This window comes from Chanos chanos, chromosome 3 (genome assembly GCF_902362185.1).
Source record: "Chanos chanos chromosome 3, fChaCha1.1, whole genome shotgun sequence".
Classification (NCBI taxonomy): Eukaryota; Metazoa; Chordata; class Actinopteri; order Gonorynchiformes; family Chanidae; genus Chanos; species Chanos chanos.
Genome location: NC_044497.1, coordinates 13,782,475 through 13,912,305, shown reverse-complemented (window position 1 = coordinate 13,912,305; position 129,831 = coordinate 13,782,475). Strand labels below are relative to the sequence as shown.

The window sequence follows — 129,831 nt, the reverse complement described above, 5'->3', positions numbered from 1 at the left end:
GGTGGGGATTGAACCAACCCTGTGCTCTCTGTTAATCACAGACATGTGATCCTGCGCAGATGTTACCTTACTGTCTGCCATGAGGTCTGCTCCTCATGTACTACAATCCATATGCTGATTAACTACTGACAATTAACCTCCCCTACCTGACCCGCTGGAGTCATTTCTAGGATGCGGTATCTATATCAGAGGCAGCTTTGTATGTTGTACAAAAGAATGTTAAAACGTTTTGTGGTTGAGTGGCATACTGTAAAAAAAAAGAAAAGTGCTCTTTGAAGACTGAAAGAATGCCTAGTTTAGCAGATAATTAGAAAATGTTGCTTTTGAGGGGTTTTTTTTAAGCATGTTTCTCTCTTTTATGTGATACTTTATTTTGTCAGCAGCTTCCAGTAAATTCCGGTGGTGTAGCTCTTCGCTGAATCTGTTAAATTCAGTTTCAGTAAAAGAATGGGAAACGTAGTCCATTTTAATACTTAAAAATAGAAGAAAAGGAATTGGGGGAAATGATGATTTGACTAGCTTAATGCGCACCAAGTAAAAATAAAAAAAATATTCATAGCACTGGCCAATTACTCCCCAAAAAGAAGGGGTGGGGAGGGGGGGGGGGGGGGGGGGGTGATTGCGGACCCCAGTGGCAGCGGTAAGACATGTGAATTCTGTGTGAGGTGTTATGTTGTGAATATGACTTGACAGAGAACAGAGCAGCTCCCTGTGCTGTTAGGGTCTGAGGATCAGACACGGGGATGTTGTAGAGAAAGAGAGAGAGAGAGAGAGAATCTCTGTACTGCATAGCCACCAAGACAAATAAAATCTCCGTTTGAAAATTATTGTCATTATTTTTCACAATCTTCTTTACACAAGGATTGGGGAGGGGGGGGAGACAAACATTTAATTTCATGTAATTTTCAGTCACAAAACTTATTGCGCTGTTTAGTATGTCAACGAAGCATATAGTGCTAAAATATATATTTATAAGCTTTGTGTTTATTCAGTGTTGGTTTTAACAAAAGGTGAACAACACCTACATTTTCTGCTTCTCTGGGCACCGAGAACACATAACATTGCCATCTCAAGGATACCCTTCACACAAGAGACTCTGCTGTGCTCCATTGTGTCACTTGGTAACCACACAAACCCCTCCATTTTACTTCATTTTCAAGCCTTAAAGGAATCAAAGGGGTTAAATAGAGCATTGAAGGTTATTGGACTCATATGTTTCTGAGCCAGCTTGGTTGTCATGGAGTCCAAAAGAGGTCTCTTTCCTTATGGCTCTGTTGAGAGTTTATATAATGTATGTCAAAACACATTCCTCAGAAGAAGAGGAAAAAAATGCTATTGTTTCTATAACACGAAATGACTCCGTGCCATGCTGAAATGACATCTTGTTATTAACTGTTAATAACTATGATTGTTTTAGCATTAATATTCTATTGTACAGTTAACAGGAATGAGGTTGGTACAGCAGGAGGTTCAATGTTTTTTGTAGACACAGACATAGGTACAGAATACGTGCTATGTTGAATGTGTGAGCTGAAAATTTATACAGGTGTTTGAAGCAGATAAATGACACAACACGCTCCATCCTGCAGCCCCTAAAAAATGTAGTCAAAAGAAAACGATGACATCTTCTCCTCTATTCGGTTCCTTACACCCAGCTTCCAAATATAGGTTTACCCACATTTCTTTCACCAACTGCAAAAACATCTTCTCACTTTTGATCCCTGTGTGCGTCAGAGGATGAGTGAAATTCTGAACATAACGGACGAGTAAAACGTCTCTCCGTCTTTAGTAAAATCATGAAAAAGAAAGAAAAGAGAAAAAACTCGTTCGAAGGTTCTTACGTATCTTTGTGCATTTAATCAAATGTATATGTTCAAGACAGCTGCAAAAATTTGAACAAATGGATTTAAAGTGAAAATCTGAGGTGCTGCCGGGTAAAAACACAGAACGAGCAGATGGTGTGAACAAGGTTAGACGTGGTAGGATTTGCATGGCTGAATCCCGATTTTTAGACAGGATGGGCTCAAGGCTAACACTGTCAGAGAATTCTGCTCTCTGTCAAAGGGGTATGTCAGTAATGCTCATCTGGCGTTAGGGCGACTGTGACCTTTTTCAGAACTTTATTCCTTCAGTCCTATATCAGTATGCACATACAAGCACACCCACGCACGCACACATGCGTACGCACATATGCACACTCACACATACACACACGCGCACGCGCACATACACACACAGACGTTGCTGATTACACGAGGTGGCGTTCAAAATTTAATCATACTGTCATAGAGGTTTGCGTAAATTCACCATGACAATTTACTTTTTCACCACAAGTCTGAAATATTTAACATTCACCAATGCATATCTACAAATTCATCCAATTTTTGTCAGTTTAATTGAATGCAGAAGTCTGTAGCATCAGTTATATTCATAGTCTGTAAATAAATCTCCAACATTCAAAAAGCTCCAAAGTAAACACGAGCAAGTCAGTGTACGCTCCAATAAAATGTGTTTGAATACAAAAAAAAAAGTGATGAAATCAAGGACAAGCTGTAATGATGGAGTCTTTGTGTGTGGCACAAGGCCAGTTAACTTCCTCCAGTGAGTAGGTGTACAGGCACAAAAGCCCTATCTCCTTTTTCTCACCATTCACACCACTGTATCTATGCACTTGTCAATTCAAAAGGCCATGGTTCTCCAAACTCGCTACTGGGCTCTCCGCACACAGGTTACCATAGGAACTGAGCAAGTAGCTTGCAGGTAAAGAAAGCTTTTGAAAGCCACATTTCAGAAAGAAGAGCCACCAACTCCGTTAACAATTTTGTTTACTTCATGGTTCATAGTTTGTTTTCTCTCTCTGTATCCATTCCCATTTCATCAATAAAACTGTTTAATTACTGTGGGATAATATCTCCCTGTATATGTATTATCCCCCATATATATGTCTGGCGTGACAAAGGCAAGGGCTTATGATCAGAAGAATGCCATCCCCATGGTCAGTCATGGAGGTAGGTCACTGATGATGTGGAGATGTTTTTCTGCTTCAGGAACTGGCAACCTTGACCGTCTAACTGGCATCATGGATTCCCAGAAATGCCAGGCCATTTTAAAGAGGAACATGATGCCTTCTGTTTTGAAATTGAACCCTGGTGATCACTGGACTCTTCGGCAAGACAATGATCCCAAGCACACCTCCAAGTCAACCAAAGCTTGGCTGAGAAATAGATCCGGGAATGTCCTGGAGTGGCCTTCTCAGTCCCCAGATTTAAATCCCATTGAAAATCTTTGGTAGGATTTAAAGAAGGCAGTTGCCACACAGAAGCCATCAAACATCATTGAGTTAGAGGCTTTAACACGTGAATAATTGCCAAAGATTCCAACAGAGAGGTGTGAGAAGCTTGTCGGCACTTACCGAAAATGCTTATTAGAAGTTACAAAGGCTAAAGGATGCTCGGCAAAGTACTGAAGCTGGGGTTTGAACAACAGTGCAAATGCACGTTTGTCAAAAGAGGTACATTTTTCATCTGAATTCAAAGTTAAGTCAATTTATGTTCTCAAAATAACTCAAATATGTATCAATAAATATTTTTTGTTGTTTAATGAGGCCTTTTGTCATATTTTCATTAACCTCGATTCACATCACTATAACGTCTTATGAGGTGAGGGGGTTGAATATTTCCAATTGCAACTGTCTATACATATAAATACACACACACACACACACACACACACACACACACACACACACACACAATGTATACAATATATAAAACTATCATCTCTTAATAAAATAAAATGGAAACACTACTGTGAAGTGCTTGAGTTTGCTACCATTCCTAAAGGTCACTGAGACTAATCCATCACTTTAACTGAAATGTAGAAGAGGGGCTTGGTAGGGCTCTTTAATGTACTTACTCATGAATGTTTGAAGGGGTGGCCTGTTTCACAGATAGGAGAAGAGTACCTGTCCCTTCATGCTCTGTTAAGCACTTTGTCCCTGTTTGGTTTAAGTTTCTAGCAGACAGAAAGCTGAGTGTACAACTAACACCAACACTTCCACACCTGGAAAGACTGACAAGTGACTAGATCAAGTTAAAAAGTTTTCTTAAGGCGCATGTTGACGTTTAAAGTAAACACGACTGCACAACACACTGATCTCAACTGTGTTTACTTGAATAAAATCCCTTTTTTGCAAGATAATTTCTCTGACCATAATTTGAATTAACCCATAAAAGTTTTAGCAGGTCTCCTGAACATTTTGTGATGGATTTGCCTGGTTTACAGAATTGTCTGTGTGTTTTTTTTGCCTCTAAAACAAACCCTTTTTTTTCCCTTCAGGAATCTGACAACACTACCTCACTCATTTGTCTGTAACAATGGTTCTATAATTGCTTTAACCTTCCTGCTTGTACCACAATTAATTCTGATCTGATGACAGCAAATTAAGAAAGGAAAAGAGTGTCTAATAAAGGAGAGTGTTAATTAAAGCTTTATCTCTGGCAGAGAACCCTCTTGCACCAAAGAGGAAACAGTAGTCCTGCTAGACCCTGAATCACAAAGACCAAAGCATGTCACCCGTGAATAATGCTTAATCGAGCATTTCTATCACGTTCTTCTTCCTCTCAGTGCAAGTTCCTTAGGCTATGCTAACACAGACACACACAAACACACACACACACACACGCACACAAGCACACACACACAGACACACACAATCTCTCTCTTTCTCTCTCTGTTTCTGTCAGACAATTGCAATTTATTTTACAATGATGCGTCCAAACATAGTTAAAAAAAGCATCAGTCAGAAATCTTATGGAGTTATAAGCTACAGAGAATTACTGCCATCACTATTCATCAATAAATTTAGTTCATTGGAAATTCAGCCTTTGAATTATACTGAATACCAACTGGAGCAGAATTAAAATCATGTTAATAAAGACATTTTAAATTTCATACCCTCAAGCAACCACAAGAGAGCAGTACCAGCAACACATTTCAATGTTCCCTCACAGAGAAAAAGTACCAACATCAGTCACATTAATTCAGTGTTTTTATGATGTAATTTCACCTCACACATCTTGACAGTCCCAAACTACTTGACCCTGTACATAGACTAGAGAGTTTAAAAATGCCTTCACATCCACATGTTATATGCCTTGTTTGTTATATAACACTGAATTATTTCACTTGAGGGATAAATTGTTTTTTTTTCCTGTGATACTTTAAACATTTATACAGAATATGAGGATGTAATCTTGCAGAACCATGTTGCAACTAACACTGACGTAACCTCTGGTCTTTTTTTTTCTTTTCTCCATCTCCTTCACAATCAAACACAGCACCCAGGGCAGGACTGAAGCACACTAATCGATTACTGCTCTGTGGGTGTCCTGTGCATGCTATTTCACAGTCGAGTCATTGGTCCTAACAATATTCCACACACAGAAAAAGTACTGATTTACAACTCATTGCTAGCCAGGGGCACAGGAGATGAATGTACTTTCTTTCCCTGACTTTGACTCTGACCTCTCTGTTCTGGGGTTAGAACTCTGATTCACATTTGATTCACTCAACAGACCCCCCTCTCCTCCCTCCCTCCCTGCATGGCCCTTGATGGGAAGCATGAGAGAGGCTTGGACATGAAGTTCTACGGGGGAGATCAAACGCTCAGAGGCATGTTCAGTACACAGAGCATCATAATTACTGCTAGAGCGCTGCAATCTGATAGTCCAGCTGGCAAACAAACTCTCTAAGAGTTCAGTAGGAGTTCACTTCAGTTCAGCTCTGTCAAAACGGTTCAGCATCAGACTTACTCAGAACACGTTAAAAATGTTTTTTTTTTTTTTTAAAAAAAAAAAATGTGACTGCTGATGGCCATGAAAAAAAAAATTACATTACAATTTTTTTTTTTTTTCCACAGAAGAGAGACAGATGGAAATGAACTGAAGACAGTAGAGTGTGGTATTACAGAGATGTAATGCTCTCTCTAGCATCATTTTCATTAATCTTCTTCTGTTTATTTTTGCTGGTATATTAAGCATAAATATTTGCATAGTCCTGACTGATGAATCATTTGCTTCTTTTTAACTGACTGTTCTGATTCTATTTGGTTAATTGCAGATGTTTGCTGTGTTCTGGTTGATGAATGTGCTCAAACTTGTCCACAAGGTGGCACACATGCATCAGGTGAAGACAACATACTGTTGGAAGGTCGACAAACCATTATCAGCCTCTCGAAACATGCAGAGAGATGAGAGAAAAAGTCAGAAACATTAGACCATCTCAACATATTGTAATTTCACACACCATCTAAGAATTTTCCATGAGGAGGGAATTCAAAACTTTAGCTTTGCTGTGGTGTGCTGAAAAATGAAAGTGTTTTTTTTTATTATCTCCATAGGCATTTCTTTATCGTTATTAGCTACTTCTGTGTCATGTCTGTTAATTTTGCCGTCAGAAATTCTTGAAAAATGATGCAAACTGAATCAAGTTACTTCTATAGCAAAGGAAATTAAAATAAAGAACTGATTTCGGCTACATTACTGTATGTGTGAACTCAAACTTAAATTAAGAGCCTATCATTTTCCATTTACAACTCAACTTAATAAATTTCGTTTCACAATGGATGAAACACGTAGTTTCATCCACTATAAAAGATGTTGCTACAGCACTCTATTGATGCTGTAACCACAACAACCCAGATGCAGTCAGACCAATTGACATCATCCACTCCCACGCTGAGAGCTAATTACACATGTATTTAAGGTAATGGAACATGTGTGTTATGAGCTGTGAATTAAATGAGGAAAACACCAATGGCGCCAAAAATAAGTTCATATTTATGGATGAGCTCAGCACTCAAGCCGATCCTCTCATTCTTAAGATGCCAGTCAGATGTGAATAATCTTGTGTGTCTTAATGGGGAGTCTTTTTAAATAAGGGGTATCCTGTCACCCACACACTTTCCTCTCTCTCTCTCTCTCTCTCTCTCTCTCTCTCTCTCTCTCTTATAGAGGGCCTCAGATGTTTTTTAAAATAGGCCAGTCCTTCTCATAGTCTCTTTAACGTTCATCTGCATGTTAATGCAAAGATGCTAAATTAAGAAGCCACATACTCAGCCACACAGCTGACTGTGTATATGGTGACACAGAAAAACGTTGACTGTGTTGATTCTGAAACAAAAAATTATAGAGTGAAATAACTGCATCAAATGATGAGACATAAAAAACCCCCACAATGAAATAAAGTGATAGCATTTTGCCATTGAAACTACTTTCTGCCATATTAAACGCACTGACCCACACACATATATTGGTGCAGAGCACCACCACTTGTAGTTGGCATTAAAAGTCATTTTCCTTTCTACACTATCTCATCACTTTCTGATATTTAAGTATTTGCAATTTCAAAACCCATTTAGCCTTCCCTTGTAAAAGTGCATCTGAGTAGAGAAAAGTAGTTTTCAGGCACTCCAACTCCTACTCATCAAACCCTCTGTGTGCTAATCTCTATAACGCAGTCTATGATTGTCTCCTCCTGCCACTGTGAGTATTAAATGTATAACACAAAGTCTTAACACTACACAAACAGCATATATTACAGTAACTGCAGCAGTTACATATCCTTCCTATGCAGGTAGAACATGGTCATTTAGAACAACCAAACTACTGAGAATTATTTAAGACTGTCACAGTCTAAGGGCAGTAAAGACAGTGTTACAGCGTGCAGCTGAATCTTTGATTTTGCATAGAACAGAATATATCGTGAAGATAAACGTAATTACAATTCCATAAATACAATTAATGAAAGATATTGTGTGTGTGTGTGTGTGTGCGCGCGCGCGCTTTATCATGAAGACAGACGCTTATGAAAGGTGAGCAAAAGTGCAATGTATTTTCAGTCACTCCAGTGGGACTTTTAAGGGAACCATTATCTTCCACCATGGTTACAGCATCAAGGGGAACAAACGCGGTATTTTTGGGCCCATCATGGGACACCATTTTGCCCACAAGTGAAACTGAGAGCACTTGAGAAAATAATCTAGAAGACTGACTTAGTTCTCTTCCCCGAGAGAGTGAAGCAGAATGCTTGACAACTCGCATCACTGGAACGCTGATCTGAACTTTGAGTCCACAATTCAGTTGAAAATACTTGCGTCTGTAAAGTTTTCTGATTTCATTACTGATGCAAAAAAAAGATACTGGTCTCCAAATACTCCATGCACTCGGTTACATGCTTAGCCTAAGTAAGTGCTGGTCGTAAACTGCTCAAATGTTTGCAGATAACGGTTCAATTGTTTGACTGACCTTTGTGTAATTAAAATAACAGTAATTAAAGTACTGTTGTCTGCTAAGGAAAATTGTCGTGCAGGGCAAGCCGTGTTTCGAACCATTTTGGAAAAAAGTGTAGCCTACATCCAACAACGTGCTTAATGAATGTTGTGAAACCACGACCGCAGTGTACCTACACTTTACATTACGAAAGTCTGGATTGGCTATAATGCGTGTGTGGCGGGAGTAAATGTGTACAGCGTTACAGAGCTCACCTGAAGGAACCGACCCAACCTTAAAAGCCACTGTTCCTCTGTCCGACACCTTCAGAACCTCGGAGAGCGACGATTTCGTGCTTTGTTGCATCCGAGGGCAGGAGAATATGCTCGACCGAACATTACTTCTGTTCCCTTCAATGGAACTATTTGGTTCGGGGTCTGCCTGCGACCCTACCTGGACCACGGTGTTCCGGCTTTTTGTCAAAGCGGAACTCACAGAACCCATTACGGGAGGTTATAGGCAGAAGTCACTAATTTTGTTTTTGTTTTTGTTTTTTGTTTTTTTAAAAAAAAGTACTTTTCTCTGTAGAAATACGTTGAGTCAGGTGAGTGTCGTTTGTCCTGTCTTCATTTTTTTTTTTCATTTTTAAATTTCCGCTCCGTTTGAAAAGGCACTGGTTGGTCCATAAATGTAAGCGATTCGTCAGTTTTGTCTTTTGTTTCTATTTATTTTTTTCAACAGACATTTACAGAGGAGGTTTATTCGTAACTGATGCCATGCAGTCGCGCACAACTGGCAAACTTCTGCATCAGTTTTCCACTTGACTAGAGCAACAGCCCTAGGGAAAGTGACTGACGTAAACAAACGCTTTAATCGTTGTGTGGCGTCTGTTTAAAGCACGGGGAAATGGCGGAAAATCCAGTCGATCAATTATTGAGAGTGTCATCTTGTCAGCTATCTTTCGCTACCTCAGTATTAAGCCAGCGTTAAACCAGTTTTAAACAGAAGCAATAGCATGTCATAATCATTTTTTAGTTTATGAATTCTGGTCTTGTTCAGCGCGGCAGATTTTACGCTTTGAAACAAAGACGTGTTTATATTTCAGTTATGTTGCATTCGGGCTGTTTTACTTTCCCGTACACACAACAATTTCATCTTAATGTGCTTGTATATACAATAGGCAGGCCCAGCCATTTCTCATGGTGTTACTGTATTCGTATATTAATAACAGGGCAAAGTTTTAGACTGCAGCCATCGCGGCAAAGCGTTCAATACCACTGCTGATGCTTATGAATGGAAAGTGAGTGTAAAACGCTGTACACATATATTAGTTCAGGGCTACTAGAGGGCACTAGAGGGCGGGCGTGTAACAGAATTCAAGTCTAAGATTCTCTTTGGAGAGCGGTTTTACTTTGGGGAAACAGTTTGATTACACTAAACACGCTCAAACGTCTTGTGTTGGATAGTCAACTTTGCCTTGCCGTAGAGATCACGTGAGCATAATAGCGACTGGCCTGTGAAACCTACGCTTTTAGCTCAGACTGGCCTGGGCATTTTAATATGTTTGGTTACAAGATGTTTACCTTGTAGTGTGGATCAGTAGGCTTGGCGAAATGTTACATTTGGTCTCTCAGGAACATTCGACAGGCATGCAGTCCCAAAACGGGAAAATAAATATCTAATCTTTTTTTCTTTTTTCTTTTTTTACGAATGATTTTGAGATCAAGCTGTGATTGTTACGTGGCTAAAATAAAAAAGGCAACTTCATCTGAAAACAATAAATCTAATTGCTGCATAATCCCTTAAAATGTTACTTAATACTTAATAGAGTGAGAGAGTGAATATGGATAGAAAGAGTCAGAAAGACACTGGAAACAGAAAGTTAGACACAGGGTGAGCAAAGAGGAATTCTTCCACAATACATATACAAAAAAAAAAAAAAAAAAAACCACCAACAAAAAAACCCCCCACACACACAAACTATAAAAAAGATTTAAAGAGCTGCACTGAGCCTCAATTAACATTTAACAAAATAAGCACCTCTTTTCAGTTTTGGGCTAATTACTCTGACCTATTGTTCACCCCCTTACCCTTGAGCTTTGGCAAGTCATGAAGACAATTTTGAGTTCAAAATAGATTGACCGCCGTTTAGGCTGCAAAGGATTTCTTTATAAATGGTGATACACTAGGGGACTATGGAGCACGGTAATGCAAAAGAATTGTGTGGTATGCCTTGCTCAGTAGAGGGGCAAACTGTAGGTTGTGACATGGTTTTGAGTCAGCACTGCCAGCGGGCATAGTCTCTTCCCCCTCTGGCCTCATATGACATTGGCCACAAAAAAAAAAAAAAAACACTCACTACAGTATCTATGAAATATTCATGATCACTGCACAAGAAGTCATACAAAAGGAATATACTGTCTAACTTTGTCTCTGAACCTCTGCTAATTATCTCTTACAGAGCGACATTTTACCAGTCGCTGTCTGCGTCAGTGCTAGTTTATATTGTAAGACTCATCAAATAAGTTGCCAGTTAGTATCAAATTATCCACAGCCTATCAGAGTTCACTACGACAAAATAAGAGACAAACTGGTTCAGATCTTCTGGTCCTGCTTCATACAGCCTATTCCATGTGCTATTCGTAACATAAGTGAATAAATATTGCGAAAACTATTAAACAACCATGTGCTAGTGTAGTGATTTTATATTTTATATAGTGATTTATGCTATAGTCACACGTTTAGATGTTATAATGTAACCATTGCACTTTTTCTTTAATGTCACTGCTCCTTTACTGTCACCATTTCTTTAATGTCACATGGATCACATGCTGGCAAAAAGTAACATATTGAAGGTATGTGAATTGTCATCTTGTTGACTCTTATTTTAGCCAAACACAAGAAAAAATATGCTGTCAAAAGTCACTACATATATATATATATATATATATATATATATATATATATATATATATTTGTTTTAACTTGGTGAGAAACCTTTACAGGGGAAAATCTATTTTAATCTGGAATGTAGCTTTGGAGGCCAGTCAAGAAGTGGACTTAACGGTTTTCGCACATCAGTTCTTTTAGCAGTTACATGAGATGAGCCTGCAGGGATATGGCAATGCCTCATTACCTTTAGACACAGAGAAAAGTCTCACTCCGACTCAAGACTTTAAGTCTCACCTTCATAAAAACTTAAGTTGAATAAATCCAAATGGAGTTCTTTCATATTTCCACATACTGCACACAAAAAATTCTTTTGTCACATACAAAATATTTACATAAAATAGGACAGATTTAGAAACCAAACCAACTTGTTTCTTCAAAACATTTATTGACTTTCCTGAAGCAATGACAGTTTGGTTTTGTTGTATACATGAGACATTGTTCAGTTTTCATCTTCAAAATTTGGTCATTCTTCATAATAGTAAAAAAAAAGGGAAGCAGTTGCTCTGTGTATTGCTATGATCATATTGTGCAGTGTAAACTACAGACTTTTGTGGTAAACAATGACATCCAATAAAAATGGTTTCTTCAATGCCCTACAGTGTCTACTCTTTCCTAAAACACCTCTATCTGCAGATTGCTCTAGTAAAGCAACAAAGGCACTTTTAAAGCTGTTTTTGTTTTGTTTTGTTTTTTTGTTTGTTTGTTTGTTTGTTTTCAATCAGTTTTCAATCAGTATCCTCACAAAAACAACAGAAATATCCCCTATCTTTTACCCTCCCTATTTCTGCTAGAGTGCTACTCATACCCATGCTCTATCACTCATCTCTTTCAGATGCAGTTTATTCCAGGTCATCGTGGTGTTGGGTGGACTCGTTGATAACCTGCGGGACAGGAAGCAAAAAATGTTTCACTGTAAAATATTGGGAAGGAGACAATGTGTAAAATGACCTCAGAAAGCCTTGTTTAATTTTTTACCATGAGGATTTTTCCCTGGTTTTCTCTCTTGTACTTACATGTCCATCTCTTGTTTCAATTGTCTTTATCACCACTTTCTTTGCCATGTTTTCAATCATTGGTCGAGCTTCCATCATGCTCTCTGAGGGAAGGGAAATAAACAAGAGGCAATTAACCAAACAAACAGGACCAATAGATTATCTAGCACAATAACCATATGAGACTAGAGATAAATTGTAATCCACTTCCCATTACACAACTGAGACTGAATCAAAGTCACATTTGTGCTGAGTTACAGATCTGTGTCATTATTACATCACCTCTGCTGTTGGTGCCAAAAGCCTTGGAACGGGCTTTGTTCATTATTCACTGGATTTTTTAGAGTGTGTTTTTTTTCTAATCATCCTAGATGAAAATATCCTACGTAGTTCTGCATTCTGACATGTTCCTCCAGTGAATCGGACTGTAAACAGAAGCATACCATACCTCGCAGGTTAAATGAGGAAAAGCTGGGTAAGGGTGTGGTAATCCTAAAGGAAACGTGAGAGAGAGAGAGAGAGAGAGAGAGAGAGAGAGAGAGAGAACATTTGATACTGACTGTTTTACATTCGGGCACATATTAGGAGCTGCATTTAATATGCTTACATATCAGAAGTTCAAAGTGGAAACCAATTAGATGCCAAATCTGTCCACTCTCTTTCAGCACATCTTAACAGACTGTTCACACATTATACCCTCAGACACTGGTCTCGGAAGAACAGAGTCTGAGAAATGGACTTTCAGTACAAGAGGCTGGAAACGTCTGGAAAGATGCTTACCTGCTCTCCTCTCCTTCCAGCAGTTTCCGGTAGGTGGCGATCTCAATATCCAGAGCCATCTTTACGTTGAGCAGATCCTGGTACTCACGCAGGTGACGTGCCATCTCGTCCTTCATGTTTCGGATGTCCTCTTCCAGATGGGCGACCTGGTCCTGGTAACCCGCGGCTTCCGCGCCAAAGTTCTCCTCTATCTCTCTCATCTGACGCTCCAGAGATTCATTCTGGCAAAGGATGAAAGGGTGTATGTGTGTCAGAGAGAGAGAGAGAGAGAGAGAGTGTATGTGTAAAAAAATGACTAAAGACCAAGTTTAGACTATGAAAATTAAATCTTGATGATCAAACCTAGACATGATTTGCCACACTGCTTTGCATAACACTCCACTGGGATGTACTGATCTAGTTATTCACATTATTGGCACTCTGTGATTATAGAGACAAACCCTATTCCATCTATGCATTCTGTTCTTTTTCATGGCCCGTGATTTACACAGACCATCGGGTAATCATACTAGAATATACACCTGACTGTGTAAACATTTAGAAAAAGGCACTCAGCATTCACTTACAGTTCCCTTTAGAGCATCCACTTCACAGGTCAGTGCCTGGACCTGCCGACGGTACTCGTTGGCTTCCTGTTTCGCCTGGCGGAGGGCTTCATTGTTACGGGCAGCAGCCTCAGACAGGTCAGCAAACTGCACAGGTGACAAAAAAAAAAAAGAGAAATGGTGATAAAAAGAACTGTTTCTTAAAACAACATTTTTAACAATCTTGTTACTGTCAGCGTTTGACTAATCGATCTTTAGTACAAAAAAGAGAAACTGGGACAGCGCAGCCACATCACTGAAAGAAAAAAATACTCGTGAGACAGAGGATACGCTCATTTAATTCTAAGAAAGATTAAAGGCTTCAAAGTCTATCTACCTTTTTGGCTTTAGGCCAGAGTTTTAATTAGCCATCCCATAATGGTAGGTGTGACTCCACTAATGGTTCTCATACTAATGTTCTAGAACAACTGATGTCAGAGGAAAGGAATGCATTGGTCCATTACAGTGATCAATAGTCTAGATGTTGGACACATTTAACTGAGTCTATTATTCTGTCTGCGTGTAGGAGGTGGCCAGATGTCCTCTCAGGCCATTGACCCCTTTGCACGCAGCCATCTGCTCTGCTCTAAGAGTCTGATCCTGAGGGAAGCCCTGCAGAGCACATTACCTACTTTCCCCAGAGGGACATTAGTCACTATGGTAAAGCCCTATCACCCTTACACATGTGTGGCACTGTCACCAGAAAGAAACAGAATTTCATTAAAGAAAGTGCATTGCTAACAAACTCACAAATCAAATTGTTTGAAATCAGATTGGTACACATTACACATATGTACACATGCACAGAATGAACAATGGTTTTTTTAACAGGATATAATGGGGACAATGTCCCTGTGACCAGAGAGAGAGAGCATTTCTTATTGAGGATATTATAGAGGACAATTTCTAACATTTTTAATATTACATCAGTCAGTATACTTAGATTTATATAATTTTTTGACTCTCTAACTGTCAGAATAAGACACAAGGAAAAAGGACTGACCTTGGATTTGTACCAGTTCTCAGACTCCTCTAAGTTTTTGGTGGCTAGAGTCTCGTATTGCAGACGGACATCACGCAGAGCGGCGGTCAGGTCCGGTTTGGCCACATCCATCTCGATCTGCACATGCTGCTCCTGGAACTGAGCCTGCAGCTCAGCGATCTCCTGCAGGGCACAAAGAGTAAGAACCCTGGGAAGGTTAACACACTGGTTCTCTGCCAAAGCAGCCTTTCACAAAGCCTGCCTTTATATCCAAAATGTCTTCTTTTTTTTTTTTTTCATTATATTCCACCTTCACCAAGTCACATCACATGGTTTGGGCTGTGCTCTTGACCTTTTTATTATGTGGAAAAGATGACTCATAAACGTTTTCCTAATAAAGTTAAATTATACTGGACCGACCCTTTAAATGTGACATCCAAAAAAGGATGCCGTCCTGAAAGGTATGCTTTTCGAAGGTCTCGACAAAGAATGCTGAGAAAAACCTGTTTCCAGTAAGAGGAGTTTTCCAATCAGGGAACATGAGGCTCTTGCCAGCTTTATCCTCTTGACATAATTCCTTTACTTCCACTGAGCGTTTAATCACTACGGTATTGCAACACGGCCCTTTCTCTGTCTTTATCCTTTGAGGACTAACTGAGTACCTTCACTACAGTTTTTCCAGGAAATACAGTAGACTAATGGCTCACTCACCTCATCATGAATCTTCCTCAGGAAGGCAATTTCCTCCTGCAGAGACTCTACCTTCCTCTCCAGGTCCAGACGGGCAAGAGAAGCATTATCAACATCCTACAACACACACAGGTGTAAAATCTGAACACAGATCTCCGACAGCAGATGTAAAAGTTCTGTAACACTCAAACTAAGTCATTCATACAAACTTTCCTGTCCTAATACTTCAGAATTCAGTGCACTGTCAATGGAATTTATTCATATTATATCAAAAATGTCTTGGTTTTGAAGCCCTCTCAAACAAATACATAAAGCACTACATCTTTGAAAAAATCTGATGGGAGCAAGGTCTATTTTTTTAATGAGCCTAATTATTGTTCTCAAGTGGACTCCTGAATAAATACAATGGGAAAGTCTGTTGACATTTGATGGGGTATATATTTCTCCATAGCTATCTGAAGAGAGTAGCAGGTGCCTGGGGCAGATGCCCTTGAAGACATACTGCCCTTGATTGTGTTCCTTCCAAAGCACAAAGTCACCAATTTCCTCTGACTGAGGCTGGCACCACCCACTCACACAACAGCTTGCATTGTCATTTCCCCACAGGCCCCCACTCCTCATCGGCACAGAGACAATGCCAGAGGAGAAGCAGCTTTCCTGCCATACGCTTTAGGGACAAAGCTGCCCATTGACCAGTGTTTATAACCCTGACACAGAATGGCAGCCCTGCCAAACCCTGTCAGCATGGGCGGCTGCCACGCGTTGGCATCAATGGTGATGGAGATCAGCAATGTTCACACCCTGGCTGCGCTGTTGTGACTCTGATAATATCTGAGGATCTAAGTTCTTAACAAACTGCAACAGCTCTTTACAACAGAGTTTGCAGCAGTTTTGCATGACTGAAATTCTCTGCCTGCTAACTAATGAAACATTCAAATAAATGAAAATTTCTTCTGAATGTCAGTTTGAACAACAACTTGATAACAGTCTTCATGGATGAATTTGCTCCTGAAACACATGCATGAGGGAGTGTGTGTGTCTGTGTGCGTGTGCGTGTGTGTCTCTGTGTGTGTGTGTTTCCGTGTATGTGTCCTCTGAAATATCTGTTCGGTTTCATATTGACATGGAGGTGTACCTGTCTGTAGCTTTGTAAATTGTTTTCAGCATCTTCCCTTTGAAGAATCTCCTCCTGCAATCTGGAAATGACAGCAAAGCATTGTAGCATGTTCTTGAGGGACCACACCCACATTCAATCCATAATCTGTGCAGATTACTGAGAACTCTACAGTATAATACATTACACTTCCATGTCCGATTTATGTTAACAATGTTGCCATCTCTACATGTAGACATTGTCTATACAGTAAACTGACCGTTTTACAATTTATACTTTTGCGCATTTCCTTTGAAACGGACACTACATGGCAGACCGCAGTGAACAGACAACATGGCCCGTATTGCCAGATTTTACTAATTTCGAAAGACTACAGAACACAAAAAAAATGTTCCATGCAGAAAAGAAAGAATATCCAGATTTCGACAAAATTTCATTTTCATTTCGCTACTTACAATATCTGTCATTCGGATTTGCTATTGAAATTACGAGCTTCTTTTTACACAGACAAAAATAATAATGACACTCATATAAAGCTGGTTAATACTTCTCTCTGAGGCGTTCGACGTCCTCTCCCAAATTGTCCCGGTCCACTTCCACTCTGGCTTTTTCGTTGGTTAGCTGGTCTACCTGGCGACGAAGTTCTCTCATCTCCTCCTCGTACAGATCCCCAACCCGGGAGGGGCCCTTGCCTTTCAACTGTTCCAGCTCCGCAACCAAAATTTTATTCTGTTGTTCCAAAAATCTCACCTTCTCGATATAACTGGCGAATCTGTCGTTGAGATGCTGCATCTCTGCCTTCTCATTTGTGCGGCTAGCTTTAAATTCGGTATTTATGGCTTCAGAGAGGCTAAAATCCAAGTTGTCCGTCCCAAACCTCACCATGGGAGCGCTGCTTCGCATCCTGGTGCTCTTAGTAGCGAAGATGGATGGGGGAGCGGAGGATACACTATAGGAACCTCGTGAGCGCACCGGGCTGGAGTATTGGCGACTTGAGTAAGTCGACCTAGCCGTAGTTGGTCTCTCCCCACCAAACATCCTTCTGTAAGAGGATGACTGTGACTGTCGGGTAGTGACTGAGCGGCTGGACATTTTGTATTCCTTTGGTTTCTGTTCCTTGTTCTCTTACTTCGATATACTCCTTGTTCTCAGCTTCCACTAAGGTGCACTAAGCCACCAACACCTCAGGAGTACACTGCCCCAGCGAGACTGCTGCAGTAGGCGTAGCCCGGTTTTATAGTCCACTCCTTATGCAAATAACATAACGGTGCAGAGATTCTGAGTGGCACTGCTTGGAGCCTGTGAAAGAGCTTCAAATTCGGTCGGAACAGTGGACCATTACGAAGTCAATGCAGAGATTCACTTTGCTCAGGGGGTGTTTCCCACTCAACAGTGTCAGGAATTGCAAAACTAGAGACAAAGGCAGCCTGGTGTAGGCGAGTGATTTGCTCAGAGAACACACACAATGTTCGTTTGTAATGAAATCAGTTCAGACCCTGTTCATCAATGCCAGTTTTAAAACAATCTGAAAAAGCTCAAAAGACAGACCTGTATAGAGCGTATACCTTGGTCTGGCAGAGCAAGTGATAATCTTAAAGAAAAGAATATTCCGAAAATGGTATTTGTAAACGAGATTATTATTCGAAAGAAACGGAATGATTCATGTAAACGTTCGCAGACATTCACAGATATGTTGGGTGCATAAAATAATTGCATGGAGTTTAAAGTAATGGTTTTAAGTGACTGAATAAGTAGTACACCAAAAGATTTACTCTCTTTTGTTTTAACGTAATGCTGCGTACACTATCAGCTTTTTTTAAGTGTGCCTCTATGCAATCTAATTATCAGTTTAATGAAAAAATGTATTGTCGTGTTAGACGAAGGACAGTGAAAACAGAAGTTCTAGGCATATGGTTACTTTCGGTCGCTGCGTCCTGAGTCACAGGCGGAACCTTTTTTCGTTGGTCATGCATCCAGGGGAACAAGCACTGTGCTGTGCGCACATGTCCGTGTTTACATTCTGTAAGGAATGCAGCGGTTTAGAAGCTGATGAACAAAAAGAAAGATAAATATGGAGCGGCTCCGTGTCTTAGAATTATATAGTGGCATTGGTGGGATGCATTATGCCTTAGAGGGTAAGTCTATATTGGTCATGAATGATATTTCGGTGTAGGATGTTGTAACTAAGCTGGAATCTAAGGTGTAACCATAGTATGGCTACTGTATCGCCCCACCTAGGTAGTCGTGCTTTCAGTGCTTTCAGATATCTTCGCAAGATTTTTTGATCAGTAAGTATTTAAATTAGTCAATAATAAATATTTAAAGTAACCAAATCCCTCCCCCCCCCTCTATAACTGCCCGATCAATTAACAATAATCATGTAGTTATATATACGCTTAGAATTATTATGGTTTACTCGCAATTTAAATCTTCAGAATTCACAGTATGACCTTCTTTATAAGACTTGTGTAGGACACAGGAGAGACCCTTAAATTACTCGGGTAGAGACGGTCAGCCTCAGTTTCACTTACTCCATTGTAATTCATTCCATAGTTTAATGGTCAAATCAGTGTGCCCTGTCAAGTCAGTGTCCCAACAGGTGTCACTGTTCTATACGTAATTCTCAACAATTAAACACGTGAAATGCACGCTTGTCTCTCTCGCAAACTTATGTTATACCTGTTAATTATTATCCTAGGTCACTTGGTCAGTTGTTTGACAATAACACTCTGAGGACAGGTCATATAAAGCTTTCACTCTTTAATCATAAAATGAACATTCTTCATTTATACAATACCCTTAAACTTTTTCTTGTTAAGGAGTAGTCCTTTTCTATTCATTAACAGCAGTTAATTGTTTATTCATTAATTAAGTGCTGCCATTTGTTTACGGTGTTTCACAAATCCATTATTGTTTGTTTATTTCCTCTGTTTGTAGCTAAGCAACAACTGACTCTCCAGTGATCAAATCATGGAAGTCTAATCATTCAAATGGGAACTGTGAGCTTTTCAGAGTTTTGAAAAAGAATTCATTTTGTATTTTATTCCTTGTTTTCAGAAAGTGGAGTACCTGCTGAAGTGGTGGCAGCAGTGGATGTGAACACAACAGCAAATAACATTTATAAACACAACTTTCCCAACACACCGCTGTGGCCTAAGACCATTGAAGTGAGTTTTGTCACCCTGATCTCCCTCATGTGACACTTGGACTGTTAGTGTGGGACACATCGCATTTTTTGATTATTCTCTCATCTCTCATGACATGTGTCCTTCCATCATGGGGGATTTTTCCATTAGATATTTAACTGATATGTATTCAGCAGAATGGAATGAGATCCTGTTCTGATAAGAGTAATGGTTAGTTAGATGACTCATTGTGTTTTAATAAGATGCTTGTTATGCATGAGGTCTGATTTTGCTTTTAAAAGACATATATAGTTGATCACTTATAGTTGATAGCAGTGTTTTATGGAGGTTAAATGTAAATAAGAAATAATTGGGATCCGAAAATGTGAATAATATAGGAAAACCCTGCATTATTTTTCCCTCGGAGCCTGATTCCCTGACATGCTAAAAGCAAGTAGGTCTCTCGCTCAAGAATACTGCAACACTCAAATCTGAATCCCAGTCTTTTTGTTTCAAAGCCAACTGTAGTGAATTGGTATCTTTTGCCCTTTGAAAATAAACATTTGAGAAAAACTTGAAAATATCAAATGAGACAACCATCCTCCATTCAAACAAATGTTATCTGTTCTCCCTTCCCTATAAACTGATATTAGGTAAACTCACTGATTACTATCAAACCATTCTGACAAAACATATTGTACTGAAACGGTTTAAATATCCCTGATTTGAAACTCTTTCCCCATAAACCTCAAAAAAGGTTTGTTTTTTGTTTTACTCACACATGGTCCCATGACAATGTTTTTCATAGGATGTTTAAAGGTAAAAGAGTAACTTGAGAGGTTTAGTGATGGGTAAAGGTTGTGTGCTCTGTCAGCACAAGGTAATGATGCACCAGCTGCTGCCCTCATTCTCCTTACTGTTTTTATCAGGTTATGGGATCATTCCAGCAATCATATAAAAGAAATATAAGAAGAGAGCAATATGACCTATATTTTTTCTTCTAAAGGAACTGAACACATTAAGAATCATTTTGAAGGAGGTGTTGGATGAGAACTGTGCATTTTTGTTCTTAAAAGTCTATTTGTTTCAAAACAACGTGTGAAAAAGGGCATGTTGCTTACTTAAGGGGAAATGGTTACGTGCTTAGATGTAGTGCTTAATGTTTTAGGGCTTGGAAAATGAATGATTCTCTCTGCAGTCATTAAAAAATGTGTAGTGTGCCCAAAGAGAACAGCATGTTTCAAATTAAGAGAGGAATCTGTTGGGAAAAGTGCATTCAAACAATCAGGAAGAATTAACATGCTGATTCTTGCAAGTAAAAAAAGTGTTATTGTTTGCCCCTTAGATACTCCATTTGTATAATTTAATTATTTATGTATTTTGCTATATTAGATATATATTTATTTTGGGTGTTTTTTATGTTTGTTTGCAGGGAATGACCCTAAATGATTTCAATAAATTGAACTTTGATATGATTTTAATGAGTCCACCTTGTCAACCTTTCACAAGGTAACAGAACTATTCAATATTATTAAAGATTAGCCTGCATAGATTGTTAAAGATTCCAAAAATATAAAATGAAAAAGTCTGAAATATCATTTTAGTCAGTATTAATCTGTCAAGTCCTTGGCCAGATTTTCAGTTATATCAGTACAACTTGTAGTTTAATGTCTGGTTATGTATCCATTTACAAATATTTAAAATACACAGTTAATATCAGTTAGATCTGAATTGGATATCATTGTCAACGTTGGCATTAAATGAAATTATTTTCTGTCTGTGCTGTCAACACAAATGAATGAAGAAGGACATATAGTCCTCCACTTTTCCAATTCTCTTTTTTTCCCTGTGTAGGATTGGGTTGCAAGGTGACATATCAGACCCGAGAGCAAGAAGCTTTCTTTACATCCTGGACCTTCTACCAAGGTCAGACAGATCAATGTGTGCCGCCCTCTGAAGCAGCACATCCTACTTTTTACAGCAGGAGGGTCTTCGTGTTTACTGTCTTATCTTGTCTGTTTCATGGTGTGATATTACACGCTTACATAGATGCTGTTTTTTTTTATATGTAACTAATGTTATTCTTGTTTGTCCTCTGCCAATTTACTCTTAGTGGATATTTAGATGTACCTCTTAACGAAACATTTTCTCTTAATTTTAATTCGGATGATTTTGAATGGATGATTACTGTGGGTGGCCACATAATGCATCCCAGGCCGTTTAATGCATTTGAATCTCTGTCAGTTGTTTTATTACTTGTTATCTGCTTTGAAATCTGAAATGTCCCATGTTTTTGTAAACTTCTGTACAGTTCTCTCATTGGCCTTCATGACGTATTTTTTCATCTGCATTCTGACTTATTTCCTTCAAGTTATTTTTAATGAAAGAATGTAACCTTCCTCTCTACTCTCTCACTCTTTGTCTGAAGGCTAAGCAAGTTGCCACGGTTCATTCTTTTGGAGAATGTGAAAGGCTTTGAGACCTCCTCTGCGAGGTAACCAAGGAGATGGGACAAATCTTTTGTTTAGGGATTTCACCATGGAGAAATGGCTTGTAGCCAACGGGCTCCCTTGTAGTCCTTGTCACTGTCGTTCTGAATCTGTGCAAATAGGTTTCTCAGCCTTAGTGAGAAAAACTTTCATCATGTGATGCTATTTAATTGATCCGATTGCTGTGAGAATTTTACTCTTTCACGTAAACACATTGCTTTCATTAAAATGTGCTTCTTTGCTAAAGAATTTTTAAACAGTTAAAAACATGAGCATGGAATATCTGTGGTATTGTGAAGAGAGATTTTAGGGTTCTGTACTCCTATTGACAGAGATGCCTTGGTGAAGACCCTAACAGAATGTGGCTACAGCTTTCAGGAGTTTTTGATATCTCCTACATGTGTAAGCCTTGAAACTTTTTGTTATTTGTTGTTTTTATACTCACTGCACTTTGTTCTCAGTAGCTGCTTTGCACCAGTATACGATGAACTGGAGAACTATGGTAACCACCAGTTCTCCTCATTAGCCTCATTATTACATCACTGTTTATAAAATGCATTTTTTATAGATTGGTATACCAAACTCCAGACTGCGGTATTTTCTCATCGCTAAAGCACCTCCAGGATCCTTCTCATTTCAGACCACTTCAGAGGTAAAAGTACAAAAACACGCTCTTAACTGAAAACATCTTTCTGACACAGCAGTTTTCTCCCAGTCCCGTTTTTTGAAGTCCTCATTTTAAGTCGCTCTCCCCTCTACTACACCAGTTTCAGCCAAACAGGAGCTTAATAATTAGCTGATGGGTTGAATCAGGTCCGGTAGAGCGGAGAGAGATCTAAAATGTGCAGTGCTGTGGGCCTTTGGGGACAGGAGTGGAAAACAGTGTCATTCAGCACGAGGTAATATTGATCTCTCTTTTTTACTCTCCCGCTTTTCATAGATCCTAGAGGGCTTCCCAAGGTCAACGAACAATGAAGGCCCAGATGGTTCCTCTGTCCCAGACAGTCACTCCATCGCAGCCAGCAGTGAGAAAGAAGAGACCGGGGAAATCGTCTATAAAAAGGAGACAGCTCATGATCTTGAACGGAAGAGGTGTCAGGACAGCGAAGAGACAGTAAGGAGACTGCAGGACTTCCTTGAGCTCGATACGCAGGGAGAAGACATAGAGCAGTATTTACTTCCTCCGAAAACCCTGCTCAGATATGCCCTGCTTCTCGATATAGTTACACCGACCTGCAGGAGATCTGTCTGTTTCACTAAAGGGTAGGTAAAACATCCAGCTGCACTCTGACCCATCACGTAGCAGTCAGCTTTGAATAATATTTTATTCTGTTGGATTGAATTCTCTTAATCTCATAAATGAGATAATTACTCTTGTTAGTCTCTTGGTCACGTGTTCATTTTTGTCTCACTCTCTCTCTCTCTCAGCTATGGCCACTATGTGGAGGGCACAGGTTCTGTCCTCCAGTCCTGTATGGACACAAATCTGGAGAATGTGTTTAAATCATTGGAGTTGTTGTCTGAGGAGGAGAAATTAAATCAGCTTTCCAAATTGAAGCTGAGATACTTCACACCCAGAGAGATAGCCAACCTTATGGGCTTCCCAGCTCGATTCAGTAAGTCACCTTTACTTAGCACGGCATAATCACTATGACCTTCAGTCAAATTCCTCAAGGGCTCTTCTCTGAGAAAAGAGAAAGAAATTCCTCCAGTCATGTTTACTTTTTCAAATGATATTATTATAATTATTTTTTTTTGACCGAAAGTGAATGATTTCACATAAAAAATACTGTTGGAGAGAAAAAAGACAGCAATTAAAAGAGAGATTTAAAAGCCTCATCCGTGTCTGGGGATCAAAGCTTTTCTGACAGTTGCGAAGTTGTTCATTGTTGTTCTGAGGGTGTGGGTTTGTTTTAAAGTCCGTCATCATCTCTAATGACACTCACCTGTGGTCATTAAACAGTAACTGAATATCATCCAGTCAGAGGAGAAGAAAAAGAACAGAGTATATGTCTTTTATGCAAGTTTGTTTGTTTGTTTTTTAAATGTCTCAGTATGTCACTATAAATGCTTCTTAGAGCAAATGTCATACAGTTTTTCAAAAACTAACTATGTCTCTTACTTACTTCTGTGGCAGTTTCATAACAAACCAACTCATTTGTTAATATGTTTTTAGTGACCAACTGGCTCCAATGGTAAGCCTTCACTGGTGTTTAGTGTGAGCCGAAGGGTTTTAGTGTAAGAAGCTTTAGTCAGGTCCATGAGCAGAGAAGGGTTAGAGGACACTGGAGACAGACCTGAGAGGCAGAGGGGAGAGAGGTGATAGAGATAATATTCTAGCCACTGAAGTGGAGTGAAAGGATCAGAAAGCCTTGTGTCCTTATTGACCCCATCACTGTCCATGTGGCTTTAGCTGAACTAATTGGAGTGCTTTACGGGACACCTCAGGTCATCTTCTCTGAGAGACTGAGAAGAATCCCAAACACTGATATGATATGATATGATATGATATGATATGATATGATATGATATGATATGATATGATATGATATGATATGATATGATACGTAGAGATCTATCTGGACAGGAACTGGGCAGAAAATGATAATAATAATAAAAAAACGAGCATATGTCCATTTAGGGCTAAATTATGCACAATGGTGAAATAATAGGATAATAAAACCTTTGAAACACCTCAGTTCCATTAATAATGAACAGCATTCTGTTTTTCGTTGGTCTTCATACTCGACTTTTCATTTTCAACAGAGTGAATAAAAACAGCTCTTTAAGATCCCCATAAGCTGTGATAAACTAGATATGCTTATTGTATTATTGTACAGAAAAGCTGAACCTATAGCATGCTATGGCTAATACACTCTGGATGTTTCTCTGTGCTTTCAGCATTCCCCAAGGACATTTCAGTCAAGCAGCGGTATCGAGTGCTTGGAAATAGCCTAAATGTACACATAGTGGCCAAACTCATCACACTGATGGTGTCATAAGCAAACAGTTAATATGTCATCTGGCATGACAAGGACTAAAGGTGACAAGCTGTGGTTTTAACCGTAACTAAACCAAATGGAAATTCAGTTCTTGCTATTATTTGAAAATGCTATTGTTGTTTGAAAATACTGCACTGTTGAATAAAGGTTTTCTATGTTTTTTTGTTTGTTTTGTATGTTTATGTTATGTTTATACAATTCTGTAATATTGGTGCACAATTCAGTTGTGACTCCGCAACATTTGACGCTGAGAAACAAAATGTCAACAATAAACTTAGAAGAGAAATTATGCATGTCTTTTTTGGATTATTTTTCTCTCTCTAACCGTGGTATTTAGGATGTAATCGGTAAAGTTCAAATGCTAACGCTGAAAAGAATCATGCTAAGTGAGTATATTGGGATTGCTTAGGGCTGGGGGTCTGGTTACTGATCTCTGAAAGTCATATGATGGAACCTGGTCAATTACACAGTAAAGTGGAGTAACTGCTCTGTAATTGTACGAAGCGCACTCTTGCCCCGCTCCGTTAATCCTTGAGTGGTTTTTGGCCAGTTTATTGGCGTGACAAGGGGGCAAAGTGCGGCCCTGGTCCTGTAGGGAATCAGGCTGCCCCGAGGGTTAACTGACAGTTTAGTGTCTAGGGAGCATACTGGGACCAGCTCTCTCAGCATGGCTCAGACACTCAGGCTTTTCTGGCCCTTCATCATCCTCCTCTTCCTCTCTGGACTCCAGTGTGAGCAGGGCGAAGAGGCCCACAGACGCAGTAGAAGAGATGTCAGCAGTGACCAGTGAGTTTTGGAAGTTTTCACTAATATGCATTTGGTACAAATGACTGGTTATCAGTTATCAGGATCAGTTCTCAGTGAGTTTTGTAATTGCTCAGATGTGCACAGGGCTAACTGGTAAGAACTACGTCTTAAATAAGTTTAAGGTTTGTGTTAAAAATGTTGAAATGATCTCATTAACTTATATAAAATGATGAAATGTTGTCATTAACTTATATAACTTATTTCCCATTTCAATGAGCTATTTACATTTTGAGCTGTATTTTTCACATAATGATCCACAAATGTGTGATGGTCCTTGTTATCAGATTTATTAAGGAAAAAACATCCTAAATTTCCACTGGTTTGTAAAGTCATGCTTCTGTTGTTGTTCAGCTTTGCAAATCCTACCTAGACCCCCTCAGTTCAGCGGTGTTACATTCGATCATTAAATACACATTAACCTAGAGAATTTCTGCTAACTCAACTTCCAGGCCTCGTATGATATCAGAAAATGGTCATCTACAGTTTTCTGCTGGCAGCAACAAAGACATTCGTTTCCAGACCTCGGGGACAGGTAGCGTAAAATTGGGGAATGAAGATCTTACCCAACTGATGGGACAGGTAAGCTCTCACACTGACCAGATCCATGCTGCTGTTAGGCTCTCTCCACTAAGGCTGGATTCAAGGCTTTGTAATGCCAGAGTACATTTAACGTGACCAATGTCTGTGGTGTCAGTAAATTAGAACCTCTGTTAATGGTCAGTCATCATGTAAAACATCAAATTTGAATGAATTTGGATTGAATTTTGTAAATGTGAAAAATGATTGCTCAGTGTTCTTTTGATATCTGTGATCTATCACGAGAAGTTGCACAAAAATTGTTCTTCATGACAAGATACATCATCCACACTCAAGAGATAGTGTGCATCTAGTGTGCAAAAGTCTAGAGAGACTACAGTTATGGAACATCTGTTGTGGATAAATTGTATCTTTTTTCCTATAGATCAAAATAAACAAAGATGACATTGAAACTTTAAAGAACAGTGGACCATCACCAGACATTACTAATCAGCTTAACGAGCTGAAGACAAAGGTTGGCAGCAATTTTCTACTTTCTTTCCATTTATTGATTTTATTTTAGGTTTTTAACTGTATTCAAAACGTAAACTTATTTGCTCAATTACAATTTCAGGTGACCGATCTTGAAACAAAAGTGCAAACAGTAGAACAGGTAAAAAAACCCAAAAAAACCAAACCATTTTATATGCAACAATGTCACTGTAATGAAGTGTCATCATTTTTAAATATAAATCTATAGGTGTTTTTCTTAGAATGAAAGACTGTTTGAAGAACACTTTACTAAATTGCATTTTCCCCAACCTGTCAGACAATCGAGAGGAAGACCTGTAGCAGTAATCCATGTCAGAATTCAGGAACTTGCCTGAATCTGTTGGATTCCTTCCATTGCCTCTGTCCCTTTAATTGGCAGGTAAACCAAATGATTAACTTACTGCTCATTTTCAAATGACTTCCGTATATCCTCATGCATTCTGAATCCTCACACTGTGCATCTGTGTGTGTGTTGTACACTGCAGGGCCCCACCTGTGCTGTAGATGTAAATGAATGTCAGATCTATGCTGGTACTTCACAAGGCTGTCAGAATGGAGCCACATGTGTTAACACCCCTGGCTCTTACACGTAAGACACTCCACAACTCAGCTTTTCTCTACTATTTTTTTTCTTTATTCCGTATTTTTCACACTAGATTTTTCACTGATGGTGATGTATCGTGGGCATGTGCACAGTACGATAACTGTATTTGATCATTCTGACCTCCTTTTGATTTCGTTTAGTTGCACGTGCTCTCCAGAGTGGTTTGGTCCACACTGTACCTCCCGATATGACGACTGTGCAGGGGGGAGTCAGGACCTGTGTGTACACGGACTGTGCATTGATTCCGATAGAGTTAATCCCAATGAGGTAATAACAGTCTCGTAACAAATCGTGCAGTTTCCATCTTTGGATACTGGATACAGATACATAAAAGGCAATGCATTTTGAAGGTCATCAAAAAGAGAATGTATGCTGATGCAAAGCAAATTTTCTTCAGTAGAGAGTATGAGAAATCACTCGCTCTTTGGGGGAAAAATGTGGAACATATTTGCTTATTTCTGCGTAGATGTGAGATTACAGCTGAAAGAATCATTGGACTGAATTGCTGCTCTGTGCAGGATTTCTGCATGAAAAATGCAGAGAGAGGGCCTTTTCAGTGCCCTTGAGAAGACAGTTATTTAGATATGCATTTTTTTGTGAGAGTAAATTGCTTGAAATTTTCTTAATAAAGAGCTCAGCAGTTTCTTCAACAAACAAGGCTGAGCAGGCTTATTCCTCATCTCAGAGTAGTCTATGATTCTGAGACAACGTTCATGATTAGACTTTACACAGTTTAATTTGTGAACTACACCTTTGCCTGAGGCACCAGTATTAGTGCCTGATGAATGGCTGGAGCAGAGGTATCACTTACAGTTTTAAATTTGTCTGGAAACCATAGATGATAATACTGTTAACAAACAAAATTGTCCTTTTGAAAATGGTAGAGCGAAAGGAAAACCTTGTGAGAGATTAGGCACAGAGAAAAAGAGCTTCTTATTAGTGTTGAGCACCTAAAAGAAGTCTCCTCTGCAAGGCGCCAGATTAATAATGGGAGTGATACATAATATATGACTCATCCTCACTGTTTCAGACTTCCTGCATCCTTAATTCAACTTCATGTCGCCCACTGCGGGCATGTGGACTGGTTTAATGGATGGAGATATGAACTGATATTGATCTACTTATCCCAATTTTACTGTATTTTATATTTCTCCTTGTAGCCCAAGTATAAATGCATTTGTGACGCCGGATGGACGTCACCTCCTGGTAGCGCTGCCTGCACTGCAGATGTGGATGAGTGTAGCCTTGCCAACAAACCTTGCTCCACGAACCCTCCTGTGGAGTGTTTCAACACACAAGGCTCCTTCTATTGTGGGCCCTGTCCAGCAGGTACACCTCCAACAGTTTGAAAAACTACGGCACAGGGACCAAAAAGCTGACTGTGAAGTAGTGTTTTGACTGAACATGGATTAGTTCACAGGGTTTGGCACATTTGTAATGTCCCTAGCCAAAGCCTGTCGCACAATTCCATTTCAGCCAGACAGACATGACTAACATCTTATATATGGGTTTGTTGTACTGTTTTCTAACCTGGACACAGAGGAACAGTGTGAACACACGATTCTCTAATGTGGATTACTGAATCTGTTTTGGACATGTTGCTCTCACTAGGTGGTTGAAAAACACGAGGGAATACAAACACAGCAGCTACTGCACAGAAGAGAATTATTCATGTTCTTATTCTACCTCAGCTCGTAAAATGCCAACTGTTGTCAAATCTTTCCAGTGCAGAGCTTTTTCCAGCCTTGCGTTCAAATGTTTAGATGGTTTAACATTTCACCGTTTCTCTCAGGATGGCAGGGCAATGGCTACAGCTGTCAGGACGTCGATGAGTGTGCCACAAATAACGGAGGTTGTTCCACCTCTCCCATGGTGTCGTGTCTCAACACCATGGGCTCTTTCCACTGTGGGCAGTGTCCTCCAGGTACTATTCAAACCATCCATCTTATACAGTATGTCTGTGGCTTTTCAAAACACACTACTATATTTTCTACATTTTCTGCCACATATCTCTGTCTACTCTTCTTATATTTGAACAATACTGTGGATTACATTTACATAACACTTATAATGAGGTTAGAATTGTTAGAGTCAAATTTGACTGATATAGATTGAATAACGCTACCATTGTTTGATGTTCCTGGTGCCAGTCAATGCCTGTTTGCCAGTGATATGTTGGGGAGTCATGGCTGTTGGCTGCAATAAGCTGCTAATGCAATCCAGATGTCTGACTCACCTCTTCCTGAGTGCTCTCTCTCTCTCTCTCTCTATGCCCAGTGCTCCACTGGGAAACTGGGTTAGAGAGAGATAGCAGAGGAAGCGATATGGGTTGTCCTCACAGTACTGGGTTCACTGAGGGCAAAGCTTTCTCAGTCAAGTCAGCTGTCGCATTGAATATATAATATGGGGATTTAGAAGAAACATATGAACATATTGTAGTATGACATATTGATATGTGAGTTGTAGCTGAAGTTTTGATGTGGACTACATTCTAAAATATGTACTATTTGATGCACTTAAAGTACATGATGCTGCTGCGGACAATGCTCTTACAGTTTTTTAAATGATTAGTTAGTTTTTGAAAAAAAAAAAAAAAAAATCAAATACATTTAAACTGAGTTGTCTTTCCTTAGGCTATGAGGGAGATGGTAAAACATGCACACAGACTGATGTCTGTGCCACCAATAATGGCGGCTGTTATCCCACGGCTACCTGCCACTCTGTTCCAGGTAAACACACGCGTGCAAACACATGGACACGCGCTGACAAGCAATTTCACTGGAATTATTCTTTTGAAAACCGCATGACAGGTAGCAGTAAGGATAAGGCAGGGTCATTTAGACAGGTATTTACAGTTTAATTACCCTGCCACTCTTCAGAGCGCTGTCATTTAAAAGATTGTCTATGACGATTTGGAAATGATTTGTAGGGCTGTACCTGACACCTAACAGACTCTTTTCCAGATTACTGAGGTTTATATGGTCAGTCATTGTCATTAAATGTCATGTCCAGAATGTTAACAAATCTTCATTTCACAGGCAGCACTATTCCGACATGCACTTGCCCTCCGGGCTACACGGGTAATGGCTATGGTCCGACAGGTTGTTCTCAAATCATTGATGTTTGCAGTACCAATAATCCCTGTGTTAACGGCCAGTGTGTGGTGAGTGTCTGTTCACAATGCCATCAGCCATTGTTACTTCACAACACATACACAGGCACAAGCACACGCACACGCATGCACGCACACACGCACACACACACACACACACATTGTGACCTATACCTCTGTCACTTCCAACACGGCTGTAATCAGTGGACAGAATCAGAAACACAAAGTTGTTTTTTTTTTTCACAAAAAAAGTGCAGGAGACAAATTCCACTTTATATTGCACTTCTCCCATAGTACAATAATGACAGAGTATTTTTTCGTGTCCCCTTACACAGAACACTGGGACTGGATACACGTGTAATTGTGACCCTGGCTGGACTGGCAACACTTGTAACCAGAATATAAATGAGTGTGCCAGTAATCCATGCCAGAATGGAGGAACCTGCACAGACGGGATTAACGGCTTTACTTGTACCTGCACAAACCAATGGACTGGCCCTCTCTGCCAGACCCCCCAGCAACGTATGTGTCACTGTGACTGTGCATAATGGATTCATCTGAGTGTGTGTGATTACATCTGTTTGTATGTGTAATGTGAAGCTCACATTTGACTAAGGTTTCGTTTTGCCTTTCAGAGTGTGGAGGAGTTCTCACCGGACCAGCTGGTACATTCAGTTATCCCAACACTCCAGGGCATGATCAGTATGACCATCTGGTTAGCTGTGCCTGGGTTATCCGAACCGAACCAGATCAGGTAGGCGTAACTGTCTCCGTCTCACCCATATCCATCCCAGAGAAATTTGGACACAGAGTCCAAGTGAAAGTTAAATAAGTAGCATTAAGTAACTGCTGATTTCTCACACACTTTTTTTTTTCCTTTCAGATTCTGCGGATCACCTTCCCTCACTTTGATATAGAGAACAGTGCCACCTGCAACTTTGACTTTCTGCAGATCCACGATGGCGAGAGTGCCTCTGCCTTCATCATTGGAAGATACTGTGGCTCCAGTGCACCCGCTGAACTCTTCAGCTCCCATAATTCCCTCTACTTCTGGTTCCGCTCAGACAGCTCTGGCAGTGCTGGAGGCTTCACCGTGGCATGGACGTCCCAGGCTCCTGGTACACTAATACACTTTCTACTACACTCTTCTGCTACACTCTTCTATTCAGTATTGTTAATACCAGTGAGGGATTTTATACAGTGAATGATTTAGTTGTTAGAAAATAAGCCAAATGGGGTAATATGACCCAGACATGAGGCAAAGAGGTTTTAATTACCCCGAAGAGTTGACCCATTCACTGTACATTATTTCATGGCTACTTACAGAGAAAAAAAATCTCTGAAAAAAATTATATTAATGTTAAAATTATTGAAGTGAATGAAAGAAGTTATGTTAATATCTTCAGTTTCAAGATGTTTGATCATTTTACTAACTTTTGTCACAAAATAATTCCACTCCAAACCTTCAAACCTCCATGAGCTCAGTCTTATGCATTGCTAAACCAAACAACTCATTGTTGGTGGCAAACTGATTGATCTCAATGGGCAATATTCATCACACAGAAATCACTGACCAATCAGAATCATGTATTCTACAAAGTTAAGAAATAAATAATGATAATAACATTATTCAGAATTATTTTATTAGAGAACATTTCATATGGCAGCGTCAGCTCAAATACCTTTGTATTGTAACAAATATGTCACAGATATGCCAAACAGATCATGTAAAACAGTAAAATGCTTGACACCTTCTAACACCTGCACAGTTAATGAAGTAATTTCAGTGTTGACAAACTCCGAATTTCCATTGTGTGGGCACCTGATGTTTTTATTTTGTTTATGTTTTTAACCCAGTGTGTGGTGGCCAACTGAACGACACATATGGCAACATTAATTCTCCTGGCTACCCTGGCAACTACCCTCCTAGCCGGGATTGCTACTGGACAGTGAATGTGAACCCAGGACTGCTGATCACCTTTGCCTTTGGAACACTGAGTATGGAACATCATGATGACTGCAACTATGATTTCTTGGAGGTGAGACATTGGACACCATAGATGAATATGTACAAATTAATTACATAAAATGCTTCCGTACACTCTGAATGATCTAGATACTATTTGGTACCATTCCGTTCAATCTTTTTTTTTTTCAATATTATAATTTATAATCTCATACCTGTACTGGGAATGACTGTGTGTGCTAGATACGAGACGGGCTGCTTCCAGAGGACCCTGTTCTGGGGAAGTACTGTAGCTCAGGTTCCCCACCCCCTGTGCATACCACAGGTCCGGCAGCATGGATCCACTTCCACTCCGATTCTGTCATCAGTGATAGAGGCTTTTCACATCACATACACTACCTCACCAGGTGAGTCCCACAGTCTCAAGCCAGAGACTGAGGGATTGTTGGGCTTGTAGTTTAAGACGAGACATACAGAATGTTACAATCGTGTTACTATACTGTCTTGCGTTGATCTTCACAACAACAGAACATTGGGGATAATATATCCTGGTCGTAAATCGATCTCCCAGACTGTGCAGTTTGTTTGTACTGTGCCTATTTCAGCACATAGTTAAACGAGGCTGTTAACCCAATATCAGGAAACAGCAAAAAACATGCCAAATGTTTGACTGCATTTATGGCACTGCTGAGGTTAAATGAAATGTGCTTTTATAACCAAGTTTATGGCCTCATATAATCTAAAGGGTCTGTTGGTGTTGAACTACAACAGGTGAAGAAATCTTTGACTGTGCAGATCCTTACAGTGCCACTGGGATTATATATAACCCTGTAACTGACTCATAAAACAATTAAATGTTAGTTTCATGGTCAGTCAAATGTCATCAGGGAAATACTTCAAAGGTCAAACTAATTAAAACCCAGAATGCTGACCGACCTCCTTTTACATTTTTCTGGGAAGTCTATGCTAGTTTCTGCTTCTGACATGAAATGCAGTGGATCTGTAAGGTGCAATAATGTTGGTTTTGCGTGTGTGTGTGTGTCTGTCTGTGCACGTGTGTGTGTATGTATGCATGTGTGTGTGTGTGTGTGTCTGTTCACGTGCGTGTGTGTGTGTGTGTGTGTGTGTGTGTGTGTTTTCCAGCTGATCCTGGTTGTGGAGGAACATTTACAGACAGTCAGGGAATCATCATTTCTCCTAACTGGCCCAATAACTATGCCCATGACAGCCAATGCATTTACATCATCAGACTGCCCCGCAGTGAGACCGTGTATCTCAACTTCACTCACATTGACCTTGAGATACACTCAGGCTGTAACTTTGATTATGTGGAGGTATGCCTGATCTTTTTTTGTTTCTCATGTATGTATCTATATTTGTGTGTGTGTGTGTGTGTGTGTGTGTGTGTATGTGTGTGTGTGTGTGTGTTTGTGGGTGCATGGGTGACAATAACTTACTAGTGTCTCTATGCTGTATTACATCTTGGGAATATTTTGTGATATTTCAGGTAAGAGACGGAACAGCTGAGACAGCCCCCCTCATTGGGAAGTACTGTGGAACCACTCTGCCAGCCCCGATCACGTCCACAACCAACGGACTGTTCATCCGCTTCAAATCTGATGCCTCCATCAGCAGGGCTGGATTCAGAGCTATATATGAAATTGGTGAGAAATAACTTTGTTTCTCTCAAAAATGACTTAAAAACCTAAAACAGTGGTCACTGTTTTGTTAGGAAAATAACTGACCGATTTGCCTTTACCTTCTCTTGGTCTGCACACCATAAACTGAAAAAAACAAAAAAACAAAAAAAAAACAGACTAAAACCAGAGCTTGTGACCTTAGGATGTTGTCAAGAAGGAGTTAAGATTCTGTAATTACAGGGGGTTTGTAATTTCTGCTTCAGCTACCCTGCCCTCTCTTTTAATTCTGTGAGGGAGTATCTTGAGCAGAGTCTTTTTGTTCCATCAGCTTCTCTCTGATGAAACACATTTTAATACGGTGGAAAACAGAACGGTCATGCCTGGTTGCTTTTCATTTCTGCCAGTTGTTTTCCTTGCAGAGGAAATATCCTTGCTGCCTGTCCACATCAATGACTCTGTGCTCTGTCAAAAGCCAGAGAGTAGTATTGAATCTTACATATCAGAATCCCTCAGCTTCTCTGACTTACTGTGTATTAGCATTTGGGTTATTTTGTCAGCAATTTTACAGTGAAGCATATTCACTGTAATGGTAAAGGGAAGAAGGCACTGGGTGAGGAGTGAGGTTCTGTTTTAATTGGTTCCTCTGAAGCTGCAGATTTTCTCCTCTCTAACAATAGTATTATCTTTAAATTCAGTGTGGTGGATAGAACCACAAACAATATGTTCAGATATGGAGTAACATGTCTTGGCTTCTCTGCTCTATCCAGCCTGTGGTGGTACCCTCTCTGGTATGGGTCAGATCCGCTCCCCGCTCTTCCCTGATCCGTACCCCCACAACAAGGAATGTGAGTGGGTGATCAACCAGCCAGAGGGCTATGTAGTCACTTTCAGCTTCCTCAGCCTTGACATTGAAGGCTCCTCCAGATGCATTTTTGACTATGTTGAGGTAAATGATGCTTTTTCCTTTCTAAATTTGATACGCGGGAGAAATATATCAATGCCGAAATATGATTCGTGAAAATTACTCACATTAACGGTACTGTATGTTGTAAATACATATAAATTTACCCCATACTGAAAGAAATGTTTTAGCTAGACTATGCTTCCCGTCCTTAGGTGAGAGATGGCCCCTCAGCCAGCTCCCCTCTGATCGGTCAGTACTGTGGAACCCAGGTGCCTGGGATGCTACAGTCCACTCAAAGGTCCATGTACATCCGCTTCAAGACGGACTCATCTGTCTCCAACCATGGGTTCAGTGCTGAGTACTCATCTGCAATAGAGGGTACAATACCAAAAGAACAATTATGGAATTCATTGCGTTATTTTTTCCTCTTTCTTTTCTTTTCTTTTTTTTTTTCTATTTTTCCCTCTTATATTCAAACATCTGTATGATACATATTCAGGACTTTTTTGGCAAAGCGTTGTGCTAAATCATTGTTTATTTCTGTTTTGATCTTTTTTTACCCACAGGTTGTGGTGATACTTTGACTGAACCCTCTGGTTCCTTCAACAGCCCAGGGCATCCCACAAGTTACCCCCATGGAGCCAACTGCTCTTGGTACATCTCTGTTCCACCTGGCAATATCATTCGCTTATCCTTCACCTCCTTCAACCTGGAATTTCACCACAACTGCTTATATGACTACGTGGAGGTCTATGACAATGGTACAACAGAGACTGGTACCCTACTGGGAAGGTAAACAGTTCATTATCGTTGTTTTACTAATGGACTGAAAGAAGACGGTGAGAATATATCAGTAGAGCACAAGTTTGAGTGAATGTTTAAAGCTGTAACCTCCAAGCGTTCTTATTTGTTTAGATACTGCGGACGGTCAGTGCCTCCTTCTCTGACCAGTACGGACAACATGTTGACCGTTCTCTTCGTCTCCGACGCTAGCATGGCAGTGGAGGGCTTCTCTGCTGAATATGTGTCAATCAATGCCACTACAGGTCAGCACTCACTGAGCCATTGAATGAAGCCAAACACTTCTCTGGTGGAGTCAGGCCTCAGTTGAAATTGAGAGCACTATATATCCTCTCTCACTTGTCTGCCCAGTGAATCCAGTTAGTCTGTGTTGTTTAACCACAGGATATCAATAAGTTGCTGACGTTGAGGTTCATTATTGTTCCTTCTACCCAGACTGTAGTGAGGAGTTCACCACCTCCACTGGAGAACTGTCCTCTCCCAACTATCCCAGCAACTACCCTACCAACCGGGAATGTGTCTACAAGATCACAGTTGGAGTCAACATGCAAATAATGCTCAACTTCACTGACTTTGATTTGGAGGGACCTGACCCCTCTTGCTTTCATGACTATGTAGAGGTTAGGTAAGGGCCAGGTTAAATGTTCTCAAAGTTGTTTGGTGATATTTACTTATAGCTGTTTGCATGACTGACTCTTGACAGACTTTTCTATATATATTTTTATAGATTGTCTCATCGTACAATCTTCTTTCTTGCAGAGATGGAGGCTACGAAATCTCCCCCCTGATTGGTCGATTCTGCTCACATCGCAGTCCACCTTTGGTGGTTTCCCATAGCAACCGATTATGGCTTAAGTTCCGCTCAGACCATTCCGTGACTTACAGGGGCTTCACTGCTCACTGGGATGGCACTCAGACAGGTGTGTGTATGTGTGTGTATGTGTGTGTGTGTGTGTGTGTGTGTGTGTGTGTGTGTGTATAAGTCTGTTTCTATTTGGATGATTGGGTGTTTTTGTAGGACATACTCACTTCTCTCCCCTTTGTCTCAGGCTGTGGGGGAACTCTTACTGGCACAGATGGAACGCTCACTTCCCCCAATTACCCACTGCCCTACCACCCCAACTCTGAGTGCTACTGGCTTATCAAAACCAATCCAGGGAGCACACTCACGCTCAGTTTTCAAGTCTTCCATTTAGAAGGCACCCATTTAAATAACTGTCAGTTTGACTATGTAATGGTAAGAGGCGCATTCTTGACTGTTTGCAGCAGTAATATTCACAGTGAGCATTCTGATCCGAAAATGTTATCTTACATTTCTGTTTGTGTTTATATATGTGTGTATCCATGTGCTTGTGTGTGTGTGTGTGTGTTTGTGTGTGTGTGTGTGTCAGGTGTTTGATGGGGATAGCTCTAATGCTCGTCAGCTGGCCAGGCTCTGTGGAGATGAGCTCCCGGCCCCTATCACCTCGACCAAGAACCAGCTCTACATTAAACTACGTACAGATGGCAGTGTTAATGCAGGAGGATTCATGGCTTCTTACAGATCCAGTGAGTTTGACCTTTGGAGATGCAACAGGCTTTCAGTGTATTCAGTCCACTGGTTAAGATGACGCAATGGTTTGGGTTCACTGTGACACATGGCCATGAAAGCACCCTGAGATAAATAAATTTCAAGTGAGAGTGTGTGACTTAAACACTCTGAAATCTATATTCATTTGTGGCATTTTCAGTGGTAAGCTTAACTGTACTGATAACACTGCTAATGTAAAATGCATCTATTTCATTAACCATTGCAAGAGTGCACAATTCCCTAGTATGGGACTGGTGATGTACATCTCTGTGCAGTGTAGTCTGCTGCCACACCAGCACTCCTGCAGTGCTATAAATGTGCCTAGCAGGTCTTTATGCAGTTTGATATCGTAGTGGGATTGATTTAGCAAGGACATTAGGAGGTTGGTAGTTGGCTGGTGGACTTGGAAAGTAAAAGGGTAGCTGGCAGAGAGCAAGGGCTCTTCACTAAAGAGTTTAGGGGAGGCAGTGTGCTGCTTTTGTCTTCTCCTTGTCTCTCCTGAAATTGTTTTTTTGGTAGTAATGCTCCAAGGCTAAGAGGTCATCCCAGTAAAGTCAGTCTTGCTTTGTTCTTCCACACTGACATTTGCCAACTTGGCTTTCAAGGCTTGTACTCATTTGTTCCCTGAACTCTACTAAAGTGTTTAGTGTTTTACAGCAGGGTCAACTTTTCCATCAAAAACAACCCATGGGAAAATACAGCAAAATATGCTGAATTCTTTTTATTAGCCAAAAAATCACCACCCAGTTCTTAATACAATAGCTTGCCCCCCATAAAAAGACTGTGTGCTTATTTGTTGGAACGTTTGCCTTCAGCAACTGTTTCCTTTCTTTGTCACAGTAAAAAAAGAACTGTTTTCAAATAGCACAAAACTTACATATCTCATGTCTGACCATGTTTAGTAACAGTATTGATGTGAATAATGTTAGGTTTATGGAAACTCACTCTTTTCTACAGATTGCCATGATGTGGTCATTGCAAACCAGTCCAGAGGAGTGATTGAAAGCCAGAATTACCCCAACAACTACCCGCTGTCAACCACCTGCAGCTGGACAATCCATGCTTCTATGGGCAACACCATCAACTACACCTTCACAGCCTTTGAATTAGAGAGTACCTCCATCGTCTGTAACTATGACTATGTTGAAGTGAGTTTGTTTTTAAACCAAAGGGTTTATGACTTCAACCTTTAATATATTCTTGCGTCATTAGCTAGCTTTGAAAGGATAAACAACCATCATGTTTAGTATTCCTGAAGGCATCAACTCTCATGACTTTCATGATGTCTTTTCAAGTCTGCATTGTTATTCAAGCACAAATTACTCCCTAGCCTCCACAGGCCTTCTTTATCTCGCTGAAATTCCATTGACTCTGATGTGAAGTAATGGGGAATCTTAAGTAGCTTAGAACAGCTTGGGCCATTCTGTGCAGTCGTGGAATTGTACTTCATCCACTCTTTGACAGGATCTTTGAAAACCGTCACAATAGTGCAGTGAGTTGTTGGTTGGCTCACTCATTGCCATGGTGATCTAAACGGTCATTACATCATGGGTATCCTGGGTGAGCTCAAGTTCATTCATTTCTTCCCTCAGCGTGCCTGTGGTAATGTTATTCTCACTACTGTTATCACAGTGCTTATACCGTGGAGATGAACCCATAGGAGATCATCCTAGCTCCATGGTTTGTGGCATGTACAGGCTTACATCATATAAGAATGTGAAAGTTCTAATTTATATAATGCAAACTTAGTGTGTAGGCTAGCATAATATTATCCGTAAATTGATGGAATATGGAATACTCCAAGAATTAAAAGATTTAGGATTTACTTCTTGTAAGATAAGTTACTTCTCATAGGTTGCTCTGTATTAAGAAAAGAAAAAGAAAAAGCAAATCGCAAAGCATTGTCTGGTGCCAGACAGCTTCATCTCATGAAGACTGCTGCTCTGACATTCAATAATACTTCATCAAATTCTAGAACAAAAAGTTCTGCAAACATTTAGCATTGTACAATGGTGCATTGTAAATATCTGATTTTTGGTGTAGTCACTGTGCTTTTCCATGGTTGCATGTTCTCACAGTACCAAATGATTTTTTGGTTTTTTTTTTTTTGGTTTTGCTCTCTGGTCCTTTTAGTTGTTTAGTTGTAAGCTCAACCCATAGCAACCCACCTCATGGAACAAACGTGTCTGTGCACAGATGTACAATCAGAGTGAGGGGCAGGTTTGTACCACAACTGTTTTTTTTTTTCTGTGTGTGGAAATGATTCAAAAGCCTTCATCAGTTCACTTGCCCAGAGTTGCCCTCATTCAGGCCTGCATAACTGACTCTGGCTTCTCACCATACAATGTGTATTTTCATTTTGATGATGTCATGAAAGAAGATTCCAGGACTTTGTAATCGTCAGAGACAGTGCCACCATGATTGTAAGACCCAAAACATACAAACATGCTCTATCTTGCCCTGTGAAAAAGTAAAAAAAACGTAGCAGTGCTCTTCACAGGCTTCATACAAGAGAGCCCTAAAGCTAACAGACAAATCACTCCTTTGTTATCACCCCAACAGTACATCCCAAGAAACAAACATGTTGAATTAGACCATGACATTGTATCGAATTGTATGAATTTTTTTTATTTTCTACACATGACCTTATCTTATGTGCGTATGTTGTAAACTGTTAACACTCAAAATTGGTATTCACACTGGTGTTGGCCTACCTCTCTGTCTCTGTCTGTCCAGCTTTATGACGGTCTAGATGAGCAAGCGACTCTCATTGGAAAGTTCTGTGCGAATGTACCCCCTCCAGCCAATACCACCTCAGGTACAAGCTTGCACATGGTATTCCACTCTGACAGCTCCGTCACCCGTCCCGGCTTCCAGATGCTCTGGTTCCAGAATGGTAAGAGCACCAATACGATCAAGATGCTTATGTTCGCGTATCTTTGACAGAGCCTTAATATAATGTAGTGCATGTTTTTAAGACTGCCTAGCTCGGTCATTGTTCACACGTCTATATACAGAAACACTGAGATACATGAGACTATGATCCAATTTATATAGGCAAAGGAAATTGAGGGCATTTAAGGAAACACCTATATCAACAGTAACCAAGAGGACCTTATAATCATCGATAAACCATCTGCCTCATGATGACAATGTCACTGACTGTGTGAATGAATAGCCCTTTCTGTCCCTGAGGGGAAATGTAATGATGTCATACAGGAAGTCCAGCATCTGCTGATTGGAAACAAGAACCTTCCTTATTGTTCTGGATTCCTCTTAAACAGCGAGAGTGGGCTGAGTCAGCAGCTAATACTGAATTGAATAAAAGAGTCCCATTTGTTTCTTAAGCCGCTCTTCAGCACACACACACACACACACACACACACACACACACACTCACACACACACTCACACACACTCACACACACTCTCACACAGGCACTGACACACTCACACATTCCTCAAAATATAGTTGGAGTAGTGCCTACCTTCCCAGTAGAGTTAGAAGTTGCTAATAGAAGTTCTTTTTTTCTCTCTGTATGTTGCCGTTAGCAACCCTCCATGTGATGTCACTTTTTATACTTTGGGGATCTCTTGGAATAGGTAATAGGAATCACATGCTGGATCTACAAAGGGAGGGTCTGCTTTTATCCCGCTTTGGAGTGTTGAAAACTAGTAAAACTCTTTGGACTAGATAACATTTCCATTCATTGCACATTTCCATGCATCATTCTGGAACTGTAAAATGGAGATTCATAGTATTTATTTTTATATTTGTGTGTATCAGCTGAAAGATGTTGGTGGTTTTACTCTGTGCGCAGTGTGGTAGAGAGAGTTGTGTATGCAGCTGAAGCAGAAATGCAGTGAGTCACAGAGCTCCAGGGAGTGGCTGTAGTTATTTATATTACTCCAGCAGACTGTGGGTCAGTCCAATATTCATTTGCCCCAGAGCCCTGGTGAGAGCCACTGGGCCCAGACATCCTGTATATTTTCTAATGATATACCGTAAAGAATACAGTGGTGTTTTCAAATCGAACTGTTACTCTGGCATGACATAATCACTGACGACATGAATAGTGATTTTTTCCATGTGTGTAGTGGGGAAAATGAACAGCTGTTATGTAACATTTTCAGCTAAGGATGCATTCTTGTCCTGTGGCTTCATGGCAGCCTCGATAATGTGTGCGTGTGTGTGTGTGTGTGTGTGTGTGTGTGTGTGTGTGTTTGTGTGTGTGTGTGTGAGAGAGAGAGAGCAAAGAGAGAGAGAGAGAGAGAGAGAGGGAGAGGGAGAATTTTGTTGATGGGGTGGAAATGATGTAACTCTTCAGTTTTCTAGACTGGCTGGCTGTATTTTCCACACCCCTGAAGTACATAAGCTATGTTTCCACAGACACAGTGGTTCTTGCTCTCCGGTTCAGCCATCCCAGGTGAAATAGCAGGATGTCGGTCAATCAAACATCTCTCTGTTCCTAGCTAACCTCCCACAGAACCTTGTCAACAAATACTTATAATGGAGATGGAACCTCATTCTCTGGACCTCATATGATGTTTATTTGTACAATTCAAATTTTGTTTTGACAGTACAATTACTAATGAGCAGTCATTGATATCAGAACAAAAGTCTCATATGCAGTCATTAGGTTTACCTAGAGTAAAAAAAAAAAAAAATTGATTCCTATGTGCACCTCTGTTCAACTCTGCTCGACATATTTCTGCTCCTCCCAAACATCACAGCTTTGACTTTTCAATGAAATTTATGTGAACATTTCAGTGAGATGATGCTAAAAGGTTTATAAAGCTATCAAGCTGTGTATGACTCTCTCCTCATACACAACTGCCAGAGCTGATTTCCAGGGTTCTATACAGAGGTGTTTGTGCTTTGTGTGTGTGTGTGTGTGTGTGTATGTACCCGAAAGAACTCCACCTTTAACTAGCCCAGAACACTTGCCCATAGGCAATCCATTTACAATCCATTTTCCTAAGGCTCCTTTAACTTATTTTACTATATTACATTACTTTACATATTTGTGTGTGTGTGTGTGTGTGTATGGATTGTGGGGGGTGGGGGATGGGGTGTTCTAGTACTAATCATCACATTTCAGGAGTCCTAAAAGCGTTGTTCACTGCAGCGTCTTGGACTCTGTGAGTCATATCTGAGATTTCTGATATTAAAAGCAGATTAGATTATCCAGTGAATGATCAGAAGCATCCGTTTTGCTGGTAGAAATTCAGATGAGAATGAGTGCAGTTGGCAGTTTTTCACTTAAATGAAATTATATAGATATGATATAATTATAGATGGAGTGCTGAATAGCTCGTACAATGTTAAATAAAAACCCAAGAATTCACATAATATGGCACCATTGCAGAATTTCTGATTGTAACAAAGCCTTTGAACTAACTCAGTGCTGTCCTCTACAGGTTGTGGTGGGGAACTGTCTGGGCCCTCTGGCTCGTTCCACAGCCCTGGTTACCCGAACAAATATCCTGAAAACCGTGAGTGTCTGTGGCACATCCAGACCAGTCCTGGCAGCAGCATCACCATTACAATCCATGAGTTTAACATAGAGTACCACCCCAACTGTAACTATGATCTGTTGGAGGTAAAACTTCTTCCATCTGTCTTTTTCTCTCTTTAGTGCACTGTCTCTCTCTCTCTCTCTCTCTCTCTCTCTCTCTTCAAGTGAACTGTTTCTCCCAAACATTCTGTTTTGCTGGAGGCACAGAAACAGCGATATTCAAATCCATAGCTCCTCCTATGCACACCATGTTATTTTGTAAGTCTAATAAAGCCCTATAATGAAACCTCTTTAACAGTTCTCCCCTGTGAGAGATTAAGAAAGGAAAACAAAGTCTGTGGTTTACTGTTTTGTGTGTCTGTGTGTGTGTGTGTGTGTGTGTGTCTGTGTGTGTGTGTGCTCTGGTACACAGAGGGTTCTATGAGCTCTGAGTGAGTATTGTGAGTGGGTTCTGTGTAGCTCAGGCCATTGGAATGCTGACCTCCACTGTAGCAGTGAATAGAGCTAGTGGGGCAGAAATGAGTTGGAAATCAGAGCTTAGAAGGCTGGCTTTACTCGTGGCTCTGTCTCAAACTGAGCGCATCAAATAGAACACTTTGCTTGCCCATTGCTCTCCCTATTTCATCAGACTTTTTAAAATGTTTCAGTATTTTAAAGGAATAAATGTCATATCGTTCATGATGTGCCTTCCACAAAGATCAATTTTTCAATAATGTTGTGGCCATTTGACCACCAAACATATGTAGTAGTGTTGTCCTCATTCCACCTCTCTTGACCTGAAGGATTTCCTCTCTGACGTGTGCATAGGTGTATGGAGGTCCCGACCTCATTTCTCCTAGACTGGCACAGCTGTGTACCACTCGACCACCCAGTAACCCTCTCCAGGTGTCCAGCACAGGGAATATGGTCACTGTTCGCTTCAAAAGTGATGCCTATGTGAGTGGAACAGGCTTCAATGCCAGCTGGCAGGAAACCCCAGGAGGTAAAGAGGATTATGTTACCTCTGCATGCAGACACACAAATATACACACACACACATACACAGAAAATAGTGCATTCTGGCGAAACAAAAGTCAACACAATTTCCGATAATCCAAATGGCAAAAACCAAATCCATTTTCACAATATTCTCTCTGTTATGATGAACTCAGGATGTGGAGGATCAATTATTGCACCCAAAGGAGAGATCCACTCCCCCAATTATCCTGGTAACTACCCAGACAACGTGGACTGCTCCTGGGTCATCACCGTAGATGCAAACCACCGGGTCATGTTCAACTTCACTGATTTGGACATTGAGAGTCAATCCTCATGCTCATGGGACTATGTAGCTGTGAGTGTCTCACCAAAAACCACCCATTCATTCATCTGACAACTGTGTTTCCAAGATAATCTTGTGGTTTTGGAGTTAGTCATGCTGCAGTCTGTCCTAAGGCATTTAAACACTGCCAACACTGTCAGTTAGAATGCACATCATATTAATAGTTTTCTGTTAACAATAGTCTGCAATGGACTGGCGACCTGTCCAGGGTGTTTCCCTGCCTTTCGCCCAATGAACACTGGGATAGGCTCCAGCACCCCCTGACCCTAAATAGAATAAGAGGCTTTGAAAATAAATGAATGAATGAATGAATGAATGAATGAATGAATGTTGACAATAGTCAATTTAGCCAATTTAACCACAGAAGCCAGTTTAATCAATAATGGATGTTCTGTCCTTGGTTAGCAAGGGACAGCTATGCATCATGACAAACAGAAAGATTCTTTTATTGATGATTCATGTCCTGTTTGTACCAGATACTTGCAGTTATTCTGTGGGTCATTCCCTGTTCATTCAATGCCCTGTTTTTTTGTGAGTGTTTTTTAATGTCCTGTTTGTGACATTGTTACTGTCTCTCCTTTTTAATTATTGAGGTTTAAGCTGTGATGAAATGAGGAATGCATTTTAATTCAGTATAAAGAACAATGTATGTGTTCATTAAGAAAAATGAACAAACCCAGGAATCCTTTCTAAAGATGTACTTTGCTGTGAGTTTGATTCTGTGTATTATGAATCACGGTGCATGTAACCCCTTTGTGACATTTTCCAATCCGTCTGTTATCACAGATCCATGATGGTACGAGTGAGACATCTCCTCTCTTGGGTCAAGTGTGTGGCACAACCAAACCCGATCCCATCTTCTCCACAGGGAATGTCATTTACATACGCTTCCGATCAGACAACAGCAGAAGTCACAGAGGATTCAGCGGCCAGTTCTCAGAGGGTCAGCGCTCTTTAAATAGTTAAACCCGTTCTAACTTGGCATCAAATAATTCCCCTTACTCCTGTTTATATCATTTTTTTCATACTTTCTTCTTATTAAGTGCATTAAAACATCTATGAATTATGTTTTAAATGACTAGAGTTGAATTGTTGAATTGTTTCCCTTCTCCCCATGTAGCGTGTGGTTCCACAATTCTGGCTGATGATGTGGGTGGGGCCATTGCATCCCCTAACTATCCTTCCCAATATCCTTCCAATCTTAACTGCAGCTGGATCATCACAGCCCAGGAACCCTGTGAGTGAACAAGTCACATCACTGAACCTCACGTTTTCACTCTGCTCATTAACATCTGTAATGTACTTATCCATCAGCCTCTCTCACGTCCTGTGTATTAGTGCCGGTGGGTGACTAAGAGGGAATTTTTCAAAAATTTCATGTGTCCTTTTCAGAACTGACCATTTAGTTTTGGTTCAGTAACTGACATAACAACTGTTGTTTTTTGGGATTTCAGGATTCTGACAACTCATCGTTTTATCCTTGTCTTAAATCTTTAATCTCTTACAGTCAATCACGTGACCCTCTCCTTCACTGACCTTGATTTGGAGCAGCTGAACAGTAACTGCTCCCATGATGCAGTGGAAATCCTGGATGGTGATAACTACCAAGCTCCATCGATTGGTAATTTTTCATTTGTGTATACATTTCGTAGGTATAGACAGCATGACATCAGCACCCATAACTATGACCCTCCTCTTTCGTGCTTTCTTTTTTAGGGCGTTATTGTGGAAACACTTTGCCCCATCCCATCACGTCTTTTAGCAACGTACTCGTTGTCAACTTCGTTACGGACTCGTCTGTTTCCAAGAAAGGCTTCAGAGCCACATACTCCGCTTCTACTTCAAGTGAGTGTTCAGTGTGTGTCACAAAGAAACGGTGAGAGAGCAAATCTGGGAGGGCCTGGGTTCTCTTTTGAGCACGCATAGTTTGACTGTCTTATCTAATTTGGAGATAATTCTGGTCTACTATAAATAGATAAGAATTTTTTTCTTCCCCTGAATGTACTCGGTGCTCAAATTCTGGCTTTACATCTGATCATAGGCTGTGGTGGAAACTTGCACATGGAATCTGGTTCGTTCAATAGCCCCAACTATCCTGATGCCTATCCTTCAAATGTGGAGTGTGTGTGGACCATCACTAGTTCCCCTGGCAACCGTCTCCAGCTCTCCTTCATGTGAGAATTGTCGAACCATCACTGTGGTCTTCTACGATCACGTCAAGTCAAGTCAGACTTATTTATAGAGCACATTTAAAAACAACAGCAGTTGACCAAAGTGGTGTACAATCAAAAATGCAAAATCACTCGAAAACACAGAGACCAGTTAAAAACAAACAAACAAACAAGCAAGAACGAAAGGAATAAAAAAAAGAACAGTAGAAAGAAGCAATGAGACCAACAAAAGGAGAAATCGATACTCATGCTGAGTTTAAAAGCCAGGGAATGAAACACAATATAATAAAAACAGTTGCATCCAGTTGAAAAAACAAAAAAGAGAGTAAAAAGAAATAATACCAACAGAGGAAGAAAGCAACTGTCATCCTGAGTTAAAAGCCAGGGAATGAAAATGTGTTTTAAGACAGGATTTATGATGGCCTGAGCTTTACAATCTTATCTTATTCATATCCTCAAATGAGTTTCATTTATTATTAAATTGGTGCTATTTGGTCAAATAATCTGAAGAACTGAATATTATAACTGGTGTGATATTTATTATTTACAGTATGATAATTTCCTCTTCTCAGTATGTTCCAGCTACAGGAGAGTCAAGGTTGCACTCATGATTTCCTTGAGATCCGTGAGGGCAATTCCACAGGTGCTCTGGTCGGTCGGTTCTGTGGGAACTCTCTGCCCTCCAACTACACCTCCATCATTGGTCACGTCCTCTGGATAAAATTTGTCTCTGATGCCTCCGTCAGCGGACCTGGCTTCAGGGCCACATTCTCCCACTGTAAGTATGACAGGTGGAGGTGTTCACTGATAGTGAAAAAAGTTGCTGATGGCTCAACTTTGCACATGAAAACTTCATAATTGCAAGGTCTGTAGAGAGTGACATTACATACACTTATGTATTTCTCTTTCTGCTCAGTATATGGGAATGACATCATAGGAAGCTCAGGCCAGATTGCTTCTCCTCTCTATCCACGAGCATACCCCAACAATGCAGACTACCGCTGGACTATTACAGTGGATGGAGACTCCATCATCCAGATCCGTTTTCTGGACATAGATATTGAAGACCTTCGGGACTGCTACTATGACCAGCTCAGGGTTAGTAGCTCTTTATCAGACATTATATTTTATACGATTTACTGAAGGGGAGGGGAGCTAAACCTCTTAGAAACAGTCAGTCATATTTTTTTTGCAGGATTCCAATATTACCATAGCTCTTTGGTCATTTACATTTTTTATGTTTCATGTCAACGTGTCAAAAATCACACATATAACCTGTTATGATGTTCTATATTCAGAGGTGTGAGTGGAAATTTTTAATGGCCTAATATGGAGTGCCACAGTAACATGAAAATTGAGTGTTCATTCTAAACTCCGTCTTCAAATCTGTGTAATCCTCCCAGATATTTGATGGACCCAATGTCCATGCTTATCTTTTGGGAACATTCTGTGGTTTGACACGGCCTGATCCAGTCATGAGCTCTGGCAGCACTGTCACTCTGGAGTTTAAGTCAGACTCAGTGATTGCAGGAGCTGGATTCCTTGTCGAATGGATGGCTATCCAGAACTCCGGGCCTTTCCCCACGATTCCCCCAGGTCAACTATCGCTCCACCATACAGAAAAGTCTTGTGACTTTGATGAACAGATATATGCAATCAGTATGGTAGCAGGATGTGGTAGACTTTCATGGTACCCTATTAAATGGTATATCCTGAAGCATGTCATTGAGTGTATCTGTTGGTTTTTGTAGGTGCTTGTGGAGGTGCTCTGATCCCTGGTGAAACCCCCAGGTTCCTCTTCTCTCCTGGATGGCCTAATGAGTATGAACCTGATCTTGAGTGCTCATGGGTAATCCGCTCTCCTGATTCCATAGTGGAGCTCAATGTGCTGTCTGTGGACATTGAGGACGATGTGACATGTTCCTATGACAGCCTGGTCATCAGGGATGGTGAGCTTGTTTTATGATATCAAAACCTTTCAAAATCCAACCTAGACTGATAGGCAGATTAGTTTTGTTTTGAATTTGTTTTGATTTTCGTTATTCTTCACATTACCTGCACCAAAATAGAAGATTCATACAAGTGAATCTCTAGAGGTACCATGCTTCAGGCTGTATGTTTCCACAGTATTCACTGAGATGTGTGTTTTCCCAGGTGAGACCAACCTGTCCCCTTTGCTGGCAACAGTGTGTGGACGGCAGCTTCCTGGCTCTATCCACTCTACGGGTGATGCCATGTTCCTACGTTTTACTTCAGATGGGAGCATCAATGGCAGGGGCTTCAATGCCTCCTATTCAAGGGGTGAGTTCTGGTGTTGTAAATGGTATTTTCTCTCTTGACAATTTACTTCTCCCAGTTACAGTTTAGTCTTGATGATTTCTCACTGTGGTCTTTTATGGAAAACTTTTACCACGTAAAATTAGTCTTAGAACTGATGCATAGTAATAGACTGCTTCTGAATTCCTGTGGTCAACAGAGCCATTTGCAAAGTAAGATTTTGTTCAATATTTGGCAATACCCGTTGACTCCCTGCTGTTCTCTCAGGTTGTGGTGGACTCATACATGCTGACAGGAGTGTGGTCAGCTCCCCAATGTACCCTCAGAACTACAAGCCTAACCTGGACTGTGGCTGGCATGTCATGGTAACCCCAGGCTACAGAATAACTGTGACTTTCCAGGATCCTTTCCAGGTGGAAGGCTTTGGCACAGGCTGCAGCTCAGGAGACTATGTGGAGGTAAAAGAAACGGCATCACAACAGAGAGGGAGCCTATCATTTTATCATAACAGAGGGCCTTATACCCATATATGTTACCCATTATGTATTTAATACTGGGAAACGCAGACACAGAAAATTGTGAAACTAATTTTTGTGTGTACTTTTATTTCATACTTAGTATGGTGCAGATGATACGCAGAGACACAAATGTATTCTTAATAGTTTGTTCTTGTGCCTCTGTTCCTTAGTTGAGAAATGGTCCAGACCAGAATGCACCATCTCTAGGGGGTCGTCTCTGTGGAGGTAGTATCCCCCCTATCGCTCAGACCACTGATAACCATCTCTATGTCCACTTTGTCTCTGATGGATCAAATGAGGGTCATGGCTTCAAACTGCTCTTTGAGGGGCATAGTCAAGGTATGGGCTCACATTACCATCCTCAACCTGTATTTAGGGTACGGAATGGAATGTATTTTTCTGGCACAACATAAAAGAATATAGTTGAGGACATTCAGCACCCATAGCATGATACTGGGGTTAATTATTTCAAGTAATAATTAAAGTGAGCTTTGAACCACAACACTACACACTGAACATCAGAACTTATATACTTACAAATGCACCTTGTAGTATTTTATTAAATTCTTTTAGCATGTTGACAATAAGATGACATTTCTGCTGTATTACCTTTTTTGTATTCTCCTAGCCTGTGGTGGAACCATCGAGTTGAGTGATTCAGACCCACCTGGCTACATCACATCACCCAATTATCCATCAAACTATCCTCAGAATATTGATTGTGTCTGGATTATCACTGTACCCAATGGGGAAGCTGTGCAACTGGACTTTGACAGTAATTTCTACATTGAGCCACACACAGGGTATGAGACAGCAAACATGTAGAAACAAGAAAAAAATTACTCATGGTGAACTAAACTGGTTGTAGCTGACATAAGATATATGATTGGCTATCAAACTTATGATCAAGCTAGCAAAAAGTTGATTAATACTTGTCCTGTTGAATCAAAAGCATGTGAATTACACTGGATGTATGCACTAATGTTTTGCAGGTTTGTTTCTGGCAAATGTGTATGATTTGTTGTGTTTCACTATGATCCTTCAGCTGTGCCTATGACTACCTGGAGCTACGAGATGGTTCCAACTCTGATGCTGAAATGATTGCAAAGCTTTGTGGTAACACAAGGCCATCCACTCAGCACTCCACTGGCTCCACTATGTACCTACGTTTCCGCACCGATACCAGTGTCACGCACAGCGGCTTCAAGGCCAAGTATTCCATTGGTAATTCTACACCCAAACTCTGTTCTCATCAGAAACTCTTTGTTTTAAAGTTGATGACATCTACTGGATCATTCATAAATAAAAACTCTCTCTCATATGCAGCTGTATGCGGAGGCACGTATACTGGCCAAAGTGGAACAATTAGTAGCCCAGGGTACCCTGACTCCAATTACCCAGACAATTCCAACTGTGAGTGGTACCTAGAGGGCCCCACTGGTCACTACCTGACCCTGACCTTCACTGCCTTGGACCTACAGAGCTCCACAGACTGCAGCAGTGACTACGTGGAGGTCCGGGAGTACAATGCCTCTGGTAAGCCTTGCAATGGAACGACTTGCATGATGTTTTGGCTCACGATGTGTAGTTTCCTCCTGCTGAGCTGTTTCCTCCTTTTGTTTGCAATATTAACTGAAGCATTCCCTAACTTTCAGGTCAACTCTTGGGAAAACACTGTGGAGACAGCATTCCTGCATCAGTGGACACAGGAGACAGTTTTGCCTATGTGAGGTTTGTCAGTGATGGAAGTGGTAATGCAGGAGGATTCAGCCTGTCGTTTGAAGCTAGCGTTGAAGGTATGCCTCTTTAAAGTGAAACAAGCTGGAGGTCTTAAAATAATAAGAAATGTGTTTATTACCTCTGACAGTGCTTCAACTAACTGCCACTATTACTTGCACGTCATTCAACTGCTTCAACTCTAACAGAATGTGGAGGTGATCTCAGCGCACCCTCTGGAACCATCTCGTCCCCCAACTATCCCAACCTATACCCACATAACCGTCTCTGTCGCTGGCATATCACGGTGCCTCAGGGTCGCAGGGTCACACTCACTATCAATGACATGCGTCTTGAAGACCATGGCAACTGTTTTTATGACTATGTTGAGGTGCGAGCATCCCTGAGTTTTATTGTTCCAATGTCAACTAATACAGTAGTTGTTAATGCCAAACTCTGTACATCAGAAAGGACTATTTCATAGGACAGACACCGTAGACATCTCAGTTTTTGTTTATTCTTTGTTTCCTTTTTTTGCAGTTCTTTTTATCATTTCTGACTTGGCTTTCCTCTGGTATCATTATCATTAATATGGTATTGATGATTATATTTGCTCCTATAGGTCCTCAATGGCTTTTCAGCTACTGCTCCACGCCTGGAGCGCTTCTGTGGCACTGTGCCTGCAGGTCATCAAGTGAAGTCATCAGGCAACACAATGACTGTCATTTTCAGGACTGATTCTTCAGTGTCCAATGGTGGATTTACTGCTGATTACTCCTCTGATGAGGAGGCAGGTGTGTAGGATGGAACATCACTTTGGGGAACTCAAAAAAAACAAAGTATACATTAAAAATGCATAAGTGTTTAAGAGGGCTTCTAAAACTTTGATGTGATACTGAAAGTGAACTCAGTGAGCATGATTATGTATGATGGTGAATCGCTGTTCCTGTCACAGTGTGTGGAGGAATCCTCAGTGACTCAGCTGGAGGGAACATCACCTCACCAGACTATGGTTTCGGTAACTACAGCAACAGACTCAACTGTGAGTGGCTGATCCAGAACCCACAACACGTGAACTCTTCCATTGTGGTGATCATAGACAGTTTGCATCTGGAACACCATCAGACTTGTGAGAGAGACTTCATTGAGCTACGACTGGGTAAGTGATGATACAATTCTCCCACTTGTATTATTATACTCACATAGCTTTCTTCAGACATATTCTTGTTCTGTGGATTCCATAATTAGCTTTATATCCTTATTCAAATTGACAACATGGTCTTATATGAAAAAATGCATCTGTTAAAAGCCATATTTTGACAACTTTGTTTTGTGTCTAGGTGATTCTAATGGAGAACTTCTTGGGCGTTTCTGTGGTCAGTCTGAACCTCGGATTCCCATTGTAGTGTTTACTCCTGAGCTCTGGTTCTATTTCAGAACTGATGAGGCTGATGTAGACCTGGGTTTCAAAGCAACATATTACTTCTCAGGTAATGTGAAAATATTGCATCGGTGATTGGATAAATGTTTGTAGCTGAACATTCTTAACATGACCTCTCTGATGACAATTTTATTCCCCTCAGACTGTGGAGGTTATCAGACTGGAGAGGAAGGTGCTATCTCTAGCCCTGGCTACCCCAACAACTATCCTGGCCCCAGCCGCTGCGCTTGGCTTCTGGAGGCCCCAGAAGGCCACACTATCACTGTGAGTGCTTGACACTTCATAAGCATTAAACTCATAAACACTACAAAAAGATGAAATAATAAAGATCAAATTTAAAATAAGCTGTCACTTGCAAGCTTGTGTTCATTCTTATTGACGAAAAGAAAAAAGACCTGAATTTTTACTGTGCTATCACTAATCTCACATTTTTCTGTGTCTTACCCAAGCTCACTTTCACATATTTCCACGTGGAGGAACACAGCCAATGCTCTTGGGATTCAGTAACCATCTTTAATGGTGGGTCTCCAGGTGCTCCTATAATTGGCCAATACTGTGGCACCAACTCACCTGGGACTGTCAAATCCGGTTCTAACAAGCTGGCTGTAGTTTTCCTTGCTGACCACTCTGTGTCCAGAGGAGGGTTCACAGCCACTTGGTCAACTGATTCTTCAGGTCAGGAATTATCAAAGAAGTCTCTTGAATTCTGATAATGGTGACAGCTGTCGACACATATGATTTGATCTCTGAACTATGCTCATCTCTTACAGGTTGTGGCGGGATCATACATGCTGATTTTGGCACCATCAAATCTCCTAATTACCCCCAGAACTTCCCTGCCAATATAGAATGCTCTTGGACCATCATTGCTCATCAGGGCAACCATTTGGAGATGGGCTTTGCTAGTGACTTTGATATTCCTGACGCCAGTGGGCAGTGTCAAAGCAGCTACATCAAGGTTAACATTGGTGCTTTTTGTATAGGGCTTTTATTGGAAATGAATCCAACATGTACCCTTTTCCATTAAAGGTCTAACATTGTTGTTTTTCTCTTCTCTCAGGTGTGGTCTGGTGAAACAGAGCAGAATGAGGCTCTCCTGGCCACTGGATGTGGGTCAACAACTCCACCTATAATCATCGCTCCTTACAACACTATCACGGCCCGTTTCCAGTCCACAGGAACTCCTAGTAAAGGCTTCTCAGCTGCCTTTTACACTCGTGGGTACCTCAAATGTCTACTCAGAAATCACAGTTTTTTGCTACTTCTTGTTAATGTATCTGTCCTAATGCTGTTTTTTTTCTCTTTTTTTAAGGTTGTGGAGCAAATTTTACTGCCCCCACGGGTCGTGTGGTATCGCCTAACTACCCAGACCACTATCCTCACAATGCCAACTGCGATTACCTCATCGATGCTGGAGACCAAACCGTCATTATCCTGACCTTTACGACTTTCCAGATAGAGGGTAGGGACTTCTTGTTTGAGTCGTCAGTCTGTGCTGAGGAGAATATATTCACAACAGTGCACCTTAACTGCAGCCAGTTACAGCTGGAGTTAAAGCACCTCACTTAAGTGAAGTAACTTTGCAGCCTCTCTATGGTGTCTGTCCTTATTCCAGCTGGATCCACATGCATCTATGATGGCTTAAACATCTATAGCGGAAACACTGCCACAGACTCTCCTCTGGCCACTCTGTGTGGCAACACCATCCCAGGTTCCTTCACTACGTTTGGCCCGATGCTTCTCAACTTCTACTCAGACGCTATCATAAATGACAATGGCTTCCTGGCTGAATACAGGGCTATCCGTGAGTAGCTGCTTACTACATGGTGAAAAAGCACATGCTAGACAAGTTCTCTTTAAATCTGAAAATCCTGTACCCTGTATATCTATGTACATTGCTATAATACAAGCTATGAATATGGCTCTTTGCCTGCATAGAATAGCGTTGCTTTTTAATTGCTGGTTTGCGTTTATTTCAGTCTGTTGGTTTGAGACTTTCATTGTCACAGGATTGTTGATTGTGATGTATTGCATCTAAGTACATGCTTTGAGACTCAGCCCAGTTTGTTTGTCCTCCAGCCAGTAGAGCTTTGCAGGCGTTGGGCATAGCCAGTGGTATTGCTGTGGCTTTGGCAGTGACTCTGGATGTGAGTCTGGGTTGTTTACCATGGGCAGGAATGTTAGAGCAAGCCATTAAGCCCAGAAATGTGGAATGCCAGGAATTAGGAGACGTTGCGCTTTTCAAACAATTAGGGGGGATTTGAGAGAGGGCACTACACACCAGGAATATGCAGAAATGCAAGAGAATTCCTCTGCAGATTCCTCTGAGCTCACACATACACTTACACACATATACATTCACTCAGACTGGCAAATACATTTGGAAACAAAATGTTTACTGTAAATTGTCTACCTAAAATAACGCTGAATTTTACCCAGATAATTGATTGTTTTCATAGATGCATGTGTAGACTGCACAAAACTTAAAAGACAAGTGAACACACAGTAAATAGACAAACCAGCTATCAAAATATCTGAAGAAGAAGAAACTTTCCTCTGTCTAATCAGAGAAGACTTTAGCGCAACTCACGAGTCACAGGGTCGGACATTGTGCAGCGTCGTCTCGACAGGGTGGTGTACTCTTAAGTTTTTTTTCTCTGCACTCTGATCTGATTGGATGAAAACGTATAACAGCTTAGGCTTTGAGAGTAAACATTACATTATGAAAGATGTCAACGTTAAAGTAACAACTGTCCTTTTTTGTCTTGTGTCTCAGCATGCGGGGGTGTGTTCAACAGCACGGCAGGCACAGTGAGCAGTCCTACCCTTTCCTACAGTGATTACCACCATAACATCAACTGCACCTACCACATCCTTGTGAGAGATGCTCATATCATCGAACTCAAGTGAGTCTAAGCTCTTTACCGTCCGTCAAATGAAAACGGTAAACCATATGATCCATTAATCTTCTATTAATGTATCACAACCAAGATTCCAAAATATAACAGGTATGGCTTTGCTGCCATAAGGTATACAGTATTACCATCTGTCTACCATTTTAGTGGCACATCTCATTGAAAAAGCAAGGCATGCTTCGCCATGTACACTTTGAAGCAGCTTGCCAGGGAGGATAGATGTTTTTGGTGTGACACTTGTCCTCACAATCTTAGAGCCAGACATCTCATGATCTGTGACTCACTCAACCCCCTCAGTGACCAGACAGGCTCTGAAACTCAATACAGAGTGTTGGGTTTCTATTGGTTTTCCTACATTCTTGAAACTCCCATCTGTTCCGCTCATTTCACAAGACATTTTACATCCAAGGTTTTTCTTTTGTGTAATCACTCAGTGCCTCACCTTACAAGTCAGCAGCAGGCCTGCATAGTTTCCTGTAAAAAAAAGTATGCTATTTGTGTCTGGTGACATTCTGAGCAGATGATATGGTCACATCTGTTTCAGAGTGCAGGTGCTAGTTCCTCTGTGCAGCCACTCCTGCTGAGACATTGTGCATTGTGTATTTGTTAGTACGTCCTTCCTTTTAGAGTTACAGGGCTCTACTAAATTCTTCCTGTGAAGGCTTCTTCCGACTCAGTGTGAGAGATTCCAAACACACTGATGTAGGAGTAACATTTATGCGCATGAGAGCGCAAAAAACACACTCATACATAAGTAATCAACTGTATTTTTTTCTGTATCGTGTTCTTATAGGTTCAACACTTTTAGCCTGGAAGTATCGTCATCATGTCGTTATGACTACGTAGCAGTCTATGATGGACAGGACACCCTGGCTCCACTGCTTGGAAAATTCTGTGGTCGTGAGCTCCCGCCTACGCTCAAGTCTTCGACCAATCAGCTGTTCCTTGTCTTCCGGACAGATGCGTCAGTGGCAGGAGTGGGTTGGAGGGCAACGTATCGTGAAACATTAGGTGCAGTTGCTTTTCTTACCTCAGCTATTTATTTGACCCGTTATTATTTTAACAGGCATCAGGTTCAACTCACATTTTATATCATTTACATGATACAAGTGAGTTTTTATTTGCAGTTTTTGTGACACATTTTTCATTATTCTCATCTGTTGCAAAGAGCAGTGTTGATGCTCTTTCTCATGTATTGCACACATTACTGCTGTGCTTTTTATGCTTGTCCGCTAATCAGATCTCTTCATAAAATAGATCCTGAGGGCATATTTGTAGAGTGAGTCATACAAAATGTCAAAAAAAAAAAAAATGCCTGCAGTGGGGGATAGGGATTTTCCACAAGTACAGACTGTGCTCAACAGCTGTTCAGTTGCATTGAACCAGCTTTTGTCTAAATCACATTAACACCACACAAACCTAGTCAAAATATATCGTCGGTACATAGTACATAGGCGGTCTTGGGGTCGGAATGGATCACTTTCTCTAGGTCATGTACGTAGGGGATGGACTGCAAACCAGGAACACACTCATCCCACAGACCCAGGCACTACCCACATTGAACTTTTGATCACAATGACTCAGATTCATAGGCCCTTGTCTTGGCCTCCATAGGGAAAAGAAGGCTCTACAGTGCTTAGTCTTCTATTGTTACAGTGCTGACAGTGTGCCAATGATCTTTGTTTCTTTTGAAGAATGCAATGAATAGCGACCTGTACTTGGGTGGTTTATGCATAACAATTATAAAAAGTAGTACTAACAAATGTTGTTATCATAAAACTGCTGAAAAAAAGCTTGAAGAAAATGCTTTGAAATGTTTCAACTGTAGTGTAAAATAATAATTTTAACTAGTTTATAAGATTGCCGATTTCCTAATTTGGGATGGATAATATGGTACTCTTGCCATCTTGAAAAGAATCAACAGATTTTATCAGTCTGTTTGCAGAACTAATGCATGTAATATGAGTCGCTGAGGTGTAGCGCTGGAGTCTGGGCTCTGCACTCTCTCTGTGCCAATGCACAGCTGTGATTCCTCCCCATTTCTCACAGATTTTACTCCTCAGGGACTGGCCTGACCTCATTCAGGACTGGAAGGAAATGGATAGATTCATAGCAGAATACACACACTCACAGGACAATAAGCGTACTACAGGGTAGTCAGTACTTGTGTGTCGGTTCAAAACAACAGTATTGCCACTGATTTTTCTGTCTTCTCTTTTAAAGTAACCGTTGTACTTCTACAACAAAAAAAACATAGTTCTCATAGGGCCAGTGGGATGATTCCTCAGTTCTTCTTCCTGTCTTTGTGACCTCAATTTTATGTGGAAGCTAAGGGTTGCATTTATGTTCTTATGAATGCATCAAGTGTCATGTATTTTTAATTCTAACGTTGAATTGCATGCCCCTTCCTCGTCAGACCGCATTTGCTAGCCATTACTGCCATCTTCTGCTCTGTTTAGGAACTGTCTTAAATAGCTTCAGCACATAACGTACTCTTAACTTTCAGAGAAAAGTTACACAGTTTGTCTCTCTCTGTCTTTCAGGTCCGGAACAGGGCTGTGGAGGTTACCTCACCTCCTCCACTGGGATGTTTGGTTCTCCGGACAGTAATTGGGATGGAAGGTATGATATGTTCCTGGACTGCACATGGACCATTGCACTGCCACCTAATAAAGTGGTGAACCTCACATTCTCCTCTTTTGAACTGGAGGAGATATCTGACACCCTCTGCAGATATGATCACGTTAAGGTAAGGACATAACTCCTATCATCTTACTAATGTGAATTAGAGAGTAATGGTTTTTGGTTCTGATTACTTTCTCTCCATATCTCCTCGTCTGTATGATGTGTAACTAGGTCTTTGATGGCGCTAACATGAATTTCCCACTGGTGGGCACATTCTGTGGAGATGTCATACCTGAGCCTTTTGTGTCATCAAGTAACTTCCTGACAGTCCGCTTTGTCAGTGATGGTTCAGTGTCCCTCCGTGGCTTCAATGCCACCTACAAGGCAATAGACAGTAAGACATCCTCCATTTCTATAGTGCTTGGCTTTAACCGTGCTCTGTAATTCTCAGAAGCCCTTTATAATCTCCACAGAACTCCAGCTGCTTCTGTACAATCCTATAAGCTTTTTAAATTTGGTAACTCTACTTGTGTGCTTCATCTTAAGAATTTACAATGCTACCATGTCTCCACGGTTACATTTAATCTTTTTAAAAGTAATTTTCAGTCATTTTCAAAACTGATTGGGTATACATCTGTATCAAAGCAAGCGGTTTCTTATGTTAACCGTACATTTTTGTATATGCACAGGGCTCTGTGGAGGAGATTTTAACGTCACAACCACTGCTCAGACCATCACATCTCCCCTCTTCCCCAATGCATACCCACCTTTCACCTCCTGTCGCTGGGTCCTGGATGCTCCATATCAGGAGACTGTGAAATTGTCTGTCAAGCAGTTCCGTCTGGACCCCAGCCAGAGTTGCACTCACAACTACTTGGAGATGAAGGACTGGCCAGTGGTAAGACTCAAACACACATGCCTCTGTATGCTGCCTAAGGCTCCTCTATGTCTCTTTGTACTTTTAATATTATTTGGTATACATTGTTTCACTAACTCCACATATCTGTAATCATACGATATCAATGATTATAAGATATGCTAATTCTCTCTAGCTTATACCCTTACTAATTCACTGTAAACATTACTGTCCTGGCCCAGATTAGTCATTTTAACTGTAACAATGCCTAAGCTTGGGAAACAGCTTGTTCAGGGCTGTTTAATGTTCTTTTTGATGCATTCTTGATTATTTTCACACTATGTATTGCATTTAATGCTGTCCTGTCAGAAATGTTTATCCTTTAAAGTTGTTACTCATGTTGATGTTGTTCCTCAGGGAGACTATGGACAATCTCATAAGTTCTGTGGTGCAGACTCACACATCCCTGATTTCTACAGTTATGGTCGCACCATCCACCTCACATTTAAATCTGATGCCTTCATGACAGGCAATGGGTTCAATCTCACCTATCAGGTGGCAGGTAAATTCTCATGTTGTTATAAAATCATATTAAAAGTGTGACCACAAGAATACTGGATTAATAAACAGAGCATAGTGAAATAAGACATCTCATGAAACAGTCTGTTTAAGTCTGGTTAAATACCGGCAGGGCTCGAGGCAAAATTTTGAGAGTGTGCGAGTTCAAATTCCACATGGTCGCATTTTGTCTCGAGCCCTGATGATCATTAGGCTGTTTTGGTGCCCCTCTGGCACGGGTACTGTGTTAGCCGTTGTGGTTGAAAGTAGTACTTTTTCTTCTTCACTGGCTTAGTTGGTCTCTCCCTACCTGCACTTTACCTGCCAGCACTGTCATGTACACGCGCACTGATGATGAAACGCGCGATACAATCCATTTACCTGTTACCGTCAACACAGTCTCTTTGGGATTTGCGCTATGGGTACGAATGTCGTTTTGTAGTCCTGGCACTAAATTATCACGACTTCTTGAGGCATAGAAATGAGGCAGTTAAGTAATAAGACGACAGCGTTTGATAACAACCATAGCCTTTGCAATCTGTAGCAATAAAATAACATTAACAAATTTCAAATAGACGAATGATAGCTTAGCGTTTATGGTCACAGCTTTGTTAACGAGCAATGCGGGTATCCCTCAAGTACTAGAGGAGCCGCTTTACATAGTGTTATGCTTTGCTTTCATTTGATAACATTTTTGTTACGTTTTCTTTCAAAAGGATATAGTAAAAGATGACCTATTTTGTCGGCAACTGCTTGTGGCAGAGAAACTTTTGCAAATGTCATGTCTCAAGTCACTGTCAACCTTTACATCCTTTACATTAAGAAAACCATTCATCAGTATGGAAGGTCATTGATTAATACCATGCTGTACCAAAAAAAAAAAAAAAAAAGAAAGAAAGAAAAAAAAAGCAAAACAACAAATCATGTGCTGGTGCGACCAACTGAGAAAGTGGTACCACCAGTGCTACCAGTGGAAAAGTCAATGTGGAGCCCTGAATATGTGATGTGTATGCTTGTATTTTGTTATCTGGGTTTATCTAGTTTGTATTTAGCAATTGTGTGTGTGTGTGTGTGTGTGTGTGTGTGACTCATAGGTTGTAGCAGGGTATATGAACAGGCGTATGGTTACCTGAAGAGCCCGGGCTGGCCAGACGTGTACCCTCATGATATGGACTGTAATATTGTCCTCCGCGCCCCCCAGAACAACTCCATATCTCTCTTCTTCAACAGTTTTAATGTGGAGAGTCATCAAAACTGTAACTATGACTACCTAGAGGTGAGATCCTTACTCTCTTTGCTGATCCACAGAAAAATATACATAATTCATTTTGAAAGAAATTGTACAAATTATACTATTTTTAAAATTTAGATATCATGCCACACATTGCACTTAAATTTCAATAAGAAATGACTGTTGTCCATTGGTGTGAAAACTGTTCCAATGGGATTTAAGGAGGATTTTAATAATGTAAATGGATGACAATGTTGAACAGTTTGTAAAGTGCATTTACAGAGATTTGTAAGGATCAGGACATGATCATTCAGAAAAGAGTGATAGAGTGTTGAGACCAATAAGTAATGAAAACAACAATAAATAATAATAATAATAATAATAATAATAATTATATGCTCTCTCTCTCTGTCAGATTCGTAATGGCTCAGCCTCTGGAACAGTTCTGGGGAAATACTGTGGACCCACTTTGCCCAACCCAGTCTTCCCTAGAAACAATGAGCTTTATTTGCGCTTCAAGAGTGACTTCACTACAGCTTACAATGGCTTTGAGATCACCTGGACTTCTTCTCCTAATGGTAAATGTATTGTAAAGTGCTTCTTTGACTCTGTCTTTAAATTCGAGAAGGTGGAAAGTTAAACAGAATGGTCAGTATTGAACTGTTCAGTAGTTTGTCCAGTAAAGTGTCACTAAATCTGCTTTTGGATATAATCATTCTTGTATTTGTCTGTCTTTTTGTGTTTGTCCAGGTTGTGGTGGAGTGCTATATGGAGACCATGGTTCCTTCACCAGTCCAGACTTCCCTGGCACTTATGCCAATGGCACCAGTTGTGAGTGGTCTATCAGGGCTCCCACTGGGAGAGTAGTAACTGTCACCTTTAATCAGATCAGCATTGATGACCCTGGAGACTGCCAGAACAACTACTTGAAACTATATGATGGCCCAGATGCCAGCACTCCACCCATTGGTCCATACTGTGGAATGGTATGTACTGGTCTGCAGTATGGAAATGCTTTTTTTCATTCATGTTTTTCAAATGAAAGCTTTTCTGTGGCAGTTATATATTTCTTTTTTAGACTATCTGATAAGTTGCAGTTTGTGATGTATCAGGGATGGTAATGTTTTGTCCCACTTTTTCCTGTCTGTAGGAGACAAATATAGCCCCATTCACAGCCTCTTCACACCACGTCTTCATCCAGTTCCGTGCTCAGTATGCTGTTTTACCATCCGGATTCAGGCTTACATGGAACAGCTGAAGACTGCTTGGAACACACACACACACACACACACACACACACACACACACACCCCGATATACACACGTAGTTTTCTCACTTCTCAATCATGTAAAGAGGACGTTCACAAAATCTCCAACATTAATCAAATATAAATAATGTAAGTTTTTAAACACTGATGAGCAATATGTTGATTATTCATTTTGTTTTGTAGATTATTGTTTTTGAAAAATAATATGATGTATATTTTGTTCATTACTTGAGAATAAAGATGCTTTTTCCTTTATTACTGCCATGGCTTTAGCATTTTTAAACCTTTGTAGAATTTGTCTCTTCTCCAGAAACACAACTGTGAACTGGTCACACATTCACTTGCTTAGAAGACTGCTTTTTATGAGTAGACATGTTTTTTCCACTTTAGCAATTGTATTTTGCAAAGAGAATACCCGAGTCCACAAAGACAAACTGTAATGTATATTACATGAAGTAGAGTAGTTGTCAAGAAATATATTTCCAATTAACAAAATGATATCTTCAAGCTCTTGAATTCACTGATGCATCCCAACAAAATGCCAAAGCCCTTGTCAGAGTGGCTAATTCTGTGAGCTACTGGACTGGCTAATTTGGGCATCTCTGTTTGATCTCCTCTGTCTTGTCTGCTTCCCCCTCCAGACAAGTGACAGCTCAGCTGACACTTCTGACAGTTCAACAGACAGACAGATCAGACTCTACATCTTGAAAGAGAGAGAGAGAGAGAGAGAGAGCGAGAAGGAGAGAGAGAGAGAGAGAGAGAGAGAGAGAGAGAAGGAGAGAGAGAGAGAGAGAGAGAGAGAGAGAGAGAGAGAGAAGCAGGAGCCTGTCAAAAGCAGATGGATACAGACAGCACTAATATCTATTTGACAGCTTCTGGGGAACGATGGATTAGATACAGCATCCCAGGGGGAGGTGTGGTAGAGAAACTTAAGCTTTGTTAGTACATTTTCCCTATAAAGAGAACGTTGACACGCAGAGAATTCCACTATCGCTCTTAAGCATGCCACTTTGGCAGCTGTCCAGAATACTCCCAAACAGGTCAAAGAAAAAAAAAAAACAGCTCTAACAATAGCTATCTCTAAATCTTTCTACTGATCAATGCTAACTCCTCCACCCCAAGTCAAAAGAAGTATCAGTCTCTTTAGGTGTGTGGGAGAGATTTAAAGCTTTTGAGTCTCACTGGTACGTTTTCAAGAGGCTTTTGGGCTCTAGTGCAATGTCTTCAAGAGATTAATTTTGGGTTTTAAAGTTACGTTCTTACAAAGCTGCGGTACCATACCAGCTAGAGGACCAGAGTAGTAAGGAGAACGTTGTTAAGATTTTCATAACAGAATTCAGAAGAAATTTTGTGTTTTTCTCCTAATCAAAAAGGTCAAAGGTTATGGGAACTTCTCACTTATAAAAATGTGTTGGAAAGCTAGGATGATGACCTTGAACAGAGATAGAGAAAGTGTGTCAGAGAGAGAGAGAGAGAGAGAGAGAGAGAGAGCAAATCCCTCACAGAAGTTAGGATTGTGATTAGGATTTCAAATCTTCATAGTAAATAATAATGTAATAAGTTTGCTAATAAGTATAGTAATAAGTAATAATGGTATAGTAATAATAATAATATAATATTTGTGGTATGAGCTATGCTTTGCATATTGAGAACCCTTCTGTACAGAGGGCTGTAGAGTTACGATGTGACGCTGCCAAAGACTGCTCCATAAATCTGTTAGGTGGGAGAACAGACATGCATGACTGCATTCTTGCCATGGTGCCCAAATCCACTTTGTCTCTGTTTCTGTGGGTTTATAACCAGTGCATCAGTACATGGTGCAACATGTAGTATCTTTATCTGTCACATGGTCTGACTGAACTTTTTTTCTTTTTTTTGGCAGAGGCAAAGAGATAATGATTTTGCAAAACAGTCTGGGGCGCTAAACCCTCAGGTGTTTTTTCCCTCCGTAAAGCAAAGTTCACCCACGCTGGAGGCATCTGTTGCTACCTACCAAATATAATCGAGCCTAAAAATAGAGGCCACTGTTTTTTGGTGTCCCTGTGGTAATGATCAACTCTACTGTAAGAAGAATAACAAGGGGACAGAGAGATTGATATTGCGGGGGGGAAAGGAAAGACTGAAGGAGAGAAAAAGCAATGGCAGTGGCAGCTATTCACAGCAGGGTTTTAGCCCAGCCCAGAGAGAGACTGTAGGGAGGAGACCTGTTTGTGTTTTCTTTCGCCCCCACATTACAGAGCTGTATGTCAAAGGCTCAGGTTGCTGCAGTCCGCCATACAAATACCAGGACACCAGCTCAAGAATGTGTCTGCCATGGAAGGTAAGCGTTAGTTGGGAGAGATGGAGCCAAACAGCAGGTGTTGTTTGGCTCCATCTCCACTCATATTGCGTGCTTAGGGGTTTTCTTAAATAATTCCCACGCATTCATAGATTTGTCAATCAAGTCTCTCTATTCACTAATATTCAGGGAGTATTCAAAGACTACTGTCATCATAGGTCATTACTGCTGACAACAAAAACAGCCTACGTTTCTAGCTGTTAGAGTTTTAAAATGATGTATAAAAATTAACCAGATATTATCTGAAATACTACTGCTACGCATCCCTATTATTTGTTTATTTATAAACACGTTAAGAAATGCACTGTGCGATAATGTATCATAGTCTCCTGCTAACTGCTTTTAAACATACGACTTATATATATTTTTTTCTTCTGTATTGAGGTTAAGGTAATGTGTATTACCATCAGAACCCGAGGTAGGCGGATTAATTTCTCAAAATTTAAATGCACAAACACGGAAAATCGCCCTTTGTTGCTGTTATAAGTACTGTAGTGAAAGTCAGAGATGCAGTTGCACACCGTTGTGACTGAAGTGTACGTCACATTGTTTCACTTCGGAGAATGTTTGTGCGACAACTTCCTTCCATCCTATTGGTGGGACAAAATACAACAAAGCACACGCTACTGACAACAAGTGGTCCAATTGGATGTAAGTGTCAAATTTCCCTTTATTCCCGCCGACGAGTGGGATTAGTGGAAGTTGATTGGGCAAGGAAGTGGAATTGCGTCCCCACGAATTCTTTAGTTGCAGCTGGATATAGGAAGTGCCCTTTTATGGAATGTGGAGAATGTTACAGGCTTCATATCAACTTCCGGTTGGGTGTGTGAGCAAAGCTATAGCTAATACAACTGAGTAGATATAGCTGGTGAAGGGATTTTACCCTTTTTTGTTTTACGTTTTTATACGTTCATTCCTTTTGATTAGGTAAAGCTTTACACTGTCCTAATCGTTCGAATCACGACTGACCTTATTTAATGTAGCGTAGTATCTCAAGCGAAATAGACAACTAAGCTAACTTCCTTTCTTGTTAGCTGCATTTAGCCAAAGAAAGAGTGTCCTGTTTCTAGTTGTCTTCATATAATCTTTTTCTTTTGTTTTCGTCGTAGAAAATGTCTAAGTCTTTGAAGAAAATAGTGGAGGAGAGTAGAGAGAAAAATATCCCTGAGGTGGATATGTGCGACCGGGGAATATCGAACCTACTGGACATTCCAGGGCTCTGTGAGTAACTACTCCTACATCAGTCCTTCAGATCCTGCTGTTAGAAATTTGTCAACCATAAGGAATGTTTAACAGTCCTGAAAATTTGCACGATGTTTGACAATCCTTAAGATAATTTTTTTACTGATCACAGACGCGACAGCCTCCCATTTTAACTTCATTTGTGCTCAGAGTCCAGAAAATGCGTTTCAGTAGTGAATATTTGTCCTCTCTAATGATTTTGGATGAAAAATTTTAGATTCTGGTCGAGATGCAGGAAGATTTTATACTGAGCAGAAAATAGAGCAACAAGACTTTATTTGTTAAGTATCGATTTTTCGCGGTCCTCTCGTGGTTTGTTTATAATCTCGAGTCAGTGCACAATTAGAATAAGGGTATATGTGAATGATTTTATTATGGTGCCGTGTTGATAAACTGACTATGAAGGGTCAGTTTTTCATGTAAGCTTTTACTGCTGTTTTGTCTTTCAGTCACCTTGTCCAACATAACTCAACTCGTCCTGAGCCACAACAAGCTCACAAGTAAGTACTTTGTTTTATTCTGTTTGCAGAAACAGTCTGTATGATACGAGTAACACCCATTAACTGTGATAATAACGTTTTAGGTCATTTAAGGATATTTCATGTGAGGCCTCATCTCCCACGCCCTTTTTTGGACTTGCTGTCTTTACTTTACTTTTGGACTTTTCTTAGCATAGTAACCATTGACTTTATAATAAAATATTATACCTTGTCGTTTTGTTTGATGTAGCTGCTTAAGGACATGAGCCAACAGTCTGAATGGTAAAATGTACATTTTAAGAACTGCGCAAATGACGTGCTGCAAAGTTGAGATGATATTGTTGACTTTAAATGCTTAATTAAGCCACTAGAGAGCAGTGTAGCCTTGGGCTGAGTTGAGTTATAAGCCAGACAACCTGTGAAGGTGATGACAGTTACCTACTCAGACAGTCTGGAAAGAGCTGTGACTATAATAAAAAAAAGACCATCTGTATATACACAGTCCTCGATACTTTTTGTGTAACAAAAAAAAAAAGAAAAGACCAGAAGTGTCAAAGTTTGGCTGAGAGGAAACAAATTTCCTTTTTAACCAGTTTGTCTTTCTCGTGGAATATTTGGCCTTTTATATAGTCTCTTAAAATAAACACATAGGGGAGTATATTTTCCTCCTCTCCTCAGATGGGAGTATTTAGAAATATTGGAAAGTACTGTGTTCCCTTCAGATGGGAGCGTTTGAATTTGTCTGGTTTTCAGGTGAAGTTTACAGTTGAAATACTTTGTGAGGCTTTGTTTCTTTGTTTTGTAATCTTGCTGTCATAATCTCCATGAAGATCTCGCTGTGTGATACCGCACATTTCTGTCAGTCTCTATTTTTAGAGATGATCAAAGCTATAGTTCTTAATCTGATTGTGGTTAGCCGTGCCCGTTTACCTGTAGGAGATTCTGACGACTGTGCTCATTTCCAGCTCCAACTCCTCTTCACTGCAGTATTTTTTCATTTAGGGAACACATACGATACATACAATTTCCTCTTATTTTTTTTTAAATCTACGTCGTTAATAATGGGGACCATAAACAATTCCTCCATGGAAGATAGATTCTTGTTCTGTGGTGTATACAGCTGCTGTGCATTTGAATACGAGAAGATTTTTTTTTTTCCCATTTTTTCTCTTTGTCTCAGCAGACCCGTGTGCTCATCCTTCCAGTTGTACTCGTTTTCACGGTCATATCCTCCTATCTTTCACAGCGCCTTTAGAAAATGCAGGGTTGTGAAGTGTGCCATCTTATTAAACTTTTCAAGGTAGTCAGGAATTACAGTGACATTTGGAACCTTTTCATTAGTGAGGCCGGCTGAATAAAGCGATGGGCCACGCTGTGGTGAGTGAGCCTCTTACAGCCAGAGTAATGAGAGGGAAGAGCAAGCCGCCGGGCAAAGGTTGGAAAACCTCTACCTACCGCCCAGTTTTTACATATAGCCTTCTCTTATTACCATCAATCTCTCTCACCATTAAAGGGTCTAGCATGTCAGACCGCAACGGCTAATACAGCCAGCTCGCATGCTCTCTCTCTCTCTCTCTCTCTCTCTCTCTCTCTCTCTCTCGCTCTCTCGCTCCACACACACACACTCACACAGAATATACATTTATTAAATGCAAATAAAATACAATTGAGACAGCGGAGGGTTTTTGCGTTTGAGATTGGCGTGGTTACTCTTTATGATTCTTTGGGCAGTTAGATGGTGTGGAGTGCATTGCTTGATACCTGGTCTGTTTCTCTGCCTTATAAAAGCTCAGTTATAGGAACCTATAGAAAAGAAAGGAAATCTTCATCCAGGGAGAGGGATAAATGGGGATCAATACAGTTTCCTGTGTATACTTGGGGTCGTAGGTAGCAGTGTGTGAACTATTCCGGCCATCATGACTGGGAGCTGTGTTCTCGCTTTTCCTTATTGATCCTCGACACAGTCATAGTTTCATAGACAACAGCAAAAGATTTGCATTGATTTTAAATTCAGGGTAAAGTGTGAGAACAGATTGAGAAATGGTTTCAAAGAGATATGAAATTCCCATCTGCAGCGTGTTGGAGTGCTGTAAGGAGCTTCTAAATATATATTTAATTTATCATATGTACTGATAACACTTAGAATAAAAAAAAATCCTTTACTAGTGTACTTTGCAGAACTCAACATGCAAAATGTAAAAATGTTTTTTTTTTTTCAAGTAGTAAAATGAACTCTGACATACTAGTTTTGCTGAAGTATTTGTGATCAATCCCAAAACAATTTTCTATTGCAACACTGTTATTACATATTTATTACTCTGTGTTATCTCTCTCTCTCTCGCTCTCTCCCTCTCTCTCTGTGGTGTGTGTGTGTGTGTGTGTGTGTGTGTGTGTGTGTATTTGGGGGCTTGTAAATGTCCCTGTGATATTGTATCGGTATGCTTTGGACACGCTCAGTGGAGCTGATCTCTCTGGAGGAATTCGTGTCATGCAGTTTGTGTAAACCTCTACCCATTGCCCCTCCCCTGTAATGAAGGCCCATTGATCAGGCTGCAATCGGATAGAAGCCCTGTTATCCCCATCGATCTCTGTCTGCCTGCCGGGGGTGGGCAGCACCCAGCGTGGGGGAGGGGGACCAATCCGTTATGCTAAACGCCTCCATCATTAAAATGTCAAATCCATCGCCTGCCGACCGACCTGTAATTGAGCCATCAAAGACGGGCTGGCCTGGCTGTTCTCTCTGATAATTAACTCGTTAAACCCTTACAGGTCACTTGAGTATCATATGCTTCTGTCCCATGGTACCTGTTTTACACATGACTTTTAATCTGTATTTGTTATTCTTAATGTGGGCCATCGATGTGAATTAATTAGTATATGAAAGAAGTGCCTCCCTAAGGTGGAAATGGGCCGAAAGTCAAATCAACTGTTTTGATAACCCCTTTCTTTCTTTCTTTCTTTCTTTCTTTCTTTCTTTCTTTCTTTCTTTCTTTCTTTCTTTCTTTCTTTCTTTCTTTCTTTCCCCTCTGTCTTTTTTTTTTCAGCTGTTCCTCCAAACATTGCTGACCTGAGGAATTTGGAGGTGCTGAACATGTTCAACAACCAGATAGAGGAGCTGCCTACTCAGATCAGCAGCCTTCAGAAACTCAAACACCTGAACCTGGGGTCAGTTTATCTGTCTTTCCCTCTCATCTGTCATCTCTCCTCTCCTCTCCTTTTCTGTCAGTGACACAGCCCCTGTTTGCAGACTATCAGTCACACAACTTGCCTGGTATTGTCTTGTCAGTGTGTGTGTCACTAATCTTTTAACAACACAATTAAGGCTTTCTCGTGAGGGACTCTCTCTTTATAGGCTTCAATAGCTTTTAAGATCGTTAAGATCAAATTACCACAGTCATTTATCCCTGCTAGTGAAAGCAGTGTTTGTTACTGCGCAACCAAAGAAGTCTCCATGTCTTACTAATGCTGTTATGCATTCTCATCAAATGGTCTCCTTTTGTTACCTCTTTGATCTGACGCAGCACAGAAGAATATGAATCAGAAAAGTGTCTAAACAGGCAGTTCAGAACAGGTCCAAATGAGCATGCCAGTCTGTCCTGAGCCCCTCAACAGAACATCCTGAGGCAAGAGCTTTGAATCACCATTAAATTAGACTCGGGCCTCACAACAACTCCACTTCATTACCACTGGATGTTAAACTGTATTCTGTCTGCAACTCCTAGAACCATTTTTCTTTTCTGTTTTTTTTTTTTTGGGGGGGGGGGGCTCCAAAGCCACATTGTGCCACCGTTGTGCTGTTCTGTCTTTGCTGTGTCACACGTCAGAGTGGTGAATGCGTCCTGCTCCCAGCCCAAATCCTCAGGGCTGTCCTCAAACACAGAAGGATGGGGAAGGAAAGAGAGGAAGCCTCCTCAATGTCGCAAGGGATTAAGGTCCCCAGAAATCTCCACTCGCATCTGACAACCCATATTTTTATTGATTTGCTGTCCAACGCGCCATTTCCAGACATAATCTCGAAAATATAAGCTGACCGACGTATGCTTTTTCGTGTTCCTGTATGCGTGCACCTGTGTGTGTGTGTGTGTGTGTGTGTGTGTTTCTGCGCATCTATCTATGTGTGTGTGCAGGTGAGCTCTTGTATGCCCTTGATCTCATTTGTCAAAACAATTCCCCTAGTCTTGTAATTGCTTCACAAATACGCAGGAGAATCAATTTGTTTGTGCTTCTTGAATCCGAGACAAACTTTGGTGAATCCGTGGCCGTCGGGTGTTTGTCATTCTTCAGTGAAGGGGAGAAGGGTAATGAAATTGGGCAAGACATGTAGACTTAGAGGTGAGAGGCTTAAGTGGACTGAGTTAATCAGCACCTGATCTCAGGAACACACACACACACACTCTATCTCTGTTACAGTCTGTTCAGTTCATTTTCAGGCCCTTCACTGACCTGAGGTTTTTGTTTTCAGCGAGATGCTTCCATGATAGTTTATCTTGTAAACATTTTAGAAGACTGGTTTGCTTATTATTTTTTAACATTTTTGTTATATAGTAAGTGCGAAAATGTGGAATTCTGTAGAAATCTGTGATTTTTAAACTGTATACTGATTTGTGTTAAGAGGTATGATTTGGATATAGGCTTTTATCTTCCAGTGATTTCAGTGAAAGCTTTGAGCTTTCATGATATATGTATTGTTTGAAAATAAATTTTAGGCTGAAATAGTACTGTGGGGTTGAGGGCTCTTCAGTGAGTGCTCTCATACTCTCTCTCTGTTTTTGCGTGTATTGATTCTTCTGGTGCCTGTATATTAAATATCAATCTTAATCTGTGAAGATCGATCTTTATTGTTTGTGTCTGTCTGACTCTGACTGTATGTTCATGTGACGGTCAGAGGACTGAGTTTATTTTATGGATTTTTATTGTCTATGTCCGTGTGTTCAGTATTGATTTTTATTGTGTGTGTCTGTGTTTCTTCAGTTGATTTTTAACAGCCTGTTTGTGTGTTTCTGTGTGTGTGTGTGTGTGTGTGTGTGTGTGTGTGTGCACGTGCGTGCATGTGCAGGATGAACAGGTTGAGTACTCTTCCTCGTGGCTTTGGTTCTCTCCCAGCCCTGGAGGTCCTTGATCTAACCTACAACAACCTGAATGAGGCCTCCTTGCCCGGAAACTTCTTCTACCTCAGTGAGTTTACACACACACACACACACACACACACACACACACTCACACTCTCACACAGTGATAGACATATTTGACTACAAGCCTACATGCTATTAAATTTACATCAGAACTCACATACACACACACACACACACACTCAAGAATGCACACATTGACTTTTCCACGCATACTGATTCTCTCATTCATTCCTGACAAACGCTTTAATGTATATCAGTTTTTCTGATTGACTACAGATCATCATCTTCATCATCATCATCATCATCCCCACAATAATCAACTAGTGCTACCGTACACACCCTCTTCACATCATAGACTGTTCCTCATGTGCCGCCTGAGCTCTCTTTAATGGCCTGTTATTTTAATACTGATGACATAATGAAAGCATGCCACGTTTAACAGCAATCAGGTCCTTTAATCTCCCTCCACACCCTCTGCTCTATTTATCAAAGTGCAAACGGAGGCTCTGACGACCAACCTGTGAAATTGCCACTGATTCCATAAGCAAATGAAAATGGATCTGATTAATGAATGAGCTTCAGATGATTAAAGACAATCAGACCCTCAAGAGCGCAGAGAGGGAGGAGGAGAAGGAGAAGGAGAAGGGGGAGAAAGGAGAGGAAAGGAGGTTGTCTGTTGAGGAGAAATGCTTCCACATATAGTGTCTGGTGAAGAGGGAGAAGTCAGGAAAGAATGGAGAGATTGTATGAAGGAACATAAACTTTTACTCTCTCTCAGAAAATCATCAGAAAATCACACACTTTCACTCACAGCGAGATGTTTACGGGGAAAAATGTTGTTCTTTGACTGCACTTTCAAACCATGTATCAAACCGGTCCTTCTATTTCAGGCTGTGTGTGTATTTTGTTGGTTTAATATTGCTTACTTTAACTGTAATTGTCCTGAATTCACTTGTCATTAATCTGTTGACAAAGTGCTTCTTTGTGTGTTTGTGTGTGTGCGCGTGTGTACTGTATATGTATATATGTATGTGTTTGTATGTGTTTGTGTGTGTTTGTTTTTATGTCTGTGTGTGTATGTGTGTGCGTGCCAGTCGGTGTGAGTGTGAGTTAATAAGTGTGTATGTGGACACTGAGGGGCAGTAAATCTGAGGCTGACCTGTTTGTGTAAGACCATGTCTGTATGTCAGCCTGTTCTCAGTCAGCCACACACCTAACCACAGTATTCATCAGCTCTGACCACCTATTGATCTACCACTGCTGAGCTCCAGCAACAACTCACACACACCTTTCTCTCTCTCTCTCTCTCTCTCTCTCGCTCTCTTTCTCCCTCATTTTCAGCTACCCTGCGCGCACTCTATCTCAGTGACAATGACTTTGAGATCCTGCCCCCAGACATAAGCAAGCTGGCCAAGCTGCAGATAGTGAGTAATTTATCTAAATTCCCCCCTAAATCAATTCATTCTTCTGCTCCAGACCGTATTGTTTGTTGGATTTATTTTCTTCTGCGCGTCATCTCCTTCATCAGAGCCGTTTTAAGAATTGATTTAGGATCTTATTCATTGCCAATGAAATGGTAATCCCCTGTATCTCTCTCATTGGACACTTAAAGAAAAAATCATCAAAGGATCTGTGTTGAAAATTTCATGTGGTTTGGTGATGGTTGAATCATGGTAAAAAGTAGGAGGATGTAGTGCTTTTTTTGTCAGCGAGGTGTGTTACAATAAGTTGTACATTATAATGTGTCATTAAGGGAAGCAGTGGTACTGCTTGCTTTTACATTGATTTCAGGTGAGAATGACTTTTATGGATTGACACACTTTTTTAGTCATCAAGCTTTCTCTCTCTCTCTCGCTCTCTCTGTCTCTCTTTCTGTCTCTCTGAAATGAGATTGAAAAAGACGTTTACCCTGGCAAAACAAATCTGTCTGTGTTTTGCTGTTTGTGTGTCTAGCTGAGTCTGAGGGACAATGACCTCATCTCCCTGCCTAAAGAGATAGGAGATCTGGCCCAGCTGAAAGAGCTGCACATCCAGGGAAACAGGCTGACCGTCCTTCCTCCTGAGCTGGGTAAGATCCACACCCGCTGTCAGTCAGATAGGAGTAAAGCTTCACCCTTACACTCAACTTTACACTTGTCCTTTTCTCTGTGTACAAGCGTGTGGATAGTATGTAGAGACTAATTACTGCTGCTTGTTAAGCTAGATTAGAGGAATGCTGAATTCAAAGTGAATTTGAAAACACAAACTATGTGCTTAGGGGGCTGTGTGTGTGTGTGTGTGCGCACGCAAGTAAGTACATGAATAAATAAATAAACATACATACATACATACATACATACATACAGAGATAGAGAGACATAGTTGAGAAGCAGTTTTCATGACGCCTGATTGCCTTAACGTGTAGAATGAAAACAGTCCCTGTTGGAACCACGGAGCAGGTATGAAGCTGTGTGCTCTCGCCGTGGCGATACATGTGATACACAAGTAGAAACAGAGCTGTTTTGGAGACAGACTTTGTTTACAGAGTGTATTTGACAGCCTTGCTAAGGGTCATGATGGGCTTCATCTCTATGGGACTACCAGTCTCAATGAGCAGTCAAACAAACCACATCAAAGCACACTCACATACACGTTCTCATCCTCTCTCTCTCTCTCTCTCTCTCTCTCTCTCTCTCTCTCTTGCTCTCTCCCTCTCCCTCTCTCTCTCTCTCTCTCTCTCTCTCTCTCTCTCTCTCTCTCTCACTCTCACTCTCTTTCTCTCGCTCTGCTTGAGGTCGTGAATACCTGACTGGAGTAGTGTTGAACACTCCATTTAGTCTGTTGTGGCTTCAGATGTAACAATTTGCACATTCCATAAACGCATACACGCATGCACACTTTCTACACGCATGAATGCCCATACACACAGAGCATGAGTGCGCACGCACACACAACGACACAAAGAGACATCCATTGTAGAGGAGGTGGTGGGTGCCCTCTGTGTGTCTCTGTGAGACAGTCCCTGCTGGTTGGGTGATCATCAGGGAGCCTGGTCGTGCTTGGCTGGTTGGCCGTGTCTGAGATGCCAGACGTCACCTGTTCCTCACTCAACACCTCAAATAACCCCACAGAGGTCACCCGAGGTCAGCCTGGCTTTCTGCTTCACCACTTTCACTCTGGAGCAAACCACAGACTCAAAACACAGACAAACACACACACACACAGCCAACCATCCCTTTCTTGCATTAAAGAAATGATGTCAAGTACCAAATGCACTTCTGTCTGCATCAGATAATACTTAGTGCCAACTTCAGATGGTACGGAAATACAAACATTACCTTAATCGTTATAATAGGAATATCACTGTCTTGTAGATGAATTGTGGCTGCTTGGAAGTGGTAGTGGCAATGTGGAAGTCCAGTGCACTCGCAGGGCTGAAGTTGGTCTGGTAGAATTGATCTAAATCAGTCTATTTGAAGTGTTGGCAGAGATACAGCCCTTGGCCTGTGCCAGCTCTGCTCTCCTGTCATAGACAGCCAGCTTGAGAAGGGGATAATTGGCCCTAAAAAGCAGAAGTCGCCCACGCCATGTCTCTTAAACACTGCCCTAGCGTTCCTTGAACTATTGACCAGTATTCCTCAAAATGAAAGACCATTTAACATGGCCAATATGACCAGCAGAGGCGTTTCACACTTACTGGTCTTTTTTTCCCTCCATCTCTTGGTGAATTAAATAAGTATATAGATGATTCAGTGTCTGTTTACCATCTCCGGCTGAGGAAAGCAGATGGTGTATTTCATTTCTGCTGTGGTTGATACCCCATTCCTTCACTGACCAGTGCCACGTCTTTCCTGTGCCCCCCCGAGACAACGGGAGGTTCTGCCAATGGAGCTTATTAGAACCCCCCCCCTTGTCATGTCTCCCTAATCCTGCTCCCAGTGCCTGGGCCTCGTTAGGGCTGCCGCGGTGCTCTCATACACACAAAGTGGGAAAGGCTGTGAACAGGAGAGCTCAGCTAACAAGGAGCAGCCAAGCGCACAGGCAAGGAAGGGAAGAAGAGAAAAGGAGTAAGAGAGAGAGAGAGAGAGAGAGAGAAAAAATTGGAGTAGTACAGAGGGAGAGGTAAGGCTACACCTCCATTACTTTATATGCCTCCCGTTCATGAGGCATAAAGGGAGAGATGCATTGAAAAAGAGGGATGGAGAAAGAAGATGCAGGCTAAGGAAAGGAAGGGAACGCGGTACCATAGGGAACGCCGTCGGACTCAGCCGTGCGAGCGGTGATCTGGGAGACTTCAGTATAGTGTAACAAATCTTTTGTATTGCGCACACCTTTGAGAGGAAGAGACATCTCCTAAGTCTGTAATGAGTAAAGTAAAACCTTCAGACGTCCACCCCCACCCCCCAACTCCGCCACCACCACCGCTCTTCAGCATGTCTGGAGTGTGATGTGAGGTGGCCAGTAGAGCTGAATGTGAAGTAACAGATTAGAGACTAAATGACTCTAATAGTTCTGTCTGCCTGGTTTCGCGAGGCGTGACGTTGTGTGCTAGGGCCGAGGTTTAATTTAGCTGCATCTATGACAGGTTTTCCAACACTTGCTAATCAGGAACAATTTAATTAGCCCCCTTGTGTGCTACGACTACATTAGCACTGTGACCTGCACTTCTACGTTGTCAAAATTTTCACTCTCACCCTTTTCTTTCCCCCTCTCCTCTCCTCTTTCCTCCTTCCTTTTATCTCACTCCTTTCTTTTATACCCCCACCCCCTAACAAACCTCTTCTCCTTCACCGACGGCTCTCTCTTTCTGTCTTTTTTATCTTTTTCACTGCAAATCTCATAATCTCTCATCCTCTTTACCACTCTCTCTCCCTCTCTCTCTCTCTCCCCCTTTTCTGTCGCTTAGGTAACCTGGACCTAACGGGACCTAAGCAGGTGTTTAAGGCTGAGAATAACCCGTGGGTGACCCCCATTGCAGATCAGTTCCAGCTGGGTGTCTCCCATGTCTTCGAATACGTCCGCTCCGAGACCTACAAGTAGTAAGTAATCACTCCATGACGGATACTACCTGAGATGCTTCCCATTTGTCTAAATAAACTCAGTCATAAAGGATTGTTAATAGGTTCAAATGAATAGCTCCCCCATCTACACTGTAAATTTGTATGTTCAGGTAAGGAGAGAATATTGTTTTACTCCTGTCTCTCTCAAATGCACCAGAACGTCCAAGGACATCCGGAATTATACTTCATCATATAAATTTATTTTAGGACGTATAACACAGTGGTCTTTGTCATGAGCGTCTCTGTCTTGCTTTCCTCATAACCTTCTGTTTGTCCAAGCAGACCTGTGATACGGTTTAAAGCAGATGATTGGATATTGTCAGCCAGACTCTGAGCATAAAACGGGATTAGTTGACTGGCGGTCAGTTAGCTGTGGTGTAATAATGCGCCAGTGTTGCTTTGCCTTTGGATATGATTGTAGTGCTGGCTGTACTGTGGCTGTAGTGTTGAATCTCTCTCCCAGCAGCACTTTAGCCTGCTGGCCAGGAAGACAACACTTTGATGGATTGAGCAATACGTCCAAAGCCTGTAAAACACGACTGTCTCCCAGCACTTTCACAATCAGATTAGATAAGAAAGAAAACCCACACTCTACTATTGTCACGGTTTCAAAAGAGCCCTCGTTACTCCTAATGTCCCGTTTAAAACGGGTATGAAAACTCTCTCCTAGATGAAAAGGCCTGCCTTGACTATTGAATATAAATATAGTCACTCTATAGAGACCAGTTTAATTTTTGAACCAATTTTTTTTTTTTTTTTTTCTGGAACAATCCGAGCCCGGCTCAATAAAAAAAAGGGAGGTGCAGTCAAGTTAAAAAAAGACCTGTCGATTTAACACAGAATCAAACCAATTAAAGTGAAGGCTTGAGGCATTCCTCTTTTATAAGTGACGGAGGAGCAATGTAGAGTCTCTTTAACTTCTCCATCAGTGACAGCCTCTCAGCAGCTGTCTACTCCACATAAAACTCCTCATAAAAATAACAGCAGTATGCTGTGAACTGTGGCGTTAAGGTCAGTTCAACACAGCTAAAATGTGTTCGACTGTTCAAATCAGGTGAACAAACTGTTGTGTTAAAATATGCGGCGTTTCAAACGGAAGTCAGATTTTCGTCCTTTACGGAGAAGTCTCCGAACTAATTGCGACGTTTCTTCGGCAACCCTTTACAACTTTCTGACTCACCAAAAACGGGAGAGGAAAATCCCAGTGTTTGATCAGTCAACCGTCTGCTAGGTTTGTACCCTCAGAGACCCACAAAGCACTTACCAGAACTGATCTTTCTGTCAGCCGTGCGTGTGTGTGTGTGTGCGTTTGAGCGCCTGCCTTCACGTTCACAATATAGTTTTTAGCCAGGGCTGACGCTGCGGCTGTTTGTGTGTGTGTGTGTGTGTGTGTGTGTACGCGTATTTTAAAGAGATCTGAAATTGAAATCTCAGACTTTTTTTTTTTTTTTTCTTTAGTGGAATCTATCAGTTTTCTGGTAAGACAACATACATATTTAGCTGCGTAGATTATTTTGATAACGTTACTTAATAAAGTTTGCCTCATCGATTTCTGGCAGCGCGTTTGAAAAAGTTGAAGGTTGTTGTTGTTACTGGCTGATGAGGCATTGAGTGTTTGATTAATGAGAATTCTCCTGTTTATTCAGCCTCACTGGACAATCCCAATCAATTCCTAACAGACTGGCATTGAAAAGGCCTTCTGTCAGAATGCAAGCATCCTTCACACATTTTTATTTGTCTCATTACTCATAAATTCCTATTGATCCTACATCTAGACTGACTCCTTTTTTCCAACAAAATGCTGATAACGAGCTTTTAGAGTTGGTTGAAGACTTTGTTTATGTCCCTCCCCCCGGTCTCTGTGTTATGAGGCATTTCCATCAGCAGCTGAATGACTACTGTAATTAAAAACAAATATTTTGGGGAATTGGATATCAAATTTGAGTTTTGAGGTTATTTGTCACAGTATCATTGAATTAGCCATTTCTTTGAAGATTTTCTCATCCGCGGCGTCTCGTACCTGTTTAGAAACACACGGCGCGGAGTCATTTGGTGGAGTCAGTTTTCTGTGAAGTTCGGCTGCCGTTTTTCTCTTTTGCGTTCTCCAGAGAGGGTGTAAATGTTACGGTGGCGATGAGAGGAAAAAGAAGAAGCCCACGAGCACTTGACCGTAAACATTTCTTTGGATACATTTCGTTTGCCGAGGCAGCCTGCTCTCCCATAGCCAGTAATGCAATAAAGGAAATGTTAAAAGGGCAGTTTGGTCATTGAAGCTGAAAGGCTTTTTTTTAAGCTCTGCTTTATTTGACTGCTCAGGCTCTGCGGTTATCGGATGCTTATGATAGCCGCTTATTTATGCCACTTTGGCGGAGGCCGATCATCTCCACAGTGATTGTGTTGACAGAACCAACAGACGTGTGTGTGTGTGTGTGTGTGTGTGTCTGTGTGTTATCTCACATTAGACAAGTGTTAAACAGGGTGCAAAATCTGGACTCACTGAAGATTCATCCAAGGCCCCACAGTTTCATTCACACCTGCCTAAATGTCCTTCAGCACAGTCTCTCTCTCTCTCTGTCTGTCTGTCTGTCTCTCTCTCTCTCTCTCTCGCTCTCTCTCTCTCTCTCTCTCCCTCCTTCTCTCTCTCTCTCTCTTTCTCTTTCCCTCTGTCTCTCTCCCTCCATTTCTCTCCCATGAGAGCTATTTTATCACCAGAGATGAAGGATGAAGTTATGTACTCCAGACCACCCAGAGACATATAATACAGAACGCTTGTGCGCACAAACACACACACAAACACACCCATACACGCATGCACGAATAGTAAGTTAACAACCATTTCTGAAGGTTTTCTGTGTGACTTATGATCTGGCTTCCTCAGCCTTTGAGTGATCTGCCATTGTATGGCCGGTTCCATGCAACAGGCGTGAGGTTTTCATATGGAAATTTGTCCTCACTGGCTTTCTGACTTGTGAGGAAAAACACTTGTGTAAAACACGCTCACTCGTCCGTTTTTTTATTTATTTATTTTTCCCTCTCTCCCTTGCTTAAAACGGATGAGAACACACTGATAAATCCTCTCTCACCCTCCCTCAGTCCCTCCCTCTTCATTTTTTTTTTGTCTTTTTCCTCCTCTCTTCTCCTCCGTCAGTGGGTGATGGTAGTGGGGTGGGCAGGGAGTGGAGGGGGCACCTGTCATGTATATTTCATGGGGCGGCTTGTTAACCTGACAGAGGGATCTGCCCGCTGACTGACAGTGCGAGAGAGTCACTGCATGCTTATAACACATTAACATATCCTAAAGCCTTCTCTCCTTCCTTCCTCCTTCCTCCTCCCTCTTCCTCCTCCTCCTCCTCCTCCTCTTCCAACCCTCCTCGCCATCTTTTATTCATTCCCTCGCTAAACGCTTGTTGATGCCCAACGCTGGAGGCAGCGTTCGTCACAGCTGTCCGGGGCTGACTGCAAAAACCAGCCGCAATTAGGCTCGCCCCGATCCTGAACCTCCCCCTCACCGCCCCTCGCCCTCACCCACACCCCCTCCACCTCCACCCCCTCCCACCTCCTTCTCAGTCTCCCACATGCCCTTAAGCCTACAGCCCAGCCAGTGCTATACTGGCCCCAGGCCCTGGGCTGAGGTAGAACCGAACAAACGGTATCGGCTGGAAGTTAATCACTTTTTTTTTTTTTTTTTATTCATTCTGAATTACTCTCACTTCCCTGGCTCTGTTTTGAAGAATCTAAACTTAGTCCTCCCACATTATGGATTTGGGTACCGTCACTCCGTCCCTATGGATGACGGTAATAATGTTACGGTGAAAGATGATTTTCTGGAAATTTTCCTCTGACTCATGGTTCTTGTCAGACATCCAGACGTGCGCATGTACGCACATGTGTGTGTGTGTGTGTGTGTGTGTGTGTGTGTGTGTCTGTAGTGTTCACCTCTGGGTCTCAAGAGATGTTTCTTCCCTCTTCTGGGTCCCTGAGGGCTCAGAGTTGGGGTCTTCACAGAGGCTGTGGAGGTTCACCCTGCTGCCAGCTCCACTTTGTCTGTGTTTTACAGACCTTAAACAGAATGCCAGACAGCTACTAGTCACTACATGGCCAGAGGGCAGCAGTCAGACATGACTTGGGTAAATGCACTAACTCTGTGTCATGAGGAGGATAATGGTCATTAAGAGGCTATTAGGTTTGTGTTAATGAAGCTCTGATTTCTCGGCACTTCTGAAAGATGCCGAGTCATTGAGTGTACAGAAGCATAGCCATGCTGAGGGTACCTGGCTCTTATCGATACCTCAGTGAAGTCAAGATTGTTCATATTACACGGGTCTGGAGATGCAGTGGTCTAAACCTTACAACTGTTCAGAAGCTGAACGCAGGCAGATGTTGAAGAACGTCTGTTCATACAATCACAGTCATTCCTGAATATGTTCTGATTTAGACTTGCTCATTGGGAGAAACATAGCTCATTACCACGCACTCATAATTCTGCAAAAAAAGACAGCCAACCTTAGCAGATTACAAAAGGATAGAGTCAGTTTGTAACATGCAGTTTTATTTTCTGACCTCATGCGTTTTGACTCGAGCATGTTTCTCTGGACCTTGGGTGTGGGTGTTCTACAGAAGTTCGGTTTGCTGAATGTGCTAGAAGCCTTTCCCAGGCTTGTCTCTCTCTTTTACTCTGTCTCTCTAATTATATTTATGCATTGATGCACCCCAGGACGGGTGCCTGGGGAGGCAGGAAAGTTTTGCTCTTCAGCTTTTCCTCAATTGCCACTTAATGTTTATTTTTACATTTTTTTTTCTCTTTTTTTTTTAAAGACAGTGTGAGGCAAGAAATTGAGAACTTGCATTGCAAAAAATTACTTTTTTTTTTTCCAAAAAACACTGAAAGGGCGCTTATCTTTGATCAGAATCGACTTGAGGTTTGATCTTATTAAAATTGTTCGCAGATTTTGCTTGTAACATTCAAGTTGAATAAGCAAACCACTGACTAGCCAAAGTATTTGTTTAGGGTTTGTCATTGATCATGTAAATCGATTTGGCATGTGCTCAGACTTAGAGAATAAAGACCATAAAGTCTTCCATCACAGGCGTATTTCTGTGGCCACAATTGTGTGTGTGTGTGTGTGTGTGTGTGTGTGAGAGAGAGCGAGACTTGAGTGTATTTTGTAGCGTGAGGTTGGGAAGGTGAGTGCTGCTTCATCACTTCTCATTAGCCTAGCGACACAGACAGCTCTTTGAGCTTTGCCTTTGCGCAGGCTGGGCATCCTATAACTTATCTACAAGACACCTCATTACAAATCCTCCACTTTAAATCACCAGCCAACCAGGGGCCAAACCTATGGGCCCCCTACACAACTGGCCCCTGGTGGAGAAAAAACAGGGCTGTCTCTCTGCATTTAATTATTCACAAGATACCCTCCCCATGGACTTTTCAACAGATGTAACACATATCTTACTGGGCTTTAAGCTTTTCCCAGACACACATGATATGTAAATCAGGAGAACTCACCCGTGAGCGGTTTGTCTATTTAATGCCTTTTGGGTTGTTGGTATTTAAAAAAAGCCGGTGGCGATGGAATATCTTTCATTTGCGCTCTCATGGTCACCACACGTGGGGGGGGGGGGGGTTGGAGCAGAGGTCAGCAGAATTTTTCGGTCGGATCATCTGGAAGGTGGGTGCTAACGACGCGGCCGTGAAGCGAGCGATCCGTTATGAGCCGGGCTTCTGGGTCATTTGTCACCTGGCGTCATTATTGTCATTTAGTCTCATTGAGCTCCTGCATAGATTTCCTTTGGCCCTGTCACTATAGATTGTGTTTTATACTCAGCAGGCCACAGACACAGTTTCTCTCTCCGCGTTCTTGGCTTTGTGGCTACACAGTTTGATGTAGATTGTCTGAGGATGGGTGGAACAATCAGGAACCTGCCACTGCAAGCCAATAATGTACCGACTTTCACTTTTTTTTTCTTCTTCCTCTGCTTCTTCTTCTTCTTCTTCACCTTTGCACATGTCTCTTTCCAAGTGACTAATCTCTCTCTTCCCTTTGGCTGTGTTTCTGTGACACCCTAATGCTATGTAGGTGCATTGCTGCTGTAGCATTGGTTTGTGAAATAGGTTCAAAATTCCTGTGAACCCTACATACTGAAACACAGCATCATTCCTGCTTAATGTGTAAACATTAGCAGGATGATCTATAATTAAGACAATAATTTGCATTCAGAGTAGCGTGATTTCGCTTTAATTAATTGTTACAAAATGGTTAATACTCTAAGCACCTGATATAACCTGATCATGATAGTAGCTGATTATGATAATTGCATTTATCTTGCAGTTCTGTTAGATGAAAGATGGACTTCAGCTTAACTGTTCAAGGATGTTTCCAATGCAGTTTATTGTTTCTTTTTCTTGATAGCAATTGATTGTACAACAAATGGAAAAGTGGAATAGCCTTCATATTTAGAGACATTTTATGTTCTGTTCTTTTTCTTCTCTCAATTAAAATCTTTTCAAGTGCAACATTACACAAGGCAGATTGTGAAGTTCATGTGAAGGATTTTTATATAACTTCTGAAATTAGAATCAAAAATCTTTCAGGTCCCTTTTAAGAGCTTAATTCTCCATTCTCTAGCACATTTTATTTTCACATTAAACTTAACAAGAGATACACATTTCTTTGGAAACTTTTCGCAGTTTCTTTTTTGAGTTGGGTCCTTAACTGATATTATATAAAAAGGGTCTAATCAAAAAGGCTAAATTGATTTTGTTCATACACTCTCCACCCCTCAAAACGTTTTACTGACTATGCTGTATTCTAGGAAACATTGTGTTAACCGTACTTGGAGGGAAGTTTTAGTGGGAGATATATGCTGAAGATAATCTGCTGAAGATGCATTTCTCTTTGTACAGTCTGCTTTGCATTGTTTGGTGCAAGGCAGACACAGGAGGTTCACTAAAATATAAGCATATTTTCCCTAATCACTTGGCTCTTTGAGTGCCGCAAAAGCTAGAACAGGAATATAGAAATGACCAGCTATCCGGTAACTGATCAATGTGCCACAGACCTAGAGCACATTCATCATGGGACCACAGTAATATAGACCCTAGTAGCGCGCATACACACACTCACACACGCGCACACACACTCACAGTTACTTCAAACCCCCAAGAATCTGTACACCCACCGCTGATAAGTCCACATACATGTTCTTTAAGCACATGAATGTCCATATTTAAACTACCCAGAAATACAGACACACACCCCCACACACACATACACACACACACACACACACACACACACACATGCACATACAGAGACAAATAGTCCCGTATGTGTGGCCACCCGAGGCTGTAACTGAGATTAATTAACCCGAGTGGAATTGGGAGGCTTTTAAAGAATCTCTTCGGTCACATCAGGAATCAGATTCCATTAAGCTGGCTGCGTGAGTGGTGGACTTTAATTGGCTCTAAGTGTTCACTGGGGCAGATGAATGGGAAATCTTTGTGTTTATGCTGAGCACCGGAGCTCCTGCCACACCGCTGGAGTAACAAGGCCACTCCTCATTGATCCATGCACTTCGAGACTGATGTGAGGAGAACTACGGACCACGCGGTGGAGAACAAGCTGTGACTTAATGATAACCAAACACGTCGACTGGGACCTGATGGCCCGTCTGATGACCCAGGCAGGGTGTCTAACTTCTCACTCTGAGAAAATGCTGGAGAGAAGTAAGCCTACATACACCTGCTTGACGTGTCTCGAATTATCATGTACAGCAATTAGCGTAGCACAGCACAGAGTAGTGAGACCTGCCACCCCAGGAATATCGATTGAGTGGAACGGTTGAAACCAGCATAATCTCTTTTGTGTGAGACTCATGTACATTTTTCAAGACCTGACTGGTTTGAAATCAGCCTTGTTGGTTTCTAAGCTCTGGATTCTGGCTGTAGTCTCTTGTTTCTCCATGTGTGTTTCTGGAATCTTACCCCTTGTGGTTTGTCAGTATTCCCTCCATGCCTTTTGGTGCGTCAGTCCTTTGGGACGCTGACAGAGAGAGAGAGAGAGAGTGAAAGAGAAAGAGAGAAAACGCTCCAGTGATCCTCTGCGCACTCCTCAGCACATCAGCCTGATGTAAAACAGCCCAATTTACTCTTGACACCAGTGCCAACATCTACGTGCATCTGTCAGCTCTGATCTGGTCAGCACGCCTCAGCCAGAGCAGCTCGGCTTTTGTCTAAAGGAATGTCTACTCTACAACACAAACAGCCCATTACACTCCAAATACAGGCTCACAAAACACTCGTCACCTCCCAGAAACATGAAGTCAACTCTCTAATGCAACGTCACATGGCAAACACAATGCGATGACCTCCAGAGTGCGTTAGACCACTGACATAATAACATCCGTACCTGACAGGCCGGATTAGTCTTATCTCCACTGCAGCGTGATAAAATTACTACACATGCTGTATAAAATTCGCCAGACACACTGTATGTCAGTGGCCCAGAGGTCTTGATTTCGTCTGTTTACGGATAGTGTTGACGGCTTTCTGTGTCAGACATCGTGTCTCTCCTGGCTTTTGTAGTCCTTGACCAGTTCGCTGCATGTCAGAGAATGGTTTACCATAATAAGTTATCATGCAGGATGTTGTTCAGCCTGAAACCATTTTTCTTGCACTGGTCAGAAAAGTTCTCAGTTACAATGAGAACAAATTATACACCTGTACCTTACATACTCCACTGCTTTGGCTGCTTAGTTGAAATCAGTTAACTGCTCACTTTTGCCAAAAACCATCAACTGAGCTCTATCAGTCCCCTGCAAGAACAGTGCTGTCCTCCAAGTGACAACTATTGTTTTTATGATTGAATGCCCTTCTTTTGCCAACATGTAAATCATCCATTACAAATGCATTAATGGATGGGGCAAGTGGTACTCTTTGCCATATTGTTACTGCAGTAACCGCATTGTGTTTTACAGAATTGAGTAAATGAGTAATTTGGCTTTCATGTTTAACCAACTCTGAACAGCCAGTCGTTTTTCAGTCGATTACATCGACACACAATGATCTGTTTGGATATTGACTCTTCACCAGGTCCCAACCCTAACAGGCTCCTTTCCTCTGCTTCTCATCCCTCATTTTTCTTCTTCTTTTCCATATTTTAAGCATCACTGAAGTGTAATACGCTACCACGCTCACACACTGTTAGACTAAGCAGGCTAAAGCTGTTACAGTAAGTCACTGATCAAAACACGCTGAATAAAACATCAGTGAAGAATGCAAGAGAAACTCAGCACATGCATGTGTTTAAGAGATACTGTCAAACATTTCAGGAAAACGTCAGCGCTGAGTGGTGTTTCTGTGTCAGCCGCGTGCTCCGGGTGATGGGTGGAGAGGGATTGGCGATGGAGAAGCGATGGGTTTGGTTGATGGAGAAGTGTCATAGAGCTCTCTGCTGTTTGCAGACATATGAAGCCCTCAGGAACCCCAGTGTAGGGCTCCCACCGGACCACCCTCTCCCCGCCTCACTGGGCAGCCTTACAGGAGACGTAGGCTGGAGATAGGGAACCGCCAGGGCCTCAGGGGAAGGTCCTGAGACATGCCTTCAGCACACAAACACTGGAGTTTTACACTGGAGATACAGAGAGAGAGAGAGAGAGAGGGAGGAGGAGGAGGTGGAGGAGGAGGAGAAATGCCCAAGAATTGCTTTTTCCCAAGCGTCCGTCTCTTACTCTTAAAGGAATTTAGTTTCCTTCACTTACAGCACCTGCCTTCCCTTTATGTACTGTCTGTGTTTATCTGTCCTGGATTATCCAGCTTCACTGTGTACAGTGCTTCACCGCCACGCGTGCAGAAAAGTCAGGACGCGCCTTTGTAACACAGAATGAATAGGCTAGTTGACTTGAACTGATCTAGCTGATGGAGCTGGAGTTCAGAGAATCCATTCTTCTTTTTTAATGCGGATGCTCTAGCAGCATGCAGGTGCTCCATCACCACGCGTGACACGGTGTTTGTGTGTGTGTGTAGCGCGCCGAGAGAAAAGCATGAGATTTCTCACACAGGATGAGAGAGAGGTGAGCCAGAGCAGATCTTGCTATGCTAATAAGCCACAAGATTGCCAAAATGTCAAAAGTGAGATGTTAACTACATTATTAATGAGGAAATGTTAGAGCTTTCCATCTCTGTCATCACCTGAGAGAGAGAGAGAGAAGGAGAGAGAAAGGGGGCGGGAGAGAGGGGGAGTGTTTGTGTATGTGTGTGTGTGTGCGTGTGTGTATGAGACTGAGACAGTTTTTTTTTAATGACTTCTGTGACTCTAAGCACACACTCGTGTGTGCGGCTGTGTCTCTTGCCATCATCCTCTGGTTAATATTTGATATGAACTCTAGCCACAAACCAGAGCGTCTGCTTGACATTTTGCTGGTCTGCAATTAGAATTCTTTCTGAAATGGCACTCTTTAATTACGCTCCGGGAGCTTCTCTGTCCCAGCTCACGCGCGCTTAGAGCAACGGTCTAGCCCCCTTCATCACCAGACACTTTGTCAACATTCAATCAGACACACTTATTAGCGTGGCAACGACTTGAGCATAGCATCAATCAATGCGCTGCACAGAGAGCCCCTGACCCCTGCCACCAGCCCCCCCCCCCTTTTCATAATATCTCTCTCTCTCTCTCTCTCTCTCTCTCTCTTTCTCTCTCTCTTTCTCCTCCTTCTGTGTCACTTATGCACACTCTTGGAGTGGGTCTCACACAGAGAGGAGCAGTGGACTGGAAATGACTCTTGCTCTTTCTGGTTCTCCCTCACTCTCTCTCTCTCTCTCCCCGTCTCCGTGGTATGGCCGGGTCTTGGATAATTGTCTCTCTGTTCATTCCCCTCTCCCTTCTTTTTTTCTGCTCCACAAAAGCTCACAGCTGTGCTTGTGTAGCCTGAGATAGCACAGTGAGCTGAGTGTGTCACTAGAGGATATGTCAGTGTGGCATTCTCACCTCATTCATTTCACTAAGACCCAAAACACTCACATGTATTCAGACAAGTATGAAAGTAAAATTTAGTGACTGAGAATTTCTCCTTACTCTGCTGTGAAAACAATATGATAAATGCTGATGGCGTTTCAGGCTTTTTGCGAAACTGTTAATATATGAATAACTTTCAGTTAACTTTTGTGTTGCTTCACAGTCTTTACGGGAGACACATGCAAGCTAACCCAGAGCCCCCCAAGAAGAGCAACGACAAGTCCAAGAAGATCAGCCGCAAGCCACTGGCAGCCAAAAACAAGTGAGAGAGAGAGCGAGGAAGAGGAGGAGGAGGAGGAAGAGGAAGAAGAAGAAGTGTTGACTGCTTGGCTGGACCTCACTGCATGTGCCTTCCCCGTGTTTTTTTTTTTTTCTATTTATTTATCAGAGAAACACAGAAAATACATTTTATACGCCTTATAGATCTATTGTATTTTATCATGTCTCACATACAAGTTTAATCTCGCTCACTGTGCTTTGTATTGTTGTCATACAGCCTTATTCCTAATCCCAATCTAAAAGGAACCCTTTCAACCACCTAGGAAAAGAAGTGCCCTTCTACAATACGTGGCTTCTCACTGAAATTTTATTACTTGTTTTTCTACTCTCTCACACTATGAATTACATTGGAACTAAAATACTGTAAAACATATGCAAAACCATTTATATGACAAATCCACAGCAGTATCTTAAAGCTCTGTGCTCTTGTAAATGGAGTGTACCGCTGAATTCTGTTAATTGTGTATCAGTTTCGTGCGCCCAGCAGAAAAACAATAGCAGATCCTTACAGTCTGATTTGAGCCATCTAAACAAGGCAGGGTGTGTAGCCAGAGCTTTGCAGAAGACTGATTTCCAGGCCTCTGGTGCTCTCTTCACTGGAGAGGACGTTGCGTAACCCAGAGAGGGATTTAGGAGGGTTTTAGGGGTCTTAGCTCCATCTGCACGCGATTGGATACTGCCTCCGGAGGACTTGCCACAGTCTGCTCCTTTCCACTTGTTTTTGTGTTTTAATGACACATTGGTGCGGCTTCAAAGTGTCAGCGTAAACGGTAGACGGCGTTCAGAGAGCCGCTCAGCAGGCCCGGCCTGGCTCATTTGAGAAGCTGAACAAGCTATCAGAACAATGGTCTGAGTATGTTCTTCTGTCTGGGATGAGAAACCGAATCACAGCATTGTTCTCCGAAAGCTGTACGTGTCAGTGTTTAAAAAAAAAAGAAAAAGAAAAAACGGACAGAAAGAATGAAAGTAAAGAAGAAAGTTGTACTAGTTTACGAAACTCAGTCCTCAGTGGCAATAGCAAAAGATTGTGTTGAAGAGAAGTTGCAAAAAAAAAAAAAGAATTCTGTATTTTACAGTATGTATCTGTCAGACTGTGTTCGAATGCCATTCTCAGTGTTGTCATTCAATGAAATTAATGAGTGTTTTTTTTTTTTCTTTGGTCAAAGGGTCCGATAGCTTTTCATCACACTTGCAATCAAAGAATGTAGCTCGAATTCTGTTTTTTTTTGTTTGTTTGTTTGTTTTGTTTTTGTTTTTTTAATCAAGCCACCTGAAATCATGTATGTCATGTGTTCTTTAAAATAAACATCTTTTTGTTGAACATTGCGGCCCTGTTCCTTTTAACTGATTTTTTTTTTCCACAGGAAATTGATTTGTTCGTCAGTTTCGTATCAGGAAGAAAAGCAGAAAAAGTCATTAAAAAGTCACAAAGCTGGGTATTTGGTAAAGCTGAGCGGAGCGGGCGTTGTGTATGTACAGTCTTTATGAGCAGAGGAGAAAGTAGCATGTGGAGATGAGTGGGAAAAATGTTAAATGGGGACAAGGTAAGCTGAGGCTTTTTCCTAAACGAGTCACAGAGAGATTGAACAATCAGCCATTTGTGAAGGAAACAACAGTATCACGGTCTCTGTAATACAGACAGATGAATGCACTTCAGGACAAATACCATGATGAAAGCTGTTCTCTGGATATTAATCAGCACATTCTAGACTTTTTTATATAATCATATTTGGTCTTCTAATGCTTATGTTCATTGATTTATTTCTCCCTTTGCATTGACTTACGTTTGACTTGGTACATTAATGAATTTGTGACATTGTTCAGTTTGCTTCTTCCGTCATATTGGTATAATATTTGCATACTGAACTTTATTTTTGAACTCTTATCCGTTATTCAAGGGTTTTTTTTTATGTTGTTTTTTTCTTTCCTTTAAGTTAGACTTAGTGAGCGTCTATGGTAGTTGAGGTGGGGACATGAGCAGGAAATGTGTGTGTATTAGTTAACCCAAGGCAGCTGAGTTGGTGTGTCATGACATGGCTGTTGTGTACTTTTCTCAGAATATTCTTCATGCTTCTTCTTCTTCCAATACGTGCACACACATGAACTCATCATAGCGGGGCACAAAACAGTGTTTTTTCCCCATCACAATATGCAATTCTTATGACAGCATTTGAACTATAACTTGTTTATACCGTTTAGTGACAGCATGAGTGCATTTATATGGAGAAGTATATAAGTATGTAGAAGTCTACGCATATCATTGCTATATTAAGATTTTTTTGAGCTCTTCACTCAATAAACCAATGACTCACCAGGCCTCAAATAAACGTACTGAGGTTCACGGCCTCCAGCGATCTTGACTCATCTCTGACAATTCCCTTCATCAAATCAATCAAGTACAACAGCAATTTAGCAGTTTGCGTCAAGAAAAAAAAAAATTGTTTTGCAAAAACTGAGAGAGAAAATTGCAAAAGTGAACTACCAACCTTACAACTGAAAGAGAGATAAAGTATGGCAAGACAAGGTACTTAAACACATCTCTAGTAAGTATTCGCTAAAATCTTCCAAAATAAATAAATAAGAAGGGAGAAAAAAAAACCTGTTTCAGTCAGACTTGACACATCAGCTTGGGCCGCAGTGGTGCAGTGCTCGTGAGAGGGTGTGATCGGAAACAGTTCTGCGGGATCATCAACCATCGTCAAATCATCTTCTTTTAGGAGGCCCTGTCATGGCCCCAGCTGCCCAATGACAGCAGCTCAGAAGTGTGAGCATTGACCTTTCAACAATGATTAAGGTGTGTGTGTGTGTGTGTGTGAGTGTGTGTGAGTGTCCTGTCACACACCTATCTATCCTGCTGTTGCTCTCAACTTTTTTTAATAATCAGCGTGAGACTCAGTTTGTATGCATCTCTCCTCTTCATTCACACTCAGGGTACAATCACACACCCAGCAGGTACATCTGTCCGCATCTCCCTGCAGTGTCCAGAGCGCACCCTCTTCCACTCTGTCATTATTAACAAGCTAATTCTCTTCATTTACTTTCTCAAACTTCACTTGACTTTTTTACATCGCAGAGCCTAAGCAAAAGTCTGCTTTGAAAGTTTAACAGCGAACCCAGAGCCATTCGTTAAAAGACAGAAGTCTCGCACTATCAATCTCTCTGGGTCTCCAGAATAACAGTATCTTGGCTCCTCCTCTCCCTGCCCTGTCCGATCCCTCTGTCAGTGTCAACAGGAATCGGGGATGCTGAAGTTTAAAAATGACTCTTCATGGAAACGGATCGTTTATGCACATTGTATCCTAACCAAACACAGACGACAATTACTCACTGACCTTTCAAAGTAATAGGTGTGAGCCTTTATCAAATCTAATCAGAAGAGTCAAATCTAATCAGAGGAGCAGTGTGGATTTTAGGCAGACTGATTACTTTTTTCGTCTGATGTGCAATGTGTTGTTTGTTTCATGCCCCTCGACTAAAGCGGATTTTTTTTCCCCCCCTCCTCTATGCTTCTTCTCCATGCATCTCATAGTCTCAAGGACACGGTGGCTCCCTTGCTTACCAAATCCATTGATTTTTAGCTTTTGATTTATGGGGGTGAGTGAAACTAGAAGCTCGGCTGACCGACGGAGGAGCATGTTCTATGGCACATAATGGAGGAGAGGATTTTGTCAGTAAACTGTGGGACAAATAGGGGTTAGTGGTTAGGCCCCGTTGGATTCTAAAACGTGTTAAGTCCGGTTTTTAGACACATTGTTGGGTGGCACTATTTGAGGTTGTCTTCCCACCCAGGGTTACTCTTTGGGACTTCAAGAATTTGCCTATAATTAAAGGGTCATGTAGGATGGATGTAAGTCTCTGTTCAATGCTTGATTTGATAAAGTTAACTTTTGTTGTCCTTAAAAAAAAAATATATATATATATATATATATATATATATATATATATATATATATATATATATAAATAGTGCATTTAAGAGTCACAAAGACGCTGGTTCACTTACTGCTGCTAACATCTCAGTGATTGAGTGTCTAAGAAAGAGTCAATGCTCATGAAATGACCCGTGTTTCTGTTCTGTGGGGGACAATATATCACTCGCTAGTATCCTATTGGCAGAGGTGTCATTTTAATGATCGCTCTGCTACCTTCACAGCTCATTTTACGGGGCCGCGCACAGTATGTCAAGTATACATTTCCAATAAGCGCGTTTTCATTGTGCAGTGACCCGGAGCCTTGGCTTATTAAAATATCATTAATAATCGGTCAGAACTGAATTTCTGCTTATTTTTTTATGTAAAACACATTTAGTGAAAGAATGAAAAAAAAAAACCTAACGAACAGATAACTTAATAAATTATTCAGAATGGGACAGATCAGATTTGAACTGGAGTTAGGGGAGAGAGAATCTAATTTAAAATGGACTCGGTCAGATCTAAGCAAAAAGTCAAACTGGAGTAAAATCATGGGATAATTTTTCAACAGTTCAGGTACGTCGAGCTAAGAGCCTTTAAGTAAAGGGTCTAATTGTATTTTTCCTTCTCTGTCTCTGATTCTTCCTCTCTCGGGCTAAGGGAGTTCAGGTCAGACTGTTGAATAGGTGACAGCCGCTGGGTTTAGATTTCCATCTCTTATAAGACTGCGCTCAGTTTCTCCCTCCCCTCTCTTTCTTTCTCCTCTTTAGTGCTGTGCGCGCAACTCTACACGCGTGCAGTGGCTCTCGCTCTCCAGATCTAGATGACATATACCTCAGTCTGAAAGCTACCAGATATTTGCCTTTGTACTATTCCCACGTCAACCGATCTTGTAGGCTACTGGTACACAGAGGAAGACTTTAAAAGGCTAAGGAATTTGTGTGGCTGTGGAGAAGCCGATGTGTGTTTGAGGATAAAGGAGCGCTTTCACTCGTTCTCCAGTGGTGGAGTTTTTTCTCTCTCCGTCTGCGCGTACACACGTGGCTGTAAGGCTTTAAAGTGGGAGAGATGCTGTAGGCAGTGTTTTCTAAATCACTGACGATTAAAGAGAGATAAGTCTGAAGAAGGCTGAACTTATACTTTTGGTGCGACTTGAATAAGCAAACATCAGCACAAAAAAGTGTAGAGTGAAGAAAAAAAAAACGGTTGGGGCGCGGCCCTAAACATTCATTAACATTAACAACAACCCTTAATAGATCCTTTTTTTCTGTCTAAAGAGGTCCCTCATCAACCAGCAAGATTTCGCCCAAAAGCAGACAAGAGGATCGTCCTGCGTTGACGAGACTAGTCGGCAGGAAGCGGCTCATCGCAGCTGGGGTGCTTGGAGTCGTCATGGTGTTAGTGCTGGTGATTCTTATCCCAGTCTTAGTCAACTCTGCTGGAACTTCGGCGCACTATGAGATGCTCGGTACCTGCAGAATGGTGTGCGACCCATATGGAACAAAGTCTCCGACAAGCACCGCCACAGCAGACACCGTTCGTGATAACAGCCTCATGCAGTCTTTACCAACTTTTATACAAGGTCCAAAAGGAGAACCCGGACGCCCAGGGAAGGCGGGGCCCAGGGGCCCACCCGGTGAGCCCGGTCCTCCCGGGCCAGCCGGTCCACCTGGAGAGAAAGGAGAGCCGGGGAGACCAGGATTGCCCGGACCACCTGGACCAAATGCTGCGGCGGGGGCCATCAGCGCCGCAACGTACAGCACCGTACCCAAAATCGCCTTTTACGCTGGCCTTAAAAAGCAACATGAAGGTTACGAGTTGCTGAAATTCGACGACGTGGTCACAAATCTTGGAAATCACTACGATCCAACAACGGGGAAATTTACCTGCTCTATACCAGGAATATACTTCTTTACATATCATGTTTTGATGCGCGGCGGAGACGGAACCAGTATGTGGGCAGATCTGTGCAAAAATAACCAGGTAAGGTTATCTTAAAAAGTAAAAAGCCAGGATCGACCTAACCCCCTCTCCTCAAGAGAAGTTTTACGCACGGAAGTTTGAATTGTCATTCTTGAATACTTCTTCAAAGACAATTACTGAGTAACAGTGTGTGTGTTTTGGGAATACGCATATAAGAAATAAAACAGTATATCTTCAGTGTCTGACCCTTAAACATTACATTTTAAATTAAAATTGTAGAGGCGTGCGTGTGTGTGTGTGTGTGTGTATCTGTGCGTGCTTCGAAAAGCATTTACCTGTAACTAGCGGTAAAGCAGTTACTTTTAAGTTAGTCTAAGATTTTGGCAAGTCATTCATTTGTGTCCAGTGTTAACTTGGTCTTCTACTGCTATTAGGGTATGGATCAGGGTCGTGTGTAATTTAGCACCAGGTATTTATAATCGCGTTCCGTTCCTGCACGCTATTTCCTTAAGCAGAAATACTGAATATGTTCCAAAAGAATAAACGAATAGAATAAAATAAACAATTATTATTATTTTTTTTTATTATTATTATTATTATTATCGTTATTATTGTTGTTGTTGTTGTTGTTGTTGTTGTGTGAGTGATTGAGATTGCGTGTTGTATGTTAATTCCTTTTTAATTTTTAAAATGCCTAGGTTTTCATTGGTAATGCAATATATTATAATTAACTAATCTCTTAATTGCAGAGGAAGTAACCCAAGTAACACTTGTACCGAAGTTATTTTCGAACATGTTCCAATCCTCTCATCCGCTCACTCATGACCGCGTGGCAGAAAGCATATCTAATCCTTATCCCTGGGGGTAGCCCATACCACAATGACACTGCGACTGTCTGCAATTCATGGCGCGAGCCCGCCAAGCGCATCAGCCCTCTGTCAGTGTTGTGCCCGCTTCAGCACACACGGGTACACATCCCCAACTAGAGGCCCCATGTCCCCCGCGTCCTCAAGACCAAATTCGCAGCTGTGAAAGGCGATCACATCAAACCTCAATAGAGCCATGTGATGCATTGATAGTTCTTGACAAGATCCAAGGTATTTGAGCAATATGTCCAAATTAGTTATGCTCAAAATATATGAAAGCCTTCTCCCCCTCACTCTTGATTTATTGCGTTGACACTGATAAGCCCAATGTTTTGTAGAAAGAACGCAATCTAAAAACTGATATACTTTATCCTGAAAATTAAATGCGTGCTTTTAAACAGTAAAAATATTGTTTAACTTCCTTCATGCAAGACGGACTATTTTTGAAGCGCATGTGATTTGAGCATGGTAAAAAAAAAATTTCTTAATTTAATGGGCTTGCCTGCTATGAATTTTTAAAACAAATTCCTATCGAGCGAAAATGTATTCCCCGAAAATTTTTACACCTAATGTGGAAGTGATGATTCATGAATAAATGTGTCTTGATTTAATTAATGTTCTCTTTGGTTTGATGTCGTTCAATCATTTGTTAATTGGCAAACATTTTTTTAATGTTCTATATTTAATGTATCTATATTTAATATTCATGCCTGATGCAGATTCATTTACAGTAAGAGATATACTGATGTATTTAACCCCTCTAGAGAAGGGAAGTGTCATGCAAGAGGCTATTGTATGGAGCTGGCCATGGTGCTGAAAAGAGTTGAGCTCTGAGGTGTAAATGGACTCTGCTCTGGTCAGTTCAGCATGCGATTTCTGGGACGTATATAACTCATTAAACTGTTTGTTCCCCAGGTTCGGGCCAGTGCCATAGCCCAGGATGCTGATCAGAATTATGACTATGCCAGCAACAGTGCAGTTCTGCATCTGGAGCCTGGAGATGAAGTCTACATCAAACTGGATGGAGGAAAAGCTCATGGAGGCAACAACAACAAGTACAGCACTTTCTCTGGTTTCATCATCTATGCTGACTAGGACATGAGTTACTTACGTGTACCTGAGCCTCTCCAGCCCACCTTTTCCTTTCCTCCAACGTCTCTCCATCTCTTTTACTTTTTTCCCCCCTCCCTTGGGCTTGGGGCAAAGCGGCAGACCACCCCACCTCCATTGCTTCTGTCCTAAAGAGAGGCTGGTGAGCGGGTGTGGGTGGGGCCGATACAACATAAGGACCCATGGCCTCCAATCCAACAGTCAAGACAAAACCAAACCCACCTGAGGGACATATGTTCACACCATGTAATAACAGGCCATATATATCTACACAAGGTGTGTGGAAAATAGATATGATGGCCTTCTATCACCAAAGCAATTACCGGTGTACAGTTAATCGTACTGTTTCTGTAGCTAAATCAATTAATCCTTATCATATGAGACTTTTTATAACACAGATACTGAGATGATTAGTTATGTGCAATAACACTGAAAAAAAAAAAAAAAAAGATAACGCCCATAATCAAAGTACCCTCACAGTCATTTTCACGCTGCCTGCCACATTTTCATGCTAATATTTCATAGTGCTCATTCTGTAACAAAAATGAGCCAATTCAAAGTGCCATACAAATATGGGCCAATATATGAAATTTGTTGATGATGAATAGCTAAATTCATGTACAATTTATTATATAACCAAGAGTAAACCTTAGATCTGTCCTTTAAAGACCTCCAAGAACTGGTATCATCTGTGATTAGTTAAATGGATATTAGCTTGGAATATTGTTTCTACAACAAAATGGAACATTACCCAGGAGTTTGTCAAAACGCTTGTGTCTTTCTCTCTAGTTGAGTAACTAGTGATAATTCTGAAGTTTGAAAGTTGAAACACAACTGTCGTCAGAGTCCTGGAGTTGATGTGGCACAGATGTCTGTGGAATTTCAGATCGTATATTCAGAGACTCTCCCTTTGTCCCAGGCTTTGGGGTTCAGTAAAAGTAAGGTCTGAAAAATGCTGTCTGGGGCTAACAGAGTAGCTTCCTGTGACATATATTCACAGCCAAGTTGTTCATGGCTTCTGTATAATCGTCATGTTTCTTTAATTTGCAGTAGAAATACATTGTACATTGAGAGTGTTTTTTTTTTTTTTCCAAAAGAAAAAAAAGTCTCCAATCTCTGTATGTGGTTATGGCTCAGCAGCTTAGTAGCCAATTTATCAGATATTATATTCTAAACGGAAGAGGTATGTCAATGTGGTATTGAAAGTACTATGCAGCATCTGGATGTTGATATGTAAATGTGTATTTATCTCAAAGAAAGTTCAAGAATGTGGCTATTGATATCGCTACTTATTTTTTATGTAAATAATGTAGTGGCAAAATTTATTTTTCTCTCTTAAATGTACAAATATTAGAGAGGCACGGGACAAACACGATGTATTTGAAATCCGGTATATCAAAGAAAAAATGATACAATCGCATCTCATATTGGGAGGGAAAAAAATATGGATGTGTGCCTGATGATCTGATATCAGAGGATTTCAAATTTGCTTCATAATTTTATTGATTTTTTTGTTTTTTTGTCTTCCCTGAGCGCACTTCATCTGTAAATCGGTTGTTCACATACATTTTCCATTAAATGGAAAAAAAAAAAAACCCTGATCTAATGTGTGTATTTTTCTGATTTATACATATAAACGTTAAAACATTTGCCTGAATGGATTATTTTAGCATTATCATCAATTTCAGAGAAGAAGAAGAAAAAAACTGTCTGTTAACCATAGCCGATTATCGCCAGTTAAAAAGAAATAACCTCCTATTTTTAAAGCTATTTCAATGTCACTGGCCCTTGACATCATATCTCTTCCAACTCAGTCAGCTCAGTCACCTGCGTGTGGTCTCGTGACTGTCGACATAAACGTTGGTTCTGTTTTTGTTCTCTGCTGTCACTGTTCATGTCTAGCCTTCATTACCCAGACGGCCTCACAGTGTGATCCAACAAAGTGTCATTTACAAACAATAGTGTCCACCCACACACTCCTCCTGAGCATTTGCACTGTGATTCACGAAGTCTTGGGCTCCAGGCATCTGCCTGAGGGGCACTGTCGGGGGTACCGACTATAGACGATTCACTCTCTGTCTGTCTGATGGTGAGTGTTCTGCCTCTCGTTTTAGAATAGTTGTTATTTTGCTCGCTGACACGAACGAGGCTCTACAGAGGCCATCTGGGCTTTTTAGTACAGCCTTTAATACCCTGTGTCATTTCTGTCTTTCCCACTCAACCTAAAACTCTGTGAAGATGATGAAGATGAAGGGCAGAGAGAGAAGAAGAGAAAGGACAGACAGGACAGAAAGTGAGAGTCTCACACCTTAGTTCACAGCCCAGATGGAGGATCGACCAGGCCAGCTGTAACGTGATGGGACGGAGAGTGTTTAAAGTTAAAGCAAAACCCTTTTCCACTCAGAAAACACACAGTACGGGCTACTTCACTCTCATATTACATCAGCATAATTTAACTGTATTGTCAAATTACTGCTTACAGCATACTGATATGCATAGGGGACTGAGAGAATGGGGTTCTCTGTGAAGTGGAGTCTGGTGGCGTGTGAGTGAGCCAATCAGGGCCAAGTCAGACAAGAGGCAGCATTCTGTCTTTTCCTGACCCTTACAGATCCCCCACCCTCACATAAACCCTAACCTCTCTAATGAGCTCAGACACAGCACTCTATTCTTCTCTCTCTCTCTCTCTCTCTCTCTCTCTCTCTCTCTCTCTCTCTCACACACACACACACATACACACACACTTTCATACACAAAAATTTCCATCAGCCCTGCCCCTGATGCCTTTACTGTCTTTTGTACCCCTTTGTTATCCATCACACTGCGCATGGTGTCAATCTGTCTCTTATGCAGAAGACTGACCTTTGCCTGTGATCTAATCGATATCATTTGACCAACAGCAGCCGAGAGTACAGCCTTCTCACTTTATTAATCATCTGTAATGATCCTCTCAGATCTTAAAAAGCCTCTGCCACATGAAAGCTGGTGAAAATGACAGAAAACACTTCCAAGGAAAACTGCTGGTAAGGAATGACATTTTTTTTTTCCCATTTACTAAGCTGTATGTTTTCACATGAATTAGGTACCTAAGGTTAAATAATCAGTTCCTTTCAAATAATGTCCAAACCATTCCTCATAAAATACTGATTCCTTTGATGTTTTAATGCACATACTACTGAATCACAACACTTTGAGGTTGATTGTCATGTTGGCAAACCAATTTTTTTTTCTCATTCTCTTTTGCCGCTGAGAGACTTAAATAATAACTTTGTCTCTGCCGTGACTGCCACTGCATAAGTCACATTCATCACCCAGAATGCACTCTGAGAGGCCACCTGTTCTGGAGCGCGTCTTTGTCCTTTATTAGGAGCAGTCAGTCCCTCAGAGGCAAAATTAATAAGACATAAGTCACCATCAGACTGTTTTCATCGCTCAGCGCTGCATGTCACCTTTCAACGTATTCATCCATACTCACTCCACTTCACACAATGCAGAAGGGTGTGAACACTCATTCACATATTCAAATTTAATGAGAAAAAAAAATCTTTAACCAGGTATGATTTAGATTCATCAGTAGGAGAGGGAACCGACATGATATTTGCCCGTAATAATATACTTGACATTATTTTTGCATGATCATCGGTGTCTAATTATGATTTATGAATTGAAAAGGTCATCTTCAGTGAAAGTGTAATGATTTGACTTCACACCTGACCTCATTGCTTAATGTGGGCTATCAGTAACCATTAGTGTCTATGACCACAGAGAGCATGCTACGCATTGTGTGGTAGTCTACAATGCTGATTTAAATGTAGCGTTAGATTCCTTTAGCCAGAGTGATGAGTCAATGTAACCATTCTAAATGACAAAAAAAAAAAAAAAATCTAGAGAGTAAAGGATTATCGCACTACTAGGCGATGAAACTTTCAGACCCATTAAAAAAGGATTATACCATCCGAACAATTTCCGAAAAAGAAAATTCTCAGCTGAAATACTACTATGAGCTCAAATCACTGTTCCAATTTTTCCACTTTCTCCAGTCTGTTGTGATGTCCCAGAAAAGCTTTATCCTACTTTTTTTTTCATTCTGTCTTGTCTATGTGTGTGTGTGTGTGTGTGTGTGTGTGTGTGTGTGTGTGTGTGTGTGTGTGCGCACGTGTGCGTGTGTACGCGCGCATGCATGTGTGTGTGTGTGTGTGTGTTTGTATGGGTGGGAGTGTACACTTGTGTGCAGTGGATGTAAAAATAGCACTGTCTACAATGCCTGGAAGAAAGAAATATAGACATCACCAATATCGCTTTCTGCCCTGATGTTCCTGAGCCTGTATGGTCTTAAAGGAACTCTCTGTCTGACAATGGACAGTATAGCCCAGTACAGGTCTTTTATTAATGAGATACTGCAATATGAATGTGCATCATTTCTCCACAGCCAGCATATGTTCACCTTCAGTTTAACATGTCACTTCTGCGTGTAGATACACACAAGGTACAACAAAGAAGTTTCTTACTCAGTCCTCCTAAGAAAATTATTTGCACACACTCCACGAAAAACTTTGTCCTCATACATACATGTGCACAAACACACATAGACACAACCAGACATACACACACATGTGCACACACACACACTCACACACACTCACACATACATGCTATTGGCACCTTTAATTAAAACTCAGATGTCTTTGGATTAAAATAAATAAATAAAATGTGAAAAAATGCCAGGGCAATATGTTAAGAATTGTTTATCTAGCAAAGAGTGTAAAAGGCTTAAGAGGAATTAGCCCGAGAGCCCAGAGGAGAACTGCTACACTGAGACATGGACTAGGTTTGTGAGTGCTATTGTGTCTGAAAAACATTTGTAATGCTGACAAACTGTGCTATTTATTCAGCACTGTAAACAGGCATGACTGCATCTGGAGCCCAAAGCACACGCCGAATCCACCAAACCGCTTTTCTCAGTCACACACCTTCTCTCTGTCAGGCAGTTTTAAGAAAACATTCATTAAGCCTGCTATTAGCCTATTCGCCCAGTGTTTATATTCATGCTGAGTGAAGAGAGGATTATTGGCTGATAAAATCAGTAGTTATAATCTGGACCTGCATAATTACGTATGTGCGATTACACGGGACTTTTATCTGTGTGTCTAAGAGCCAAAGAGAATAAGAGTGAATGTGAGAGAGAGAGAAAGAGAGAGAGATGAGAGAGAGAGAGAGAGGGAGAGAGAGAGAGAGAGAGAGAGAGAGAGAGAGAGAGAGAGAGAGAGAAAGAGAAGGTAAATGGATTATTCTTGTTAGATCAATGACTGTGTGTCACATCCATGGAGAAAAGATATCTGTAAGTGTCTCCTCAAAGTCTCACAAGCACACACACACACACACACACACACACACACACACACACACACACACACACTCACACACACACACACACGCACACACACACACACACACACACACACGCACACACACACACACACACACACACACACACACACACGCACACACACACACACACACACACACACACACACACACACACACGCACACACACACACACACACACTCACGCACGCACACACACACTCACGCACACACACATATGCACACATATACATACACACACACACACACACACACACACACACACACACACACACACACACACACACACACACACACATACACACACACACACACACACACACACACACACACACACACACTCACGCACACACACACACACACACACACTCACGCACACACACTCACGCACGCACACACACACACACACACACACACATATGCACACATATACATACACACACACACACACACACACACACACACACACACACACACACACTCACGCACGCACACACACACACACACACACACACATATGCACACATATACATACACACACACACACACACACACACACACACACACACACACACACACACACACACTCACGCACACACACATATGCACACATATACATACACACACACACACACACACACACACACACACATATATATCGGCCCATATTTTTAATTACAAAAGGTCAGCAAGAGTGAGAGGACATTGGGAGCTTTGAAAATCAGAGGGAAGATTTAATGATGAGAGAGGGAGAAGAGGGAAACACATTAAGCGTGTCCCTTACTGAGGCCATTTAATGGAGGGATGAGGAGGGAAATGTCACTGGCCTGGCTGTGTAATGCCACACTTATGCCTCAGGGGCCAGACCCATAAAGCCACACCTATATCAGCAACCTCTCTGAAAATCTGCCCCTGCTCTCTCTCTCTCTCTCTCTTTCTCACTCTCACTCTCTCACACACACACACACACACACACACACACACACACACACACTGTTTCTCACAGTTAATCCCAAACTTTTTTGTTGAAGTGACAACTTCTACTTTAAACCATGGCTATTATCTCATACCCCCAGTAGCACTACACTGGTTTAAAGCATTTTCAGGAATGTTTAAGTGAATGAAAAGACATAGACATTTCTATTTTAGATATATGGTTATTACACTTACCATAACACACAAAAACAACACACTGACATCAAAATCAATCAGCACAAGTTATTACAGAAATTTTCACCCTTCTGTTTTGCGTGAAAAATCAAAAAAAGGATTAAAGTCTTAAAAACATGTGTGACTTTATTCTCCTTTGGCATCAAATGAAAAAAAGCGAGCGGTATCACACAGGATGAGCAAAATTTTTCAGCGAACTTATAAAACGATGGGGATTGAACCACTGAGTGATGTTCTCAAAAAGAAGCCTTTTAAGCCTTTAAATCATAAATCTTTTTCATACGTTTAACTTAAGATCTTTAAACCTGGGAGATGTTTTCAGACTGTTGGCTCAGCATTTCTCCTGTGAGCTCTTTGAATACAAAAGTGAGACCCAGAGGCAGAGAGAGAGACACAACGCTGTCTGGCCTGAATGGACTTGGAGATCTTTAAGCTGTTTGGAAAACAGTTCGGTCTGTGGACACTGTTGTCCCCGACAGAGTTCCGAAGAGGATAATTAAAACCTGACACGGAGCCATCCCTGACAGCCCCCAAATCCTCCCCGGATTTCAACTGATCTCAGAGAAGGAAGGGGGGGTAAAAAAAAAAACCTGTTCAATTACATCTGTTACTTTCCTCTCACCATCTCCTTCCATCATGAAGAGAGGGAAGGAGGGAGAAAGATACAGAGGGAGACAGGGAAAGGGAGAGAGAGAGAGAGAGAGAGAGAGTGTGTGTGTGTGTGTGTGTCTGAGGGAAAGAGAGAGAGAGAGAGAGAGAGAGAGAGAGGCAAATGAATTGTGTGGAACTCAATTAAATAATCTGAAGCAGAAATGACAGCCTCAGGCTGGGATGAGGCTACTGTATGTGGCTGTTAAAGAGACAGTAGCCTGGTCTCTCGATACAGTACTCTTTCCACTGAAGATCTTCACATCAAAGTCAAAGACCACACTGCCTTTTTCTTCTACGCCAGAGAAAAATTCAAGACTGCTCCAAGCAGTGTTTGTTTTGTAAACAACAGAATACTGAGATATAAGAGTAGAGATCAGAAGTTTAGCATATTCCCCCTGCCTTTCCACACCCCCTCCCTTTCTCTTTCTCTCTCTCTCTCTCTCTCTCACCTAATACACCCACACACAGACATTCAAGCTAACGCACACCCCCACGTGCACACCCACCTACATGTATGCACATGCACCCGCGCACACACATGCACACACACGCACACACACACACACACACACGCACACACACACACTGTCCCTCTCTCTCTTTCAACACCAACCCTCTTCTTTCTCCTCCTGATTTTATCAGTAGTGACAAGTGCTGTGGAACTATTTGGATGGGGATGTGATGCTTATCAAATCTCCCAGAGAGGAGACTATTAACTCACAGCAAATTGTGCCAAGTAGCTTAAAGGGCCTCTTGTCTGTTCTAATATCACTGATATCTCCATTTGTTGTCAGGGTGTAAAAGAGTCCGCTGTGCTGTGTTAGAGGAGGATTTGATGGCAAAAACACATTTATCATGGTTGGTCTACTCACTCTCCTCTCCCCCCCCTCTCTCTCTCCTTCACCCTCTCCTTCTCTGATGCTTCATCTCTAACCGTAAACCATGTCATATGTGGAAATGGTTTAGTTCTTTTTTGGCAAACCTCAACTCTAAACCAGCATTGAAGCAACAACATTTCATGATTTTCAAACCTCTGAATGTCATAACACAAACTTCAGAGCTAAAGTAAATACATTCATTTATTTATTCATTCATAAATCCTAAAGGTAACGCATGATGCCGGTTAGAGAGAGAAGACATGAGACACAGCAAGCTGGCAGACAACACACCGTATATTGAAAGAGTTTTACGATAATACAACATGATTTTAAACCGCCATAAAGCCCCAGACAGTCCTGCCTAAACACAACAGTGTGAATGAGAATCCAATCAAAATGGGGATAAAATAATTGAACTTTGAGCTAACATGTTTTTTTTTCTTTTTCACCAGACATTTTATCCTTCTGGCACATAATCCGGCCTATATCACCGTCTGCCCTCATAACCTATCTCGAGTTTGAAGCTTTCCATGTGTTTAGTCAAGTCTGTAGTTAATCCTTTTAATTTAGCCACTACCCTTACTTTACTTTCTCTGTCTCTATCTGTGGATGATGGTACTGGGTATTGTCTAGAGGTAAGTACAGTGCAGTGGCCTTTACAGTGGACTGTGGTGCTACATATATTTTTTCTTTTCCTTTTTGTGCAGCAGGCATTTACATTTGTCCCCTTGTTAAAAGAATGTTTTGCCGCGAGTAAACTCAAATGCTCGTAGCAAAGTTTGTGAATGTAAATTGACCAACTTGTCCACAAGTTTGCCCAAAATGTCTATGGAATAAGTTAACTGCTACGGTTTCTGATCTGTTGTCCGTGTTGTTAGTTACAGATATTCCAACCAAAGCCATCAATATCCTGGTTTCTGTCATCGTGGGCTGCCAGGCCCTCTGGGAGAGATCACATCAAACCATGTCCTCGCTGTCACACTCACCCATCACTCTTGTCCATCACCAAATGCAGCAGACCATACCAGTGCAGCCTGGATTAGGACCTAAAAGTCTAATACCGCCCTGACGTGAACGACATTACCAGGGCTTCGTCCAGGGTGAGGGAGGGACCTGAACTAGTCTGCCTTTTAAAAAAAGACAGACAAGACATGAATGGAGTCACATCTGCCATGCTCCAGGTGTAACCACGATAGTTCATGTGCTTAGGTACTAAAAATTATACAGCACTCAAGAGAACATCAAATATTGCTATCAATGTTATGATCATTAGTGTAGCAAACTCAAGAGGACTGTGTCATTATCAGGAAACCAACTGGAGTCCCTAAACAAAAGTCCAACATCCTAACTGTGAAGCTAAATGTTCCTTAATTTGACTCCTCTTTGTACTTAGGGCCTAAGGATGATTTGACACATGTGCATGACCCATTTAGTGGTGCCAAGGTTTGCAGTCCGCTTCCTCCAGGCTGACCAGTAGAATGTACATAGATGTCAGGTCAGTACCAAAAGAGGCAGATGAGCTGCCATTCAGTTGACCTTACAAGCATTCATCACAGTCTGAAACACACAAGACGAAAATCTGTGTCCACACATTAATTTGACGCCGAGTGAGAAATGATTATGTGCCCAAGTAACCCACTGATGCTATGTGCCATTATTGGCAACAGTTGTCCCAGCAGTTGTTACGGAGAACAAGTTGGTTTTCCAGGACGCCAACACTCTCACAGAGTCACATACATAACACTAAATGAACGTTTCTCCTTGACGTGTGCAAACACACAGGAAGCTAAACAGAGTGTAGGCTATTCCCATGAATCCTTGAGTGGTCAGAGTGGAAATATTATTTGCTCTGATAACCTGTCTCAAAATTCCTTCGTATTATGAAAAATAAAAAACAATAAATCTCAGAACCACTCCCTTGTTTGCTTTTCCTTACTCCCTCCTTGTTTGAAGACTGAAATAAAGTCGCCGCTCATGGAAGACAAATCAATTGTGACATTTCTGGATGGAGCACGATGCATTTAATTAGCACGAGACATACTAGCGATAGTTGAATTACCCGTTAAATCAGTTGCAGGCGCTGCCCGTGTGAGCCGATGAAATCAGGTTGCCTGTTGGATGCGCTGTCTATTTATTTGGCACTTTCTTCCAATTTTTCACAAGACCCGTCCATAATGCTTGGCACCAGGTTGTAGCTAATTACGCTGTTGTCTTTGATGGGGCTGCGGGAGTTGCTTAGAGCAGGTCTTGAAACCTCTGCGCCCTCAAGATTCTGGTTCAGTTAACAAAATCAATCTACTATCTCAGATTGAGATCTCACAAATTGTCCCGTGTGTCAATGAGTGAACACCAAACTTTGTTCAGTTAATACACTTTTACAGTTCTTGATAATGTGGTGGACTGAACCCATCAAACCAGACTCAAATGTGTTTGTATGTATATCACAATAACCATAACCAAACCAAAATACTGATTGTGACACCATTCCAAAACTTAAATGAGATGCAAACAAACCATACTCTGTACACATGGTACGCCTATTACTCGGTTAAAGATATTTCCAGCAAATGACTTTGTGTTTTTCCTGCTATTTCAATTGGAGTTCAAACTGGAAATTGCAGGTGTTTGGGAAATGGATTTTGCATCATTATCATCATCATCATCATCATCATCATCATCATCATTATCAGCATTGTTGCTGTTGTTTTTGTCATAGCTGTTGTTCAAATGATAATTAGAATAGGGACTTGACAACTTTCAGGTGAATAAGGTGTTAAGGCTAGCAGTGTGGCCACTGAAATAAGCTACTTGAGTATTCTACATAAGATCAGAATATTGATGTGCATGTAAACGTGGTCACTACAGACCTCACTGGACACCAGATAGCAGACCATATTGATTCGGTTTTTCCCAGTGGTCCGTTTGCCATTCTACAGTGGCTCTGGTCGCACCTCTGCTGTGTGGAACAGCTACAGGACGAGATAATTGGAGGTCCTGAGTTCTCCGTATGGAGACTTTATTGATTATGATTGTGGTCGGTCTTATATTTGTCCTGGTGGTATTAAACCATCTTACGTCTCTTTATTTTTAACAGACCATAAAAAATACATCGAAAAGAGGTTGGGATGAGTCATATTACAATGGCCCTACTCCAGGTTGGACAGTCATGTTTCTCTTCATTTTATCCACATAACCATTTTGTTTGACTCATCTTCCAGGCATAGGTTCTACTCAGTAGCAGTAAATTCAGTAAAAAGGGAAAAAAAAGAAGATTAATGGAGCAGTAAGAGCAGTTAACCTTCCTTTCCTTGCAGCCCTGGAAAAAGTATTATCTCTAAAAATGTAACACAAAATATGAACTTTTCCAAGTAGTCTATAGCGTCACAAAATTATTAGGAAATTATCTCTTCTAAAATTCTAATACAAGCCTCGAGAAAACAGATCATTAAAAAATGCAATCTGTCTTAAAATAGGTTCAAGGAGATCTGAAATAGGTTGTTCTGGTCTACTGTATTAGGACATACTCACTCTCTCTCTCTCTCTCTCTCTCTCTCTCTCTCTCTCTCTCTCTCTCTCACGCTCTCTCTCTCACTCTCTCTCTCTCTCTCTCTCTCAGAGAAAGGAATTTGAACAAAAGCAACTTTTGCAGTATGCAGGACAGAAAATAGCAAATATGTTGTATTTATATTCATATAGAGAGATCATATTTTGATGAGACATTATAACACAAATAGTCACCCCAAGTATCATAAAGTATTTTTCTTTTATTTAATGAATGCAAATAAAAGGCAAAACAAATATTTCCTTAAGTGAACTCATTGAAGGTGAGTAAATGAATAGCAAACTCTGTGCTCTGTAAATGGACTGTTTCTAAATTTGCTTCTTAAAAATATATTACAATCGTACTGAAGTATAATTGTATTCAGATGGTTCTACAAAGCTGTCACCACTTGAGATTTGAACTGAAATATTTTTATTCTGAAGGAAGCCATGCTTAACTCCTTTTTTTAATAACAGTTATTCTTCATGTGTTCTCCACAGCATAAACTATGAATTTATTTGAGGTTATCTTAGCAGTACTGATCTCACAGCTTCTTCTCGAACTTTTGCATTCCTTTTTTTTTTTTCCTTCAGAAGAGGAGTATTAAAGCAACTATCATGATTACTGGTGCTTTTGAGTTTCTTTGGTAAAACTGTAACACAAGACTACCCGAAAGGTTCATTTTAATTAGACTCAGGATATTCACACAAGTGACCTCTTTAATTGCAATTAGCGGGGCATGTGCACATACGCTCATGCACACGTTCGTAGCGGTTATGTCTTAAACTCGCCGCGCTCGTCTTCAAAAGCTTTACGCTCCCGCCTGATATTCTGGGATCTCACGGGAAAAGGCCAGAAGTCGGAAATCGATACCTTTGCAGCCAATTTGTTAGCTGTGCATGCCTGACTGAACCGCTCCACGCTAATACATCACAGGCGTTTAGAGTAGTCGAGAGAGGAGCTCCCTGACTAGCGCTAATGCTCACCGCCATCCTTACACAGGCCCTCACAACATGCAGTGTGACCTGAGCTTCACATCCTTGTAGACAGAACAAATTTATTGAGTACTATATGTTTTAACATGGTTCCCACTCATTCCAGTGCTTCTTCTTTATTTGAGGAGTAACCTCAATTGAGGAGTAACTGAATTGTGTACCCTTGTGTGTATACAGCAGTAGTACTTTTGTATCTAGAACTGGCTTGATCAAATAAAGCTTTCAGAGTACAACTTCTTCCTTGAGATGTTTATTGTGTGTTTACTACTGCAATCCCAGATCTCAGATACTCACAAAAGACATGTATAAAGGTTGTAAATGAATACAGTAATTACTTTTTTATTATATTAATTAATTTCTTTGTCCTAAATTATGATATTATACATTAATTTTTAATAAGCCAGTTTATTATATTGTAACTATAATATTATAATATATAATATTATATTAATAACATTATAATATTATATTTAAACTTTTTCATCAAAATTTTATTCTGTTGTCTAATATTTCATTGTACGCATGTGTAAGTGCGTGGTTATATGTGTGTGTGTGTTTGTGTGTGTGTGTGTGTGTGTGTGTGTGTGTGTGTGTGTGAGAGAGAGAGAGAGAGAGTGTAAAGGTATAGCTGTTGTGGGACAAACAGAAATGTTGAGTGACTTTTCATATGCACGCTCATGACGGTACTCTTCACACTGCAATAAGTAGTAGCTGTCACATAGTATCACTAGCCATGTCTCAGAATGACTCCACCGATGGCCTGTGGCTTGCTGCATGCTTGTCAAGCCACAAAAAAAGAAAGGAAGTTAACAACTGGCAGTCAGAGAGAGTGGCAGAGATAACAGCAACTACAACATTGAAACAAATTGCTGTTCCAACAGCACTCCTCTAGGTGACTATTAATAGTGCAGTAAAAAGCAGGCTTTGTGGTGCAGCATGAGAGCCAGATTAGGGGTTGTCGGGCTGCCTGCCATTCGGCACTGTTTGGCTGTGAAATCTGTAACTGGCACTGAGATGTAGAGGCGAGACTGCTTATAGAGATCCGGAGGTTAATTGTTTGTTTGTGTGAGCTCTTTGTGTGTCGCATCACTTGATCACGGTGACGAGAAATGAGCTAATGGAATGGCATAATTTCAAACAAGCAGCATGAAATCTCTCGCTCATCTCTCTCTCTCTCTCTCTCTCTCTCTCTCTTTCACATGCTCGTGCACACCCACGACACACAGTCACACTGGAGGTTCTGAGTCGCAAAATAAAAGCTTGATTTTGCCACTGACCTTTTCTCCCTGGGTTAAATGGGTTAAATGTGAAAAGCGTTGGGGGAATAAAGGCATCAGAACTCTTCAGACCTGATATTATGGCAGCAGCAGTAGGCCACCTGACCTGGCACAGCGAGCTCTCCTACGGTAGCGTTTATTAATGGCTACTCGTGCCATCACTCCCATTTGTCACTGACGCTGCGTTCTGAAACCGTGGCGCTGGTGTGATGAATAAAGATGGCCAACATAACTTTTGGTTGCCATGGAAACGCAGCGCTCCCAGGGATTTGTGAGGAAGCGGCTGATGCCAAAATCCATGAGGAATGTTCCGACATGCTCCGGAGCCTTTGTAAGAGGACCGGAGGAGCACAACACAGCAACGGTTCTCCTCGATAGTGTGGTGAATGTTCACAAAAAAAGCTTAAAAATTAGTCCACAGAAAAAAAATGGAAATGCCACCAAGGTCACGTCGAAGTTTCAAAAGCCAGTTAGAACTCTACAGAGAGTTGTAAGCATTGATAAATTTGAATAAAATATATTGTTTTAAATTTTGTTTTTGATGAATAAAAAAAACCTCTCAGGTAAAAAAAAAAAAAAAAATCATTATCTCTTTTAACAAGATGTCACGTTTGCCACTTGTTCTCCCAGAATCTGCCAGGAAAACCCTACTGACCCATGTTAACAAGAGCATAAAGAGGATAATTTTAGTGACTGAATTTCTCTGCCTGTTAAAGTTTTTTTTTTTCCCTCTCGAGTACACAAAGCCAGTGTGTCCAGCCTCTTTTCATTCCTAATGCATGATCCTGATACACAGAAATCTGAGAGCCAAACAAAATGGTTGACTCTGGATGATAGGACCTGTATTCTTGCTTTTATGGTAAATGTGACAACCTGTGTGAAACAGAATTATCTGCGCTGTTGCCCTAGATTGGGTTGCTTATTATATCCTCTAAAAACCTGCGATTCCAGCATGTGCCCTCACCCACATTGGGAACAATCCCAACGAGCCACAGGGATAGTGCAGTCAGACCCTGGGAGGCAGAGTGTAAGTCCAGTTGTCCATTAGGTCACCTTCTGAACTCCAGGAGGCTTTGGTCAGATTAGGTTTTACTTAGGTTTAGAATCAGAGGCTCCAATAAGCTTCTATCATACCTGTTGAGAACTTTTCAGTAGATGGCTTTTAGTGGTGTAAACCCATTCCACACTTTGTATACTTAGCCCTCTGTCTCATAAAGTATGGAGAATATTATCCTGAGCCCTGTGATGGACTGGCAACCTGTCCAGGATGTTTCCCTACCTTTCATCCAGTGAATGCTGGGATAGGCTCCAGCACCCTTCCTGACCCTAATTAGGATAGAAAATGAATGAATATTATCCGGAGAGGTATGGGTTTTCAGACACTTTCTGGCTTAGAAAATGAATTAATGAATATTATCATGAGAGGTATGGGTTTTCAGATAGACACTTTCTTATTAAATGAATTGTATAATCATATGTCTTACTCAGTACTTATTTTGGAACATAAGCACTGAAGAAAAGTTACAGTATTTCGGACGTAGCACCCTGTTTAATAGCTTACACTTTCATAATTAAGAGTAGCGTGGATAGGTCAGTTAAGTCCAACTTGTTTGAGAACTCTAGGGTGAACCTATTAACTTACTCTCTCCATTTACAGTCAGAATTGAATTTATGTCCAGAGTGGTTATGCCCTTCAGGTGGAGAGTACGCTTGTATTGTTTTTGATTTAATTGTGAACAAGGAGCAGTTATCTGATTTGGGATGGTACCAGTGGTTTTCACCACATAGCTTCTCATGAAAAACAGCATGTTTTAAGTTTTTTTTTTTTCCCTCCAGTCTTCATCAATCCAGAAAGCAATCAGTTGTGGATGTTTATAAGCATGTAAATAACATCTGGAGACCATTTGCGAACCCATTTACATCCACACTGCTGCTTTAGCCATGGACTGATGGTGATCACAAAGTTAACTGAACTCTTTGGACAGCCAGGATTAATATCTGTCCAGAAAGGTACCAAGTTTGTTAGGTGTACTCCAAAGATAATCGGAATAAATGAACACATGTGAATATATCTGACAGTGTCAGTATGAGGTGTGGCTATTAAACAACGAGACTGGGCTTATGTAAGTCAAACTACAGTGTGCATGCACGAACCATGTGGTATACATTGATCCCTCAATAAACCTAAATAACCCCTGAAAGTTTCAATCGGTTTGTGTCTTCAGTTTGCTGTTACGCGTTGCTTGAAGTCGACGTGTTTTTTTCTGATGTGTCATAAAAATGGTCAGTTCAAAAATCAAGCAACGCATCAATTTGAAATCTATTCGTATGCTAACTGAGGTTTATGTGTATTCGAGTGGCACAAGAGATTTTGAAAAGGTCAAGAGGATGTTGAAGATGATGAACGCTGTGGACGCCCATGAACGTGAAGAACCAGTGTTCGAAATGAGCAAATCGTTTGAAATGATGATGATTGCAGAAATGGTCTCCACAGATAAAGAGACTGTTATTAAAAAGTCATTATTCCTGTTGTTAAACAGTCATTATTCCTGTTATTAAACAGTTATTAAACAATCATTACAACTGAATTAGAGCATTAGTCTCGTTATTCAATAGCCACACCTCATATACACTTAAGGTAGAAGGACTTCCTCAAGATCTTGATTTTATAAGTTCCAAATCCATCACTGAAGTTGAGAATCTTAAGTTCCATCTGAGTGCCTGTAAGTGGTGGAAAATAGACGACTGAAAACAAAATGAATGTTCATTCACTCCCTGCCTGTTCATCTAGGGCCTCTGATAGGTGAATAGGATGTACATGTCCATTTACCATAGAAAAAAAAAAAAAGAACAGGCATGCACTTAATACACTCACTGTAGATTATTGGCAGAGATGTGATTACTTTTCAGCTGTTGGATCATTAAGAGCATTGTCTTTTCAGGGATTTGGAACCATATGAACCAGAAGCTCTTCTGTTGTCCAAACAGATATGAATAGATTGTAATCCATGTGGTCTCATGTTCTACATAACTGTATGGCTTTCAGAGTTTTGTAAGTTACCCCCTCATGCGACTGGCTTTGTTTGAAAAACTGAACAAAAAGGTCGTCACCTCAACATGTATACAATGCAAACTTTAGGCATGGCACTTAAGAGTATTATTCCAAGGCAGGGATGGAAGCTGGTTATGGATCAACATTCAGCCCCAACCTTTATTGCTGTACTAAACCTGCACAAGTTCTGTATCAGTAGGGCAAGGGATAGGATTGCAGTACTTTCTGGTACTTTGACTGAAAAAAGAGTTTATTCTTGCTCAACTTTTTCCACTGTCTGCATTTGTTTGTTCCTAGTCTAATCAGTGGTCTAGGTTTGTGCTTAAACCTGAGGGACGACTGCATCAATGAAAGTTTTTTTTTTTTTTTTCAGAATATGCTCTACATATTTTAACAACAGAAATCCAAAAGACCTCCCATTGCTGGTCTCAGCTGTGTATACCCAGTTCAGTTTCAACTCTCTTAACCGCCTGGTGCTCAGTCAGACTCTCTCATTATCCTGTAAGGCCATGAATAAACTTAGACAAGTCCATACCTGAATGCCACTGGCATGCCGGATGTTCGAGACTTGGGTTATGAGCATTCTGTGGTTTCTGGCAGACTTTACTACTTAGCATCACTTGTTTGTTGGCAGACTTGATTTTCAGATTCGCACATATTCCAAATGATCCTGCATCTACTACATTAACAGTTGCAGTTATAGTGGGTGTGTGAACGGTGTGTGTTAATGAGATATTATAATGCACTTAACTCTCTGTTGCTTTTAAATCACACACACATATAACATGTATTTGTATTTATACACCTAGTGGACACTTTCCTCTGACTTCCATTTGCTATAGCTATATACTGACAACCTGTAACCACATAACTATGCACCGACAACCTGTAAACCATAACTATGACTATAAGATTGCAACACAAAAAACAAATGTTTTGGTACTTTTAGATGAAAGGCATCCTTTCACAATGCACCATTTTAAACACCCTTAGTCCGTAAACCACACACACATGCACAGCCATACACACGCAGTCTGTCTGAGATGTGAGGAGGAGGATGGTGTCGTTCCTCAAGGTTAATGAGATCTTCATAGCAGTAGATGTGGAGATGAAATGGGGATGTGTAGCTGTGTGATTGAGGGGAACAACTATTATACTGGAATTAAAAACAGGGAGCAATTGATCAGCCGGGAACCGGGTGTTGAATGTTGGACAGTTCTTTCCAGTGACAAGATCCAGTCAGGGAGCCAAGCTGATCCAAGGTTAACTGAGTGACTCCATGTCTTGTATGGTGAGGGATGAATTGTTTTGGTCTCTTTCCCTCTCTTTCTCCCCCTCTCTCGCTCTCTTTTGTGGGGTTGATTAGCCTCTTAGACTCAAAGCGCCGCTAATCAAAATGTTAATACATTTGCATTCCATCTTCTTTAAATTCTGAATTCTGAATTGCGTGTGTGTGTGTGTGTGTGTGTGTTGAGGAGTAAATGAAAGGCATTAATGGCTTGTCTTTACAGTAAGTTAGCTCTCCTGTTTCATGACCAATTGTAAATTGCTAAGAGGAATGATTTCAACAGGTCTATTTATCATCATATATTATTTACATAGTTTTATCTTTCTGTCTGTGCTGGCCTCTAAATCAGTGCCTTTGTGAAGAACTGTGTAATCATCAGCTTCATCTACATTACCCACAGTGTGTGTGTGTGTGTGTGTGTGTGTGTGTGTGTGTGTGTGTGTGTGTGGTGTGTGTGTGTGTGTGTTAGGTAAAGCTATCTTACTGAGAGTCGCAACCTGACTGCACACTTAGGGTGTGGAGCTCGGATTTGGTGTGGGACACAAAATGCTGTTCCCCACTAAGTGAACAATATGTTTTTCTAAAGTATATTGTTATTATTGGTTAACCAAAAGTGTCAAAACATTTCTTTGGTTAGGGTTAGGGAGAGGGTTAGGGATAGGTTAGTATTCTTTAGTTATAGGAAACTGGGAGTCAGTCAATTGGAATTCCCCACTTAGAAATGAATACAAACTTGTGTGTGTGTGTGTGTGTGTGTGTGTGTGTGCGCGTGCAGATGTGAGTGATTGGCTAGAGATGAGAGAGATGCATTCAGTGAACACAACCTGGCCGTTGAAACTGGGCAACAGAAGAAAACTTGGCTTCTTAGGAGGGAAGGCTCTGCTAGCACTGTAAGGGAAACCAAATTGAAACTGAGTAACATTTTGCTTTGTGCTGGAGTGTAATGAATACTCGTTAAACTGTGATTTTCATTCACAAACCATTTTAAATTTCACTTACCTACATAGTTTAGCCTCACCGCCAGGTGAATTGAACTTAATGGCTTTGACATTTTGATGGAACGAGAGAGAGAGAGACAGAGAGACAGAGAGACAGAGACAGAGACAGAGGGAGACTAAGAGAGTGTGTTCTAACACAACAGACCACTTCAACCTGAGTCAAATCAAGTTCACCCAAAATGAGCATGAAACAAAAGTAGAGACAAATGCAGTAAACCTCTACTCCACTCTTAAGACTGTCAAGTCCCCTGTCCCACGAGCTCTGTGGATTTACTGTGTGTGAGGACAGTTTAGTCATAGAGAGTCTCTCCTCGACTGCCTGTTTTTGTTTCCAGATCCATTTATTATCTTCTCAGCCTGGGCCAGATAGTCCAAAACTCAAATTAAAAAAAAAAAAATTCCAAAGATGTTTGATTTTCTATGGCAATGTAAACAGTTAACCTCAGTGAAATTAGAATTACTGCTGTAAAGATTGGTGGACAATCACAGGTTTTCCAGAAACTTTGTGATTACTTCACAAAAAATGAAGCTAGTCACAAACTACAGGCATTTAATAACCCATTTCTATTTACAGCCATTGTGATAATACTAAATTCAATGCAAAATTACATTATCATGTTGTTTTTCTCAGTGAAATCATAGTATACACACCAGCTCAACAGGTATCCGGAAGTTTCTGCTTGCCACACCCCAACACTCCTCTTGTTACACCAAAACAAAAAACCCTCCCCCACTACAACTGTCAGTTCACAGAACAATGTGGAGCAGTCACCTCTGCTATGTGGAGTAGGACAAACCTCTGCTCCAACTTTTCTTTAATTCCTCATTCTGTATATAACTATGGCTACTACAATATAATAGATTCTTAACTTCTGAACTGGATGAGGGAGGTCATTAGAAAAACTCAGATCAAGAAGATTCAATCAGGACCAAAAGTACAGACCAGCTGAAGGGGGTTCTTTTAGGTGAGTATAGTAAGAACACTGAAAGTCAATGGCATTTAGACATATCCAGCTGATTGTTCTTGTTCTTGGTCTTGTTCTTTCTTTTTCTTTCTTTCTTTCTTTCTTTCTTTCTTTCTTTCTTTCTTTCTTTCTTTTACTCTCTTTTGGTCTCACCTTTGTCTGTCACTCCTGTCTTTCAGCAAAGTCAGACAATGGGTATTGCACAGAGTAAAGACAAGATGTACTGTACTAGGTATGTCAACGGAGGACCACCAACTCTGGCAGATCAAGGTAACAACAGAATGGTGCTTATCGTTTGTAGTTGGCATTTTCTATTTCCATCACATAGGGTGACGTCAGTTATGTCTGTCTGTAGTTGATGGGGATATTCGAGGGACATACGGGCACAAAAGGGAGCCTGGGATAGCAGAGGGGAGCCAGCCACATGGAAAGATGGCATGCACTGTTCTAAGAAGGAGTGTGGAAGGATACCCAGACTGTGACACCATACAAATCAGTTTCGTCTTTGAAGAAGGCGTCCAAAGTGTAAGCCCCAAATGCTTTTTCTCTTCATTGACTTCAGAATAATACCTGTTCATGACTCAGATGTCATGCAGTCAGTGTTTACATATGTGTGTATGTGTGTGTGTGTGGACTGGTTTCTGTCTGCAACAGTTATAGTGGACTGCAGAAAAGCTTTAGGCTAATTCCTTCCTGTTCTCTCATTATGCTGCTTATAAATGTGGCTCGACAAGTTTCTCACATACCTCATTGGTTACCTCTGGGCAAAAGAGGATCCTAACTGATGTTTTAATGACAGAATGAGTTACACTTGCGGACAGATATCCGGTAATACTAGAAAAAAAAAAAACTTCAGCGTTTGTTTGCCAGACAGAAAAAGTGGTATCTTATTTTCATTTCAGACACTTCTGCATATTTGTGTCCACTGATGACTATAATGTAGCTTTAAAACAAAGATCATGAATTGTTGTAGCAAAGGAATCCATTAATCAGCAAAACAGTGATGTCATTAGTTCAGTATTTCAAATACCGAATGACATAATGAGTGATTTACTTCAACCTGTCCTGCAGGAAAAACATCCAAACCCAGGGCAGAAATACCAGGGGCTGTGTGTTGAGGCCTACCTGCCTCAGAACAGCCAGGGAACGAAAGTTCTTAAACTCCTGGAAAAAGCTTTTAACTACAATCTGCTGTTCGCTGTAACAACAAACAGTTTAGGAGAAGATGCAGTTACACTGAGTGACATTCCTCTCAAAACCAGTGATAAAGGAGGGATTGAGAGGTAAGAACCAGACTATTGTACATTGAAATATTACTGGTAAAAGAAAATAATGTCTTTCTCAGAATCTGACATTACTGGCAGGTCACAACGCATCACGCAACCTTATTATGTAGTTTTATTCATGATAACAGGACAAGTAATTATAGCTGAGATTCTTTTGTCCCATTCATGTACTGACTCATTTAAGTCGTGTCCTACCTTCTGTATTTGTACTTTTTTTTTTTTTTTGTCATGTATGAACAAAGGTATGAGCTAACTTACAAACTACTTTGGAATTGCTGTAATATATGTGATGTTGCTTTAATAATACCATTTTGGTTCAATAGCAATGGCTACCCAGATCCAAAATACCTGAAAACCGTGAAGAAGATTCTGAAAGACAAAGGGATTAAATGAGAAGACATGTGAAGGAAGGAACAGAGATGAACTTCAGTGCTGTTACTCTGTGTGTTCATCTAGTGGACATAAACAATGTAGCCACATGGGACCTGATGGGCCTGTAATATACCCAGAAAAAAGCTCATCTCACCTGCAGTGTACAGACATAATAATGAAGAGGAGCGCATAAAGACTCCTAAACACTGGTGTCAGTGCAACAGATCCTTTGCACTTACAAGTATTCTCCTTTCTCTTTGCCTTACTTGCAGTGAGTTACAATATGAGGTTAAAATCTGTGAATTAAATTAAGAAAACCTTCTTAAGGAAAGTTTCTAAAATTCCTTCTTTTTGATGATAGATATGACAGGGTATTTTTATATATTGTAATGTCTTTTTATACTATATTTTATTGTATGTGAGTGGATATTATAATAATTAATATATTTGGAAGCAACATGTAGGTCATTCTCTTTAATTACTCAATATGTGCCTAATAAGTAAACTTCACGGTGGTTAATTTAACTTCAAGCGATGATTTTGTTATTTATTTACAGCTGTTTTAATGCTCCCTCTAGTGGTAATGTATGTCAATGTTGTTATCTGAATCTGAATTTACAGCATTCCAGCAATACTCCTCTGTTTGATCTTAAGGTGTTGGACACCCTGGCCTGGCTCATCTGTATCATACTGACCCAGTAAAAGATTTGATTTCACAGCAAGTGTTTATGCAGATTTATGCAGTGCCTATATAGTGTCAAAACACACACACATGTTGAACTACGATATGGTATGTAATCCTCCATATGCGTGTGTTGTAGATCGACAATGAGTGAGAACCCGAGTGTTTCATTTATGAGGTTGCTTTTCAGAATTATGCAAACACAAAATATATGCATTTTCACGATGTTTTTATCACAAATGTTTTCCTCCTCTAACCTGGAGTGAACCGTGGCCTCCTGTGGTGCTATTTTTTTTTCTTATGCCTGTCTGATATTGGTCCAGATTGCAGAGTGTGAACTTTCCTTAGATGACGGAAGCCCTTCTGTTCTCTTCAAACTGAATTACAGCCCAGGCTTCTTACAGACAATAAAGTCTAATCCGATTGGTGGGCCCCATTAGAGAGGCCTCTGTCATCTCCACGGGCCCTCTTAAACCACTTTCTCCTGGACGCTCCACCAGGAGTCATCTGTCCCAACTGTCAGGACCCGCCACCACCGTGACAGCTATCAAATCTGTCCCTGCTATAGCCCCCCCCCCCCCCTCTCTCTTTCACTCCCCTTCACTCCTTCTATTCTGTCACTCCTCTTAAAAACCCAGAGGAATGGTGTGAGCTGGCCACTGCCTGAGTGTCTCACAAGGTCTATGTGTGGAGTGCTTAGCTTGGTACATCATTTGATTTGTTTGTAAGACAGCTCTGTTTTCTTGTCTGAGTCTGTTGTGTCGATGACATAATCCTAAAAGGATGCAATATCATCCGGTTTACAAGAGTTAAATGTTTGATAATGAAATAAAAGCAACTCATATTCAGTTCCTCTTTGGAAAAAAAAGCTGATTATGAATTGAGGTCTCTCTCTTTACTAATAACCTCCACTTACGAAGTTAAGGCTTTGTTAAAAGGTAGTTATTAGTAAAATTACTGAGGCAAACCACACTTGCATTGTCCACAGAAATCTTTTTTTTTCTTTTCTTTTTTTTTGCATCTTAGCCTCTTGTGTCTCGTCGGCTTTGGAGCCAAAATGGTGCCCAACTCCCTTGTTAGGTTTGATGAATGAGCTTCAGGGCTGTTTTCATTAAGCTCTTTAATTTGGAGCACAATTAGACTTTATCCTTTTTCCAAGACAAAGCAGATTCCAAAACTGTTAATTAAAAGCACAGACCAACAACAGCTAAAGATGGATGTTCTGGTCAGGTCTCCACATAACATTCACACCAGAACCCAAAAGTTCACTTTTCTTCTCTGTGTATGCTTCTTCTTAAAAAAAAAAAAGAAAAGCTCTCATCACCTGACCTAACCCACTTACACTTTTCTTCATTTTACAGCGCTGTATGAACAACAATTATGTCATCTGTAGGAGTCAAACAGATTAACAATGGCCAAGCCTACAGAGAATAATACAGACAATACCTTTAGTCTCTGGTGGATGGACAGAGGCAGGCAACTCTGGGTTGCAGATATAGATGTGACCAAAAGGCCACACATTCATTCCAGACCTATCACTAAAACCAAACATGCAATTCATTATCTGATGAATTATTGATTGCTGTAAAGGAAACTAATAGGGCTTTTCCCACTCTCTGCACTGGAAAGCGGTAGACTTTTAGCCTTTCTGTTCTCCAATCGTGGAGAGTGGGCAGATGAGCTCTCTGTTTATCTAAGGATCCTCTAAACTGTGGGAATAAGCATGCCAATGCCCAGGAGTTCACTGTCTTAATAAGTACCTTTTACTGAACTCATTCAATAAAAATAAAAAATTCATGTCGGTCTTCAAGTAACCTGAGGAAAGGGAGAGCGCACATTTTGACGGTTCAGCCCGAAGACGTCTGGAATGACACAGGCTTTTTTACGGCCAAGGTGTCACAAACCACTGTGAGGCATCAAAATCTGGAGGTGGTGTTTTGACAGAAGTAGCACATCCCATCTGAGTCACGGTGTCTCCTTTTTACAATGTCCATAAACCTCACCGACACGAGGAAAAAAAAAAAGGGGGGGGGGGGCGCGCGTGGCTTCGGTTATGCCCGAATTGTGTTCGTAAAAAACAGGGCTGCTGTCACAAAGGTGAGAGAAGTCAATCTCACAAAGGAAATGGTTTATGGAGCGATAAATCCTAAAAAAAAAAAAAAATAAGAAAGAGAGGGATTGAGTGCTTGGGCCACCGGGCCCTTTGTGATGATAGGATGAGCTCCATCTTTATGCCATCAAAGAACAGAAATCACAAGTTGTGTGTCAGACACCAAATATATGAAGGCCGTTCAACATGTTAAATGGAAGGTCACCTTATTTAGGAGACTGTGAAGTTTTACATGTGTGATGTCACCTCAACAAAGACCTGTGTTATATGGAAGGACACGCCATTGTTACATGCAGCTCATACAGAGCCTAGAAGCTCATGTGTTTGGGGTCCTACTATATTTGATATATTTAATTCTGTTTTGATCAATTTCCTGTGACTTGGGAGAGAGATTTACAGATCGTGTGTGAAAGAGAAAGTGAAAGTGCGTGAGAGAAAATGATAGAAAGGCAAGGGAGAGAATAAATCTTTAACTAGTGTTTTGTGTTTGGCTACAAAGAAGTGAACGGAGCCAGATTGCAACTTGATGTGCAAATAGATAGATAGATATAAAGAGAGGAAGAGGGAGAGAGAGAGAGAGAGAGAGAGAGAGAGGGAGAGAGAGAGAGAGAGAGAGGGAGGTGCATCCAACTCAGCGTGATTTATGGTAGTGTTTCTTAGACAATGCTCTTTGAGATATGTAACGCGTGCTCTCATAAAGCCGCTGCACAGAGCCATCCACTCCTGAATGGGCTCCATTCCTTCGTCAGCTACCCAGTGCCATTCATCTGAGGAACGCTTCCTGCTCTGTTCTTTACGGCCTTGCTCTTTTCATCACACGCACAGACCTGTCAGGCAACCTGGACCCCTGGGCACCCTCGTCTGCTCCGCGTAGGCCTAAATCAAAGGAGTCAGAGATCGGACTTTTTGATAGCCTGCCGGCTCTTTATGCCCTAAGGTTAGTCTCCCCCTCTCTCCCTCTCTCTCTTTCAGTCGGCCTCACACACAAACTCTCTCCCTGAATGCGTCGATATCTTTTCTCAGAGACAGTTTCTAAAGAGGTTGAGAGATATGGCCTTGCGATATCGTTTTACACACTCTCTCTCCCTCTACGACCTGTCCTTTAGCCTGAGCCAGGGAGCAGCCAACAGCTTTTGATATGAGAGAATGATATGAAGGAGATATTCTTCACACTTCAAAATTCATAGGTCTGTCTGTCTGTCACACAAAGACCAACGAAGCAGGCATCCGACTGCTTTTAAAACCTGCCTTTCTTTCATACATGTCTCTAATGGCATCCAAGCTCTAGTCAGGTGACACAAGCCTCTGTGCTTCACTAGCACGGCAAAGCTCTCTCCTCATCTTTCACTGTAGACGTGGAGAGCTTACAAAGAGATAACAACTGTATAGAACTGACACACTCCCTCAAAACTCTATTAAATAGGGGATTGTGTCATTTCCTCTGTTGATCTGAAACAAGTCTATGGTATGGTCAGGTTTAAACATGTTGGATATAATCCCAGATGGCTGTGTGGCTTTGATAAGTTGTTGGACAGGGTCAGGAAACTATCGTTATTCATCATTTTGATTCATAATAAGAGCAACAGGCGGTAAAGGCTACCGCTCGATAATATCGATGTGACAATTTGAAACCTATTCTTATAGTGATATTATCAAATAGATTACCAAAAACACAATGGAATGGATTTAACATTCATAAGCATAAGCATTATTACAAATTTCCCTTGGCAAGGATACAGATTATTAAGCACATCTGTCACCAAACCACATACAGTCTGTTAGACTGTCTGAATTAGTCCATGTCTTTGAATTCAGACTTTAGAAATAAGATACAAGCAGTGTGAAACCAGACATCCAGTCATCCTAGTATGACATAAGGTACCATATTGACTTCTGGATCCTTTGAGAAATGCACAGATTTAAACCATATGCCATGTAACACAGGAACTTTTCTTCTGTGTCTGATAACTTGACCTTCCTCTGTGGAGCTGATAACCAGTGATACAGATGTAAACCGTTACTGCTTCAGAGCTAAACTGTTGTGAGCTTGTATCATGACCAATGTCATATTTCATTGTTCATTTCAACTACTTTTTAGATAGCTAAATATTTCTGCAATGAATAACCTAAAAAATGTCTATGTAAAGTTGCCGCAAAACCAAAATCACAATAAGGACAGGGCTGTGACCTTCTGACATCCCCTTAGGCTAAACTGATTGGACCGAATGGATTGCTGGGGCTAGGGAATATCAATCCAAGGGCCTATCCCTCTTCCAGATTCCCTGGACAAGAATTCTCCATCCATGCCAGCGTCAGCAGATTTTACTTTCTAAATCTCTCAGTTTTTCAGATTAATCAGATTAATGATATTTGGATCTTAATTCATCTGTCATATTCATTTAGTTTGCATTTATGTATTATTCTTTAGATATTCTTCATAGTGGATAGGCAATCCCTCTGATAGCTAACCGGTTAGTAACCAAAGTAACCATTCTCAGAAGGGTCACGTTGTCAGAGATCTCCATGTGCAATTGCTAATGTCAATTTCTGTCATACTGCATACATTTACCCATTTAGAGAAAATTGAATGAAAATATTAAGCAGTGGGCGATACAGAGAGAGAGAGAGAGAGAGAGAGAGAGAGAGAGAGAGAGAGAGAGAGAGAGAGTGGCTTTGACACCAGGGTAAGTCTGCATAGCCGTCAAACCAATTGATTGGGTCGGGGGGTTGTTTTGTCAGAGACGGTGGGTCTGCCTGATCTACCAATCCTCTGTTTCAGCGGCTCTGAATCCCTCTAGGTAGATGAAGTAGCCCTGTTTTGTTGCTCCAAACATCCCATTTCACCCAACACTTTGTGATTAATGACCTTTTAGGTGACAAATCGCCATGGTATCACAGCATTGGAATAGAGGAGCAAAGCGTGGGTCTCTTCTGAATCAATGCAGCAATAGTCCTCTGCTTTCCTTTGCTTTTCTGCCTTTCTGTTTTTTTAGATTCTCTTTTCAGAGTTGCTTAGATCTGTATACAAAGAAGGACAGATGCGTGAATCGAAATGTTTGATGCCGCAACTGTCATAACGATGTATAACGTTTCACGTGATATGATGAATAACATACGTGGAAGATACACTTATGAATTTGAAGAACGAACAAATATGTTTCTCTGCCTTAACTTTGGGCAGGAATACCTATCACATTTAATGATGTTTTGTATGGTTGGCAAACAAAAAAAGAAGAATTTTCTGGGTAGAAAACGTTGCAGAATATTTTTATTTTACCAGGAAAAGAAATCGTATTGAAACCTGAACCCTTGTTCAACCGAGAGCTTTTTTTTAATATCTTGCTTGAGAGTCTCTTAACTGAAGGTCACAGAATTCTGCCTTTCTCTACAAGTGGATGCACTGAGAGGGATTCTGTGTTAGTTTCTTCCTATGTTTCTCTCATGTCATGTGATCTCTCCCTCTCTCTCTCTCTCTCTCTCTCTCTCTCTCTCTCTCTCTCTCTTTTCTACCCGCTTCTCCTTTGCTTCTATTTCTCTGTCTGCACAGATTGTTAGTATTTTTAAAATTTATATTACACCCCACTGTGCCAACTGTATAATTTGCATATTTTTGAAGGATGCATAACTACATATAGGTTATTTAGAGATCATGAATCAGAATACCTGCTCACGGGGGCCTCACAGGGGCTCATTAAGCCACTTAAGCACTCTCTCCATATTGACTTCTTCCTCTTTAAAATGTAATTTTGTTTCAACTCTGAAACATTGAGGTTCTTTTTTTTTCTTCGAATCAGGTTTTCGATGGTGCTATTTGTTCGTTTAAATATGAATGTCTTTTTATAAATATTGTGGGGTAAGTGAGTGGGAGTTGGCAGACAGGATCATTTTGAGAAGGGTACACATACAGCTGTGGCGATCCTTCACTGAAAGGTCACATCTTGTGGGAAAACTGGCTTATTGAGATTGAATAATTAATGTAATAATTTCCCTCAAGAGCCAAATATTCACATGGACCTTTCTTGGAAGAAAAGTAAACATGAAATCTGTGTGGCGCCGAAGCACATTTCAGCCATCTCAAGCTCTTTTAATGATGTAGTAATTCAACCATCATGAATTAGGATTTTTATAACGGGTTTGAAGCTGGTGTTCATCATAAAACCAGCCTCTCTTAATTCTGAGTGAATCTGTTTTAATGATCATTATTATCATGACTGATTTGAAATATTGGCAGAGGAAGCAAATCTGAGTCAGCTGTCCTTCACAGCATATCACCAACACATTCTTCCAGAGGACAATACAGAGGCAGAAGTGTTAGGGAAAATATCTTAACAGTTTGTCACTAGACTAAGCCGTTTAAGCCAGCAAATCCGACAAAATGGATAGCTGAAAGAGAGGAGAAATACTTCTCTCCTTTATTTCGTAATAAAAGGCCTTCCGTTCACAGAGCTTGATAGATCTGTGGTTTTTTTTTTTCTTTTTTTTTTTTCTCTCAGAGAGGAAGGGAGACCCAAAGAGGATATGTTTTCTGACAGTGGGTCTGTCTTCTTAATGACTGGGACTTCACATAACCTTCAAAACGGGCCACAGCGGTGCCGCCCAATCCCTGACAGCTCGGCCATCTCCCACAGCTCCAATAAACGTCAAGCGCTTATCTCTCTCTTCTCTCTCCCTCTCTCGTCTACAGCCCTGACTTAACCAGGGTCCCATAAATCTAGCTGGCCCCACTTCTGAGTGGTTCTGAGTAAGGGCCCAGAAATTGCTATTTGTACTGTATTCATTTTCTTTCTTTCTTTCTTTCTTTCTTTCTTTCTTTCTTTCTTTCTTTCTTTCTTTCTTTTTTTTGGATTTCATATCACACTGGCTTCCTCTGTCTATCTCTCCTTCTTTTCCTTCATCTTTCTTTATCGGCACCATTTGGAGCACTGATAGGCCGTTTACGCTTGCATTTGTCTATAGGGCTTAAAACGGTTTGTGAGGATGCAATATTGACCGTGTGAGCAGAGTTTTATAAGTCACCTTCAGTGAAGAAGCATGTCTGTGGGTGGGAGGAGCGTCTGTTAGAGGGTTATGAGGTCAAATGGAGGGCACGCTGATGAGGTCCATAACTGCCATCTCTGAACTGCATCGCGTTATTACATCACCTCAATACATACCTATGATCCATTCTCATGGGCTATGTTTCAATAGGATTCATCTGCACAGAAGAATTTTTGCTGCCTGCAAAAAACAAAACGGAATAAGTTCCTTGAGGCTCCAACTGTTTTGTTCCACTTTAATCCGTGACCCCTGAGCGGTTTCCTTACCTCGCTCAGTCTGGCTGTCCCTGGCAGCCAGCACTCACGGCTGTCAGAGCTGTATTGAATGATCCCAGTGTCTGGCGCTGATAGATGTTTCCCTCTGATTAATGGAGCTAGCCGTGCTCAGTGTGAGCCAGAAAGTCAAAGCATCAAACCATCACAAATCACAGCAATTAGCCAATGACTGATGAGACTGGTCTGTATGTACGTGCATCCACTTGAAGTATTACCTTTTTTTTTTTTCATACCCATGTACCACTACAGATTCATAATAATAACAATTTTCTTCGGTACTCTGCAGACATGTCTGAAAATGATTTTCATTACACCCACTGATTATTTGTTTGTTGTCCTATCAATACATCAAGAGATATTAAACCTTGAAGCTGAAGGTAGTGTAAGGGAGGGGTTGTTAAAACACAATCTCTGTTCTGTAACATGTTTGTGGTCCAGAAGGGATTATGAGGTCAGAGGAAACAGTCCACTCAAAGAGTGACAGGGAAAATTTAAAAAGAGCCCAAATGAGACCCTTCCTCCCTCCCCAACACTGAGTGATAAACAGCACCGAGACGTCCGGGTGGCAGCGGCAATCCATCGGCTCCTCAGCCGTCCCTCCAGAGTCCTCTCTCTCTCTGAGCCAGCGTCAGCCTTCACCTGTGCCCGCCCTCCGCCCACCCACACTCCACAAAGACCTCACGGAAATGCAATCATGCTCCAGCTTTCTGTGAGTAATCCTATTGTTCAGTCCATGTTAGGATATTCAGCTCCACGGGCAGCCGGTGACTGATAGCGCTGAAGTGGAGAAGAGAAACTGAAGAATGGCCCGAAGAGAAGTGAAAAGCAGTGGAGGGATGAGTGTGCATCTAAACACAACAAAAGGTCATCTCTTTCTCTCTTTCTTTCTTTCTTTCTTTCTTTCTTTCTTTCTTTCTTTCTTTCTTTCTTTCTTTCTTTCTTTCTTTCTTTCTTTCTTTCTTTTTCTTTCTTTCTTTCTCTCTACTTTCCTATTCTTGTTCTCTGTCCTCTTACTCCTCTCAAAGTCTGATCACAGCAGTGGTCGAGTGGCAAAAAAGCATGGAAAGCAAAAAGTTATGGGAACTCAGAAAGTATTGCAATCACTCAATGAATAAAATATGAAATATATACAAAAACACACCCACAATCATACAGAAAGGGCAGAATTGCATTTGATTGTGGTGCTTTGTGTAGTTTTTAGTTTAAGCTCATTTGCATGCACTGTTCACTGATAAGGTGTATACCCTATTAAAAGAAAAAGAAAAAAAAAAATAGATCAACCCACACATTGATTTGGTAGTGTTTACTGGACAATGATCATACGCAGACATTAGTAATTGGATGTCAGCGTCTGTGGAGGAGGCTTTTTGTGGTTATTGATCTCTCTCTGTTATACTGTAAACACCAGGGAAGGGGAGAATTAATTGATTGTTAAACATTGTGCCATAAGTGTTTGCTTAAGCCTTATTCAACAGTTCCTGTAGGGAACCAGGACATGAGAACTGAGTGATGTTAATGGCTGACAGACATTGTTTCTGTTTGGAGATTTAATTTGACCATCTATGGGATTCCTTTCCACAGTATGGACTGAGCTCTGCGCAACTACAGAATGGATGGGGATGTTTCGTTTTATGAACAAAGCAGTAATCACATTCCTATAATGAGGAATGTCTTCTTTTTTCTATTGCTTTGCAGGCTTTGGAAAATATTGAAATCAGCGGTGAATGAAATGAATATGTTTCTATACTAAATCTGTTGTTCGGGTTTTGAAGTGCTTCAGAGGAAGTGATGTGAAGTTGATTAGTACAGCGCTTAACGTCACACGCTTCTGGCATCCAACGCTAAAATATCTCTGTCATTACTACAGCTGCAACATCCACTCGTACAGCAATCATCACGACACTGCCTTTCATCGCTGTCGTTTCGCTCTCTTTCATTTGTGTCCTGAACAAATGGATCCTATCGCACCTTTTCCTCCTTCCACCACGCCTCCTGAATCGTATTTTCCAAAACCGCGACCCCTGGTTCAGCCCTCCGAGGTGCTACTGCAATTATTTATCTTTTTAATTTGTCTGGTTGGGCAGATAGAGAAGAAAAGGACGTGCGCTTGCGTTCAACACGGGCGCAGCCAATGATTCATAGCGCGGTCTCAACCCCTGAATTAATATTTGAATGTAATTATTACTTCCCCTGCCATTAGCGTGCAAGCTAAATGAAATCATGTGAGGAGGGATTTCATTAAAGCATCCCAGATTTAAAAAAGAAGGAGAAAAAAAAAAAAACACGGACGGGCTTCTTCTCTGTAAATGAGTGATTGGACACATCAGAATGGGGACACAGAGATTCAGCTGTGCATTCTAATTGAGGGTGATATGCTGGTTCTCACTGCATTCCCTCTGAAGGAGGAAAATAGAAAAGATGAGGACAGCTTTTGATTACTTTGCCCAAATGAAATGCCACATGAATCAATGACAAAGGGCACACTCTTCGCAAAATGTTTTCAATAGGCTTTTGACAGGGGCATTCCCCACCATTTAATTTGAATGCTCTTTTTACTGGAAAAATTAATGGGACCATTTTAAAAGTTTTTACTCTAATTTTTTGTGGGATGTGTGAAAAATAAATGACACGAGAAAAATTGGGCAGTTGCATGGGCACATTTTATAAAAAAATGTACATTTATTTAAACATTAAGGCATAAGCTTCATATATATATATATATATATATATATATATATATATATGTGTGTGTGTGTGTGTGTGTGTGTGTGTGTGTGTGTGTGTATGTGTGTGTATATACACACACACACATATATATATGTGTGTGTGTGTATATATATGAACTATATTGGTGGAATAGCCCACATCATCTGTGACAAAGAGCCATTAAAGGTGCACACACACACACTGGGTAAGGGCATTTTGTTGAAATTCTAGCTGTGTTGACTGGGACAGAGGCAGATGCCAAAGCCAGTGAGGGGGAAGAAGAGCAGAGTGGAAGCTGGTGACAGGAGTAAGGCTGTCAGGTAGCTTTCCCTCCCTCTGCCTTAGGGACTCTCTGTGACGCTAGTCAGATTTAATCTGTGCTGATAGCATAACGGCATCTGGAAATCCATTTGGGTGAGAGTGACGTTCTGAAGCACTCACATGTCAGTGTCTCAGTGGAAGAGCTAGCTGGGTTGTCAGTCACGTGCTTGGGTTGTCTGATTGTGAAGAGACAAGATTCTCAGCATTATTGACTGGGTCACATGTAGGGACCCCAACCAGTTCCATTCCACTCATCCACTGATCTGATGCAGTGTCATGCCATATAAGAGTCATGTTGTGAAAGTGATGGATTGCTCCTGACTGGAATGAAATCAGAGCTCCCCCATAGAATTAGAGCACAACAACCCCACACAATATCTACGAAGTTAGTAACATATTTAACTTAATGAATACAACATCTACTAACAATATTTGCAATATCTATCTATGCCTGTTTAAGAGGTTTTTAAAATTCTCATTAAGAATGTAAGAGGCCAGATGGAGCTTCAGCTACAATGCTTTGAAATCCTTCCAAAGGAAAAAGAAAGGCAATTGACAGAAGGATAAGAAGGAGAGAGAGAGAGAGAGACATGTTGCTTGTTGAGTTCCGTGCCTTTGAGGACACCCTGTTTGTCCTTGAAAGCCCATATCCACTGTACCTCTCACCTGTGATTTATAGTGCGTTATTGTTGTGCTTTTCAATATTGTTCAATACGGACCCACTGATTACCTCTCTCCTCTTGCTCCGTGGGCTCTTGTCAGACTACTGCTTGGCGGCCCTGAGGGCTTTAAGGCCCTTTAATTGGTTTTGAGAGGATTTTGCACCCTTTCATCAATGACAAATTTCATCACTTTGAGAGCTGGGCCAGGGCGACAGGAAAAGAGCCTGGGTCTACACAGAATCAGCTTCCTCCCTTTCTCCATTTACAGCACCACCCATCAAGAATGCTCCATCTATGTCACACACACGCATACACCCACACACACACACACGCATACACCCACACACCCACACACAAGGACACACAGTCACACACGCAGTTGCCAATGTCAAATGTAACAGACTCAGGTACGTAAGGATACTGGATTTAGTAAGTTTTCTACAAAGCGTAGTGTGTGAGAGAGTGCATTTTTGCTTTTTTTTTTTCAGTTGAGCCTTGTGACCACCGTGCTAAAACCGTTATCTCATATCAAGGAGTTCAAACGAATTCACATCTGCCTCCTCTTCGAAATCCTTCATAATTCCTATGAATTATTTTCTCACAGTTTATTGGTTACTCTGTTTTCTTTTGCAAATAGAGGATCCATCCTTTTTATTGACGAATAAGTTTGGTCAATCCGAAAACAAAATACAATAAGAATTCTGTGGCTGTGTATTTTCATGGATCATCTATCCAAAAAAAAAAAAAGAGAAAGAGGGAGAGAGAGAGAGAGAGAGAGAGAGAGAGAGAGAGAGACATGACTCTCATTTGCACATCCTTATACCATCACTGAGACTGTAGCATCTGTCATATGTCATATCTGAACTTCATGCTTTTTTATGAAACTTAAAATCCAAAGGCTCTTTGCCCCGAAGCTTTAATAACTGAAGACCGGTCTGCAGTAACGGTACTGTAAAAATGAAAAATCTGTGTAATATT

General features: G+C 41.1%; 5 protein-coding genes across 6 annotated transcripts; 4 read left to right on the top strand and 1 right to left on the bottom strand.

The window, feature by feature from the left end:
* Positions 1-11,755: 11,755 nt before the first annotated feature.
* Positions 11,756-17,460, bottom strand: vim (vimentin). Its single transcript, XM_030767219.1, has 9 exons — positions 16,912-17,460; positions 16,386-16,446; positions 15,272-15,367; positions 14,582-14,743; positions 13,561-13,686; positions 12,995-13,215; positions 12,663-12,706; positions 12,236-12,318; positions 11,756-12,103 (listed from the first exon to the last, which is right to left on the bottom strand). Exons 1-9 carry the CDS (start codon positions 17,454-17,456, stop codon positions 12,062-12,064), a joined length of 1,380 nt encoding a protein of 459 aa, XP_030623079.1. The 5' UTR covers positions 17,457-17,460; the 3' UTR covers positions 11,756-12,061.
* A 975-nt stretch (positions 17,461-18,435) lies between these two features.
* On the top strand, positions 18,436-25,154 carry trdmt1 (tRNA aspartic acid methyltransferase 1). The gene is made up of 10 exons (XM_030769385.1): positions 18,436-18,499; positions 19,422-19,531; positions 20,922-20,998; positions 21,344-21,415; positions 21,918-21,983; positions 22,311-22,380; positions 22,547-22,630; positions 22,919-23,241; positions 23,407-23,594; positions 24,880-25,154. Exons 1-10 carry the CDS (start codon positions 18,436-18,438, stop codon positions 24,978-24,980), a joined length of 1,155 nt encoding a protein of 384 aa, XP_030625245.1. The 3' UTR covers positions 24,981-25,154.
* Positions 25,155-25,647: 493 nt separating this feature from the next.
* Positions 25,648-61,858, top strand: cubn (cubilin (intrinsic factor-cobalamin receptor)). Its single transcript, XM_030768810.1, is given in 68 exon segments — positions 25,648-25,766; positions 26,237-26,366; positions 26,749-26,838; positions 26,938-26,976; positions 27,133-27,234; positions 27,341-27,444; positions 27,600-27,726; positions 28,620-28,788; positions 29,252-29,383; positions 30,093-30,188; positions 30,498-30,622; positions 30,907-31,093; positions 31,207-31,325; positions 31,455-31,689; positions 32,429-32,610; positions 32,781-32,915; positions 32,917-32,944; positions 33,681-33,871; positions 34,045-34,201; positions 34,945-35,123; positions 35,294-35,459; positions 35,648-35,873; positions 35,997-36,127; positions 36,318-36,507; positions 36,642-36,802; positions 36,932-37,119; positions 37,274-37,430; positions 38,410-38,600; positions 40,189-40,348; positions 42,874-43,055; positions 43,779-43,953; positions 44,123-44,304; positions 45,079-45,235; positions 45,413-45,529; positions 45,800-45,913; positions 46,009-46,137; positions 46,334-46,466; positions 47,036-47,241; positions 47,380-47,561; positions 47,867-48,059; positions 48,215-48,412; positions 48,618-48,764; positions 49,008-49,198; positions 49,429-49,597; positions 49,887-50,061; positions 50,304-50,482; positions 50,585-50,794; positions 50,914-51,054; positions 51,184-51,365; positions 51,597-51,768; positions 51,930-52,133; positions 52,315-52,464; positions 52,558-52,679; positions 52,865-53,090; positions 53,186-53,373; positions 53,476-53,632; positions 53,728-53,877; positions 54,031-54,219; positions 55,192-55,321; positions 56,124-56,341; positions 57,874-58,079; positions 58,187-58,349; positions 58,645-58,853; positions 59,229-59,373; positions 60,464-60,645; positions 61,016-61,178; positions 61,351-61,586; positions 61,751-61,858. Coding segments are annotated over 68 exon segments (10,896 nt in total).
* A 2,312-nt stretch (positions 61,859-64,170) lies between these two features.
* rsu1 (Ras suppressor protein 1) lies at positions 64,171-87,475 on the top strand. Of its 2 annotated transcripts, none has more exons than XM_030768685.1 (9): positions 64,171-64,188; positions 65,316-65,427; positions 65,898-65,948; positions 68,972-69,092; positions 70,984-71,102; positions 72,401-72,483; positions 73,013-73,127; positions 75,945-76,077; positions 87,277-87,475. In XM_030768685.1, the coding sequence occupies exons 1-9, from the start codon at positions 64,171-64,173 to the stop codon at positions 87,377-87,379; spliced, it is 855 nt and encodes a 284-aa protein (XP_030624545.1). In that variant the 3' UTR covers positions 87,380-87,475. The 2 variants fall into 2 exon arrangements, with proteins under 2 accessions (XP_030624545.1, XP_030624546.1); XM_030768686.1 differs by lacking the exon at positions 64,171-64,188 and adding an exon at positions 65,056-65,133.
* Positions 87,476-92,671: 5,196 nt separating this feature from the next.
* c1ql3a (complement component 1, q subcomponent-like 3a) lies at positions 92,672-95,187 on the top strand. Its single transcript, XM_030769383.1, has 2 exons — positions 92,672-93,286; positions 95,008-95,187. Exons 1-2 carry the CDS (start codon positions 92,696-92,698, stop codon positions 95,185-95,187), a joined length of 771 nt encoding a protein of 256 aa, XP_030625243.1. The 5' UTR covers positions 92,672-92,695.
* Positions 95,188-129,831: the final 34,644 nt, after the last annotated feature.

Bases quoted from the DNA above. Each gene is read 5' to 3' on its own strand.
- trdmt1 (XM_030769385.1), top strand. From the start codon at position 18,436: ATGGAGCGGCTCCGTGTCTTAGAATTATATAGTGGCATTGGTGGGATG. The intron at 18,500-19,421 runs GTAAGTCTATAT...CCTTGTTTTCAG, and splicing joins GATGCATTATGCCTTAGAGG to AAAGTGGAGTACCTGCTGAA. The intron at 22,631-22,918 runs GTAAAAGTACAA...CGCTTTTCATAG, and splicing joins CATTTCAGACCACTTCAGAG to ATCCTAGAGGGCTTCCCAAG.
- vim (XM_030767219.1), bottom strand. From the start codon at position 17,456: ATGTCCAGCCGCTCAGTCACTACCCGACAGTCACAGTCATCCTCTTAC. The intron at 15,368-16,385 runs GTACACCTCCAT...TGTGTGTTGTAG, and splicing joins ATTTACAAAGCTACAGACAG to GATGTTGATAATGCTTCTCT. The intron at 14,744-15,271 runs GTGAGTGAGCCA...TGTGCCCTGCAG, and splicing joins TGAGGAAGATTCATGATGAG to GAGATCGCTGAGCTGCAGGC.
- rsu1 (XM_030768685.1), top strand. The intron at 65,949-68,971 runs GTAAGTACTTTG...TTTTTTTTTCAG, and splicing joins GAGCCACAACAAGCTCACAA to CTGTTCCTCCAAACATTGCT. The intron at 72,484-73,012 runs GTGAGTAATTTA...TTGTGTGTCTAG, and splicing joins AGCTGGCCAAGCTGCAGATA to CTGAGTCTGAGGGACAATGA.
- c1ql3a (XM_030769383.1), top strand. From the start codon at position 92,696: ATGGTGTTAGTGCTGGTGATTCTTATCCCAGTCTTAGTCAACTCTGCT. The intron at 93,287-95,007 runs GTAAGGTTATCT...TTTGTTCCCCAG, and splicing joins ATCTGTGCAAAAATAACCAG to GTTCGGGCCAGTGCCATAGC.